This window comes from Spea bombifrons, chromosome 5 (assembly GCF_027358695.1).
Source record: "Spea bombifrons isolate aSpeBom1 chromosome 5, aSpeBom1.2.pri, whole genome shotgun sequence".
NCBI classification, from domain to species: Eukaryota; Metazoa; Chordata; class Amphibia; order Anura; family Pelobatidae; genus Spea; species Spea bombifrons.
Genome location: NC_071091.1, coordinates 73,748,047 through 73,892,225, shown reverse-complemented (window position 1 = coordinate 73,892,225; position 144,179 = coordinate 73,748,047). Strand labels below are relative to the sequence as shown.

The following is a 144,179-nucleotide window of genomic DNA, read 5'->3' as shown; positions in this document are numbered from 1 at the left end:
ATACCTTTGGGGAAAAATAATGTTACCCTTGCTAAGATTATCGCAACCATTTGAAAAAAGCAGTATTATAATGTTCACATTCACATTTTCAGGAAATTACATTATCACACATGTCTGCTTCTCTGAAATGTTGTATAAGACATTTAAAGAACACCATCCCCACCATCAAACATGGAGGTAGAAACATTATGCTTTAGGGGTGTTTTTCTGCTAAGGGGGCAGGACAACTTCACTGCATCAACAGGATGATGGATGGGGCCATGTGCGTCAAATCTTGGGTGAAAACCTCTTTCCCTCAGCCTGGGCATTGAAAATGGGTCATGGATGGGCATTCATGCATGACAATGACCCAAAACACACGGCCAAGGCAACAAAGGAGTGGCTGAAGAAGAAGCACATTAAGGTCCTGGAGTGGCCTAGCCAGTCTCCAGACCTTAATCCCATAGAAAATCTGTGGCGGGAGCTGAAGGTTCAAGTTGCCAAATGTCAGCCTCGAAACCTTAATGACTTGGAGAGGATCTGCAAAGAGGAGTGGGGCAAAATCCCTCCATAAATGTGTGCAAACCTGACATCTGACCTCTGTGATTGTCAACAAGGGTTTTGCCAAAGGGGTCAAATACTTACTTTACTGAGTAAAATGTATAATTTATTTGAAATACGTTAATCTGGATTTTTTTGTTGTTATTCTGTCTGTTCAAATAAACCTACCATTAAAATTATAGATTGATCATGTCTTTGTCAGTGGGCAAAACATACAAAATCAGCAGGGGATCAAATAATTTTTTCCTTCACTGTATATGTTACATACATACATACATGCATTCATACTCATTTACACATAGCTTGGACAAATGATGTGGACTACCTTATAGGCACAATTAACTCCTGAACAGTAAATTAGCTTCAGAGATCCAAAGGTTTGTCTCACTCCCACTCTCTCATGCTATCATTCATGTTCTCACACACTCTCATTTACTCTCTCTCACACTCTTTGAACATCTCCATACCTTCTTTGCCTACCACTTCTCCTGAGTCTTGCAGCTCCGCTTTTTCTCTAGTATGTTCTTCATCTTTCTGTTCTTCTCACTTATGTCTTCTTTCTTTCTTCTGCTGAACTTCCACAAAATGGCTAAGCTATTGGTGACACCCTCTTACCTGATTCTAGGATCGGGGGAGAGGATGTCACCAGAAGCTCTGTCATTTTTGCAGAGGTTTATGGAAGGCTATCTCCAGGCAAAATGGTGGAGAAGTGACTCATCACCAGGAGTTCCCAGGTAAAACCGGAGTTTTCTCAGGTAGAGCTGAAATGGCAAATGATAAAGGATGAGAAAAGATTACTCAGCAAGGTAGATTGGCAAACAGTACTGCTTTACCTGAAAAAAACTTGGGTTTTGCCTTTAAACTCCTGGTGATGTGTCACTTCTCCCCAATTCGGGGAGAGGATGTCACCAAAAGCACCACCATTTTGCCTGGAGATAACCTTCCATGAACCTCTGCAAAAATGGAAGAGCTTCTGGTGACATCCTTTCCCCGATCCCCGAATTAGGTGAGAGGATGTCACCGCTAGCTTAGCCAATTTGTGGAACCCTGAGGGAATGGGTTTCTTCCCGGGGAGTTTAATTACTAACTACTTTGTGTGGATTTAACAATCAATCTTTGTTTTTCAAAAAAAATCAATGTTCCATTTTGGCTGGGTTTTTTTTGTTTGTTTGTTTTACAAAAAAGGTATATGTGAAATCTAAATAATTTGTTTTTTTAAGCCTGCAATAATCGTATACATACATAGGACATCATTCAATAAATTCCACAATTTTATTGAAACACTACAGTAAACATTTTTTTTTAATTAAATTTTGCATAGCATTGTTAAAAATACCTCAGTCTTGTGTCTACAATTGGGTTTGGATCATGTATGTTTGAACCTTGGGGTATTATCTAGGGAATAGTGTGTATTTCTCCTTTCTTTCCTGCAACCTTCATGTGTTGTCAGAAGTCCAGAGGCACACGTGCACACATTTGTGAATGTGTATGTATGAGCATTCATGGTACTCAGAAAAATGAACAGATATAGGTCACAATATATATTGTTAGTGCATGGTCTTGTTTATTTTGACAACATTTATTGTGAATAATATCCATTTCACTTTTATGTGCAGTGTCTTCCTATTTGCATAGGGATTTTTAAACTTTCACCCCTTCTCACTGTTTTTATGTATTTCTTTTTGGCTTATCATGCGCTCTATGACATTAATTGTCATTACCCTTGCTCCTTTGTATAAGGGAAATATCACAAAGGTGATATAAGACTATGTTCACTATGTTGTTAATTAGGCATTAGAAATTAATTGTCAAGAACATTTGTACAACAAAAAAAAGTTTTGAAGTTTATGATTTAACGTTACGTTTGTGATTGTGATACAGAAAATAAGATATAGTATGCAGAAATGTAAATGCCAAATCAAAACAGAGCTGCTTTCAATCTTGTAAATCCTAAAAGGACAAAATGAAGAGTGCACATCATCATCTGGAATGTCCTTTTGAATTCTGAGCTTATCGGACAAATTTATGCTCCTATCGTGATATCAGCTAGTCCCCGTTAAGTCTAGTTTATTTATTAGAAAAAAACAAAAGTAATTTGAGATGTCATATTGTTTGTTGTGATAAAGTTTTTTCAGCTGGCTCAAGTAACAATAGCATCAGCATCTGTGTGCAGTGGATTATTTTCCACCAGTTTTTGACATTTACAGAAGTCTCTTGAGACCAATACCATGCCAATCTAACAACTATTTTTACTCCGGGTCTTTGATGATTGGCACACTGTCAAAATGTCATATTGCAGTAAATGCTTTACAGAGTTACAGCTCCAATATTTTTTTTTGCCAATACCAGGAGTTAATTTTCTTATCATCCGCTTGGACGTGTCGTGTCATAAGTACTGTTATTTGTTTTCATTTGTTGTGACTGCTTCTTTGTCATTTTCCAAGATTTGACATTTGTTTGAAAACATACAAAAGAATGGCTGGTAGACAAGTACTACGTAATTCAAATTTCACTGTAATGGCTGTTTTAAGTACATTATCTAATTAACTAGTATATTTTTCCAAGTTTAATTCTGTGAAGTGTAAACAATAGTGAGTGAGGAACTGAAGAGGTTGGCTAGGAAGTGTGTGCTCTTTACATTGAAGTGCCTTCGCCAGGTGTTATGGTCATATATTTTTGATCTGGGCATGGTAGACATTGCTTACACATGTCACAGGAGGGCTCTTTATTGTTGATCCATCCATTTTTACCTATACCTTGTCAATTTGGACCAGGCCCCAGTCACTTGTACCCCATACCGTCAAACATTTAAAAATGTGAAAGAGGGAGACTTTTTTTTTTTAATCGCTCTTGCGCAACTCACCAATACAAGCAATTGCACTTTACAAACACACTTCATTTCTAACAGCAAAGTCATGCATATTAAAAATAATATCCCATCACACAGTAATAATATAACACAAAAACATGCATTATCTATATCAGAGCCCCAGCCAGGTAATATTGCACAGTAACATGCATTATCATATATCAGAGCCCCAGCCAGGTAATATCGCACAGTAACATGCATTATCATATATCAGATCCCCAGCTAGTTAATGTAACACACTAAAATACATTATCATATATCAGAGCCCTTCACTCGATTTCTCCTGCCCTCCTTACATTATTGCCCCCACATCCTTTACACCCACAGTACCTGACTGTAACTGTGGAGCACTGTAGTTATGAAGAAAGGTTAACAAATTTAAATCTGTTTAGTTTAGAAAAATGGCACCTCAGAGGGGATATGATAGTATTATATAAATATATTCGGGGCCAATACAAATCATTGTGTGAAAATCTGTTCATAAACAGGACTATGCGTAGGACACGTGGTCATGTGTTTAGACTGGAAGAAAGGAGATTTAGCCTAAGGCAGAGGAAAGGGTTTTTTACAGTAAGGACAATAAGGGTGTGGAATTCTCTCCCTGCAGAGGTAGTTTTATCAGAGTCTGTACAGACGTTTAAACTGCAACTGGATGAATACTTGGAAAAACATAATATTCAGGGATATAATCTTTAATTGTGGGGAAACAGTGTATTGATCCAAGGAGAAATCTGACTGCCATTTTGGGGTCAGGAAGGATTTTTTTCCCTGGTTAGTGCAAAATTGGACAACAGCAAATAATTAACAGATATAGGAAGGGCTGAACTTGATGGACGAATGTTTTTTTTCCCAGCCTATATAACTATGTAACAACAAAAATTTAAAAAGAACCACTTTGCACTCACAGGTCTTGCCAGAGCACACAGGTTGCACACACAAGACATCCAGATTGCACATCCAAGCAATGCCCCAGCCAGCATCCAGATAGCACATCCATGCTGGCTAAGCATCATGGGAAATTCAGTTAACAGTTGATAAAGCTGCAGATGTTAGCTGCAAACAACAATTCCCATGATGCTCAGCCAGCCAGGTGTCCGCCGTGATGCTGGAAAAGCATCATTGGAAGAGTACTCCACAGCAGAAGAGATTTTTTTATTATAATGTTGGCCTCCCTCAAATTCTTTTTAAATTTATATTTAATTGTTATTTAAGGATAATAGAAAAACACATTGTTATTAAAATACCAGGAACCAAAAGTGTAAAAAGGCCCAAATAAGTACTTGGGAATAAACAGCATTTGAACTCCTCGGCATCCATGTGTACCGGATAATGATGGCATCAGTGCTCTGCAGATAATATAGGATAGAATCTTATGTGATTGGGAGTAATCAGTACACTAAAAAAGTCATCACACATGGGACACCTAAAGCTAGTGCCACTAATCCTTAATAAAATATGCAGAATAAAATAGAACAAAATACGATAACTTTACTTTTCCTCTCACTGATTTTATGGGTCCAGGAAGTTTTGTCCTCTGAAGTGACGACAAATTCAGGCGTTCGATTTATTCCTACATCACGTAAAGGACAGGCTCTGCCACCAGGACAGGCTCTGCCACACCAACACCCACACAAACACACCAGGACAGGGTCTGCCACACCAACAACCACACACACACATGCCGGGGCAGGCTCTGCCACACCGACACCCACACACACACACCAGGACAGGCTCTGCCACACCGACACACACAGCATGACAGGCAATGCCACACCAACGTCCAAACACACACACCAGGGCAGACTCTGCCACACCGACACCCATACACACCAGGACAGGCTCTGCCACACCGACACACACAGCATGACAGGCAATGCCACACCAACGTCCAAACACTCACACCAGGGCAGACTCTGCCACACTGACACCCACATCTGGACAGGCTAAGCTACAACAAATAAAAATGTATTTGCCACACTGCTTAGTCATTAACCCCCCTTTTGTGTTGCTCCTCCAAGCCAGCCCCTCCCTTTAGTATTGATTTATCATGTAATGGCCCCTGCTGCCCTCCTGTATATTGATGACCCCACAACCTCGTGTATTGCCTCAGCCAGGCCTCTATTACGTTTTAATGCCCCCATTGTGTATTTATACCACCAGCCAGCCCCCTTTTAGTATAGATGTAAGTGATGCCCCTAGCCAGCCTACCTTGTGTCCCTTGCCTTCACCCACTGTGTATGTATACCCCCAGCCAGCAGCCCCTTTAGTCTTGATTTATATAATGCCCCAGCCTTCTCCTCCTTGTGTATTGTTGCCCCCATCGCTTTGAGTACGCATGCTCCCCAGCCATAGTCATTACCTTTTTTTCTCTTTTCCGCCTGCTCAGTGCTCTACTCCACGGCTCTGACTGACACAGGAGCTATTGACTCTGTGGGCCCATCCCTTCCAGCATCGCACCGCGTCTTCAAGGGGTGGGATGAAGAGCCTCACTGAAACAGCAAGTTGCAAAGTTTCTGTGCTCCACCGGCCCACCGATGGGATGGCAAAGCGGGACAACGGTAGGGCTATGTTTGACAGCGGGACAGAGTCCCAAAATGTAGACTGTCCCGCCTAAATCAGGACAGTTGGGAGGCCTGTGTACCCTTATGTTCAATCTATTTTATGCATATAACACTACTACAAAAATTATATATTCATTACATATTTTAAAATCACACTATTATTCAATAGCACTTTTTTCTTACCTTATTATTGCCAGTATATGACACACATCTGTCAATGATTACTGTATTTTGAAGGCATGGTCATGCGCTTAGAAGAAGATCTGTCGGGACCAGACAAAACATATATCAAGAGTATGTAGATGTTAGTTGTAAAAATCATACACATCACAATTCTCCTGTTAACTTTCTATCTGATTTGAAATATATTTGTTAAGATATACTGAAACCTTACTTACAAACTCCATCATGACTCATGACCATTGTCGAATGATGTGCGTTTCTCTCTCGGTTTCTAAATATCCCTGTTCCTTAGTATTTTGTAGTAGCTCAAAGTATGCTTGTGCCTTGGGGTATGTATCTGGGAAATAATGTATAAGCATTTTCCCTTCGACATTCAAGTATTGTCAGAAGAGAAGAGGTACAGCGACATATATTTGTGAATGTGTATGTACTCAACTAAATATTTATATTAGTCAAAAACATGGACAGATGTAGGTCACAATATATATTGTTAGTGAGTAGTTGGTGAATTACCACCCGCTGATTATTGTTTATATAGCAGTTTATATAGTTATATGGAAAGGTTGTTGCAAGTTTCCCATCCCAATTGCATGTAATCTAATTAGTGGTTACCGTATTTGCTCGATTATAAGACGAGGTTTTTTTCAGAGCAAATGCTCTGAAAAATACCCCTCGTCTTATAATCGGGGTCGTCTTCTAATCAGACCTCAAATAGAGGTCTGATTAGGAGACTAAGATCCAGATCCCCCGCACCGCTGCAGGGGACCTGGATCCTCCTGTCGTCGCCCCCACCCCCCCACACTTACCGGTGCTTCCGGAGGTGAAGTTGGCAGCGGGGGTTTGTATGCGTCCGTCGCAAATACCTTCCCCGACTGTCAGAGGTCAGAGTTCCAGAGTTCCTGATCTCTGACAGCCGGGGAAGGTATTTGCGACGGACGCATACAAACCCCCGCTGCCAACTCCACCTCCTTCCGGCTGCCGCGGAATGAGACGTCAACCCGCTGCCCCGGCAATACAGCAGGAAATTGGAAGCACCGGTAAGTAAGTGTGTGTGTGTGTGTGTGTGTGTGTGTAGGGCATTTCTGGAATGCCTTACACCCCTATATGCCACTCTGGCACTTAGGGGGTTAAAAGGCATATTATGGGGCAGAGTGGCATATAGGGAGGTATAAGGCATTTCAGGAGGCAGAGTGGCGTTAAGGGGGCATTTAATAGAGCACTCTGCCTGCCTTATACCTCCCTATATGCCACTCTGCCCCATAATATGCCTTTTAACCCCCTAAATGCCAGAGTGGCATATAGGGGTATAAGGCATTTCTGGAGGCAGAGTGCTCTATATAATGCCTTTTAACTCCCTTAATGCCACTCTGCCTCCTGGAATGCCTTATACCTCCCTATATGCCACTCTGCCCCATAATATGCATTTTAACCCCCTAAATGCCAGAATGGGATATAGGGGTATAAGGCATTTCTGGAGGCAGAGTGGCACATAGGGGGTCAAAAGGCATACCATGGGGCACAGTGGCATATAGAGGGTTAAAAGGCATATCATGGGCCACAGTGCCATATTGGTGGGGGACAGGTTGGAAAATACAAGAAATAAAAACAAAAAAAAAATATTTTTCTCAATCATAGCTTTTATTAAAAAAAAAAGTTTACATGAATTAACATTTACTGGTAAAACTTTTTTCCTTTAGGGTCGTCTTATATTCAGGCTTTTTCTTTTTTTCCTAAGTTAATATTCAGATTTTGGGGGGTCGTCTTATAATCAGGGTCGTCTTATAATCGAGCAAATACGGTAAGTGGTTTTGCTGCTCTCATGATACACATTGTGGTATGATTCAGTAACTTCATTCTTATGTACATTTTGACTGAGTACATTCGTTCATTTGATTTTAGTCAGGAACATTGAATTGCCCAGTACATACTGTGTACAGAACGACCATTCTTTAGTTTATAACTATGACTAGAGTTAGTCAGGTCCATTGAATTGAGCCCATTACTCACATTTGTGCCCAAGGAGTCTTACTGGTGAATTGTTTTATGACAAAAGTCTAGTTTGATGATGAGTCAATGGACGTAGTGACATTGAGGAAATCCATTCACTACAGGTCAGAAGGCCAGAAGAATACGAGAATAAATGCTCAGTTTTTACATTTTGGTTGTGGTGTATATCTTGAGAACTAAGTGCAAACTAGAAGTCCCTTGATTTTGCAATGTTGCCTTACACATTTGAATTGAATGCTTAATAACATATGGCTGCTGTTGGAGGATCGCAATGCATATGTTTTCAACAATGACTAGTTACCTTGCTTTCCTATATTAACCCACTTTCTTCTCTGTTGTTGTGAGAAAACAATAGCAATTCGGATGCAAAAAAATGTAAAAGTTGTAACAATCAAAGAGGCATTGCTTTCTGCTGGATGTTTCTTCTCATTACTCCAAATTCAACACTGAACTAGAATTTCTCTTTTGTTTCTTAATAAACATGATTCTACACAAGGAATGAAAAAAGCACCGCTTTTATAATTTTTTTTACATTTTCTTTTAAACTAAGCATGTATGCTTTTTTCACACCCCATAACCAGTGCTGCCTAAATGCCTAATGTTGTATGCGACTGTAAGTAAAATGATAGGTTGTTTTAAAACTTCCAAGTGAAACTATATGAATAATGCATTAGAGTAACAAATGGAGTCATTTCATTATATAATCCTATTGTTTCCAGTGAAATGTAAATGAATTTCCTGGATATGTGTTACAATACAAGCATTTTTATTCTTGTACTTTCTCTCACTCATTTTTTACTCTTAACTTTATATTTTCCAGCCTACCAATAATTTCACAGTTCAATAAAGTAATGCATTTTCAGTAAAAGTTAAGAGCTATGCATCCGCCAGAATTTGACAGCAACAAGAGTGCATAAACAAATTTTATATTCAACTGCTGCATGTTTTTCAAATAATAAGTTAGGTCTAAAGTTTGATATTTTTATAGAAATATTGTTAATTAAACATTCAGAGTGTATACACATGTACAGCCTTAACACCTGTTTACAGTCTAAAATATTTCTTCCATAAAATGAAAAGGTTGAAAGATGCCTCCACTAGTCAAAATATCAATACTAGTCAAAACAGGGAGAGTTTCTTATTTGTTTTTAATTTTGGTTTGCACATGGTAATGTTATGGAACCATTATATATATCAGCAAGAAACGCTTATTGCTTTAATGAATATAAGCTGGCCTCGACCAATAAAGGGTTACACCTCACGCAGATACGTGAGAGACGCAAGTAGCAGTGTATTCAGTTATCTATATTTTACTAACCGCAAGCGCCATTCTGGCTATATCTTGTTGCAGGAAAGTATCTAATATTTGTTTCTAACGGTTTTCTGCCTTTCTGCCTATTTCCGCATAGTTTCAGGATTAACCAATTAATAAGCTTTACGTAACCTGACGTCCCTTTTTGACGTCCCTATATAATCTATAATATAAACAAAATAAAGCAGAGTGATTTTGGACCTGACCCAGAGTGTGTCGTGTGTCTTATTTTTCTCTCCGTGCACGTACATTTATATTCACATAATTTGGAGCAGTTCAACAATTGAAGAAAGGCTTTATTGGAAAGCATCCAAAACAGTTGGCGCCCAACGTGGGGCTCGAGGAAGCCGTACCTGTCGGAGGTCCCTCCCGGGGAGAGTTCACGCCGTGAGCTGACGATTAGACCCTGGGACTGCAGCCCAGTTACAAGGTAAGATCGTTTCTTATCTACCTTGTGTGTCTCTCGTTACTCACGTGTGTATTCGGAGGAGGGAACTCAGGTGGTTGACGCACCCTCGAGAGGCAATAAAAGAACCCCATGTAAATCTACTGTATAATCACTTGTTGAACTGTGGTGCCTCCCTTTTGCTGGCGAGCACACTGTTTCGGAAAGGTTTCGGAAAGTGTTTCAAGTCTACACCTGATCAACCCAGTTGCTCTGATCCCAGACGGTGCCGTAAGACTAACACTATTTTGGACAGCCCAGTCGCCTGTCCCCAGTGCATAATATTACTACAGTGTGTGTGTGCCTCGCTCGTATCAGAAGGTTTCGGACGGTTGCGGACAAGGTTACGATACCGCTGCGGAATGGGGAACGATAACAGCGTTCCAAGTGGGTTCTGTACTCCCTCCCAATTAGTTGCTGACAGACGAGGGAAAAGATACATTAAGCAATTATCTAAGTTGGAAAAACGATATAAAGTACCCAGAGGAGGAACCTTATCAATTTGCACCTGGCAAAACCTCCTAAATGAAAAAGCAGGAAAATTAGACGACGACGGATTGAAAGATACTGTTAAAATCTGGCTAGATTGTAGCAAAGAATTTAAATCGTTAGATGGCGAAGAAATGTATGATGAAAAGCACTCAAGATATCTGTGTAAAATTCCAATGTCTTATACGCCACAGCTCTATAATGGCGCCGAGTCGTCGGACAAGGGGTGGAGCTGCCCAGCCTGTAATGCAATGACGTCAGGAAGCCGTCGCTCTTGTCTGTACTGTGAGGCCCCCCGCCCCCCGTCTACTCCGGCTACTGTGTCGTGTCTGACACAGACACCAGCGCCATCTTGTGACGCACTTCACCAACTGTCTTCAGTGGAAAATCCCCACCAATTGCCTGCCCCGCCTTCCATGTTAAATCCGGTACAGGCATCGAGGCCATCTTTGTTAACTGACAACGCCCAAAATTCTGGCCTACCTCCAGCTCCGTTATCTTCTATGTCTATTCCCACAGTGTCATTGTACCCAGTAGTTAATCCGGATGGCACATTTGTATTACCTACCCAGATTACAGCACCCAGACATATGGTCCCAATCATGATAATGGCAAGCGGTGAGGAAACAAAGAAGGAAAATATATCTACTAGTGCTGTTATGCTTCCGGCCCAACACCAGGCTGAGGAAGGCCTACTACTCCAGGAAGGCAAAACACTAGAAAAACCTCAAACAGTACTATTTCCACCCACTCCTCCCGTAGTTACACCCCCGGTACCTACACCCAGCACTACTGTCCCGTTAATGATGATGGGCCCAGGCGACAGTCCAGAAGGGGAGGAAATAGATACGACCGAGGGCGCAACAGCTGCCCCAACCCAATCCGATGCCGACAGCAGTATGATACTTAAAAAGGGAAAAAGGTTACCTAGACCGAAACCAATAACTAAACCCCAAAGAAGAACTAAGCCCAAACACACACAGTCCCCCTTGGTGGGTTTTGACCCACCTGTTCTCCATGCTGAGGAGATGGGAGCTAGGCCTAAGCACCAACCTATTTTCACTGATGAAGAAATAGGCACTCATGACAGTCTATCAGAAGAAGAGGGCTCAGAGGAGGGGGAGGAATCCCAAAGTATTTACCAGAGCTTACCTTTTGTACGTTCTCCTATAGGCCATCGCCGTATAAGATATACTCGACAATCTGATACCGAACAGCCCTCAAGTACGTCAGCCCCTCAGCCACCATCCATGGGGAATACAAATCCCAATAATCCGTTTTCTTCTCAATTCGCTGAAATTATGTCTGCAGCTATAGTACAAGCCACCCGACTCGCCACAGAAAATGCTACTCCACGAGATGGTCTCGCTTCCACGGAGCCGCGTTCCAAGTATGTAGCATTCAATCCGCAACAACTGTATACAATCGTCAAAGATCTCCCTGAACCTGATACACATCCAATGCCATTTTATCGAAAAGTTTCACAGGCCTGGACTACCTATGGATGTACCTGGTCTGACCTTGTTAGTATTGTCCAAGCCAAAGCAGGAGACTACGCAGATCTTATTCTCAACCAAATTATACGAGACCCATCTTATCTACCTTGCGATCCCAGATCCACTGAATCAGGTCAACAGTTTATCAAGCAATTGGAAATCTGGGCGAAGGACAGATTGTCCGAACAAACAGTATCTCTACAGGATATAACTCAAGAAAAAGGAGAGTCAGTGGAGAAATATGCCTACAGAATCAAACGACATTTTCGTGATCTAGGATTCTCACTCCAAGAAGTGGCACATATTCGTATGTTGGGTCGTGCCTTTGTAGACGGCCTCCATTCTGATCTCAACAAAGTACTCACTACCTGCCGCCCGGAATGGAGGTCAATGGATCTTGAAGTCCTTATACAGGTTGCTAAAGGATTGGAGGCAGGAAACAGCAAGAAAAAGTCCGCCATCATGGCGGTAATGACCGGAGCCGACGCCACTAATGAAGCCACGGACAGACAGCGACAACCTCGTAAATGTTTTGGATGCGGAAAAGTCGGTCATCTTAAAAGAGTATGCCGTAGTCGCCATCTGTGGGCCGCTTATCAAGCCCAGAACCAAAACCAGAACCAGAACACTCTTCCTCCACCTCCTCCTCCTCAGCCATAGGAAATAGGCGAGCAAATGGAGGAGGGGGACTCTATTTGCATGGCCGTCTCCGCCCCTCCTTCCGGCCCTTCCCCTAAGATCACTCTTGATGTAGCCAGAAAACCTTGCTCATTTCTTGTTGACACTGGCGCTGCTCGTAGCGTGCTTTGTGAGACGGATGCATTACCATCCTGGCTATCTGATATACAACTCCCCTGTAGTGGGTTAGAAGGCGTGGTTCAACACAACCCACTCACACGCCCCTTACCCGTCACAAGCTCTTCAATACATCTGCCTTCATCTACTCTAGCTCAATTTGTGGTCAGTGCCACTTGCCCTTTCAATCTTCTAGGAGCGGATTTTCTCAGCAAAATCCAAGCCAATATTACCTTCACTGACAAAGGAACTGTCACTCTCAACACTGCTCTTGCCCCTGAAGAAACCTGTATGCTTATGGCAGTAGTACATGATCCTGGTGCTGAAACCTGGGATAATCTATTTAATTCTTTGAATACCATGCTAGACCATCTTCCAGCTACCCTATGGGCCTCTGGACCTATGGACATTGGACGTCTCAATGTCCCACCGGTACAAGTTGTGCTTAAGGATCCTAATGTTCTTCCATACAAGGCCCAATATCCTTTATCAGTGGCCCAACTAGATGCAATATCTATTCAAGTAGCTGCACTCCTAGAATCCGGTGCAATAATACCTACTACTTCTCCTTGCAATACTCCGCTGTATCCAGTCAAAAAGAAGCAGATAAAAGGCCAACCTCCAGTGTACAGGATGGTACAAGATTTACGCGCTGTCAACGAAGCCACGGTTCTGGATACCCCTATTGTGCCAAATCCACATACTCTTCTATCCAGTATTCCACCTACGGCATCCTGGTTCACTGTAATTGATCTTGCTAATGCCTTTTTCTCCATTCCATTACACCCTTCGTGTCAATATCTTTTTGCATTCACACATGCTGGTCGGCAATACACCTGGACGGTGATGCCACAAGGAGCTCAAAACAGCCCGTCCAGTTTCAGCAAAGCTATGTCTTCTGTGCTTTCTTCATGGCAAGACGCTCACCCGGAAGTTGAGCTCCTGCAATACGTGGATGACCTACTTCTTTGTGCTCCAGACCCATCCACGTGTCAAGAAACTACCCTGGACCTACTCTATTTTCTAGCTACAGCTGGCTGTAAGGTCTCCAAATCGAAACTACAGTTATGCCTTCAAAAAGTGATTTTTCTGGGACACTGTATTACCAAAGGCCGTAAACACCTTACAATGGCACGAAAAAAGGCCATCCTGGAGTTGGCTCCGCCAGAAACTCCACATCAGCTACAGACCTTTCTGGGTCTCATTTCATACTGTCGTCCCTGGATTCCCGACGCTTCTGTGCTAATGCAACCACTCTATGACTGTATACCTCGAGAACTACCAGCAATTTTTTTATTTAACACCAGAGGCACTGGACTCATTCGACGCTCTACAACAAATGATTGCCTCATCTCCAGCTTTAGGAATTCCGAACTATTCTCTGCCATTCCGTCTCTATGTTATGGAACGGCAAGGCCATGCCACAGGTGTTCTCACTCAGATGCACGGTGGTCGACATCGTCCCCTCGGATTCTACTCCAAACGATTGGACCCAGTTGCTCGCGCGACACCTTCCTGTGTAAGGGCTATTCACGCTGCCAGCTGTCTTCTGGACGTCACTTCAGATATTGTCCTCGGACATCCCTTGACAATTCTAGCTCCACATGACATCTCAGCTATTTTACAACAGACTCAACCCAGACATCTCACTGCTCAGCGTCATCTTCGTCTCCAAGGGAGTCTGTTGTTGCCCGACAATGTTACTATTCAACGATGCAATGTTCTCAATCCGGCTGCCCTCCTTCCACTTCCAAGGGGGGAGTATACTGATATTCCGTCTACGGATTTTATTGATCTAGCCACAGAAGAAGATCTTCAGGAACAGCTATTGTGGCATACACAGTCATCAAATGTCGATTTTCCAGATGTACCACCCGAGGACGATCCACATGATTGTCTGACCATGATGCAAGCGGAAGTCGGTTCGCCTCCGAATATACAGGATACCCCACTCTCAAACCCAGAATGGACCCTATTTGTGGACGGCTCCAGATATGCCGATGACAAGGGTCATTTCCATACGGGAATGGCGGTTACGACTGACACGACTGTACTCTGTGCAAAAGCTCTACGACCGGATCAGTCGGCTCAGGAGGCTGAACTAGCTGCCCTTACCGAGGCCTGCATTATGGCTAAAGATTCTACCACGAATATCTATACGGATTCCAGGTACGCCTTTGGAGTTGTACATGATTTTGGAGTCATCTGGAAGGCAAGAGATTATATCACCGCAGCAGGGACTCCAATCAAGAACGGGAAAGCAGTTGAAGCTTTGATGACTGCGGCCCTACTCCCGAAACAAGTTGCAGTGATCAAAGTCAAGGCACACTCACGGGCTGACACTATGGAAGCAAAAGGAAATGCCTTAGCAGATAGTGCAGCCAAGCAAGCAGCTCTCGATGAAGACTCAGTGGTCCCTTTAATGACGGTGACCAAGAAAGCACCAATGGAATTAGACTGGGATATTTTAATTCAATTACAACAACAAGCTTCAACCAAGGAACAAAATCAATGGATACAAGAAGGAGCATCCGAGGATGAGCGGGGAGCCTGGGCCAGAGGCCAATATCTTTGTTTACCCCGGACTTTATATCCTTTAGTCGCATCACTAGCTCATGGACCGACGCATCAGTCTAAAACCATTATGAAGGAGATTATCGACAAAATCTGGATCGCACCAGGAATCACCCCAATGCTAGCACGAACCACCGAATCATGTTTAATCTGTGCTCAGTGCAATACCGGAAGGACAGAACCTACACCATCCAAATGTTTACCGAATGCTCAATACCCTTTCCAACGGATTCAAATTGACCATATTCAAATGCCGATGTGTCAGACATTTCAGTATGTACTGGTAGTGGTAGATGTGTTTTCCGGATGGCCAGAAGCCTATCCAGTACGAAACCAAACCGCACCCACTACCGCAAAGAAGCTTATTCAGGAACTCATTTGCCGGTTCGGTGTCCCAGAAGTCATAGAAAGTGATCAGGGACCTGCATTTACGGCAAACGTCACTCAAGAAGTGTGGAAAATTATAGGTTCACATCTTGCTTTCCATACTCCCTACAGACCGCAGAGTAGCGGGAAAGTGGAAAGATTAAATGGCATAATCAAATCAAAGATATTGAAAATGACACAAGAGACTGGTCTAAATTGGGTACAGTGCCTACCCATCGTACTTTTTGCTATCAGACATACGCCAAAGGCGTCACACAAACTGACCCCACACGAAATACTTTTTGGAAGTAGCCCTAGGTTAGGACAATACTTCCCACAACAGTTGCAAATGAATTATGAAACAATGGCAAAATATGTTATTGCTTTGACTACTCAATTATCTAATATATATACCCAAGTTTTCTCTTCTATTCCAGATCCCAATATCCTCGAAGGTACTCACTCTCTATTGCCTGGAGAGTGGGTGGTCGTGAAGAAACACGTCCGATCTACTTTGGAACCGAGATTCGAGGGCCCTTTTCAAGTGCTACTAACGACTCCTACCTCAATAAAAGTTGAAGGGAAACCCACGTGGATACACGCATCGCATTGCAAGAGAGTCAAAGGATACGATCCTCCAATCAATGACTCCTAGAATGCATATCCTTTGCAAAAGAGTGGGCATCCCACTATTATTATCATTCATTTTCCAACATACATGGGGAAAACCAGCCCAAGCTATCAGTCACCAGGGGGGTCGGGTAGCCATTACAAGAGATGCAAAACAAGCAGGTCCTCCCATTTTTTGGTACAACTCCAGTAGCACAACAGTAGCCACATACTCATTCCAATTTTGTCACATTATAGATTGTGTTTCTAAACGCTACACCAATGTATATACCGGGGTGATGACACAAGAAGGGGATACCACCGACAATTTTGACCCCGGGTATTGTGATGTTCAAATAGGAGAATGTGTTGGGTACATATGCTATGTTGGAGGGCAATGGGGGGACGACTGCAGGTATTGGGGCTCTGTTATAACTAATTCAGGAACCAAATGGGGATATAAGCCCCCTGAAGCCCTAGCCCTCAAAGATCAATATGGTAAATCATTGCTCTCACGAATGACTCTCATATCCACCGGAACTGGTGATAACCAACGATACACCCTTACTATAGAGAATCCCCGGCCAACTGATGCTCGAAAATATATTTTCGGGATTTACAAATATGGTTTCATGAGCGGCAAGGCCCCCTTCTATCTTAAAGATATGTACAATAGTTTAGAATGGGAAGAGCCACAAGGTAAACCATCAAACCAACCAGTTTCGAAACCACCAGAAATTCCATATGCTGTTCTGCGCGCCATTCAAAGTATGATAGCTATAGCGAATCCCACTTATGATGATACTTTAGCCATAGAAACTGGATATAATGATATTAATCTATGGCTCGAGTGGATGCAATATTCTGCTATTAAGCACAATAAGTCCAATTGCTATGTGTGTGGTAAAGCCCGTCCACATCTGGGTACAGTACCCCTACAGTTGCCCTATCAGTCACTACTATGTCTGTTGAGTCTTTATACCAATACCAGTAACAAATTCACCGAATGTGAGAAATGGAAAAGAGAATATCCTCTACTAATCGAGGCTCCCAAGCTCAACGGAGGAATTACTATATATTCTGGCACTTATATTTGTATTTCAAACACCAAAGGAACAGGCAAATTTCTTGGTAAATTCTCTAATGGTAATTGTGCTGAATACAGCAATTTGACCGGTCCCCCCACACAGAATCAAGTATATTCTCTGGGAGACATCTATTGGCTATGTGGAGATATGAAATTGCGCACCAGATTAGAAGGTAGTTGGACTGGTGAATGCGCACTGGCCAAAGTTATAATGCCGTTATTTATAATGTCGGAAGAGCCAGAAGCTGTTGAGGCCCAGTCTACCCTGTTCCGTAAAAAACGCAGTATCTCAAAAGCCCCCGAAGGAAGTTTCGACCCCCATGTGTATATAGATGCAATAGGAGTTCCTAGGGGGGTCCCAGATGAGTATAAAGCCCGAGATCAAGTAGCCGCTGGTTTCGAATCCATTTTTCCCATTGTTACAATAAATAAAAATGTTGACTGGATTAACTATATCTATTATAATCAGCAGAGATTTGTCAACTATACCCGAGATGCACTCCAAGGACTTTCGGATCAATTGGAGGCTGCAACCCAGATGACTTTTCAGAATCGTATGGCATTAGATATGATTCTGGCAGAAAGAGGCGGGGTCTGTCGAATAATTAGAGAAACTTGTTGTACTTTCATCCCAGATAATACAGGCCCCGACGGAAAAGTGACCATGGCTATTAAAAAGTTAAATTCTCTAGGAGACGAATTAAAGCGCAACTCCGGAATCGATCATCCATGGGCCGAATGGTTTGGCTGGCTCAAAGGATGGAAACAAGCTCTGGTCCAGCTGGGAATAATTTTACTGATTATTGTGATTATTGTTGCTTTTATGCTATTCTGTGTAGTCCCTTGTCTTCAACGCCTATGCGATAAAATGTTTGCAGTAGGCGAGACTATCCCGTTAATGCTTATGTACGATGACACGATGCCAAGCTTTGCATCTTCTTATGAAACACCATCTAGTTCGATAGTTCCCCCTGACAGTAATCCCCGCCCCGTGTAGGGACATATAGATCCGAGGGACATGTCCAAGACCTGAAACCGGGATTTTATCCAATAGGGATAATTTGTCGCCACTGCAGGTGAAGAGGATGCGGGATCATGTCCGGTAGGATCTGTCAGGATTAGGGACAGTCGGCCATCGTATATTCAAGGGGGGACTGTTATGGAACCATTATATATATCAGCAAGAAACGCTTATTGCTTTAATGAATATAAGCTGGCCTCGACCAATAAAGGGTTACACCTCACGCAGATACATGAGAGACGCAAGTAGCAGTGTATTCAGTTATCTATATTTTACTAACCGCAAGCGCCATTCTGGCTATATCTTGTTGCAGGAAAGTATCTAATATTTGTTTCTAACGGTTTTCTGCCTTTCTGCCTATTTCCGCATAGTTTCAGGATTAACCAATTAATAAGCTTTACGTAACCTGACGTCCCTTTTTGACGTCCCTATATAATCTATAATATAAACAAAATAAAGCAGAGTGATTTTGGACCTGACCCAGAGTGTGTCGTGTGTCTTATTTTTCTCTCCGTGCACGTACATTTATATTCACATAATTTGGAGCAGTTCAACAATTGAAGAAAGGCTTTATTGGAAAGCATCCAAAACAATAATATGATTTGAAAAGAGAAATTTACTGAAATTAGAATAAATAATAGGCCAAAACCTATTTGGACATTTTTTTCCAGGTAACAAATTACATTCCCCGCCCATTCGGACGAAATTCATGGCCTGTTGCCCACATTAACTCCTGCTCACTCTCGTTCACTCGCACCCTCTAATTCTTGTTCCCTCTCTCTCTGACATTCTCTAGATGTTTCCCTACCTTCTCTGCCGACCACTTCTGCTTCTCCCAACCACTTCTGATTCCGCACCTTCTTCTTCTTCATCTTCTATCGTCTTTCTTTTAACTTCTGCCAACATGGCGGAGCTTCCGCTGATGTCCTCTCAGCCAAGCCTCCAACCAGGTGGGAGGACTTTGCATTTTTGCGGAAGTTCGGCTTACACCACCGAAATCACAACTTATTACGAATCATCGACCGCCCCACCCCCGCTGTTGGAGGATCGGGCAAGAAGACGCAATCATTTTAGTTGAGGTTCGCACCAGGCTATGTCTGCAAAGATGCAGACAAATATAGAAAAGAGAAGATAAAAGAGAGAAGATGAAGAACAAGATGCAGAGGTGGTGGGCAGAGAAGCTAGGGAAACGTTTGGAGAGCGTGAGAGCGAATGAGTGTGTGTAAATGTGTTTGAGGGTTTTTCTTAATTTTCGTACACTTGGTGTGGGGGCTCTGGCCCTGTTTTTGCCAAAATTCTATAAATTTGCAAATAGTACGAATTTGAATGCACACAACTTATTTGTAAGTTCTCTGCATTGTACGCTATTACAATTCATGCAGACAATATAAAGCTGTAGTGCAAGAGACTACTAGATTTCCTAGACTACTAGATTACTTCAAGCAGTGTGTAAGGCGAAAAAAAAGAAGCCATATCAAGAGAATACCAAAGCAAATTTCCGAATGTTCCAAATTTAATGTACTGTAAAAAATGGTAATCACTTAATTTAAATAATTTAATTATCAAATATACATTTTTTATAGCTGCTTAAGCATGACTTTGTTTGAGCCTGATGGCAGTCTACCTGGCCCATCCTTAACAAAATAATATGATAAGCAAGTAAACTCCTCCTGTGGCTTAAGATCTTGATACTGAACATTGTTTATCTTGTGGGCAAGTCAAGCTAAAAAGGATAGGCCCAAGCTTGGTGTCAGGACTCGGGCAAGCAGGTTGGATAGAAGCCCAGTTGCAGGGGGATACCAGGGGCTCTGTCTGTACCCCACTATGCATCATAGGTACAGTCAGACAGAAACAGGAAAAAAACTATAAAATAGTCTATATTGGAGTGTGCTGGCAGAACAGGAGAAACAGGACTCATTAACAAGCATGATATGAGCACAAAGGCAGATGCACCATGGTAGGATATGGACTTCAAGAGAGGACCACTGAGCGGACTTCAGAGAGGGGACCACAGAGCAGGCTTCAACCTCTGGCAGAACATAAGGCTGGAACATGGCTAGTTGCCCACAGGCAGGGCACTGGGCTCATGGCAGGCAGGGCACACGTAGTCAGGCAAGCCGGGTCAATACCAGGAGATCACAAGAACAAAAGCCAAATCAGAAGCTGAGAGCAAGGTCAGGACAAGCCAGGTGAGCACCAGGCGGCCACAAGAGCGAAATCAAAAGCCAAGCGAAATCAAAAGGTCAGGACAAGCCGGGTCAAAACAGGTAGAATAAAACAGAGAATTGCAAAGCTGAATACACCAAAATACAAAGGCCCAGTCTGGAGGGCAGAGCAGGTATATAAGGACGGGGCTAATATCCAGATAAGCTGATCCAAGTAATCAGAAACAGGTGCTCCTGAGAGGGAACGGTGGCCACTAGTGCCTGCAGGTAGACATGGCAATGTACAACTATTACTGCTACAACACAGCAATATTCCGGTCCTTTCCACAGGAGCGTTAAAGTATTCTTATATGTAAGATACTACTTTTTTATTTATATTAAAGCTACTACTTTTTTTAACTGTTTCTCCTCCGGTCTTTTCTGTTACACCGGTACAAAGAAGAAACTCCATTCCCCAGAAGGGGCCCTATGGGCTTCCCAACAGAGGAACCTATTGAAGAATCCACTTTAATGAATTTAAGTATTATTTTATTTAATTTCTGCACATATTGTGGTGTCGTTTGTAAATTTTGCGCAGCACTTTGTTTCTTTGTTTTTTTATTTGTATATAGCGCCAACAATTTACGCAGTGCTTCATACCATAAATATATTCAAGGGGTATGACAAGACTAAAACTGACAGATTAAGAAAAAACGATACATTAGGTGGAGAGGGCCCTGCTCGCATATATAAACTAGACTTGCTCTCAGTTCAAGTTAGGGCAAAATGCATAGCTTTCAGAGATGTCTTTTCCCCAACTGGATGATCGGGAGAGGACGTCATCTCAAGTGCCGCCATATTTCCCTCCATTCAAGTTAGGGCAAAACTATTAACATGAATAAACCATAAACAGAGACCTTACCTAGCCGATCCTGGCTATGTATTAACCTTGTCGAGATCCGGCCACTGTCACATCCAACTATACCAGCCACTCCTCCTTTAAATCCCCTAGCTGCTGGTCACCAGCTCAGGGGGCCTAACCACACCAGACCTACCAATTACCACCACCTGCAGGCTGGCTTTTAAAGTGACTTCATCTTAATCGCCAAACCAAGTTACCAAATCAGGCCAGATCCTCCACCCCTATCCAGCTGTGACAAGAAATTTATACTCCCTCAACAGGTCTGGTAAGACCAAGTTCAGTTGCTTAAGCCCCCATCACCATGCAAGATTTAACACGTCCTGGTCAAGCTGCACAGCCCTGTCATGCTGCCCTTTTGCATCTCTGGTGCTGTCTTTTTTAATGGTTGATGCAGAAATTGAAAAGTGGATTGAATTATAGATTTCTATCTTTTTTCATAAATGGTAGCAGATCAAGCACAGTATTTTGTCATGGTGCATTTTGAAACGTTCTATTTTTTGCCTTTCAGTAATGAAGTTATCTTTTTCTTTATTTCATGCACGATTTCCCTCACTCTGCTGTTCTTAAACATATAGGCTCCACCATGACAATTTCATTTCAGAATGTGAAGAAATATTGATACACTGAGAAATACTCAATCCAATATATAGGAGTCAAACATAATATCATGATGGTATACACAAGATTGACATACAATAAATCATAAGCAATAGCATTCTTAAAATCTAATGACTATAACTATAACTATAAACAGTATTTAGTTGTTCAGACAGATACAATGATGTGAGGTAAAAAAGACATGCTGAAAAAGAAAAACACATGCACTTAATATTAAAAAATATACAGACACTTTAAGTTCATGGGATTTATCTGATATAAATGATGAGGTATGACCAAATTTTGAAACAAAATATGTATGACAACGTTCAGTTGCATAACTATGTTTTGACACATTTCAATATTCTGCAGTTTCTTATTTTTATTGGCATCTGGCTCCTCCATCCATTTTGTTTTTTTTCCAGTCCAATCTTAAGGTAGTGTGATCCTGAATATTGGCTCCTTTTTCATACATTATCTAGAGCAGGATTGCTCAAGACGAAGTGAGTGGAAAGCACTAAAACATTGTTCATGAATTTTATAAAGAGGACTATGCATATTGTTATTCTTTTCTAATAGTTTTCTACAGGGAAGATGTTAAGTTTTTAGTCACTATATTTTATAAATTCACAAGTGGGTATTTTAGGTGTTGTACTAAACCTAGATTGCATATGACATTAGAAGCAATAATGTTTTTATTTCATTTTTGTTAAATGTCATCATTCAGTCAATGTCTAAATAGCACAAGCTTTAAAAAGTTGTTTAAATGATTAATGAGCAGAAGAAAACAAATTGAAATATATACATATCTGTGTTTGTTATTTTCAATTTATATAAGGTTGTAATTATTAGTTTTTATTTTTGTAAATTTTTGCATGTCAGTCTGATGCCACACAGAGACTTTATCTTTTTTCACTATGTTTCCCCTATAAAGGATGCACTTTTCTACTTATGAAGCATACACATGGCACCTCCAGAGCACATCTAGTTCACATAACTATTTCAGAGAGCATTACAATGCCTTTACTCTATGAATCTTTTTGTATTTCTTTTGATTTGACCTTAACTGTGTATTGATTGGCATTTTACCAATCCCAGTCAAATCCATAGATTACTGCAGAAAAGTGGATCATTTATGTAAAGTTGCTATACATATTGTTCATAGTGCTTAACTGATGAACAAATTAAAAATGTTGTAGGAACATCATGGCATTCAGGTTTTGTCTGGTCAGCCTGCTAGGTGAGGTGGGAGCTCATGTGTGGGGTTCTTTGGAACAAACAATGCAGCTTTAAAGTATATTTGATGCACAATTAAGATGCATGTGAAAACACATAGTTTCTAACTTTCTATTATCACTGTGGCCCATGATGCTATGCAATGGACTGGGGCCAACTAGGAGAGCACTGGTATATTCTAAATAATACTAAATTTAATTTCAAAGTATGAACTTAACCATTTTCAAGTTTATTTAAATAAAATTACTAAAAAAATAAATTAGTTAAAACATATAAATCAATTTCACATTAGATAATTAACACAAAAATAAACTTGTAGCTGTCCTAAAAAAATTAGAGCTAACAATTTGCTAAATGTTTTGCAAAAAATTATGCTTTATAGGTAAAAAATTTCAAAACATTTGTTAAACAATAATTAATTTATAACAGTCCTAATAACCGCTTAATGTTCAAAATATTTATATAAGCTGTATTGCAACATTTATAGGTCAAAATAGACAAATATCTCTGGAATGTCAAAATAAGAATGCCTTGTAAACAAATAGCATAATAGTTTGGGGGTTGTGCCATATTGTGGTCGTTTTAACCCCTTGATGACAATTGATGTGTCAGGCACGCCATGAAAAATCATACATTTCTTGATAATTGACGTACCTGGCACATAATGGGGTTAAACAAGCTTAGAAAGTGATGGTGTTGCTGCAACGACTCAACATCAAGGCATTCAACAACACAAAAAAATGTAGGGCCTTTGTGTCACCCTATTAAAAAGAAACATGTCTTTCAAATTTGGTGGCTGTAGAGAGTGTGATCGCTTCCTTTGTTCAGCATGTGTTGCAGAAATGACTTGAAAAAAAAATTTACTACCACCATTTTTGTCAAAGCCTGGTGGTAGAATAAGTGCATCGACAGTGTTAAAATACCACCATTTGAAATAACCTGGTATATCTAATTTTCAAAAATATATGGTTTGATGGTGGTAAATTAAATAAAATCTGGGAGAGAAATGTCCAAAGGGGTTCAACATTGGATCGGAAAATTGGCACAGATGCCTTATGGTCACAAAAAAGTGACAACAGAGGGTCATCCCTGTTTCTAAGTAGACTGTAGGCAGAAGGGCAATAGCATCATGATTAAATAACCTTATTAACCACCAATGTACAGGTTAGAAGCCTCTTAAGATTGTAACCGTACACATGTATTTTAAGCATGTGATGACATAACAATTGCACTGACGTAATTAAACCTAATCTTACCATAATACCATCAATTAATGGAATATCAATATCCGTGAAAGAAGTCATTAGAATTAGTACTTGCCAAGGAAAACAAGCATTGAATCTACCACCGAAAACAATAATTTCTTTATTAAACCAGTTTCACTGGTATGAACAAAGGCATTTCCCTTTTTTATATAAAAACCACAATGGGTGTTTGCTAGTATAGCATCCCCATATAAAGGCCAAAATTTGAGAATCATTATGCACCCATTCTGCATCGCTGCCACTTGTTTCAATTTAAGTAATCCTACAATCCTTGTAGGAGCCTTGTCTCTATTTTACCTAAGTGTATTCTATCAGTAATTTCTCTTTAATAATTAAACCTTATTAGCTTGATGGTATTCAGTTCCCAAGTAATGTTTTCTGGTCAAGCTTGATTCTGAGCAGGAAAGCTATTTTGTCTCTAATAACAGAACACTGAGCCACAGGAATGATTACAATTATCTTGTTACTCTGTGTACCCTAGAACATCAACTCATTTTGGTTGTGTCATTTATATCCAATATTTTTATACAATAAAGTGTGGATTCACTTGTTTGTGTGTTTGTTGTAGGCTTTTTTATTTGCTTAAAATAAGTTTGCTCAAAACCTAAGGGTCAATTTTAATCTTATAAAAGCTGAAAGCTATGTCAGAACACCCACACATTTTTGTAAACATAACTCAACACACAGCCATTAATGTCTTCACCTTGGCAACAAAAGGGCCAAGACTGGGCACATGACAAGTCACATGACACTGGGGAGGGGAAATGGCTAAAATGACCCAATTTGGACATTTCCACTTAGGGGTGTACTCACTTTTGTTGCCAAGGTGTAGACATTAATGTCTGTGTGTTGAGTTATATTTGAGGGGACGGCAAATTTACACTGTTATACAGGCTGTACACTCACTACTTTACATTGTAGCAGAGTGTCATTTCTTCAGTGTTGTCACATGAAAAGATATAATAAAATATTTACAAAAATGTGAGGGTGTACTCACTTTTGTGAGATACTGTATTGGCATGGAGTATTTAAGTGTGTATAAGTGTGAGAGTGTGTGTAAATATTTGTGTCAGTGTGCATGTTAGTAACTGGGCAGCAAGTAATCCAGAAGATGCCACCCCTCCCCTCACATAGTCGCAATCAATATTGTACTAAAAGGATGCTGCTGCAAGAGTTTTTTCTTAAAAGAAAATGTTGTTGTAGATAAATGTACTGTGCAAATGATGATCATCTGCTTCTCAACTAAATACTAGTAGCAGGCAGGAGTTGAAATCAGTGACAGCAGCAAAGAGCCTTACTGTGATTCTGTTTCTGTGTTGTTAGTTTTCTCCATTATGGTGGCTTCTTGCTGCCTCTTTTATTGTTAGTCAATAAAGGCTATTTTGTTTATTAACCTTTGCTTGTTTTTTTATAAAGTGAGATCTCAGAACCTGGATTAAGTTTCTGCTACACCATCTTTCACCATACACATGCAGATCTTTTTCAAATGCTATGTGAAGCTAAACAAAATTATGAGAGGGAAAACCAAATTACTGACAAAATATGTTACAATAACAGACTATGTTAGTTTTTTCTACTTTAACCAAAAATGTTATATCTGCAGAAGATACATGGATATATGTAAAGTGGCTCTAATAAGGGATCCTGAAGAAGGGTATTGTTACTCAATACAAACTGAGAGCGGTAAATCAGGCATAAGCACTTGGTGCTAGGTAACAGAGAAAGAAAAGAGTCTTAGAGTTTTGAAATTATCTGTTCTGTATATTTTTCTTTCATATCTGGTAATCAATTTGAGGCATTTTTTGAGTTGCTATAGAAACAATTTCAATGTATTACTGTTTATTGGCACACATTGCACGTGTTTATTGTAGAAGTGCAGCATAAGAAGGAAGGTTATAACATATAATTTCATAATTTATTATTATATTACCCTAGCAGATGGTGGGTAGATTCTACCCTCTGACCAATGGCTGGCACTATCATATAAACAGTGATATTAAATAAAGAATATAAAATAGTGGGAAAGTGCTTGATAAAGTACAATAGCATATTTTTAAAACCATGGTTAATTAAGCAAAAGATGATTTTTTTGGTGATTTATCATCCATTCTAGCACGCAAATCGTGTACTTCAAATCATAATCCTTAAGGATACTTGGACTAATGTTGTCTTTTTTCGTTCATTGGTACTTCCCCAAGTTTCAACCATGTAATCTTTAGTGAGCTAAATCATGAATGAAATTTAGAGCTAAATCATGAATGAAAATGATAGATTATGTAGTGCTTTACGCTCACAGACCACTGTGAAAAAGTAGAGACAGTTTGTGGCCAGCCTTTATTAAGAACAATTTTAAGTTTTCTATTAACAATGACAAATATCTGTCAGTTTTATGGTAAGTCAATCATTAATTCCTAAATCTTAGTACTTTAAAATATTACACTGTATAATTGAAAAGTTTTTGCAAATTAGAGTATGAGTTGGTAAAGTTACTTATTATAAAAGGTATCTTTATAATACCTTCTCAACTCATTGACACTCAAGTTGATGCATCTGCACCTAACCCAGTTTCTGAAATAATAAACTAAATCCAGTTTCTGAAATAATATCAAACTATATATATAATATCAAACACTGACTGCAGCAACACTTTGCCTGCAAGAATCCCTCCGGTTTAACTCCATCTGTTGGGATAAGTTCAGTTTAGGTATGTGAAAATTTGCTACTTTCCAAGCAAGAAGGGACTTGGGTAGAGAGAGAGAAAAAAAAAAAAGATGGATATATAAGAAAAGTCAACAGTTCGTAAGCTATTACGGTCTTCAGTATAAAATATTAAAAATGTATTTTGTGGGAATTACTGTGAAAAAGTAGTAAATGAAAATGCTTTGTGATTGGCGGTCACATAACATATACAGGTATGTCACGCTGCCAACTCTTAAACTTTAGTAGTAAGATTTTTAAGTAACAGAATCATTAATTCACGAATTACTTTGAGTATTAATAAACTAAGACAACCTATAGCCCTTCATCTATTGATGCGCTGAAATGTATCAACATCTGTTGGTTTAATGGTTGCCTTGACACCTAGACTGGTCATCTGTCATCCTAGGCATATGCATGGTGGGCTGGTGGACACTAGGGCTGCATTCTTACAGATACTGCCCCCCCAGAGGCAGATTGGGCCCTGCAATGTGCAGCCATCGGCTGTATACAAATGATGCTGGCGCACATGCACCATTTGGTGTCTGTTGTCCATAACAGTCCACCAATCAACCCCAGTCTGACTCTGGCATCTGAGATTTAGAATATGGAGTTTCCAGACTAACTGTATCAGTGTTGGAGGAATAGCCAGATTGTTTTCAGATGTGTTTTCAATAACTTAGTAAAGAAAAAAAACAAGTGTATTATGTAGTCTAATTTGTAAAAATAAAGAACAAACATCACAATGAGATAAATTATTACTTAGATCCATGCAGTCCCAAAAGCTCAGCATTGTTCACAAAAATATAGCTGTGTATAAAACATTGCTTGCTATAATATTTGAATAAAGAAATTGAGTTTGGGTTTGAAAATGAGCAAAACCAAATTAAATTGTTTGAAAAGCATACACTCATATCTAATGTTTTCTGAATATTTATATATTTTACAAAGCAATTCCTAAAACGTGATAGTAAATCCTTATATCCTATAACTTGTGAAATTGATATTCCAATCAGTTTGTGTGAAACAACTTCTCCTAAAGTACATTACCGGGAACATTCTTGGAATCCTAATTTACTAATATAAATTGTCATTTGTATTATTCTCCCTTGGGGGATTAACATAATTGTTATATCTAAATCTAGCCTTTTTCAAAGTTAATAAAACAAAATAAACGAGAATACAATGTCAGGAAGATTTTTATAACTTCAAAATGTTTTTTTAACCTTGTCTAACCACTATTTTTAAGACTATCAAATATAATACCCAGGAGACACAATTCTGAGGGAGTATGCTTGAAGCAAAATCCTCTCAATAATCAGTGTCTCTAAAAGATAATTTATGTCAGAATGATTTTCTTAGATTAGTTTTGAGACTACGTACATTTGTCTGGGTTTTTTTCTTCAGTTTTTCTGACAGAAAATTGCTTGGTTCTCGGTAATAACGAAAGCAACTTGTGCTGCTTCTCGATCAAATTAATTGAGGCCTTCTCCACCAACGTACTTTTATGTTGACTTGCTTCCCACAGGCAGGCCTGTCTGTCACATAATAATCACTCTGCAAGTATTCTGCAATTGACCTGATTGAGACACTGGGAAGAAAACAAGCACTCCTGTGCAATCAACTGGGCACACAGAATGTGAAATAAACCTTGATAAATTCATGTAGTATCATTTGCAGATGCGGTCCATATTCAAAACATCCTAAAGATGACAGGAGGCTGAACATTATAGGAACCCAGTTTTGCACAAATTACTACGTGTCCAGTTGACTTGAATGAAGGATAATTGTGAGAAGTTTTTATATTTGTTGTTGTTTTTCTCTATTTTACTAATCTAGGAACATTTGCAGTTTCTTTTCCAGAGCTGATGTCTTTCATATTTTGAAAAAAAAAAATATAACAAGTGGTTCTGCCTTCTATATGCACAATACCATATTTTAACTCTTCTGTATGCCGATCAGTGTGGTCAACACAGTTTTGTATATACTTTAAAATCTCATGTAAAATACATGTATTTCCCCTTATTTTATACGTTTTTTTTACCTTATTCTTATTATTTATACAGTATATGTAAAGTTTTTTCTACAACCAAATTACGCATTATACAGTCTTTCCATAGTACTCTATAATGCATGGTAAAAAAAAAATTCTTTGCAATAATTATAAAAGTCAGGATGGCACAACTAATCTTACCATATTACTTGAAGCACACACAACATAAGTTGTGGCAAGGTAAAGGTGATGGAAAACCCCTCCAAATAAAAGTTAGGAGTAGCAGAGGCATTATTGTAGATTAACACTAATCTACAACCACTAGACAAGCCGAGAGACTTGCTGTCCCCACATAAATCTTGTAGTGCTGCCACCACTGCAAGGGATTCTGGGCAGGCATGTGCAAATTAGGAATCCTCTTTATACATGGGCCCCTTGGAACAAATGCTGTACTAGACAGCCTTTAGAAAGAGGTGCAAAAAGCCAGATCATCACTTATGGTCAGCTGTTTTGTCCTTAATGGGACTCATCACCATGATGTTGGGTACTGGCTTATTACTTGAGGCTTAGAGCAATACGTGAAGCACACAGAACATGAATCCCATTAAGGATGAAACAACTGTCCACAGGTGGTGATCTGAGTACAGCTAACTCTGCTACCCCCATATTGCTTTACAAATAGTTTCATTAGTAGAAGATGATGTCCTATTGTTATATCTAAACTCATATTTTAGATTTCGCTTTAGGCATTATTATAAAGATTTTTGCATTTCAATATTTTCAGTATACTAAATTATCAAAATACGATAAATTGTCAAAAAACACAAACGTATTATAAATCACAAAATTATTCTCCAGTTGACAATATTGATATATGCTGTGGATAATTACATTCAAATATAGTTAAAAAGACAATTATTTAGAGTACCTTTAAGTGGTATATTTAAATATTGATAGCTCAGAAATGTGAAATGAAATAAGTTATTTTTCACATTATCTTATACTGTTAAAATGATTTTCTATTATCTATGGAACCTGTAAACTTTATCTGTCAGAAACCATCAGTGTACAACAATGGATGGATCCCGACCATACACCTTTGATAACCATGTATTGGATTCATAGGAGGTTCTTTTTGCTCAGACCTTTAGAATCACTGACCTAAGACTGCTTTTGCACTATTATTGTTTTGGATACCTAACCATGGATAGCAGTAACTGTTGAGAGGTTACATTGATATATTCTGTATTTTTAACTCTTCAGTGGCCATTGAGCTACTCAAGATTTTCATTTTATAGTTGAATATCTTGCTAACATTCTTAGGGTACTTGGAATAAAAGTTAAGTTTTAATTGTTATTTTTCTTTTACTCTAGTTTTTTTTAGTCCCAGTCAGTTAGATTCCTAACAGAACATTTTTATTATATTCTCATAATTTTTTTAAACCGACCTATTTTTTTCATTAATCTTCTTACCTTTTCTAAAATGTTATACTTTGTTATTGTTATACCATTTGAATTGTCTCTCAATTGCCACTTTTTATTTTGGATTATGCCTGCTTTCAAATTCACAAAACAATGTTTAATCAAATATTGACAAGACAATTTTGGCTACTATCACCAAAGCTTTTGGAAGTAACACTTGTAAAACAACCTGTCACAAGTCCAAGCAAATTGAATTATAACTTTCATGCCCTCGCCTGTGACTTGCAAAATTCCCTAAAAAAAGAGAACATTTTAGAATAAAATTTTACAATAATACAATAATAGAAATTGGTGACCCCAGTTAGTCAAGGGGACCAACAATCCCCCCTTTCTCTACCATATGTGTGAAGAGGGTTTCATAAGAGGATAAACCCTCAAGTATTATAAAGCCTATCTATACTTCCTCTTAACCCCTTTCCAGTGTTTAGTTGAATGCAAAAGTTTAAAATTTAATTATGAGAGGCACTGAGCCCATCTCATACCTCCACACATGCTCCTTATCCCCTGCTCAATGGAATGGAGAGAGGGTGTTTTCCAGCCATAACTTCAAGTTCCAATATAGCTATGTTAAACTCTGTTGCACTGTACCTGTCCTTTTTACTAATTTAGCCACTTATACATTACTAGTCTGGACTTGACCTTTTGCTTGTTACATGTTTGGATTTGGCTTACATGCTCTTGTTCTGCGGATCCTGCTTCCTTTTGTTGCTCAGTGCTATTGCTGTAGCCCTGCACAAGAACTGGTCGCTGAATTCTAGTATTACAGTGATAATAAATGAAAGTATCTTTAAAATGGAGGACAAGCAGCATTCAGCTCAGGGGCCAATCCAATTAATTGGGCCAGGCATAAAGTAGCCCACAAATGATATGGCAGAAATCACATGCAATGTGCTCTATCCACTCCTGCTCACCATACATTTTTCTTGTTAGATTGTTTGTCAGGACTGGGATAGGAACTAAGGCAGGAGGTGTAGAAACCCAGAAGCAGGAAGATCAAAAAGAAGCAAGCAAAAGGTCAGTAGGTAAAACAAGGTCAAGCTGGTTCAGGTAAGGTAAATGAGCTATAGCATGAAGATGAGCAAATGGTGACTGTACAAGACAGACACCACATCTTGGCAATACTCAAGCAATGAGTGAAGGGTCAGTTTATATAGGACTGCAGATAACCAGCTCCTCCCAGTGGTTACCTGTAATTAACTCTCTCAGAGCAAGATTGGCCAGGCATGTTCCTTCTAGTATCCCCACCAATGAGGATGCTCCTAGGATAGCATGACACCCACCTAAGCCAGCCTCAGTTTGCTAACTTCACTACATGTAGAGTCTAAGGTACTTTAAGCTGGTCGATGCCGATTGTGGTCTATTCTACAACCCCATGGCTGCATCAAGACTGTGGACCTGTATTGAACCACATGAGGTAGGGGACCCCCCTGCAGGCACAGACCACTGGGCTTGACATTGTTGCTTTAGAGACTACGGTAGCTATATGTAAAAACTGGAAGTAAAACAAAGGAAAAACTTGCAGGTAACGGCCAAAATCTTCAATTATTGCATCCCAGGCAAAACACCCCCCTTTTATTAGCTCTCAGCTACATCTTTCAGTGTGCAACTATGAAATTTTCATGTCTTACAATAAAAAAAAGACTGCTCTATGGAACTAACACTCCATTATCAGGGAAAGATAGTTTGGATAATACGAGATATATATATATGTATATATATATATATATATATATATATATATATAAATGTAATGTTGTACTTTTTGTAATTTAGCTGGTAGCTAACAAAAATGTGTAGTATATGTAACAAAAAAAAAACATGTTTCACAAGGAACATATTAAAATTGTAGGCACTGTTAAAAAATCAATACTCCAACTGAAGAAATGACAGCTATGCATTGCTGACCTTTTAGACAGGCAATTTACACAGTCCAGAAACACCTGTTTTTTTAATTAATGTTCTAATCAAGACAGCAGGGATAAGCAGTTGCCATATTTTAAATGTTCTCCTTCGATACAAACTAGCATTTCTTTCTCAATTAGTTGCCTTATTTTACACAGCTTCTCATTACTGGATAAAATTGGTTTCACTTTCTGGATCCATCAAACTAATATTAAGTTCTAAGGTGCATATTAAAATGTGGCATACGGAGAAAATAGCATTCCTTTTAATATATTAGTGTATAATAGTAATGAAACCTGCCTCTGATTAAGAAGCCACAATATTTACGAGAATCTTTTTCATCTGTTGACAGCAATAAAGTGTCAGGATGATTACAGAACAAGAAAACTGCATTTTTAAAGCATGTATATTATAATAGGCAAATTACTAAGTGTGATATGAATAGTAAGTATATCATGAAATGATATAAGGATACTGTAACTATAGGAACACCTTTAAATCGGAGAGCAGTTTCCCAGCAGTTAGCATATGTCATGAAGACACTGTAATAATGAGATTGTGGAGGGAGAAAGTAGTACCTAGTTAGTTTTGATAACCATATCATTAATTATGCAGTGAAATTAAAAAGGAATACTAACTTACAAACCCACTTTCAATCAACGACTTGGCAGAGGGTCTTGTGTAACTGCTGCTTTTAGGTAACTTATTAACTACAATATTACTAAATAATAGAATGGGGTAAATAAATTAAGAGGTAAGTAGATCAGGGTCTTGCAGTGGATATAATCTACTAGGATTTAGCCAATGAGTTTGACATGAAGTTGGTCTAGATGCAAGTGATAGCGTACAGAGAGTTGTTATAAATGGTAAATGTTCAAGCTGGACAAAAGTGGTAAGTGGTGTTCCACAGAGTTCTGGGACCAATTTTATTCAACATATTTATAAATTACCTTGCAATAGGCATTGAAAGTCATGTTTCCGTGTTTGCAGATGACACTAAATCCTGTAAAGTAAAACAATGTGAGCAGGATATTACTTCGCTGCAGAGGAATTTATATAGACTGCGGGACTGGGCACACAAATGGCACATGAAATTTTATGTAGATAAATGCAAAGTTATGCACTTCGGGGTAAGGAATGCACAAACAACTTACACCCTAAATTGTAGTGAATTAGGGATAAAAAACTAATGAGAAGGATTTGGGAAATGTTATATACAACAAACTAGGAAACAATGTGCAGTGTCAGTCAGCAGTTGCTAAGGCCAGTAAGGTATTGTCATGTATAGAAAGGGGCATCAATTCGGGGGATAAAAATATAATTTTGCCTCTTTATAAATCAATGGTAAGACCACACCTTGAATATTCTATTCTAAAGAAGAATATTATAGCACTGGAAAAGGTGCAGAGGCGGGCTACAAAATTAATTTAAAAAATGGAACACTTTAGTTAAGAAGAAAGGTTAATTAATTTAAATCTGTTTAGTTTAGAAAAACAGCGCCTCAGAGGGGATATGATAGCATTATATAAATGTATTCGGGGCCAATACAAACCATTGTGTGGAAATCTATTCATAAACAGGATTATGCATAGGATACGTGGTCACGCATTTAGACTGGAAGAAAGGAGATTTCTCTGCCTGCAGAGGTAGTTTTATCAGAGTCTGTACAGACATTTAAACAACAATTGGATGTATACTTGCAAAAACATCATATTTAGGGATATCATTTTTAAATTATGGGGAAACAGCTTCTTGATCCAAGGAGAGATCTGACTGCCATTCTAGGGTCAAGAAGGATTTTTTTTCCCTAATTTGTGCACAACTGGAAAGAGCCACAACTGGGTGTTTTTCCTTCTTTTGGATCAACAGCAAGAAATTAACAGATATGGAAAAGGCTGAACTTGATGGACGCATGTCTTTTTGTTCAGCCAATGTAACTATGTAACTTACAGATGGGCAGCGTAGCCTAAACTAATTGACAAGTGCCTTAAGATTGACGGCTACTTTTACTGCAGCGTATATGCAAGCCAGCAGCTGAGAGAGGAGCAGAAAAGGCATGTCTACCCCACCACCATCTGTATCAGGACATAGTCAACCACTTCTTCACATACCATCTCCAAATTCAATAGTTTGCCATAAAGATGTTTCTTAAGCCAATGCTAGCGCTGGATGAAATATTTGTTCAGAATTACTCCTAAACCCAGGGTAATGCTTCATTTAACAATAATGAGCATGCATCATTATATAGATGATTACAGAACTATTATTTTCTTGTACATTTTAGAATGGCTCCTGCCTTTTAGTACAAAAACTAGTTAGTGCACAAAAACTGTAAAAATGAATGTAAGAAAGGATAACGATCTTCTAAAGAGATTTACTCAAGCAAGGTAGATTGTATACAAGCAAAGGAATCGGTAAATGTTTAAAGTGTTATGTGCTCACAAGGCAATGTATTTAGTTTTATTTACGGTTTCGTTAAAATGTCTTAGATATCTGTGTGCAGGGCCCGACTGGGAATGAAACCAGCCCTGGAAACATTTGGAGAGCAGCCCCATATATTGTATCTCGTGGTCGAGCTCTTGTACCCACACGCACCCCTTATACATACCCGAGTCACACTATTTGCCATACAAATAATTATAAAACATTCTTTTTATCACATTATTTGTATTAAAATGCCAGAAAGCAAAAGTGTTAAAAGTCATTACACCTAATGGAATCAAAACATTTGCTACTGCAAGGATTTTTAGATGAAAAAGTTCAATTTTATTCACATTTTAATCACATTATTCTTCGCGATATTCTTGTAAGAAACTTTTGCCTATTAATACCACCACAACTGTTCTAGCACTGCATCATCCAATGAATACCTCATCCCAGATAAAAAAATTTTTTAAAGGACACAGTTCGTGATGCCAAGTGGTTGGCCAGTATGTTTATGTAAAAAGTCCTCTCTTAAGGGGGAAGGACTGTGAAACCAATGGGAATAATGAAATCAGTTCTTACAACTAAATTGGTTTTCACTCTGAAGATCCCAACCACCATTCAAGTTTCTGTGATTAATCCTCTGTGATAAAATATGCAGTTATGTCCTCTGAAGTGACTACTAATTCAGGAGGGCATTTTATCTCTGGATAAGTAAACATTAAATAAATCAATTTATTACTACAGTAAGTACAGTGCACACACCAACACTCAGGCTTTGCTTTAACCCCCAATTTTTAGTAACACTTACATTTTTGTGTTTTTTTTTCCTGCTCTCCCTGTCATGAGGAACTCTTGACAGCTGCTGAGCGAATGCGAGCGAGATAGAAAGCGGCCGTCACAGAAATTAAAGTGGGCGGCGTGCATGCATGGCGCTGCCCAATGGCCGTGCCTCAGCGTTTCGTCCCACCCCTTTTAATTTCATTAGGCGCCAGCGGAGGCGGCCTGACTGTCGCTTTCAATCCCGCTCGTCTTGAACTTTGAATGTTGGTCTGCTGGCTGCCTGGCCCACCGGTGGACCAGTCCGGCCCTGTCTGTGTGTATCTGTAAAGATGCACATTGGGTTTACTTAAAAGAAAGGGTGTCGTGTTTTTAACCTGTGCTTTTAAAGAAAAAAATGTATACAAATGTAACATAACATTTATTTTGAAACTATGTTATTCTTCTTAACACAACAGCCTTCTCTAAATACAGTATAAGTAATAGCATGTTTTCTAACATGCAAACATCTTTGAGGATTCAGAAAAAATGAACCATGCAGCAAAAGCTGGGATGCCATAACATACAAAACAATTTGCGGATGACAAATTTCTTTGCAATAAAATGTTACTGCTGAACAGAAGAATAAGCAAGTGCCTCCTGCGACAAGTCAAAATGTCATCAACCTATCTAAAATAAAGACACAGAAACATTTGGGATTTAATGGTCACACTGTGTAGGGAAATCCTGCAACAATTGTATTGTACATTTAAAAGACTAACGATTATAGCTTTATTATGGTTATCACCAAATTGGCAGCCTGAGCTTAGTAAAGGAATATATTCCTTATAAATTATGATAAGCAGTCCTTGAGAGTACTGACATAGGCATACTATTGATTTTGCTGGGTGGCTACCTGCGTATCATCCCCTGCAAGGTAAGCAAAATACAACCCCCCCATGATCCAGATCCATGGAGGGTCCTTCACCTAGATACTTTGCTAATGCTACACAAGTTAGCTGTTCCTAGGACCTGCACTGATGTCAGATCTCAAGACCTCAAGACCTGCACCACAGTCAATAAGATTAACCTGAAAGAGAAAAAGGGGTGGACAAATCCTTGTAGCAAACTATCCAAAAAGGACCTCATGTGCCACTCAAGATTGGATCCAGATTTAAAGAACCCAAACCTATTTCTGTATGATAAAGAATTGTCTCAACATTTCCAGAAACAACTCTGACCACCTGAAATGCATGACAAATCCATGCACTCCACAATGAATAGTATGAATTTAAAGCCCTTGGAAAAGGAAAGAAACTGAGTAAACTTTTAGGTTTGGCTCTCTCCAAGGACAGATTTCCAGTTTTGGGCAACTTGTTGTCTACAGTGCCTGTATTGCCTGTATTGCCTATCTTAACTGCCTGTTGTGAGAGAGGGTTCAACTTAATGAACTTTGTAAAAAAGAAATACGTTCAGATCATCAATGCTGGAATAAATTGATTTGTTAATGATCAGCATGAATGGGCAATCAGTGAAGGAGTTTGTTCCTGCAAAGGCTGTGGACCATTGATATTTTGTTCTAAAAATAAAAGTCATAAGTTAAGTGCCTGGGATGTTTGGTTGTAGTCTTTTTTATGTGTACATTTAAGATCTGTTATTTTTGTTGTTGAAAATAAAGGTTTGAAAAGCTCTTTAGATTTTTTTAAAGAAAATTTAACTGAAATAAAAAACAGAAGTAATAAAAAACAGTAGAACAAGAGTAAAAGAATCCTGTAGTTCTGTACGATCGCATTATGAATCCAGGTGGAGTTGGTCGACATAGGGTATCTTAATATATCCCAAGGCTCTCATACCTGTCGGAAAGCAAAAACTATGTCTGCCACTGTATGTGCCATATATTTGTATGTTCTTGTAGTGGGAAAGGGAGTAGAGGACATCATGCAATGTAGGTGGGGTCCTGGGGAAGAGCACTTCTATGCTCTAGCTAAACAAGTTTTGGTTGCTGTTGTAACATGTGAAATCAATTTTTATTGATGTCTCTAAATATCTTCCAGAAACATATCTAGTAATGAAAAGTCCACTGTGTGTGGCACAGGGCGAGAAAGGAAAGATTCTGCAAGACCAAAAATCTCTGTCCACAATTTAGAAATTACTGTACACTTCCACAGTCTCTCCAGCATTTCTTCACAGTGTTGGGGAGTATTTTGGATAACTTAACTGGAACTAAATACCATCTGCAAAATATTGTCCTTGTTATTTCAAAATGTGAAACATTTTTTGGATACACGGTACCATGTATCAGTGGCAAATGTCATTCCCAATACCCAATTTTTTTCCACTTTGTCATTAATGTTAATTTAGAGTTCATTTCTGAGTTCATAAACAGAAAATAACATATAGAGATGGCTCCAGGGAGATATGGGTATGGAGATGCTGTGCATGATCTCTGGCTAATGGCTAAACATCTGGAGAACATGTCAAAGTTGAAGATATTTTTAATGTTACTTTTTTATGTAAATCATAGCAGAGGAGCAGGATTCAGTTAGAGTTACAGGATACAGTTGGCCTATCTGAGTTATTCCCTTTCTCTTCCATCTGTTAGAATGACTATTTATATATATATATATATATATATATATATATATATATATATATATATATATATATATTCCACAGGTTTATTGAAAGTTTGGTGGTTGGTAGCATAGATAGAATAGCAGGACGTTTAGTAGGTAGAGACAAGAGTGGGCCTGGGATGGAGCGTGGGCTGGTAAATGTAACACACATATTTTTAAACAAAATGCGCTGATAAGCTTTTGGTGAATTCATCTCTCATGCTGATAAGAGTGATGGGCATTGTAATCCTCAAAAGCGGGTTTGTCAGAGGTGCAAAACGGTACACTAATGCTAACGCATATGTACCCATACATACTAATGCTAACACACACACTTTCAATACACACTCATGTTAACACTCTCTCTATCATACACCCTTATACCCTCATTCTAACACACTTACACATATATACTCATGTAACACCCACTTAAACACAGACACTCAAGCTAACACATACATATATTTACTCCCTGCCTAACTCCTCTCGTACTTTAACCTTGCTGGGGATTGCTTTCTAGCTGCTCGCACAGTGTGTGCGAGCGGTCACACTTTCACCTCGGGGTCAGAAAACATTGTGCGACGTGAACCCATGCAGTTCCTGCTTCCGAGAGTGGGCCAGTCCAAGTCTTAGAATTTTGGAGTGGCCCAAGGAGGCAATTGCCCTACAGCTTCCCAGGCCAGCCTGCCCTTCAAAAGAACCAGATAGAGATTAGAAAGTATCAAACATGCATGGGTTTATATTACCAAAGTGTCTTCTAGCCTTCTCTGCCTCAATGTTTAAGACTTTCACTGTGGGCCGAAGTAAACCTTGCTAAGGAGTGTGAATACTTGCTTCACTCCACCATACTATTATCTGCAAGCCCATTCCTCTCATTATCAGTTTTATGTTGTTTTGTCCCATTTTATATGATAAGAATGTCAGTCTCATTTATCTTCAAGCTCATGGGATAAATATTCTAGAGGAGACCAACCAGTGATCTTATCATGCTAGTTAGAAGAGACTGACTTTCATGATCATATATGACAGCATATCTCCTGGTAATAAGTTGGTACATTTATTCTGATTTTTAGAGTGCTAAGACAGGCACACATATGTACTTGATCTAATAAACCTGCATTTGGCTTGTTATGTCAGATATGTTCACGTTTGTATTCTCTTGCACTACAATCAAATGTACAATGAAGATTACACATGCATATTTAGTCCTCTGAAACCATGCAATATTTTGACAAACTAAGATGGGAAGTGTTAATATCTTTTTTATGACATATATCAGTATTCATCACAATGTCTTCATCCTTGCTGTCAATGTCTTTACTTACTTTGAAGCGCTTTGAACTTTATGATCAGACCAAAGCAGAAGCAATGCTAATGACATAGGTTTTCATGTTGCCTTAACAAGTCTCTATGGGCTAACAAAGAAGGTTTTCTTTTAGTTACATAATCTAAAGATCAGTAACAATTTCAAGCGTGTTAACCTATAAAGAGCAAAACATGTATTGGAAAAGGCACACTGTCTGACAAGTAACAATTATTTCATAAGTCAAATATCTGTTGTTCCATTTCTGTGTTCATCAGTACATTAAATGTATTTAATATATAACATTTATTGTTGATAGAATCAAAGACTTTACTATGATCTTAAAGTGAAGAAAAGATTTTAAAGATAAAAGCAAGAAAGTTACATACTCAAAATTCTTAAAAATACTTGTATGTAACTATAAGAACCTGATACTGCTAGATAGGATTTGTTCTCTCATATTGGTATAAAACCCTGAGCACTCTTAGTTTGGTTTTATTGTTTGCTCCACATGTCTTTTTATTTGCTTGTTAGGTGATATCTTAGAATACAAAATAAAGCTGACTAAAATAACTTAAAGCTGAAGTGCAATAAATCCGAGAGCTGGATAGTCTCAAAATTGTGTTTTTTTTTGTTTTTTTTAAGTCACCTTGAAAAATAAAAAACATAAAACATTGCATATAATAGCAAAAATATATATCATTTGCCAGCTCTTTGAGTACATTATTTCATTAACTTTTATGTAGAGAGAGTGCAGATTCCATGGTGCTATTGCAATAGGGGAGAATGCTAAATTAGCAGTTGGAGAGAGTATGACAGAACATTGTATGGAATTCTGTAGATTAGGTACAGCACACGTGGTACCCTGTAAACACTTATGATAAGAAGTGATAACGGGTGAAGAGAGAAGCAAGTGGTTGGCAGAATGAAGAATGGTTAGCAGGGTGATGTTAATGACTTTTAGGTAAGGGGCAAGAGTAAAAATTATAATCTAGAGAGTATCGGAAGCCCGTAAAGGGACTGACATAATAGAGTAGCAAATAATCTGGCATAGCTGTTCAGAATGGAACTGCCAAGAAAAGAGGAGGTCAGTTATAGGGAATTGCCACAACCTACTTGGGATGTCACAGGGGAAAAACACAGTATTTTAGTAGTGTCTTGTGTGAGTATTGGACAGCAAAGACATTTTGCACATAGAGGCAACAGGATTTAATGGGTGACTGGATATGAGAGATGATGGAGAGAGTGGAAACAAATGTAACTCCAAGGTGTGTTAAGTCGATTTTTTTTGTATGAATTGAAAAAAGTATGGATTTAGGAGATGGAAGGGTGCCTAGTAAGTATCACTTTTAGATGTGAGTTTGAAGAGAGAGTAAGAATTCGGGAAAGGATTTCTATGAGGTGGTACTGAATCAAAAATAAGAGATTAGATTAGATGTAATAGGGGAGGTATATGTATGTATATTTTGTCAAAGTCCAGTGTCCAGAGGACTGTGTGCATTATATGTAGTGTATGTGATATTCCCATGGCTTAATTAACTATTTGCCTTGTACCAATTGCAAACCATGCCATTCAGCATATTGAAAGGTTTTTGATATAAAATCTGTTCTGTGCAAACAGAGCCATTATCTTTTCCACTATAGTGTCAGATCTTCCAGTGTGCTTATTAAACCCCAAAATTGTCATTGTCATTTCTTTTAAGCAACACTCTAACCCCCCGCCAAAAGTTTTTTTTCTTTGTGGCCACAATCACAGTCCGTGCATAATGTCAGCATTTTGCTGCCCACATTTGTCTGGTCGTATACCCCATTTATGGCGTTCACAGAGGAGATATATGCCGGGCGTGGGATCTTATAAGTTATTTCTGCATACGAGGCCATCTGCAACTCATTTCCATTGTTAGGAAGGTTTTCCATAAAAGTGTGTGGCCCAATATTTTACTCCTGTTGTTTCATTTGGAGGGGCTTTTGGGGTCTGAAGGATCTGGTACAGTCTACTAAGGGTGTGGTGCGTGTGTATCGTGTTATTTATGAAGCTGTCTAGGTAATTATTCCAATCTATTGGCGTGAAGTGGTGTATCACTGACCTTACATAACTTTGAGCCTGCAGGTAGGCAAACCATGGCATGTTAACACCTGGATACAACACTGACAGTCCAGCCTACGTAATCAATAAAGTTGAATATTCTCCTAAGCCCTTGGGCATCCCAGTGCTGAAATATGTGATCTGGAGTGCTGTGTTGAAACTGTGGGTTGTTGAGAAAGGTAAGGTGAGGCAAGTACCGAAATAGATTACAATCGGTTCTTGCTAGCTTCCAATTTGTAATAATTGGATCAATGATAGGGTTTTCTTTAATGTGGGGTGATATTTCAGTGTAGGGTGTATGCAAAGACAGCCCTCCGGTGACTTGCTGGCCCAATAGGACCAGTGTGAACTTGTTAGTGTCACATCCAATCTAGGGCATATCTCAGAAGGACAGCCCTGTTATAGAGTCTAATATTAGGGACATTGAGACCAAAATTGGACTGTCTTTGTTGTAAGAATAAATTCTCTTTTTATTCCAGAAAAAATGGCTAAATTGCTTGTTCAATCTCTCTATATCCCCAGGGTGTAAGAGCAATGAGAGCTGTTGTAGAGGGAAAAGGAGACTTGGGAACCTAATCATCTTAAGTTGAGCTCTACCTTCAGAGAGTTTAAATTCCTCAATCACATTTGTAATGGTCTCTGTCCATCAGGGCAATATCCTTTTGTAATTTAATGCCTAAGTAAGTGATATATTTCACACTGCAGGCCAAAATGAGGGAATTCCCTAGGGTTCTCTAGCAGGGTCCAAACATAGAGCCTCACATTTTGATAGATGAATATGAAAACCCATGAGTTCTCCATATGTTTGCAAAATATGTATTAAACAAAGTATAGATGTGGAGAGGTGGGACAATAACACCAGAAGGTTATCTCCGTAATTTTTCAAGGTTAAATAACCAACATCAATTCCTCGTATTTTACTATGTTCTTGTGATCAGGTAACAAGTTTGCATTGGTGCCAGATTCATCCCCGGCTTAGGGATTAGTGTCATTCTGTCCTTGTTAATGATGACAAATATGATATTATATTTCCCTCCAGAATGAGACTGAAGTGATCAATAAGTATGGAGGGTCTTATAATACTTCGCCAGAAGTCCATCAAGGTCTTGCCCAGTTCCAGCATTTTTATAGTCTCCTGTACCTCCTGAACCAACAATGGCTCATTGAAAACATCCCGTTGGGCATTTGTAAGCTTAGGAAGGAATCTTTTACAATTAAATGTACCGTAAAATGCTAATTGAACTTTTTAGTCTATAACTATTTTTTGGAATCTAAGAAAAAAACAGAGATCAATTCTTCAATTTCACACAGTCAATCTATATCTTTATACATTTGTGCAGAGCTCTGTTGGTTGGCATGGTGCATACAAATATACAAGGGACGTTTGAAAAGTTTCTGCACTTTTATATTTTCGTTGGAAACGGTGAAGGCGGGAGGAGTAGTGATTGGTCGCGTCTTACCGTGTCACGTGACTAGTTCTGTCTGGCAAGCCAGCTGCCCTTGCAGTTTAGTATAAGAGTTTTCACCCTGGGGGAAGATGGCGGCGAAACGTATAAATTGCACCAAAGAGGAACAGCGTTCTGTCATACGCTTTTTGTGGGCAGAAGGTGTGCCAGAAACACAAATTCATCTTCGCATGTGCGTTCAGTAAGGGGAAAAAGTTCTCTCTCTTAGAGTCAACTATGAGGGGATTGAAAAATGAGGAGTTTGAAAAATGGCCATACTGGTGTGAAGGATGCAGAGCGCTCCAGACGTCCAGCTACAGCCACAACCACAAGGAATGAAGAAAGAAGCCTGGATTCAAGAAAACGGAAGAATAACAGTTGAAGAGGTTGCAGGAAAGCTAAATGTGAGTGTTGGATCTGCCTATGCCCTGCGTAATGACAGCCTTAAGTTCAGTAAAGTCTGTGCCAGGTGGGTGCCTAAGCAGCTGACAGAGAAGCATAGGAGCAAGAGCTTGGTTGTTTTTTCCTGACACATGGCCCGTTATTGTGAATAAAGTGATGATTTTCTGCAGTAGATCACTGGTGATGAAATGTGGGTTCATTACAAGCCTAAAAGCAAGCAGCAAGCAGAATATGAAGTGGAAGCATCATCTCCTGTAGCAAAGAAATTCAGTATGCAACTGTCGGCAGAAAAGTTGATGTTGACCGTCTTCTGGGAAAAAGTTGGTATGATGTTGGAAAAATTGCATCGCAAAGTAAGATGACTATGTAGAAAAGTGATGCAATTTGTTTTTGATGTAACTTGTTTTGAAATAAATAGTTTTAAAAAAGTGAAATGTCCTTCATACTTGACAGTTTCATTTATATGCATTTTTGTGACCCAAAGCAAATTACAATAAATATGTCATTGAATAAACTGCCCCAAATAGAACATAAAATTACATAGAAAAATATATTTGCACTGTTGTTCATACATTGAAATACAGTAGAACTGGTCATCCTGTTTAGCAGACCTGTCATAGGATGTTTGGCTCTTAAGAAATATACTTACTTTTGTCTAGAAGGTCATCTTGCTTGGTCTCACTTCTTTAATAGAAACAATCCTTAACTTTTTTCTATATTCCAAAGAAACAATTATTTTACAGATCACTTACAACACTTCACTTATTTTTTATGGAGATCATATCTCTAGAAAGACATTGATATATTGGAGTCACTGGAAAGAATAGGCACCAAAATTACTTATAGCCTTAACAAGTAATGTTATCAGGATAAATGTAAAGAGAATAAAAAATGTAATATACATACGTTTAAACACAACACACTGACTGCGTGGTCTAATGACTGTTTTTATGAATGGGAACTAAAGACAACTCATTTGGATAGGCTAATCAATATTTTAGGAACTATAGCTGGGGATTTAATGCTATAAAAACCAATCAACTCAACAAAACCTAGCATTAGTGATTTTAGCCAGGTAAAGTTAAAAAAAAAAAAAAACATTTACCTATATTTGGAAATATTTGCATGCAAAGGCAAGCAACTAGATTTGGGTCTGGTCAGTTGAGTTATCCCATAAGTCAACTGATCGCTCAATTTCTTAGTGAATAAATCACGTTTATAAAGGCCATCCTATGATAGGGGCCCCATAAATCATTAGAAGCCCTAAGCAGCTGCTTACTTTGCTTATGTAGTGGTACCTCTGAGGCTAATATTTAATGAAATGGTCCTAGTATTTAAAAACTAGTCATGTGCATGTTAGAAATTGTTATGGGATTGCTACAACAGAATAACGAATACATGCAGTGGAAATTTAAATTAAAAATGAAATTGATTCAGAAAATGCTAATGTTGCAAAATATATTGTACACTGTAATGCATTATCTGACTTAATGAGAGTTGGGATTTAACTTGGTTATGTGACATTCATATCTAATAGACCTTTTAAAAATGTATATACTCTTTCTGACATTAGAATTGGAAAAAATACATACCGATACATAATACATTAATAATGGCATTCAGTTTATGTAAATCCCCTTTTGCAAAGCCCCAACAAAATTATATTATGTGAGAAATAACATAAACCACAATGTTGACATAAAAGTTTAACCCTGAAGACAGATGTTCTTTGGATTGATGCTGGGGGAGCCTAATGGCATCTGGATGCAGAATTTCCTCAACCCCCCAGTAAAACACACGCACATACTAAAACACAAATCCACTCTATTGCCAGTCACAACAAATCCCTCCCTCATTCCCCTTGTAGTATAACCCTAGGCTCACCCCCGAACCTCTAACACTGTGCCCAGTGCTGGTAGGAGCTTGCTTATGCAGGTGTTATGGGCACGTGGCTTCTTAGAGCATTTCCTCAAGATGGTGAATCCCCGGCGTGCACCACATGGACAGCTTGTTCCCTGTTTCTCCAATCAGGGGACAGGGTATGCGCAGAGACTTCACCCTTTTGAGGAGGTGCTCCAGAAAGACTAGTCAACTGAGCTGATACAAAGTGGACAAAGACAGAAGACAGGAAAAAGAAGACAGAAGAACAAGGAAAGTCAAGAGAAGAAGAGGAGCTGCAGGAAAGGAGACAGAGAACTAGTCAATGGAGAAGGTAGGAAGACATTGAGAGAGAGCTTTGCTCAGTTGCATTTACAAGAGGTCTGTCTGAGATGGCATGAAAATATGTTAGTCGACATTACATGTGAAAAAGCCGCGTGTGGCTCGTGTGCCACGGTTAGGCCACCTCTGGTATAGGCTATCAATATTAATGCAGTACATTAAAAGTACGTGAAAAGAGCAAGACACTGTGTATTTCTGACATTTAGCAGAAGTGAGTCTATAATAGAAAGTCAATATTCTGCCACGTACAGGTTCTATGGATTAAAAGATTAGTCTTTGGACCTTGTGATTTATTGGCCCTGAAAGATGAGAGCTCTCAATTTTTCTATTTAATAGACAATTGATCAAAACACTATCTTTACTTCCTATTTAAAAATATTTGGAAGTGTATTGTCACTAATAAAAGATCCTTGAGGGACCTTTGAACGTATACATATTTGTGTCCGTTATAGGATCTAGGTGAGAAAATGCATGATTTTAACTAATTCTGCTATCAGGATTTTCTAACTAAGCCGTCAGAAAATTGTATTGGGTTTTATGCTATTCTTTTATTGCTATTATTTCAGAATTGTATAGTGTGTAGAATTAACAGATGTTATTGCCTTTTAGTACAATGCAAGCAAGTTGTGTAATGCAACATCAACACAAGCACTAATTCGAACAACAAAATAGCTTGTGTTATCTCTTTAATTAATGTATTATTTTTCAGACTAACATGTGTAAATTAAGAGAATAACATCTGCTACTACTATACAAATTAAATAACATAAAAGGAAAACCGAAACAATCACACTTTTCTGGATACGTTATACCATTATACAATTAACTATTTTGTAGTTAATTGTCATGAAATGCAATCATGAAACCGTGTCTTAAATATCAGTACCAGGCATTTAATAGCGGAATGACAAAATTAAGCTTTACATGGAACAGATGCAGCATTCTATTAACACTACTGAGCCAGTAGAGAATGTGTTTTTTGGGCTATGTTAACTGTATAATCTTGTTTGTTTGGTTAATCTCATCACTCAAACAATATTGATTAGGAATGTTTTTTTTAAAAAAAATTGATAAAAAAAGAATGTGTTTCTGGATATTGAAATATAAAAAAATACAAAAAAAACATACCCAAAAAAGGGTATTTTTTAATACTAATGAAGCCGTAGGAGAACCTCATGTAGTGAGCCCAAGCCCAATCATAAGATTACGCGTTACATTTTTATTCTCTTGTAACCTTGCAGAATATAATTTGCCTCTGAAGCAGCAATATCAGTTACCATTTCCTCCTATCTGGCACATTTGCCCCGTGTGATGGATGGCCATTCCAAGCCTGTTTATAATCTTTTTTCCTCTTACGGTCTAATAACATTCATAATTATGCGCTTTTTATTTAACCAGTTGCTTATTTTGCTTGTTTGCTTGTTGTTTTCAAAACCCATGTAACAATGATAACATGGTATGAAAACTTTTGCTTCTTAAAGTAATATAATAGGTTTATTTTAATGACAATAAAATATTTGCAATATTATCTCTCAACCTTTTGTCTCTCTGTCTGTCTATCCATCCATTAAATAGTTTAGTACTCTGTTCCTTAATTTACCTCAACATAACATCTAGATAATGAGCCTAGGTTAATGTACATTTTTAAGATAGCATGCTTAGAAATTCCTGTTAAATATAATAATTCCTGTGTGAGTGACAGGCCACACTGAGAGATCAAAATTATCATATTATAACCATACCTGGGAAGTTTAAAACTAGGGCTACCTGGATCCCTCACTTGCAGGATGCGGGCAGGAAGTCCAGCTGATGTCATAGGACACACATATGTTTAAGTGGGAAATGGACGGGGAGAGTTCCAGGGTCCAGGTATGCCTGGGCATGATGGGATTGCTGTTAACAATCATATATATATATATATATATATATATATATATATTAATATCGTTATTAATTTTTTGTCTAATTTTGGTGTGTTACTTTTAATAAAAGTGTTTGTTTTTAAAGGTGGGGGGGTCATTTTCAGTTTCGGCCAAGTAAATGCCAAATTTTCATTTCGGTGCATCCCTACTATATTTACTAAGCCAGACACTGAAGTGGTAGGCCTACACCACATCAATGTTTGGCTTAGTATATAGTGATAGGGGTTATGCTGCATTATTGTCAATGTCTGGCTCAATGTATAGTGATAGGGATTATGCTGTACCAGCGTCAATGTCTGCCTTAGTATATAGTGATAGGTGTTATGTTGTAACCCGTCAATGTTTGCCTCAGATATAGTGATAGGTGTTATGCTGTACCACCGTCAATGCGTGCCTCAGTATATAATGATAACAGTTATCCTGTATCACTGTCAATGTCTGCCTCAGTATATAAACATAACAGTTATGCTGTTCCACCGTCAATGTTTGCCTCAGTGTATAATAACAGTAATGTTGTATCACCATCAATGTTTTTCTCAGTATATAATGATAACAGTTATGCTGTACCACCGTCAATGTTTGCCTCAGTATATAACGATAACAGTTATGCTGTATCCCTGTCAATGTTTACCTAACGATAGAAGCTATGCAGTTTTACAGTGTATGTGTGGGTGCCACATACAGGATCCGCCCCAGGTGCCAAATACTGTAGGGACGCACCTGATACCATACCCACTGTGAAGCATGGTGGTGGCTTGCTGATGTTTTAGGTGTGTGAGCTCTAAAGGCACAGGGAATCTTGTAAAAATTGTTATCAGAAAATACTGACAGATAATTTGCATTCTTCCGTACAAAAGCTGAGCATGAGACCATCTTGGACTTCCCAGAACAACAATGACCCTAAGCAGAAGGCCAAGCTGACCCTACAGTGGTTACAGTAGAAAAAGATGAAGGTTCTGGAGTGGTCATCACAGTCATTAAGACCATTAAGCCACTCTGGGGAGATCTTAAACGTGCGTTTCATGCAAGACGACCAAAGACTTTCCATGACCTGGAGGCATTTTGCCATGACCAATGGGCAGCTATACCATTTGCAAGAACAATGCTGTCATTGATATTAAAGGGGGCAATATACAGTATCAAGAACTAAAAGAATGCAGACTTCTAAACAGGGGTCATTTCATTGTTTTCTTTGTTGCCATGTTTTGTTTTATGATCTGTTATAACCTACAGTTGAATATGAATTCCATAAGAAATAAAAGAAATGTGTTTTGCCTGCTGACTCGGGTTTCCTTTAAAAAGGGTACATATATTACCAATTTTCCAAGGAAATGCAAACTTTTTGTGCGTGGCAGTTACCGGGGGGAGTCAGTTACCGGGGGAGTCAGAAAACAGGATCAGGGGACCTTGCTGCCGTCTGGCATCATAATGCCCGACGGAGCATTTATCCCCAGTATTCAGTACTCACGTGCTCCCGGTCCAGCGGCGTTCCTCCTGTCTGTGATGAAGGGGGCGTGGTTGGACTGGTCCGGAGGCGAGGTTCTGGGAGGCTGTCCAGAACTGCTGTGATGTGGTCCAGGGGGCGGAGCTTGTGATGAGCGCCGCATTTAAAAACCCTGCATTAAAAAAATGCTCTATTCAGTACCCTGTTGTGGTCTTCGTTGCCTAAGTGATTCTCTGAAGTTTGTTACCTAAGTTTTTGACCCTTTGCCTGCCTGTTGGAATCATCCAAGTCCCAGCTCCCTGTCACTAAGAGTCTCCTTTGGTGGTGGGCAACTGGGCAGAAGAACTTCTGCAGTTTGTGCCTTGGTGTTCGTGGTCGTGACATTTTATAGCACAACTGTAACTTTAATGAACTTGATTTTTACTTTTGTCTAACTTGCAAGCACTAGCAGTGCAGTGAATAAACCCACTTGTCTTAGTATTGCTCTCTTACATGAACATGTCTGTCGGAACGAAACATTAATTGCACTCTCCAGTATGTTAGGCAATTCAACATTAGTAGACCTGACTTTTTTTTTTTTTACTTGTTATGAATGATACAACATTGTATATGATGATAAACCTATGGGAATAGTTTGGGCATTCAACGGTATGAATGTTGCATTTATTTATAAAAGGGTTCACATAACCCTCCTGATTTGACATTTTCACTTAATTGATCCGGTCTGTGAAAAGTGATGGGCTACTGCGAATATTTGCTCCTTCTGTTTCCCTGGCTGCCAGGTTTAGGATTATCATGGATGTCTGTTAAGTAAGAGATAAATGCAGTAACTTTTAAAGTATGCCAAGATTCTAGTAGAAAAGCCATTATGGGGGCCTTAAATAAATGGATAATGATTTCAAATTAAAAAAACTTGATTCCTTTATGACACAACAAAGCTGTCAAACCAAGCAATTAACATGTTTTAATTATACCCATTGCTTGTTTATATCATGATGTAATGTTTCATACTAAAGAATAATATATATATATATATATATATATATATATATATATATATATATATATATATATATATATGGTGTTTCCGATGACATAAAGGCAATTTGTTTTTAAAAGTAGAACACTTTTTTCCTGTCTGTGGTGCATATTCCCCTTGATGTGTGTCCTATGGGATCTTCGGTTACTTTAGAACTCTTCTGATTTCAAAATGTACTGTTGTATGGTTGGAATATACGGTTTTTACTAGAATAGTGTAATACTGGGGTAAAAGGTTGAACAAAGGATAATAATCACTGCACCAAAATTCAAATTTTAAACATAATAAGTCAGTTAATAAACATAATAAAAGTAGATTTCTGAAAACAAGTTGAAATATTTAAGGCTGTATTAAACCATTTGAGCTTCAGAGCATTGCTTTCCTTGCTATACTGGTATTTAGGTGGTTAAAATGATAAACAGGTTACACAATATTATTGATAATGCACCTTTAGGTACTTGTTTTCAGTTAATCAAAATAACAAAGAACAATAGCTTTCTTTTAAATCTAATAACATAAATTATTTAAAGCGCACAGATATGTATCAATTTATCACATATTTTTCTATATATTTTACATAATTCCAAAATTTTACCAGCCCTAAACATTTTCATACAATGCAAAGATCCAGTGATCGTATCTTTTTACATTTCATATATTTACCAGTTTTAACTCTTGTCTTTTTTTATAGTCTTTTTATAGGAATTGCAGAAACATAACACTACGGATATATTAAATATGTGCATTTGGAATACAGTCCATCATCAGGACTTTCAGTCTCAATAAAATGTGTGATGACTAACAGATACAGATTGAGAGGAATAGATTTTTTATGGAAATCAAACTGGTGCAAAAGTATAGCTATGCTTATAGAAAAGCAATTTACTCTAGTGCTACATTTAAAAGGGCAATTATTTTTGATACAGGTTTATTACATAGAATATGATGTGATACGTGATTAAACTTCTGGCTCCTCTGTATAAATAGCAATGTTCTTTTAGGCATGGAGACTGAAATAGAATCACATGATTTCCTCACTGCTTTTGTAAACCTGCCAACACTGTTTGGGTCTATACGGCCTGGATGCGAGGTTGAAAACTAAGCAGAAAATTAAGAGGAGGGTGTATATGCTAGGAAATAAAGGTATTTTCCCTGGGTCAGTTACTTAACTTTACTTAACTGTAAAAATCAGACTGTTTATTACTGAGACAACAAACAATCTAATTGACTTATGTGTTAACCAATTTGATCATGCTTCAAATGTTTTTAATTAAAATAAGCCTCCAGTTTATCTTTTTTTGTGAAAGCTAGCAATAGTGGACAATGTGTGCATGATTCTAAAGAAACATTGATAAAATTGTACTTTGCTTTAAAACTCTTCAGGTCTTTAAAAAATGTCAAAGTCAGTTAATGTTTGTAACTGCTGTTTAAATATTTAGTTCCATATGTGAGCAAGTTGATCCTATCGAGCTAAGTGACCCACACATGGAGCCCGTGCCTTCAAATGCATAATGGTGCATAGTGTCAGGTGACAAAACACTTAGGTCTGTATTAGCCTCTTCTAATTTCTCGGAAAGGAATTCTCTAAATTCAACAACATCAGGACCAAGCCTCAAAGACATCCTATAAAGGCTTGGGATATCTCTTCTGATCTTTTTGTTAAGCTTAGGTTCTCTCATAACTGTTTGATTTCTTAGTCCTATAATATCGAAAGCTTCTGTGTCTTGTTCTCCTCCTCCTTCATCATCATACTTGACAAAGTTCTGTCTACATTCTTCTCCTTTCTCTTTTAATTTTTCATGTTTTTTCCTATGCTTTAAGAACATTAGGATAGATAAAACTGTAAAAAAAATGAAAAAAAGTTAATATTCAATGACAAACCCATATACAAACTTAGAACATTAATGTAATTAATATACAGTGTAACATGTAATTCAAATTAATGATCCTTTAAATAATGTGCATCAATATTAGTGAGCGTGTCATGTTTAGTTTTCCTACTCAAGTGATAATAATAAATAATATTTCATAATGCTGAGGAAATACAATTACAAGACCACACAATCCAGTTTTTTATTTCATATCTACCTATTCTCATTTCTCTATTTCTCTGTACCTTTTTCTTGTGTATCTTTTTTAGCATATGCTAAAGTTGATAATATTTGCAGAACTCTTACATTTGCCTATGGGCAATTGACAGCAGGCATACTCTGCAGATTCAAAATTTGCAGAGCAACTTCCAGCTTCCATAAGTCATCTCAAATATATGAAAAGCTGAACAAAGATTCTTATGTGAGTTGCTGGACACTGAGGTTATGAGGGAATCCAGTATGTGAAGTCTGAGTTATCATCTAGGGCCTTAGGTAGCAGATTGTTTAGCCAACATAGTTTATGCACATATTTTGTCAAACAAGAGTTAGTGTATTTATGATACATTTGTCTACAGCTACATGTGTAATAACATATGTATTACCTAAAATCAAAAGTACACCAACTGAAATGGCAATGAATGCTCCACCGTTGATTCCCAGAGAGGATAAGAATCCTTGTGCTTTACAGGACTCGGCATTGCCATCCTTCCCACAGTCACAAACTCTGATAGTCAGTGTGTTAGTGCTGCTGAGCGAAGGTGTCTCGTTGTCACTTATTACTATCACCAAGTAAGTTAACGGATTGTCTTCATAACTATACATAGACTTTGTAGTAAAAATGGTAGCAGTGTTATCTGAAAAAAAAATAAAAAATATATAATTAAAATAACAACATCTGAACCAACCTCATCAACATAAAAGCGTTGAATTGAGAAAACTCAACAATTAGCCAGATATCGTACATATGGGATGGGATTGAGGAGAAAGAATAGAGTATGAAAACTCAGGACTGCTGGTGTAAGTGAGAAACCACAGTTTTTTGGAGGTTTTTAAGTGTATGAAGGTCTTAATTTTTGGTAAATGCTAATTGCATTGTCAATGGCTTTATAGTGTTTTTTAGGCAAAAAAGTTTTTTTTTATTTCCCATTTTTTTTTACACAACTCCACAATATATTCTTATCAGTGTGAGTAATAATAATACTATTAATAATAATATAAACATTTTAAATATCGCAGGTAAATGTTTTTGCAACTTTTAGGTTTAAAAAGTATTTCCAGTTGATTAAGTATATGCAAGTCATGGAGTCAATGTAATTGTTTCTATAATGTCTATTTACTAAGAAGTTGTGTGTGTTAATTGTTAACTTGACTGACCCTAATTAACTCCAGTCACATGCCCTCACGTGCAAAACAACTTGGAGATTTAGTTATTGACAAACTTTTGTCTAACTTGTGTGTTCTTGCTCCTGCAAACTTACATTTTTAGGCAACTCGCAAGCACTTGCACTTTAGTGAAGGCACCTATCCACGATAAAAACTAAATTCCATACATATTATACGTTTCAGTTTTAGCCAAAATGATCTCTTGACCTTTTAAAAAAATATTTATGGATTGTCTTTTTTCTAACTTTTTTTTAGTTGTATTACCATATTTGACCAAATATATGACAAGGTTTTTTTTCAGACCAAAGACGTTCTGACCCCTCATCTTATAATCAAGGTTGTCTTGTAATCTCACTTCAAATAGAGGTCTGACTATAAAACTAAGATCCCCCGCAGCGTTGCATGGGACCTGGATCCTCCTCTCTGGGAGCCGGTGAACATCTGTGCGATGCACGCAGACAACCTTCACTACTGTCCAGCACTTCCGACAAGGCTTCTATGACGGAGCGCCGGCGTAACATGAAGCCCCTGTGGAAGTGCTGGGCAGCAGCGGAGTAGAAGCCCCGGTGGAAGTGCTGGGCAGCAGCGGAGGTTGTCTACGCACATCCCGCAGTCCTCCACCAGCCCCCACTAGACATCAGTTTTTGGTGTGCCATGGTTGGCGTTTCAATTGTTGGGGGTAACATAAAGTAACTGGAGCTATGCTGTTGAGAGATGAGGCAAGTGTATTGAAAAAAAGAGGCTGCTGCGTCTGGACAGGAAAGGGTTAATATGGAAGTTAAGCGAGGTTCTAGTGAGGCTGACAGTTGGGTATAAAACAGTATGGTTTATATATATAATATTGAAAAGAAAGATGGTATTAGAGGATCCCTATATAAATGACTGTGTATTTTTCATATGTAATCATACTATATAATATGTTATTAATATTTACATTTTTACATTTAGGCAAGGCTCGTTACCTCCGTTGTCTCTGACTGTAAAATTTGTTGTTTTGTGAGCTAAAGAATAGGAGAAATAATGGCCAAGTGCTGGGTCATCTTGATCTACTGCACTGATGGTCTGTATCGGCTATAAGAGAACAAAAATTAATAAAACTGTGTAAATTTCATGCATAATTAGTTTCAAATAAAACATTTTAAAGGAGATCAAAATTATAATTAAGGTTAAAAGTAAAAAAAATATGAACAGAAAATACAGATTTGTAAAGCAGTATAGATCATTTTAATGATGTTATTTTAAGCTAATTTTTCACATCTTGAAGAAAAATTGGTTTAGTAGATTGCAGGCGCTAGTACATTAAAATCCATAGCTGTTTATATTAGATATACCACTGTGTGTTAATGGATCAATTTTTCAAAATGAGTCATTTTCATTTCAACTAAAGAAAAATCAAAAATAATCTACTGAATTGAATATACTTAAAGTTACTGAAATGTCTTCTTTGAAACTAGTTTGCTTTTCTTTCTAAGTTGCCAATCTATTTACCATTATTTCTGTTCAAGCTGTCAAGGGTGTTATACAATTTTACAAAAATATTCAAGTAATATTTTCTTACAGAAATAGAATAAAAGAATATATATTCTTCAGTGAGCTTGTTTTCTAGGAGAGCTGGTAAGTCTATTTCTTTTATTGATTAAGAATGGAAGCCTGCAGATAACACTATAGACCACCACTGGGTTCATTTTAGTGCCCAATGGCTATGGGAAAAAATATTGGGTGTATGCTAATGTTTTCCTGAAATACAGAAGCAAAAAAGTAAGCACTGTCCCTTTAAAAAAAAAGATTCTAAGCATGAATGTTGTCACCATAAAACTATCCTAAACATAACAAGTAAGGTATGAGGTAGGTTTTGACAGAAGGGCAGGTAAAAAAGTACAGGTAAAAAGCTTACAGCTAACATAACAACTATTATAAGATTTTTAATGTTCTGCGCTTTAAGTCTATACTATGAATACTTATGCTGTCTCACTGCATTCACCTCTGCAAATTATGCTAGAAAAATATTTATGGAAACAGAACTTGATGAACTTGATGGCAGAAAGAACCATTTGGCTCATCTAGCCTGCCTATCTTTCCTGATGTAAAGACTCTTATCGAGACATCTTAATCACCCTTACGAAAAAATTACTGCAGTTTTTCTGAAGTAATACTGCAGTTTTTTGGACATGAAAAAACTGCAATACTACACTTTTACTGCATTTGTACTTCACTGTACTGCAGTTTTACTGCAGTTATTTTTGTACGGAAGTACAAATGCAATAAAGCTACAGTACTTTGAAGTACAACTGCAGGTTTGCAATATAAAAAAAAGTGCGGGAAAGTACAAATGCAGTAAAACTGCAGTAAATGTGCAGTAATACTGCAGTAAAAGTGCAGTATTGCAGTTTTTTCATGTCCAAAAAACTGCAGTATTACTTCAGAAAAACTGAGGTAATTTTTCGTAAGGGCAGTCCTTGGTTTTGTCTCAGAATCAGGATTGCTTAATGCCTATCCCATGCACATTTTGATTTCCCTCACTGTATTAGCCTCTAATACACTCAAATACACAACCTTGATCCATCTTGTTATTCAGAACAGTTTTCAACCAAAGTAGTGAACAAAATATAGCAAAACTATTCACCAATGTATACTGTGCCATTTTCTACCAACTTTAGTGCAATATGTAGTAAAGCCTGTTTTTAGCTGTAGCTTAAGACGAACAAACTCTAAATATGTTGCCCAGCTGTTGAAGTAAACTCAAAAGGGAATTTTGGCAGCACTTGGTAAATTGAATCATTCACTGTGTCTTACGTTATACTTTTGTGCTTTTTCCATTAGATATGCATATGAAATTTTGAGACCTTTATAAATATTATTGCTACTTTTAAAACTCATATGTAAACATCTGCTGTAAAGTTGTAATTATATAATTGCATACACAATGTTTCCATTAAGCTGTTTGTGAATCTGAGTCTCAAACTTGACATGTCTGATGTTAAAACAAAGATAACAAGGTTAGGTTTAGCTTTTAGAAGACTTCAGCAGCTGTGTTATTGATTGAATCACAATGTAATTGCCATGAATTGTGTTATTTCAGGACTCATTAAACTGGAAGCCCTGAAAAGAGAATTTAAAAATCAAGATCTTTCCGAGAAACTAGTAACTGTGCAAAATAGGTCTTTTAAAAGTAAAATAGAAACCACTTTCATTTTGCTGCATATCAGTTAAGGATTGTATTAGCTGATTAATCGCTTTAACTATTTCTATATGTATTAATGCAAACTCTTTACAATACAGTACTGTGTAAAAGGTTAAGGCAGGTGTGAAATGAAAAAGTAAACATTTTAAAAAAAGTATCATTTAGCAAAATGTAAAATGAGTGAAGAGAAGAAAAATCTAAATCCAAGCGATATTTGGTTTTACCACTCTTTTTGCTTTTAAAACAGCATCAATTCTTCTGGCTACAGTTGCACACTGTTTTTAAGGTAGGTTGTTCCAAACATCTTGGATAACTAACCACAGTTCTTCTGTGGATTTAGGCAGTCTCAGTTGCTTCTCTCTCCATGTTATCCCAGAAATGTCACCTAATCAATGGTGGGTTTGATTTGTGGTGAGTATATCACATGGGCACTGGCAGCAGGTGACTTGGCTGCAAACTAGTAGCTGGGACAGAAGTTGAGGGAAAATGTGAGAGTTTCCATGGAGTGTCACCTGGCTAAGACGTTTTCACTTGTCTGGACATATTAGCCATGAAGGTGGCTAGTGACATATCTGTCCCAATCACAAAGTAATGGCCATTAAATATTACTGTCTTTAAAAAATAAACTTAAAGGTAAGAATGTGAAACATTATTTATCAGTATAATATACTGTATATTTCCTGTGACAGTAAACATTATACTTGTACATTTGGTTTTACAAAATTTTGGTAAATATGGCGTATGACACAAAGCCACAAAAGCGAGGTCAGTCCCCCCACAGATTAGTCAAAAACTAAACAAAAAGCTCAGAATGTTTGTCTGACATTTGTGGGCCCACATTCACTCACATTCTCTCACTCTCATGCCCTTGTATGGTAACACACACAAAACAACCTGAATATTTACAAATATGTGATTTGTTTGCAAGGGCATATGAATGGGCCTGGAATTATGCAACTGTCAAGCAAGGGCATACCTATCTTTCATGCCCCATCCTGTTACTTGTGTAAAGCAGTGGTTAAAACAAAGTAGATGCATCTCTGCCTCCCCATTTCTGCCACAGGTTAATATTCCCCTTTAGAGGAACCTTATCCAATAAAAAGCCTTACCTCTATCTACAGACTTGTAAATCCCTTGGAATGTGGGAAAAGGTCAAATAAAGATCAAAAATAAATTACAAAAACCAGACAAAAAAAAAGAAAAAACTGAGGCAAAAAAAATCAAAAATTAATCAATTTTTGCCCCTATGTTTGGGAACTGTGTTATAACTTCTGTAGACGTCCATGAGATTGCCAGGTTAATTTTCCAACTGAATTTTGCAACTAGCAGGTTAATGATTTTGCAAGTTGTCTGCTTTTTCCAAGTCTGAGAGTTGGCTTTAGTGATTTTCTGAGTTGGATTCAGGTCAAACTCATTTAAGTTTACTGCTACAACTGTTTTTGTTTTTATATAGACTCCTGGTCAAAGATTTGAGGTTACGTAGCTGGTTTTATGTAAAACAAGGACATTTCTAGCTATGTTAAAATGATTGCAAATGAGTTCTAATGATCAATTAGCCTTCAAAAATGACAAACTTGGATTAGCTACCACAGCATGCCATTAGAACTTATGGTTACCGTTGGTTACAGTTTCCAGTTACAATAGTCATTTACAACATTAACAATGTCTGCACTATATTTCTGATGCATTTGATGTTTTTTTATGGACAAAATTTGTGTTTCTTTCAAAAACTAAAACTTTTTCCTTCAAGCATGCTGCCATAATTCCTATCTTGAAAAAGCCATCCCTGAACTCAAATGATCTGTCCAAATACTGTCTCATCTCTCTACTTTCTCTTGCCTCCAAGATACATGAAATAATTGTCTATACCCAACTAAGTTTCTTAAACCCAACTCCTTATTCAACCCACTTCAATCTGTATTCTGTTGTGGACATTCTATTGAGATCGCCCTTACTAAAGTTACTAATGACCCACTCACTGCTAAATCCAAGGGCCACTACTCTATGCTAATCCTACTTGACCTTTCTGCTCCTTTTGACACTGGAACCACCCTCTTCCTCAAACTCTTCATGATCTTGGTCTTCGTGACACTGCTCTATTCTGGTTCACATTCTACATTTCTGATCATACCTTCAGCATATCCTTCTCCAGTAACATTTCCCCTCTCAGTCAGGGTACTCCAAGGCTGAGTTCTAGGAACCCCTCCATTCTTACTTTACACTATCTCACTTGGTCAACTAATCTCATCCTTTAGCTTTCAATACCACCTGAATTAGACTGTGTAACTAACTGTCTTGTCTCTGTCTGGATGCCTGCACGCTTCCTGAAACTTAATCTTTCAAAAACTGAACTCATATTCCCTCCCTCCAATGCTAACATCCCCTCATCAGTTTCCAAATGTCAATGGTGCAATCATCTCTCCATCCCCTCAAGCTCCCTGGCTTGGAGTCTTTCTTGACTCTGACCTATCGTTTACTCCCACATTCAGTCTGTCTCAAAAAACTGCCACTTTTGTCTTTACCCCTTAAGGACAATGGGTGGTCCCTAAACCCATTGAAAACAATGTATTTTGAGCCGGTACATGTACGGGCTTTGTCATTAAGGGGTTAAAAATATTGCCATCATCTGTCCCTTTCTAACACAAGATGGCACAAAGGGTATTGTCCATGCCCTCATTATCTCTACCCATCTCAGCCCTCTATACTCCACCATAAATGCTGCTGCCAGACTTATCTTCCTCTCCAGTGGCTTTACTAAAACCTCTCTGTCAGTATCTTTGCTGGCTGTCTGTGCACTTCAGCATTCATTTAAAAAATTTAACTCTCACTCTTTTAAAGCTTTTCATAGCCTTTGCCCTAATTACATCTCTTCAATCTTCCTAGTTCACGTGCACGCTTAGAATGCTTCTCAAGGGCTGCCCCTGTACTCTGGAATGCCCTCTCCCAGCCTATCCATGTTCCCCCCTGCCTTCAGTACTTTCAGTCCCTTAAGATCCACTTTTTTAAGGACTCCTACGAACTTACGCCTTAACACCCTTCCTCCTATATTGCTTTAGCTCACCCTCCCTAGTCCCTTTCCAGAAATGTTTTACTAGTATGGCTGGTCCATACCTAACAACAGAACTTTTACCTCTTGTATAATACACTCTAACTCCCTGTAGACTGTAAACTCATTTGAGCAGGACCCTCCTCACCAGTTGTTTCTGTATGTCATCTTCTTATGTTATATACTAATTGTTATGTCCTGATATCTGGTCTACCCTTTATACAGCGCTGAGGAATATGATGGTGCTATATAAAAGAATAAATAATAATAATTTATGAATTACATAATTACATTATGGTTGCAACATACTATTACTCCTGTCTTGTGGCTTTTTATTTGTTACTCTTCGGTTTTGACCCCGGCTTTGTTCCAGTTTATCCTGTCTGCACCTGTCTTTGACCTCAGCTCAACTTTCCGGTTTACCTGCCTGCTCCTGCACCTGCCTTGTTTTTGACTTCTCTACCGCATGTGAGTAAGCCTATGCTGTTTGGGGTCAGGCTCTGCATTGTGGGTCCCCAGCTACCTGTGCTGCCAGGTACTTGCTACCTGTGCTGCCAGTTACTTGGTTACACAAACATACACAAGCACATAATCTAGTAAATCACCCTTTCTAATGCTTCAGGAGTTTTAAAAAAACCAGTAAGCATTACACCTTAATTCATCATTCTACTTCTTTCTTTTCTAGATAGAATTACCAATTGTCTCCTATATCACATCTAGTGAAACAGTGTGTGCAATGTCTTAGAACTTGATTTACACTGCAAACCTTCAAATGAATTGTCTGTATTATAAATGCAGAGATTTTGTTCAGATATACAGTTAACATTGTTGTATCTCACATGCCACATTAACAACATTTACTTAATAACCCAAAAATATGCATTCAAGGACAAGTTAATTTTTCATTATTACTAACACTTACATTATATGTACAAAGATTGTTTCAAAACACAATTAAAATGGAACACAATAGTAGAAGACATGATAACATAACTACTATATCATAGAATTAATCCCTATGGACATCAAAAATTGATTTTTGGCTTATTAGAAATATATTTCCAACTGTTGTAGTCTTTCTCCAGTATATTATTATTATGATTCTGTTAAAACAACATGTTTTTGTAACCCAGAAAGCATTTGGTGAAGACAAACGACAATATCCACATGTGTATCAATGACTTACATTTTAATTTAGGAATCTTGCAACATTGTTTTTATGGGATTAGGAAAGATACATAGAGCTGTGGTTGAATACAAGTACAGATCCAGCAAAACTGTTTGAAAATACATTTCATCAATCTCTCTAAGATCTGTTTACTTTTCTAAACTATGACTTACCGTGTGTCATTTCTGTAATAAAACCATATATAGCTACTGTCATACCTTTAAGCTGCCATAAAAAATATTTCCACATAATACACCAACTAAAGGAACTGGGAGTCCAAGTGAGTTAGCGTTTGACAGTTAAAGACACACACATTTGCAAATGTTTTATGCAAAGGTTTTTTAATCCCCTTCTAGAAAATGACTAATGAGAATGTAAACATGGAAACCATATTCCATGAGTGCAAACCATAACTTAGTTGCCAACAGTCCTCAGTAAGAGGGGGACAATCCATATCATAATTAATGTCCTACCTACAAGCTTTCCTGACCAATTTGCTTTGAGCACTGCTTCTTCCTCTCTGTATATTAAGCGTGGATATCGAGTACCTACTTTTTGATTTGTACACCATTCAAAATGTTTTATCTATTATTTTAAGATATAATCTTTAAATAAAATGACAGTGTTTAAATTCAACCATTTTCATCTATGTCAACTATAGTACACAGACCATAGATTGTTCAGTCAATGATATGAGCATGATGTTTCTAACAGCAACTGCTGTTACTGTACATGCACACACCATTTGCACCATATGTTGCACAATATTTGTTCCCAAATAGCTTAACAGTGCTTAACAGTGCATATTGATGCTGCTGGAAATGCTATAATGTCCCTAGTGACTTTTACATCCAGTGAATCTAAGTGTTTAATTAGTATTTACAGTATAGTAAATAGTACTGCATTAGTTTAAATTTCATGAAAAAAATTAGAGCATTATAGTAATGATAAATAAAGATCACACAATACAACAGACAGAACGAAAGAGGGGAGCCTCTGGACACTCTCTCTCCTCTGATTGTAGGAACTGGTAAGAAGGTGTATATAGAGGCTCTGCCATTTTTGCTGAAGTTCACTGAGAGGCCAGAATAATGAAGACAGATTTGCTGAGAAAGAGAAGAATTTCTGCAGCTTTCTCTCCAAATCTATCTGTATTATTCTGGTCTCTTTGTGGACTTCTGCAAAAGGGATAAGACATGGAGACAGCCTCTCCCCCATTCCGACAATCAAGGGAGAGGGTTTGCCCGGAGGCCCCCCTTTTGCAATAGTTTACCAGGAGGCCATGGAGACGCGGATGAAAAAAGTACCGTATTGGCTCGAATATAGGCCGCACTTTTTTCCCCTACGTTAAGTCTTTAAAGTGGGGGTGTGGCCTATATTTGGGGTCTAGCGCCCGACGCCCGGGACATGCAGTCCCGGGCGCCGGGCAGCGGGGTTAGGATACAGATCCCCCGCAGCGGTGCAGGGGACCTGTATCCTACTCTCTGATACGCTCAGACAGCCTCCCCTGCCAGCAGTTTCCACGGGGGGGGGTGCCGGCACGGGAGGTTGTCTAAGCGCATCGTGCGGACGGTCACTGGCTGCGGAGGTTGTTTACCCTCATCGCCGCAGCCGGTGACCGTCCACATGATGCGTTTTACCTCTGCCCCCAAGACTTACCAGAGCAGACTCCCGGGTGTCTTGCGGGGCCGGCGGGGGACATCTACGCAATACGCGTATACAGTGGACAGTGGCAGCATATCTCGGTGGGGGGAGGAGGACAGTGGCAGTATATCTCGGGGGGAGGACAGTGGCAGCATATCTCGGGGGGGGAGTGGCAGCATATATCGGGAGGGGGAGACAGAGTGGCAGCATGTTTTTTTGGTGCTTTTTTAAAGAAAAAAACTTTTTCTTTAAAAAAAGCACCAAACTTTTAGGGTGTGGCCTATATACGGGGGCGGCCTATATCCGAGCCAATACAGTAATACTTTTTGGAGCAGCGGATGAAGTGCACAAGTCTAATATACAGTACTGTCCAAAATTTTTAGGCACATGTGCCTTCAAAACAGCATCAATTCTTCTAGGTACACTTTGTAGGCATATAGTTAGGTGTATAAGTAAATAATTACTAAATATCATGCTCCCTGCCCTTTACAATCAGAAGACATCCAGCAGTGCCATCAGCTCAGCATTGGAAGAAAAGAGTGGAACCCTGGTACACCCATCTACTGTGTGGAGATGTCTTGTCAGAAGTGCTCATCATGTAAGACTTTTGGCCATAACACAATACCTCTGACGTAGAAACAAGGCCAAATGACTCAACTATTGATGAATACACAGGAACTATAAGTGTAGACAAATGGCAGAAGGGTCTCTGAACTGATAAGTCAAAATTTTAAATATTTGGCTGTAGCAGAGGCAGTTTGTTCGCTGAAGGGCAGTGTCAGAATGAGTGTTTGCAGGCAAGAATGGTCAGAATTTGTGGTCTCCTCATTTCTGAGAAGTACAGGAAGATATTTATCATGTAATACCATTTGGGAGGCATCGGAACATACAGCTTATCTTCAGTGTAAAGAAGAAAGAGGAGTCCTCAAAGTGATCATATGACCCCCACAGAGCCATGATCTTAACATCATTGAGTTTGTCTGGTATTACATGAAGATGTTGCTAGTGCTCCAAAGTGTTTGGAAAAAGCAAGGGGTGGTCACACCAACTATTGGTTTGCATTTTGTTAAATTATTAAAAAAAACTAACATGGTTATTTTTGAAAGCGTATTTACTCTACAGCATTTTTTCACACCTGCCTAAAACTTTTGCACGGTACTGCATACTGTATGTATATGTACATAGATATTTGTGTGTGTTTTAAAAACACACATTATGCTCATATCATAACGTCTGCCTCCTGTTATTAACTTCCTGTTACTGTGGTCTGCGTGATTATTCCTCCGCAATAAGGTATAACATGCCAATTGTTATTCATTTGTTCAGGAAAATTTTGTTTAGGGTGGAGAAAGCAGACCTCAACATTTAAACTAAATATTTCCAAAGCAATTACATGAGTACTGTATAAAGATCTGAGACACTGATCTCCATGTTTAAACCAAATATTTTCAAAGCAGAACACTCTGTGCCCTAATGTGTTCCCACTCTTCCTGCCTAGGAAGTTATGTTGTACCACTGTCAATGTCTGGCTCAGCATATTGTGATGGGATTTATGCTGTACCGCTGTCTGTGAACAGCTTGCTATGTAATGATAGGAGTCATGCTGTACCACTGTCGGTGCCTGCCTTAGTATATAGGGATGGTAGTTATGCTGTACCACTGTCAATGTCTGGCTCAATATATATAAAAGTTATATGAAAGGAGTCATGCTGTACCGCCATCAATGTCTCGCTCAGTATATAGTGGTGGAAGTTATGCTGTACCACTGTCTGTGCCCGGCATTTTAAGTACAGTTGAGGGTTTACATGAAATGTTGTTTAAATTTACATATAGATATATTTCAATGCTTTTGCACATTGGAGTATTTGTACCAATACATTTGTTTTTTGGAGTTAAAAAAAAAGTTATTTTGGCCTAGGACCAGATTAAGAAATTAGTACACAGTTGCCCATCTATTCGGTATATTGAAATATTTAGCACTTTAATGTCTTTATACTTAATAATATCTGCATTGTTAAACTTTCTTTTTATATATTTAAATGTAAAGGCCTTTTTGGCACTTGTACAAATTAAGATTACATGATAATTAAATTTTTTGTCATAATATTATGATATAGGTCATATAGTTTCAAAGCTAACCTGATACCATAATAAAAACACAAGCTAATTTATTTTAGTATTTGAATGTTTAAATAATCATGCTGTTTTAGTACTCTGGATTTCTTGTTTAAAAAATAATAGATTAAGATTGAAACAGTGATACAAAATGGTACCTGTTTAGCTGTAATTTTCCTCTCTCTAATTTAGTATACCCACACACATTACATATTGTTTTTTTCAGGACAAGAAGGGCTGCCATTGTTTTGATCACATTATCTAATTTACTATAAAAGAAATTATAAAATATGGTGAACATTTTAAAAAAAGTACCTGACTTTTATTTAAAAAATATTTTACCTGTCTACAAAAGCTAATGGAATAACCTGCTAAATATATTGTAATACTTGTCCTGAGTTTAAAAATACCCAACGTTTTTATGTTTTTTGGCTTTATGTTATATGCAATAAGTACAAGTAGCATAATATTATTTTTAAAGCCATTTTTCAAATCTGATCATCATGTGCTCATGCCCTATTTGGGACTTCATTGAATCCAGGCAATTCAATTTATCCCCCTTAAACCACATATTTGTCAAAACTAGTCAGGGTATTTTAACTTTTCCATTAACTAATTATACTACCAGCCTTTGTCAAAGTTTGTAGTAATAATTTGTTTGTGTTTTTTTTACACACCTTGTACTTTTGGTATACATTTTCAGCTCTTGGTATACGTCATTGCCATACAACAGCCCAATATATGTTCAGCAAGATTTCCTAAGTACAGTGATACCACCCATGTATAGGTTTGTTGGTTTATTTGGAGGCTGAAAGGCCTCATTTGGGACATGCACAATTTTAGAGCCGGTCAGTCCTCGCCCAATTTGGGACATCTTTGAACATGGCCAATGGGTATTTCAAATGCTAGTATTTTAACTCTTTCAATGCCTGGATTTCTAGGAAGATTGAGCGCTAATTTTAGAACTTGCTTTTTTACATTTTTTTACCATTTTGTTTCCCCTAAACTGTAATAAATAAGCTGTAGAAAATCAAACATAATAACTAAAATAGATTTGTTGATGCAATATATTGTCAATGTAGGTAAAAATGTAATCTTTTTTAAAGTAAAAATATTTATGATTTTATAAACCAATTATTCTTACCTGTCCTGGTCGTGAAAGTTCACATACAAATGTGTCATATTTCTTTGAAAATTGGGGAGCATGATCATTAACATCCATGACTTGAATGTATACTGGTACTTTGGATACATGAATAGGATTTTCTGCAAAGAAAAATAAATAACTACGAGAAGTTGTTATCCTTTATAAATAGTATCTATCTAGCTACCATATAGAGCTGTACCAGTGCGTACATTGTGACCACTTAACGACTAGGATATTTATATATATTATTTCGACATGGATGTAATAGTGTGTTTTCAGGTCTTTGCACTAATGAGGATATTTCCCTGACAGGACTCCTGGACTCTCTTCTGTCATCAGGAAACAGAATTGCTGTCACCATGCTGACAGGTTTAATGTGGCAGCGGTCAGTGGAAGTACCCGTTACACCTAAATGAAGCTGAGTGCCAAGCATTCAGACATTTTTTGCTGGTGGGGTCAGTGCAACAAAGTTAAAGAGTTTCTAGAGGGTCTATCCAGATCTTTGATTACCTCTGGTACTGAGATAGTAAAAGAATGGCTACAACAGAGATCAAAGAAAAGGAAAAACAAGATACAGAGTCTCTAAAAATAGAAAAAAATAATACAAATAAAATGTAAAATAAATAAATTATAAAAAAAAGTTTCAAAAGTTATTTCCTAATAATGCAATTTGAATAAAAAGGCCAAACTTGGTCCCAAACTTGGACTATCCCTCTGAATCAGGTATAGTTGGGAGAGTTGATTTACCAAAAGAGAGAGAGAGTGAGAGATAAGGAGTGAGGTTAGCACAAAAACACCTAACATTTTTAAAATGGTCACTGATAAAACACACTCCAAAAGAATGCTGTATTGTTTACATTGTACTGAGCACAAGAAAAGCTAAATTGGTTATCTTTGTGTTTTTAACATGTAAGGTAATATTATCCAAATATATACATAGTCTTATTTACTTACGTGACTCTGTGGCAGTTACTGTTATATTATGCCAAGGAGCAACCTCTCTGTCTAGAGGTTTAAGAGTGATGATAGATCCATTGTGTGCATCAATGCCGAATAATTTGGAAAATTGATTGTGTATAATGCTATACCTATAAATGTATCAATAGACAGATTATTAATAAAAAAATATATATATCTATATATATATATATTAAAGTTTAGCTAATAAAGCTGCTGTTTAAGTTAAAGCTGTTGTTCCACCTGCTGAATTTAGCACTTATGTGACAAAATATAGTATTAAAGACTTTTCTAGAACTGCTGAATTCCCAGAATATTTAATCATGTAAAATATTATTTAATTTGATTTTTGTTTGCCTTATTGGTCATGTGACACAAAAGCAAGCACTCATAGGTTGTTGCCATAAGAACTGAGAACGCTTTTTAAAAATAAATGTTTTGTGTGATTAGACCTTATGATAAAACAAGAATATCAGTCTGCTAAGGTTTATTTTCTTAACATGTTAGTGAGTTTAATTAATATTTTGTTTCTGTGGGACAGCACCATTAGGTTTCAGCTTAGCTGAAATATTTAGTGTTATACAATGCCCTCACTACAAAAGCTCCCCTTCTCTATAAAATAGACCAATGTTGCAGAAAAACATTATAAAATACAATGTTGCAGAAAAAATACAAAAACACAAAAAACAGAAAATACCTCCTGCCTTGCTTGCTAGAAAACAAAAAAACCTATGAATGCAGGATATTACTGTACCCTGAATATAAATGATATTTTTAGCATGGGTACCAATTCTGTGGAAGAAATGAAAAAGCCAAATTGCAAAATGTGCAAAACATGCCCAGTTTTAGTTTAGACACAAAAAAGCCAGCTGAATCTCTATATCCATATAAAAACAAATAGGCTTTTTTAAAGACTATTTGTTTTTATATGGACATTGATTTTACCTCTTCATTTTGGAGTTTTAGCAGGCATTTCTTTGTGTGTTTTCATTTCATTTGATGGAATCTTGAAGTGGGTCCTGGTACGCTACAGAGCCTGTGACTACTAGCACTATGATTTCGCATTAACTTACAGGAGCTTGAGCTACCCTTGTTAATGTGTTTCCTGTTAGTTTTGACACAATGCCTTGTGAAAAGTTGGTGGGAAATGGCTTCATATAAAAATATGGTTGAATAAACTTTAAGAAATAGCTTATTGATGTCTGCATGTCAGGAATATTTTTTCTTGTGTAGATTTGGACAGAATTACCGTATTTGCTCGATTATAAGACGAGGTTTTTTTCAGAGCAAATGCTTCCCCGACTGTCAGAGATCAGAGCTCCCCGCACCGGTGCGGAATTCTGATCTCTGACAGCCGGGGAAAGTATACGCGACGGACGCATACAAACCCCCGCTGCCAACTCCACCTCCTTCCGGCTGCAGTGGAAGGCGACGTCAACCTGCTGCCCCGGCTGGAAGCACCGGTAAGAGAGGGCTGAGAGGGGTGAGAGAGAGAGAGAGAGAGAGAGAGAGAGAGAGAGAGTGTGTGTGTGTTAGTTAAATGGGGGTATAGGGTGTGTGTTAAATGGGGGCATAGGGCATTTCTGGAGTGGCGTTAAGGGGGCATTTAATAGAGCACTCTGCCTCCTGAAATGCCTTATACCTCCCTATATGCCACTCTGCCCCATAATATGCATTTTAACCCCCTAAATGCCAGAGTGGCATATAGGGGTATAAGGCATTTCTGGAGGCAGAGTGGCACATAGGGGGTCAAAAGGCATACCATGGGGCACAGTGCCATATAGAGGGTTAAAAGGCATATCACGAGCCACAGTGCCATATTGGAGTGGCAAGCCTGGGGGCAGATGTGCGTAACTGGGGGACAGGTTGGAAAATACAAGAAATAAAAACAAAAAAAATATTTTTCTCAATCATAGCTTTTATTAAAAAAAATAGTTTACATGAATTAACATTTACTGGTAAAACTTTTTTCCTTTGGGGTCGTCTTATATTCAGGTTTTTTCTTTTTTTCCTAAGTTAATATTCAGATTTTGGGGGGTCGTCTTATAATCAGGGTCGTCTTATAATCGAGCAAATACGGTAGCACTATTAGGCCTATGTGCTGAATTGGGGGGTGGGGGAATGTCAGCTTACATAAAGTTCTGCACAGCTTTTAATATCTGGTTGCAAATGCTAATCAAATTACACAAATCTTACAGTGTTTCCAAACACCATATCTTGAGGTTTTTTTCTTTTTTTTTTTTTGTCTGTATATAGTTTATAAAAATGTAAATATACTTTTCATCATAATGGATCATGTATACAAAATGTATATATATATATATATATATATATATATATATATATATATATATATATAAATATATTTATTTATTTATATACATATCTATCTATCTATATATATATATATATATAAATATATATTAAGAGTCTTTTTCCTTAAGGGGTTAATGTCAACACTGCTGTAAAGCAAGGGTTTCTGAAACCAATATACTTTTATTTCTTTTTATAAAACTGACCATGTAAATAAAATTAGCAATGAATATACATTATATGGGTTAGTTATTTTTTTCACAAAATTGATTCTATACCTGATTGGGCTGTTGGTTATATCAGGATCTTTTGCAGTAACTGAATTAACATGTGAACCAATAGATGCATTTTCATAGATTTCCATATAATATGCATTCTGGACAAAAACTGGAGGCTCATCAACATCTTGAATATGAATCCTTATTGCTGTAGTGTCTTCAAATAGGTCTTGCTTTATAAATCTCTCGTCAAAATATCTGTTTATTGCTTTGACTCGGATGTTGTACCTTCTTTTACTTTCATAATCTACAAGCTAAGCATCGAAAAATAATCAGTGTATATATGTAGATGTGTTTCTTTAAAACATTTTGCTCTTCCATTCTACATAATGTAAATCAGAAATTACACAATGTGAGGATCAGAAACTGAATATCTATTACAAAATGCTTAAAACATATGCACTCTACCCTAAAATATGTGACTATTACTGTCATGCACAGCATCAGTTGAAGACTCTGATACAAGGCAGAGCAAAGAAGTGGTTAGACAAGCCAAAATCAGGGAGCTAGGGTTTAGGAGCAACGAAGTTCAAGCCAAGTTTGGAAAGCCTGCGAGCAGGATAAACTGGAACAAGCCAAGGTCAAAACACAGACAATCAACAGGTGCACTAAGGAGGAAGCACTATGAAAGATAGGCACAATCATCAGAAGGCAAAGTCCAGGTAGCTTCTGGTATTTATGGAGTGTCTGAGCAATTTATAGGTGTAGCGCCAAAGGTTTAAATAATTACATCACTCTGAATCCATCTTGAGTGTGGCGTGGTAAACTTCTAGACCTCAACCTACTGCTGTAAGTGATGGTATGTGAAACCAGATTAAAATATTACTCCTATTGCAATAAAAATGCAAACAAAACTTAAATGTTTTATGTTATGTTAATTTTGTTATATCTGTATGTTTTAATAGAGTTTTTTTTTCTTCCTTTCATTTGATTAATTTACCCAAGCATTGCCCCAAGCTTTTTATACAATAACTAACCAAAGTACAAACATTGTTCAGAATTCACTCATTTCTGGAGTCGAGTATTGTGTATAACCCTGTAATCTAGCACAACTAACATCAGTGAACAAAAAAACAAAACATTGCATTAAAATATTATAGAAATAGTAAATTATATTTTCATTGGCTGATAATCAAGTATTAGTTATTGCTAACATTTAGAATAACGTTCACTTTTATTAGATTATACTTAATGGACCAATATGTCAGTACATTTTACATTAGATCCATTTTTTACATCTGCTATAAAGATATCCTTTAGATTGTGCTTAATAATCTCCAGATGAAACCAATATGTTTTCATATTAATATTTTTTAAAACACCAGTTAGCTGTTTGTAATGACTTTGAGCGCCAAGCATCTGTGTTATTCAGACACTCACTGATTTGCCAAACTGGCTCATTTAACCTCTAGTGTTTTCATTCCTGTTTAACTGTAGTAAAGAATATTTAAACTACTCATGCAAAGAAGGAAGGTTGTATACAGGACACCTACACAAACATCCGCTAGTGTACCTTAAAACTATAAAGATTAAACATTAAGTAAATATTTTGCTCCATTAATCTCTTCTGAACTAAAAAATAACTCAAATTTGGAAAGAATATAATCAGAAACAACAGCTTCCATATGCAGAATATGATGTACAAAAAGAAATACCAAGCACAATCAATCAATATCGAGGCCCTATTTCAATTGCTTCCTGAGGCAAAAAATATTACATTATTTCATTAAATATTCTTACCTTGTTTAATGTAATAATGCCTTCTTGTGTTATTGGGTCTGTGTTTATATCAAACATATTGAAGTCCCCTTTTTCTTCAATAATATAAATAATTTCTGCATTCTCTCCAATATCACGGTCATCAGCTATAACTGTTCCTACAATCTCTCCAACCAAAGCTGATTCTAATATTGACATGTCATATATTTCTGCACATAAAATGTATAAAAAATATGAAATATATACATACATTTTAGGTTATATAATATCATATAATATTCCAACTGTTGAGAGATCAATTATGCTTTATTAATATCTTATTCATTGTGCTGATCTGTACTAAAAAGCAAGCATCTTATAAGCATTTTCTCATATCTTAGAGGGAATTGAGGATGAGTGTTTTTAACCATTGTTTTTTGGGAGTAAACATGTAAGTGAGAATTATATGCTATTCTCCTATAAACTGCTTTGCCTTCCTTGTAATGAAATAGCTTCCCAATCCTTCTTACAGGAGAAACTCATCTGGGCTGGCTCTTCATAATGTATAGTACATGATAATTAACACTAGAGCAAAGAAAGCTCGCGGAATTGCCCCTTTCGGTGGTTGATGAAGTTTATGCACTGGCACAAATAGAAACTATTTTTTCTATAGATGTTTAGACAGGGTGTTGGGTGCTACTTTCGATCTTTTTAGGTTTTTTAGATAGGAATGGAAGCTTTATTCACTCACAAATCAACTCTCTGTTTAGTGAATCCACCTCTGTTATTATTATTCTCTCCTTTTTGTAGTTCTCTAGAAAGACTGATTCTTACTTCTTATCTCTTGTATAATGCAAGATATTTCTACTTGGTAAAAATCCCAGATGCCACCTATTGAGAGTTTTCATCAGTAAATTCATAAAATTTAGTGTGCATTACTTACTTTCCTTAAATTTTGGCCCATTGTCATTGACATCTGACAAGGTGATTGTCACTGTTGTTGTGGTTGATAATCCACCTACATTACCAACCATATCTTTGGCTTGAATAATGACAAAATATTTATCTTTAGTTTCTCTGTCCATTTTAGAAGCCACGCGAATTATACCTAAAAATAAGTCAGATAATGCAATTAATTGAAAAAAACAATAATTCCTTGTTTTTTCCTTTGCTAAAAATAATAAATAAATAATTAAAAACATTTTGTAATTTTGTAATAGTCTTAATAGATTAATAAAAAAAAAAAATCATTTATGTCAGTGGGAATCCTCACAGTACCCACTAAAACTGAGGAAACCTTAACTGTGTATCAGGGTAATCATGACATATAAGTGAGAACTATTTTTCTAAGCATTTGCAAGGCAAATGACGTTAAAAAGTGCATGCATTATTTCTGTACGTTAAGCAAATAAATGGACAGTTCATGTGTTCATAAATAGTCTGAAGAGCTTGCTGAACAAGTTGTATGGAATAGTATTTTCTACAGCCTATTCATGTAATTTGGTGCTACAAAGATATCTTTACCTCTGCCTTTGAAATGATAATTCCCTCTTTATCAAACTTTCGATATAATTGCCTTCCAAGAACCACCTATCATTAGATTTCTCTGTGATTATAAGGCTCTGATTTTCAGTGAACCTTATATAATATATTGTTGATAATAAAGATTCCTTTTGGTACCAAAATTATTTGTGTCCACCTGTTTCCAAATTGGTTCTAAGACATTAGAGAATATTATATAATTTTCAAAACAGGTATAGGTTTTATATTCTGTTGAATTTCTTCTTGTAATTACAGTTCCAGAAGGGCTAATAAAGGCCAAGCTTTTATTTAAGTTACAAAACAAGACCTATCTCCCCTGTAAGCTATGACTTACATATATATAGTCCTGTGCAAATGTTTTGTGAAAAGTAAGAATGCCTTCAAAGCTAGACATTAAATGTTAATAGTTTATTTTTATAATTTAACAAAATTGAGTGAACAGAAGGAAAATCTAAATCAGTATATTTGGTGTGACCACACTTTGCCTTCAAAATAGCATAAATTCCTCTAAATACACAGTTTTTAAGGAAAACTAACAACAGTTCTTCCATGGATACACACCGTGTATGTCATGTTTTGTTGTTCATCTGAGGTTATAGTTACCTAATATTTAGACCTGCTAAGAAACAGATGGTAGGTATTATGTCCTGATATGTAAAACCACACAACTCTATGTAAAGAGTGTTACAGATTATTAGTAGGTTTAATGTATTCAGGGTTTGTGAGGAACTTATTTGTTCTCCTATGTTCTCTCTTCTTTCTTCCTACCGGCAAACTTCCATACAGCGTAGAGGACGTCACCAGAAGCTCTGCCAATTTGACGGAAGTTCCCACAGGGTTAACTTAAGGCAAAACGGCGGAGCTTCCAGTGACGTCCTTTACCTCAACCCTCCAATTTGGGCAAAAGTTTTGTCGGAAGGTCGTGTCTATGGAGATGCGGACGAAGAAAGAAATGAGAAGGAAGAAGAGAAAAAAGAGAAGGTGAAAAGAGTAGAGAGAAGAACAAGAAGATGAAGAACATGAAGATGCGAGACGGAAGTGGAGATAGGAGACACGCAAGCAGATGGCAGAGACGGTAGGGAGACATTTTGAAGGTATGAGATAGTGAATGTGGATGAGAGTGTGAGAGAATGTGGATGAGAATGTGAGAGAATGGGAGTAAAGGACCCCACAATTTTCATTAAAGAAAATTCTAAGATTCTTAATTTTCATCAGGTTTCTGGATGGTCTGGCCTCATTATCGGAGATTCATATGCATTAACGAAATTAGAAAATGTTGTTAAATTTGCAATTCTTACAATTCTGAATGCACAAGACTATTATATTATACTAGAGCCATTGCTAAACGTAAAAGATAGGAAGTTTAATGCCATAAAAGCTACAAAATTACTTTTAACCAACCCAGAATAATTGACTAGTGTTTGTGAGAATGACTATTTAAATAATTGGCTTTATTTTACAGTATATAATGAAAAATCACATTTAATATGTTTTAGATTATGTTTTGGATAAAACGTTGTAAACATAATTTAGTTAATTATTTCTTTCAGCTTGTGAAGTTAACAAAAATAATGCCATGCTGTTATAGGCACATACAGTATATATATCTCAACAACAAAGTATAAGTTCATTACATTTCGCTCAAACAATAATGTTACCTGACTTTGGTTCAATAGAAAAGTGTGGTTGTCCCTGTAGAATGCTGTATATCAGTCTAGCGCTATTTCCATAACTTGGGTCATCCATATCTGTAGCAGTCACTTGCATGACAAATGTTCCTATAGAAAATGAGCAAATTATTTTGCTTAGGTGATCACAATAATAATGTATATAATGGAACTAGAAATCAGTGTTCAAATGCATAAATATCATGCACTTTTTTTTTTGCTTGTTGCACTTTACCTTCCAGATAACCAATTGCCATTATGTTTCAACTTCCACTGGTTCCCTTTAGTTGCTTTATACTAGTGTCTGATGTCAGTCTCTGCCAGTCTTTGCCTTTTCTACACTACATACCTCCCTTTTTACTGCATATCAGACATTGGTTGACATGGTCATAGTCTTAAACAGGTCTCTCTTTTTAGTGGTGTTATATGAGGCCCAGAGTCTCCTTACAAGGAGTGCAGTAAGAAAGTTACATTGTAAAAACAAAGAAACTATGTAAAGAAACAAATCTTCCAAATCTATAGACAGGGAGTGCACAGCTCATAAAGGTACAAGAATAAAGTACTTTAGATTTGAACAAGCTATCCAAGCATGCATGGACAAAACTTTTTCAGTGCAATGAGATACGTGGTTGGCAAAGAGGACCAGAATTATTATTTCATATCCCCCTTTATCCCCCAGTAATGATTGGTATTTGAGATGCACTATTTTATTTATAGTAATTAAAAAAATGCTAATTTGGCAAGGATGACATTATCTCAAGACAAATGTATAAAACTATAAGTATGTGTTAATGGTTTGTTAAATACATAATAGGTAATTACAATCGCTCATAAGTAGCCCAGTAAATATTTTACAAAGGCATTACTACATAAAAAACATTGCACACAGGGAGCTAACCAAAGAATGAACAACTTGGATGTGACATAACATGGTCCATTTAAAGTACGCACATAGAATAAAAAAATAATGTTAAAAAGGTTTGCAAATACAGAATAGAACATTCATCAACTACTGGATAAATGGTATCTGCCTCTGGGAGTAATCACAATCCAATTATGTATGACTGATGACATTGCTGACACAAAGCAAAATAGAAATGTAGAAGTCTTAAAATCTGCTGTTTTCTAGGATTGCTCTTAATGAATGCAGGGACGCAACAACACACAAAAGAAATTGCTTACGTGACTACACTATGATGGTTGGATTTTTATATTACTCTCTCGTACAAACAGTGTCTGATCTTGAACCCTGGGTGTAAAATCTAATATTTGAAGATTTTGGGTTCAGTATAAAAATCTCATGGCTTAAAATACAATAAGTCCTTTATGACCTTTCTTGACAAAAAGGTACTGGAAGCTTTATTTTAGTAAAACCATACAGATTTCTTGGTGCATATAGCATATAACAGCCAAATACACAACAAAAAACCCAATAACAAAAATAAAGTGTATAAGACTGAATCATTATATAGGCCAATGGATACTGCATATATTATATCTAGAACATTTGAAACTTCATTGATAAGAAAACTAAATTACTACATACATTTATATTGTGTGGTTTCATAATATGTAAAAAAAATCAAATAAATATGAAAAATAGTAGTTTTAAAGACACATGGGTGTGAAAAATGTTAAATATATCACATTGAAATAATTTCATTGAATACTTATTTGTGTATTGGTTACAGAGAAGATAGAGTCTGCAGAACTTAGTGATAAGATTTAGTAGACCAAAATATTCAGACTAAGATGAATAAGAAGCCACACAATGAAATAGAGGCATGCAAGATACTTTTTTGTCTTCTTGCCATCTGAATGCTGCTTTGTGTAGACAAACAATACAAGGATTCATAGCTATGGCATGTGCTGAGACATTTATCCCTAGATCCGCTACGTAATCAAGTAATTTCCAAGAACAGTGGGGGTTAACTATGTGCTTCTTAGTAGCATCTAGGCAGCTGTTGTATTCCTTCAAAGCAACTCAAGGGGCATGGTTCTCTGTTAATTATGAATTAAGGATTTGCGAGCAGGGCATTGTATATGTGATGCAGGCTTGAACAAATCCTGCGAGCAGAACAGGGGTCCTTTGCTGAGTGCGTAATATCACTTTAGGAAAATAAAAGTGTGGCATTGAGAAAAATTAACAGTTTAAGCCACCTTTGTTCATGAATAAAACCTTTTCAAGCATCTTTGTGCAAAGCACACAGGGACTCATACAAAACATGGGGAAATAGCGGTTAGATTTTATATATCTGCATATTGTAGCAATTCACTATTTCAGAACAACAAATATTCTTTAAACAACACCAAGTTAATTAGAAAGTTGCACCTTAACTAACATTCATTGAATTATTTGTCACAATTAATGAAGATTCTATGTCCTTGAAAATATATCAAAGCAAGATACATTATATTTTGGGCCGCTAAAATGTATCAGAAACATTAATGTATTCGTTAGGAAAAAACTGAATATTAATCATTACTAAATACCAGGTGATATATTTCCTAATTTGGCCTTGGAAACTTCATCAGCTATTAATACAATTAAAAGAAATTATACATTCAAAAACATTTTAAAGTAAACTAAAAGTGTGAGAAGGTTTTAGTTAAATTCCTTGGACTCCACTAATAACAAAACAATATTTAAAGAGACTTAGACATCCATCCATAAATATTGATATGGAAAATAAAGCAATTTTCTGCTGCTAAAACCAGACCTTGCACCTTGGTCAGTAAAAAAGTCTAAGAACAACATAGAGGGCTTTAATGCATTTTATCAACATTAAAAATATACATTCTCTGGGGTAATTTTCCAACCAACACCAAGTCATCAACATCATGAACAAAATTGTAAAAAATATGCACACATGCACTAAACCACACACAAATAGCTACATTAGCATACACTACACTAACTACTAGTGCCCTATGCACACTCTAGATATCGCTCTCATTACCAAATAATACACATTACCTTTACAGGAAGACACTCAGACACAAACCGATCACCCACCAGACACCACTTAACATCCTACAACATACATGACATTAACTAATAAAAAAAATGACAAATGCTATATCTAAAAAATAGAATTTCATCATAACTATATACCTAACAGCTAACACTTGTTATGTAGCATAATAAAGCATAATACCCAAAAGACCGTCAACCTACTAAGATGTTCCACACTTTTAAGTAAAACCATAATTGATTGTAAACTTGAATCAGCATGACTGTTACGCTCTGTAACTCTAACATGCCTGTACAACTATGTTCACACTACCGTTGAGCAGTGTGCTGGGAGTCAGAATGCTATTACTGTGTGAATAATGTCAGACATTATAACAATAACAAATGAACCATGAAAAATGGTAGTGGAATGAGTCCTCTGAATGTAGGATATCCCAAGAGAGCTAGCCGAGGGCAGGTGAGCTGAGCTGAGTGGGGATCAGGTCATGGTCTCCACATGGTCATATGCTGCAGCATGTGGTGCCAAGGGTCAATAAGTGTGTGTAAGTGAGGCAACTGAGGGTGTGAGGGCAGGAAAGGTCCTGTAATGCAGAGGTAGTCTTTGCCATAAGTGGTTCCAGCGGTGCATATGTGTAAGGTCCGCTCTAAGTCAGGTCCCATTCAGGCTGCGGAGCTGCTCATCTCTAGTTTCTTTGCCTTGCCTCAGTTCCCATGTTTGGCTTTAATCCATTCCTGGATTTCCATATGCTCTGTTCTGTGCTTCTGATTCCTAGATTCCAGTTCTGCTCTTTGCTTCAAATCTGTTCCCTTTATATGGTGTGCCCCACCATCTTGGAAGCTAAGCAGGTTTGGGCCTGCTTAGTACCTGGATGGGAGACCGTCTGGGAATACCAGGTGTTGGGGCCTGGTTAGTACCTGGATGGGAAAGCAAAACATGGGAACTAAGGCAAAGCAAAGAAACTAAAGATGAGCAGCTCCACAGCATGAATGGGACCTGACTTAGAGTGGCACTTACACCTTCTTGCTCTTTGTCCTCTAATTCACTTTTTCTTTCTACCACCCAAATGTAGTGCTGTGTTCATACCATCTGCTACACCCTCAAACTCCCACTTTCAGACAATGACACTTACTCTTGCGATCAACCACAGACAATCACAATATTTGAGAAAAAATGAATAGAAATGCACTGTGTTTATATAAAATGGGGTGTAGATGTTATATGGGAGATATGTGTACATGCATAAATTACTTTTATTCTGCTGTATTTTTCTGTCTTAGTCTCCCTCTCGCTCTAGCAATGTATTATGCTCTAGAGCAGCGGTTCTCAACCTGTGGGTCGCGACCCCTTTGGGTCGCCTAAGACCATCGGAAAACAAATATTTCACAATATATAATTACATATTATTTTTGTGATTAATCACTATGCTTTAATTATGTTCAGTTTGTAACAATGAAAATACATCCTGCATATCAGATATTTACATTACGATTCTTAACAGTAGCAAAATTACAGTTATGAAGTAGCAACGAAAATAAAGTCGCGGCATTAGGAAGGTTGAGAACCACTGCTCTAGAGCCTTGTATGTCTCTAAAAAGTTAAAATCACACACATAATGTAAACGTAGTTTTCATTAATAATATTTTGTCTGTGAGTTGTGATTGGATAGAATATGCCTTTGCAGTGGAAATGGAATGCATGTGAAACAATTTGAAGTTTGTCTTTAATTTAGATATGCCATTTTAAAGCAAATTTTGTACAGCCTCATTGCTGATTTTAAAGTATGATCACAATATGTTTTCAATGACTAGTTAATCCTCGTGACTAGAATCAGTGGTTGGTGGCATATCGTATCGTAGTCATATATTTTTATACACAAAAAAAACCAAAATATCTTTAAGATATAAATTCCAAAACAATAATATATATATATATATATATATATATATATATATTTATATATATATATATATATATATATATATATATATATATATATATTGAGGTTCTATATATACGATACTAGAGCTGAATTGCAGACAATTTTCTGTTAATTTATCAGATAGGCCTGTATCAAATCAAATTTGCAAATATAACCCCCCCAAAAAAAAAAACCTACTGTATCATATGCATTTGTATGCTGTAGTAATGAATTACATTATTTTGATGACTGGGGTCAAGAGCTAATATTACTATTTAATATTTATTTTAAAATAACAGATAACTTAAGTCAGAAATAATAATTTAGATATTTTTGTTCACCTGGGAACTTTCTCTCATGGCTCAATCTTGACAGCTAGAGCCAGCTAGGCTCGTGTTACACCACTGTCTGGCTTGCAATCTTCTGCTTGCTGTACTCTGATATAGGCTTGTAAATTATTTGAAATTATTTTTTTCTGTTATGTGAACCTAAATGCACAGTACATACAATGCAATAGACATCCCAACAAAGAACATCAGACCCCTTTAAAATCCATGTTTTAAAAATGTTTTTTGTATTTTAAAGCATCCGTAAAATGTCTAATGTCCATTTATTTATATTCCTAACACTAACATTGATTTTCCTTAATTCACACACCATTTTCGTGTTGTCTTTTTAGCCATCAGTTTCATTAATGAAAGTGAACATGTCATTCCTTTTTCTTAATGAAGTCAGAAGTTGCCTGATTCGGTAAATTGGCTTCAAGATTGAGCTTAATTATTAATCTATAGGGAATCACAACTGAATTTATTTTAATTGTCCAAAAGAATAATATATCCTATTCTAGATCAATTTCTGTGTACATTTACAATAACTTAATATTAGCACAGAAATCTGAAACCTAAAATGAACAGAATATTGTTCCTTGTTAACACGTTCACTTAATAACATGACTATAAATTTACATTAGTCATGGAAGGAAAATCTGCTAAGCAGATACAGAATGTATGTAGTAGATGTTGTTTGTGATGATATAGTAAAAATAAAGTCCTTGTAACTGTAAACTTAAGAGAAATCACAAATTAAATCTCAACAGAAAATCCTTAGAACCACAAATTCCTTAAAAAAAGGAATTAAATGAATAAGCAGGTAAAATTTTCCATTTTTCAGCACCAAGGTAGAAAAACTGTCACTCTAAACAACTCCAGCAATGAGTAATGCTTTGGTTTCTTTCTTGCCACATGACATATGCTCAATATATTTTTATTATATTACTTTTTATTTATCGAGCGCCAGCAGATTCTATAGTGCTATGTGTGCATAATGCAAATGTGTGTCAGCCTATTATAAATAAATTGAACATGCACAGAGCTGCACAAGATGAGTACATATGGTGAAGTGTGCGTATGCTGATGCATGCACAAAGCATCTTGTGTACATGCACACATGCTTTTATTTTACTGTAACATACATTAAATTAGGCAGACCTTCCTGAACTGCATCAACGTGGAATGATTCTCATTCTGTGGTATGTGTACCCCAGAGTTTTTTTTTTTGAGATGATCGGGGGGTAGGTCCCTACTATAGAAGTGGTCATTTACTGCAACTTTGTAGAAAATAATATTTTAGGTACATATTTGGGTTATACTAGAGGTACATGGCAAACATATCAATACATAAGCCTACAGTGCATTGTGTTTTTAAAATATTTTTTAAATATCACAGTTTTAAAACATGTCTAATACAAAAATGTAATTGTTTCATAAGAGGCTTGTTTAATTAGGATCTTGCTTCCTGTACCATTTAAAAAAAAAATAAACAGCCAATCATGTTGAGAGGTTTTAGTTAAGAAAATGTCTAGCTCAAATTCTTACAGTATTTAGTTAAACTGTAAATTTTATAAAGGTAATAGCAAAACAAAAATATATATTGACGTAATTAAAAATGTTTAAAATCTAATTTAGTTTATGCTCATGTTATTGATATCCTTTTTTGTTTTGTTTTTTTTTTTGCAGTAAATTATTTAGCATACAACATTAAACCCGCGAAGATTATAAGAGAACACATCAGTTATACTAATGTTACTTAATAAAACAAAAGGAAATATATCATGAACAAAGAGCAACAAAACAAAACAATATGCAATCAATTCATCAAAGCTTAATAAAACATGAGTTAATATATTATGTGGCTTCAGGTGATAGTTGGTGGTAATTAATAATGTTCCTCTTCTCTAGAGGAAGGAATAGGCAAAAAATATTTTTCATACAAATGCACCAGTAATATAAGTATTTTCTATATCTATATTTCTAGCTGTCCATCTATCTATCTATCTATCTATCTATCTATCTATCTATCTATCTATCTATCCATCTATCGTAATTGGATCATATCACACCAAAGCCATTTTTTTCTATAAAAATAGTGAATTGTACTGTAGTTTATTGTACATATTAGGCCACTTTGGTACTGTATTTCCACAAATAAGGCAAGGAATTTCCTCAATATCCTGTAGATCGAAATGTTAGACGCAGGGATTCCTCTTTGGGAAATAACTTTTAAATGGATGTTTTTCTGAGGCTAGATTTTAAGCTTCTTAGCCATATCTAACTGTGCCTTATTTATTATCAAATCTGTTAAAACACTGGAAAAAGATTATTTTTTGATTTTCGAAAGCATTTGATTTAATTTACAAACATACTATTAACTAGAACTCCTCCTCCAATGCCCCGACGTTACATTATTACAGTTTACATACCTTCAGGAGACATCTCAGGCACAACAGCAACATAAGGTTCATTGATGAATTTTGGTTCATTGTCATTTATATCCTGGATTTTAATAATAAATTCAGATTCTGCTTCAACAGGAACGCCAGTCAAACTGTTTATGACCTGGGCCCTTAGGGTATAAGAAGGCTTTTCTTCTCGATCAAGTTTTTTTAGAACATAGATTGCGCCTGTATTTTCATCTATGGTAAAAACAGTTTTTGCTCCATCTCCTGATAAAATGTACTTAAATGAGCCGTCATGGTTGTCCAGGTCTGATCTCAGCTATTAGAGAAAAAAAACATTAAAAAAATTATTTTATGCCTGAAAATATTTCAATTATATAGAAAAAAGCAAATGTTAAGAGAACAGCTAGTTTTACAGTGGTTTGTGTATTTTTTATGTTATTTTTTACAAATTAATGTAAAAATTCAAGTAACATTATATTTTACAATTGATTACTATTTAGTTTTACTTTAACTAGTGGAATTATCATTTTAGATTATCATTTAATATATGACCATCAAAAGGCAATTTTAAATGAAACTTTAGTAATGCTTTGCATACTAATGTCTAATAGCACATCCCCCCTAGACTCAATTTCATCTTTTAAGCTTGCATTAACCTATTTACAAAAGCAAACAAAATAACTTTATTATATTGACAGTATCTCTTGGTAGATCTTTTTGTGTAAAATGCATTTGCCTTTATAAACCATCTCTATAGTTCCTTAAATATAGGACCTCTATGATTGCAAAATGTTAAATATTTTGTAGAACCATGCTTGCATTTTGTTGACTACATGATGTGATCAAAAGTCTTGCACATTGAAATCAGGTTACAGAGTAACATATAACTATACATATAAACTAATATTGTATGCTGTACCTAGGGTGTGGAATTATAATATTGTATTTTGTTAGAAACAAAGAAAGATTTTTACATGCAATTTTGAGAAAATTCTAGATAAAAAATATTCTATTATAAAACTCTAAAGAAAGACAGCTAAAAAGAAAAATGCAAAGGTGCAAAAATGTGTCTGACCTTAATAAGTTAATTGTCTAATTCTTCCCTTACAAAAAGCAAAAGTTATAGGACAATTGTTAATGGATCTGCAAAGAACTTATTCACAAAACCACAATACATTGACAAAACAGTGAAAATCAAAGAAACAAAGTACAGATCACATGAAAAATGAAACCCATTGGATCTATGTTTAGAAATGTTTAAATAGAAAACTAATCCCCACAAAATTGGAAGTCTTAATTATAGTAATGAGAGTTACTGTGACAATCCTTTGTCAATAACATTTTCCATGTGATTATTTACTTATTTGTATATTCCAATCCTTATATAGCAGAGTAACTGATGCTACAATGCTGAAAACAACCAAGCAGACAAAATATAAGCAATGTTTATCACTTGCAAAAGAGAAGGAATTCCATCCATAAAGCAAGGGCATTGCTAAGTGCAATGACTTTAACTCCGAAATTACGGTAGTTAGACTAGGACAAAAAGCATGTTGTGCAAGTATAAAGTTGGATATGCAGTGCATAGATAACAAATGCTGTTTTGCAGAGTGAGCATGGTGCAGGGAACGGGTTGTGAGGGCTACCGATATAAAATAGTTCATAGAGGCCTGAGACCTACATACAATAGCTGTCCTGACAGGAAATTAAATGTTTTATTTAGAAAAAATAAGGCAACAATATTGCTCACTAGGTTCTTGACAATATGAGAAACAAAATCCACTTTTGCATGCATTACTCATAAGTCCACTAAAATGTTCTAATTGGACTGGTAACTAGAATCAATTGCCAAATGAATCACACATATTCCTAAATGAAAATATTTATTTTGAATATAATGTGGGCAAGCTGGCAAAAAGAGAATCAGACCTAGCCAGAAATTAAACAGATGCCATGGTGGTACCCCACTGTCGTGCTTTGGTGGGAAGTGGGAATCAGGAAAATTGGGACTGTTGGGATATATGTTTATGAATATAAAAAATCTGAAAACTGTTGGACTGTTCTAATACATATGGCATATTCTACTTAATATTTGTTTTTTTGATTAGATAATTATCTAAACTCAAAAGCAGTTTATCTCCAAATATAGTTATGCAGCAATCTGTGTGCCTAGCGTATACAGCTGGTGACGGACCTTAAAGTGCCTTAAAGTGACATGCCATCCAAAGTTTACCCTTCCTTTTACATTTTGCCATTGCCACTCTAATGCATATAATGGCAGAGTGGTCCTATTTAAATCTTTGTGTGAATCCCCCATATGCACTTGCACCTTTCCCCATCCCCCAGCTATTTGGCTTGCAGGAAAAGCTGAGCACATTTTCTCTCACGTGAAATACTTACCACCAGTCATCTCCAGCAGTAGCTCAGTGAACATTCTGGAAGGGAGTCTACTGAGATCTCCTGATAGCGTTTCTGCCAATCAGCAGCATAAAACATTGGACCATGGAGCTACGTGTTCTCTTAAAGTTAAGCACTTTTCTTATTTTACAGGACTAATGAATGAATAATGAAAATGTTACAAATAATTGCATTTTAATTGTTTGTTCAGAAGGCTGAGACACTGGAGTGTTCCTTTAAGATCATGTCATATAAAATTAAATCCTTGTTACATTTCATGTGGTAATGTAATTTTGAGACAGTATTGGACATGGTGTTCATAAAAAAAACAATGCTAATTTATTTTTGCCAATTAAAACATATTTTCAAATAATAATTACCAGATGACCAGAAGATACGTATGATTCAAATGCTTCCTTTGTTTAAGGAGAATATCAATCTGACAGCCCAGTCTACTATCCTCATCATAAAGACTAATACCCTGAATTCATATCAGTACTCATACGATATACTGCAGCAAATGGTGTGCTAGTTATGGACCATTATAATGAAAAATATAGGAAATATTTCTAGCTTGGCAGTGTCTACAAATTGCATCCCTAACTGTACATGGCTGCTGTCTACAGGCCTGTCAACAGATCCAATTACACCATAAATGATCTGTGGGCATCGCGCACACACAAATACAGCACTTATAGCCATATATTCTAAACCTATGACAGTAATAAAATGAAATATCCTAAAGTTAAACTTTTACTTTTCTGTACTCAGAAGTGAAAAAGGGTTTCATATAAACTTTTATCAAAAGTCTACAATTATACCTATGCACTCATATACAATGGAATATTAAGCATAAGCAATTATGGTTTGAGACTTAAGAGTTTTGGTGGAATACAAACAGAAAGCCACTAAGATATCCATTGATAATTTTAACACTAGTTTTATACCAATTGTTCCCTAAACTGCAGCTGACTTCTCAATGGGTAATGGAAAGGAATTACCAAAAGCAAAGCAGAGGAAACGAAGAGAAGGATCTAACCCTGACTTAGGCCCAAGATCTCAGATTGGCATGTAACAATTCAAGGATAGTTGTAAGTCTGAGGTAATAGTAAAGATTTTGGCAAGCGGATAAGATAAATAGTCAACCACAGAATTAAACAATCAATATGCCTTAAAGGGGACAACAACTTAAAGATGAAAATGTGTTCATCTTTATAATTACATTGTTTATCTTGTGAATGTACTTGAAAACATGTATTTACAAATATAGCCATGCATATTATCACCTTTTTACATTTCTATGAAAATACACCAAAGTAATGGATGTCGCTAATAATGTAGCCATGGTTGACTATGACATAGGCTAGGTTGGAGCTTAACAATTGTACAAAATTATTTTTATTAGTTTAATTATTGCAATTATTTCAATTACGGATTAAACTAGACAAATAATCACACATATAGCAAAAAAATATATATTCAAAGTGTATATATATATATATATATATATATATATATATCATCAATTTTGAATCTTAAGCATTATATATATCATTTATAACTCTCACTTATTAATATTAAAACCCTCATATAATGATACTCTAGTTATTAGTACATTTTTGTAGATAATAGAAAAACTTGTAAAACTGGACAAATATAACTTTTTTCTAGACTTCTCAATCAATTCAAAGTGTGTGAGCTAAAGTGAGTGATTTGTAATGTCTCTTGTCATAAATTGAGTTTTTTAGGATAGGCCCGGGAATAAATAGTTGATGAACAAAATAGAAAGAAGTGAGTCCAGGACAAGTTTCCAGGGAGTTTCAAACATCTCATTGCTTAAGTTTAACGAAATATTGCTAGTGCTAAAAAATGATATAAGGAATGTGGTTTAAGAATTATACCTCACTACAGGCCCAATAATGTTCTGAGAAATCCCGCAAATGGCACACATGGAACACTTCTTTTAAAACATCTACATATCTGAAATATGCATCAAGTTATATGAATGTTGCTTTTAAATCAGTGTATGTGTACCATATATCACATGGCATATCCAATTCAACATGTTCTCAATTTTCAGTCTTATTTTTATTAAGGCTGCAATTCTCAGACAGGATAGTTAAATGTAGACTTGTGCATTCGTCTTCGGGCAAACATGAAAACGAACACGAAGAGTGCGTTTTCGTGTTCGTTCCAAAGACACGCCGAAGAGAAGACAGTGGCGGTAAAACGTAGGCGAAGACGAAGACACACACCTCGTCTTCGTCTACCAGTCTCCCCCCCTTCTAACTTACCTTGGCATCGCGGCAGTTCACGGAAGTTGCAGCATTGGGGTTTTAAAAGTCTGTACGACCGACTCTGTTGGTCGCTCGTACAGACTTTTAATCTCCTGGTGCACTTGTTGCACCTTAAGGGGTTAAGGGGACCTGCGAGTGAGCCTATTGGTCGCTTGCACGGCCCTTTAACCTACGGATTTCCGCTCCCGCTATCTAACGCAGCATCGAAGGGGTTAACGGGAGCGGAAATTAAATATCCGTACAAGCGACTTTATTGGTCGTTCGTACGGACATTTAACTGATAGAACAGGGAGACCAGTGGGATCTGCCGGGTAAGTTGCAGCATTGGGGTTTTAAAAGTCTGTACGAGCGACCAACAGAGTCGCTCGTTCAGACTTTTAAAACCCCAATGCTGCAACTTACTCGGCAGATCCCACTGGTCTCCCTGTTCTATCAGTTAAATGTCCATACAAGCGACTTTATTGGTCGTTCGTACGGACATTTAACTGATAGAACAGGGAGACCAATGGCATCTGCCGGACAAGTTACGTCACCAGGAGTTTAACAGTCTGTATGAGCGACCCTATTGGTCGCCAGCAGGGGGCTCGTCAGCCATCAACCATTGGCAGACGAGCCCCCTGCTGACGACCAATAGAGTTGCTCATACGGACATTTAAACTCCTGGAGCCAGAGCTGCTGCGGTACGCGTTAACCCCGTATTAACCCCTTAACCGGAAAAAACGAACAAAAACCGAACACGAAGAATGTCCACGAATATTCGCCCGAAGAGAACTGGCGAATATTCGCGGAATCCGAAGATTCCCCCCCGAAGATGAGCACGAAGACGAACACGAGGAGCCCCCTGGTGCCCAAGTCTAGTTAAATGGTAATGCTTATCATCACAGCTGATAGCACAACTTATTTTAACTACATTTGTAGCACATACAATGTTTTAGGTATCCAGATACCTTAGTTGGATGGGGTGACTATATACAGGATGCTATACATGGGTGGGGGTAGGGTTGCACACAGGACCAGTGTTACCAACCTTACTCCTTAAGCGGTAATAAAGACAAACTTCAGGATATGATGTCTTGTTCCAGTTCCCTTTTTAACTACATTAGGAGGCCACACGGGAGCTATGACTGAGGTCTGTGCAGCAACGGCATAGACCTCAATCAATCTCACAACCTGCGGGGCCAGTCAGGGGAATCCATAAGACAGTGAGGCAGCTTGGTGGGACAGTAGGACACTGCTCAAAATCAGGGCTGCTCCTTGCAAAACACGACACTTAGGTGGTATGATAACATGTACTTTTGTTTTGAAAGTGTCATTATTTTTGAGATATTTTGTTGAAAATAAGGGATTACATTACATCCTGAAAGTGAAAATATTTGACCCAACTGATGTACCGGTAATCTTCCTATTTCCTTCTCAAACCCTACCAAAAACCAGGTTGCATTTTATTTTCTACTGTTTCAGTTTATACTTAACAAATGATATAACTTTTCTTTAAACCAACCGTTCTAAATATAATCTGGACAATTTAAGGTTGCAGGTTAGCTGCAAGCATTGTTTACAGTATAATTGAGTTTGAATTACATAGCCAGTAGCTTTTTAACACAGACCTAAAAGTAGCAATTAATTAACTGTTGGAACTATACCCTTTGGGCCCAATTACACATTACACTTACTTAAAGCACAAGTCTAGTTAATTTCAGTCTTGTAAACATAGCAATACAGCAAAAGGACATAGTACAAACTCCCGTTTCTTTGTTTCCCCCCCCCAAAGTATATGGAGTAAGATGGACATACAGGAAGGAATGTCTCATAAAATAGATGATTTTTACATTAATGAAAAAATCTACACCCTATTGCTGTAGTCTAAACGTGTTAAGTGAAAATAATTTTACAATGCAATGTTTAAAATACACTCCCTTTACAAATTGTGATGTTACTTTTTAACACCTTTGCACATTCTTATTGCTATCTATATTTTTAGATGTTGCTATTATATTTCTGGCAGCCATATATTCATCTCATCCATTTGTCAGTCATGGTGTTACTAGTATATCACGTACACATATTATGATCTTGCAACTATATTTACCATACTACTGTGATAGCTTACAGCTTCAGTAACATTTATATAGCATTAACTGATTGATTATTAGACACACTCCTCCCACACTTGTTGCTGTTGTGTGAATACCAAAACTTTGCCTCTTGGTTATCTCATCTCTAATCATCTGTACTACGATCCCGTGCTAGAGCTCTAAAAAATATTCTTTTGACCTGGCAAGGGTTAAATAAATGATATTTAAGATCTGCCTGTAAATGATGAGCAAAATAGGATCTTAGCCTCCTGTGTAACTTTTTCTTAAGTTTAACTAAACTGATGGAGTCTTATGATTGTAAGTAAGCTGTTTCTTAAATCAACCTTCCAATGAAAGCTATATACCTACAGATATGGCGTTCTCTAATGGAGTGGATGAAATGGTATTTTCTTTTAGCTGTATGACTAGGCACCATAGCCATATACACTTATCTTTAATGGCATTATAACTATTACTGAAGACCAGGGTTAGTAGGTAAAGTCCCAGATGGAAACGGGAACAGTTTGTTTTTCATTTATTTTTTTTAACACCTTTGCACATTCTTATTGCTATTTATATTTTTAGATGTTGCTATTATATTTCTGGCAGCCATATATTCACCTCATCTATTTGTCAGTCACGGTGTTTCTAGTATGTCAACTACACATATTATGATCTTGCAACTATATTAACCACATTTTCTATATTTTCTTTTAGCAGTATGACTAGGCACCATGGCCATATACACTTATCTTTAATGGCATTATAACTACTACTACCTGTTCAGCTGTATAACCTTGTCTTCTATCTCTAACCTGTCATATGTTTTAATGTGTTAAATGGATAGTCACATACAGGAATATCCTTCCAATAAATGTCAAAATAATTTTGTCTCTCCGCTTAAAGTGATAAAAAAGCTATAGATCTAGAAAGCTTTTGAAATGATTAAAATTAATTACAACTCTGTCGATGATGCTATGCTAAAAATAGCCCCTGCAATCTCTCTAAAAGTATTCTACATTTCAAAAGCTAATTTGTAATATTTTTTAGCTATTTAAGTACCAGGTATTCTTTCTTATAATCCCTTGTAAAGACTAGCTAATATATGGAAACTATATCCTTTGCATTATGATTTTTGCTGTGCATACTGTAATATGCTGTAATAGAAGAATTATGAGTGTCTTACTCCTGGCTACTTCTCACATAATCCAATAAACCAAATGTAATAGATACGAGTATATAGTTGCATACCACCACACATGAAATGATAGTCACCAGTACATTATAACACACCCCATAATTGAGTAACATAAACCCCAGCATACGTTAAAAAATACGCCAGAAGATACCAATGCTTGACATATCCAACATATCCTAATGTTTCATTAACAATGTTAATTTGCTATCCATTTATAAAGGTAATAGAATAAATTATCAACCTTCGATATTAAATGTGAAATGACATGTGCTATAGAATACAGTAATAGCAAGTATACTTGGCCAGAAGTGCAAAAAATTAGAAAATAATCTGCTAATTAGAAATAATCAAAAGATTATTTTTATTGAACATCAAAGTATTTGTTTGATGCTCGCTAACACAGAAAGTAACTGGCATCTCAGTGTACGTTACAACTACATCCTCCTTATCCTGGGCACTTTCATCACCAGGACTTATACTTTAAGGTGAATAACTGCCTATTTTAACATGTTACAATCTACAAAAGTGATTTTTTTGTTGGTTTACAATCTATTCCAAAAGAGGCATTCATTTAATGCATGCCATCCACAGCACACTCAATTGAGTAGCTAAGGGACAGTGATTTCCAATAAAACTTAGTAGATAAAAAAAATAGCAATTGGTGTCTAAAATTAAGGTCCTCTCTTTTCCATCCAGTTTGATAAATAAATTGCAAACTATTTACAAAACAGTGGTATGCTCTGTGAAGAACAGTTGTCCACCAACTGTAGAGTCTGACTGTAACTGAAATGTGCTCTTTCTTGTCTGTGTTCTTCTTTTATTGTTGCCTACAGCACTGCCAATTCTACTTACCAAATTGGGTAATTAGTTACACAAAGCACTACTCTATGCAGATGTAAATTCTTATAATTGAACAAAGTATGTCTGTTCCTAGACCAAAAAAGAGTTGAATCGAATTCAATCATCTTCTTAATAACAATCCCAAATTAAGGTTATGGTTAAGAAGCAGACATTATTTTTACATTTTACACATAAAACAGACATGTACATTGCCATATTTCTTCCACAGAATTTTGTAATTCCACCTTTTATTGGGTCAAACATAGAATCACACAAGCATTAACATCCTTAGAGGTTGATTTGCCAGAAGAGATTACTCTACATCTTATTCTATATATATTCTGGCACTCTAAAAGTATCAGAAATGTATGACTCGATTTTGTATAGTGGAATATGTATCTAGCTTTGCTCATTCAATTTCTATGAATAGTTAAACAATAAATGCTGGATATCTTGCAGAGGTTAGAAATTCTATCTTTGTTTCTGAAAGAGAAAGTCTTTTTGAAATGCAGTAATGAAGTAATAATTTATATCTGTAACGCTATAAATTAGATTTCCTTTCAATAAGCTGTATGATATTTTCAATGACATTAGTGAATCTGTGTTCCCCATCAAATTACATTTAAGTAATGTAATCAATATTAATATAAAAGTATTGTGCAGAATATATTAATTTTATTGTAAATGATCCTGTTGCATGATTACTAATAATATTTTTGTATTTCCTAGAAAACGTTATTTTCTAGACAACTTGACAACCCCCTACCCCATTACTTGGATCATGTTCCAAATATTTATTAATATATTTTTAGGTTTTAGCTTAATAATCATTTTGAATGATTTTATACTTAAAGACTAAAAATATAATAGTTCTTTTGATGCTGTTGGATCTTCATGGTTTTTAAATATGCATTGCAGAGGCTAAATTACCTGTCCAACGTATAAAGGTTCTGTGATTTCCTGTTCCTCCAGAACAAATATCTGTTTCCACATCCAACCTCTTTTAATTCTTACGTGGTTCAAATGTTGATCTTGCAGAGCGGCAGGCTTGAAAATCTCAGTACTGAAGATGCAAGGCAATACTAAAAAAAGCTCCATTAAGAAAAGAAGCCAAGCAGAAATGGTTTTCCTGTTGCAAGATGTTAAAACATGTATTTTACACATTTTGAGTCTTCTTACATGCTGTAATACTCCATATCCTGTTGTTTCAACATCAGTAGACTGTAGTTTTACATCGTCTTCACACTTCTAGAACAAAAAGGGAAACACATATAAAGAAACAGAAATTGACAAACGTGTCGCCTTAAACCTTTTATTATCTTAATAATATTGAATTCTACAAACTTTAAGTTGTGGTCAAGTGATCATGCTACTATACTTTAGGGAATCTGAGTGAGGCAACATTAGTTTTCTTTTTTGCCCCAGAAAAAAATGGCAGACTAGATGGGCCAAATGGGTCTGATTTTGCTGTGAAATTCTCTACAAAAAATGGAAAAAGATACATCTTTCCATAGTATTGACTATTGGAGCTAAACTTACTTTTTTGTGGGCAGGGGACTAAATGCTATCAAACTAATACATCTTATAATAACATCTCTACAGAGCATAATTAATATGCAAATGACATTTACCTCTACAGTCAAGCAAATATATTATATTATAATTTAGGGAGCTTCTATTGCAAGTGCTGTGTGCATTACACACTCCCACCCTCTCCCCTCTCTCCTGTTGGTATCTTCTCTGCAGCAGCACCCTTTCTCACACACAGACTCCCTTCCCTCTTTTTTCCTCTTTCCCGACAGTATCTTTTCTGGAACTGCACATCTCATACACTGACTAGCTCCCCCTCCTATCTCTCCTGTTAGTATTGTCTCTGCAGCAGCATAAAGAGATCAGAGAAGTCCATATAATGCTGGAGAAGGTGAGTAGGCAAGTGGGGCCAGTTACAAGGCAGGGGTAGATTGTCGGGGGCAGGGCAAGGAGGTCAAAAAAGGCTGTGGGGAATGAGTAGAGAGGACTAGGCCGATAAGCACAGGAGTTACAGAGAGACCTAGGGGGAGAGTGCAGGGTTAGAGAGAGACTTATTTTTGGGCAACGAATTTAGTTAGTGAATTAAAAAAGTTCTCAAAGTTTTCATCTGAGCGAAAGGGCATGAAATTAGGCTCTTGTTGGGCCTAAATAATTTTTTTGAACCTTGTGCACAAGTGTATTTTATAATATTTGTATATATATATATATATATATATATATATATATATATATATATATATATATAATGATGATACACAATGTATTGTTACAAAAGAGACCTTTTTTTATTTTCCATAGTTGGAAACTTGGACTTGGAATGCTATAGATTATGATTTTGTGCATCCTGCGCACATTTATTGATATTGGAAAGCATAATGTACAACAAATAGGCATATTATATGTATTCTGTACTCCACATTGTAAAGTTCACTGATTATTAGGTAAAAGTGCACCACAAAGATCTACATCATGAATGTACATAAGTATAATAAGAATTAATTCTGGGTTTGTGAAGACAATATGCAGCTGCTGCAACATATTGTCTAACATATGCTTGCCTTTACAAAAAAAAAGTGATTTCATAAATTTACAAAAATGTAGTTTTTAATCTGGGAACTCATTCATATTATATGTTAAAACATTTTGCACGTAACGATGCAGTGTGTGTGCAAGAAATCAGACAAAAATATATTACCCTTTACAGTATAAATGGTTATAAATTTGTTATTTGTACATATTCTATAAGCCAATGGATATTTCCAAAAACTAGAGAGATTGCTGAAGACATTTTACCTTATGCAAAACAGTTGCATTAAAAGGTTGTGAGCGGATGACTCATCAATGTCATGCAAGTAACGTGGTCATGTAAGTGTTGCAATGCATGTTGCAATACCATTTTATATGACCTTCTGACACATTTAAATGCAGCTCACAACTTTCCTGGTGCTTAATTGTTGGAATCTCTGCCAATTTACTTATCTATCCTGAGGTGGATAAAGTTTGCTTGTTCATTTGTGTTTGTAGCAAAGTGTCCCACAAAAGTGTTGTTGTCACATCTGTCCCAACTCAGTAAGCCCAGACCTCTTAACAACAAAAGTTAATTTCCTGCCCTATTACAGCTCAACACATGTGGGACTCTTCACTGATGGGTGAGATGACAGGAGTGTTTGCAGGGAGTTCTCTTCTGCCCCTTGACTTTACATTATGAAGGTCCAACCCCAGTGAGCCTCTGCTATAGGAAGAGCTTGGCTAATCCTGTATAATATATAGTAAAATCAGTAAAATTTCTTCAACATCCGCTTACACATTATGCATTAAGCAGGGCCAGCTCAGCCATTCTTGCTGAAGAATCATTGTTGTGTTGCTCTTCCTAATGAGTAGTAAAGTAGAAGAATTGAAACTACAGCTTTTCTGAAAACTATTATGTAAACTCTCCCTTTAGTGAATAGTCCCCCAAATCCATTACTTGAGAATCTGTGTCAAACCTGTGTTTGGAGATCCTAGGGACTGACTTTTATCACATCCTCGGGGGTTCATACACAGCTGCCACTTTTCTCACTGACATAGGAAACCCCTGTGTGTCAGAATCATACTGGGAACGTTACGCAAAACTGAGCAGAAGGGATTCCATCTTTCTTTTCTATATTGGTCCCTTCTGTCTAAAGTGCTAGCAATTGGTTTCCTTTGACAGGTTGTAAAGAGACTTTAATGTGCTTGATACATATCTGGCTTTGTATTGTCCCTTATGTTAATATCTATCCAGTATCTGATGTTCACAACAAACAGCATTTTTTCCCTTTTATTATGCACCAAACAATTCCAGCAGGTACACCTCGTTACAATAATCAACTTAACAAAGAAGCAAAAGGTATAAGCGACATCAGTGTTTGAAACTGAGACCATTTACGAATATGTTGTGTAACCCTGAACAGTAACATCAATAAATGTATATCCAAATCCAGCTTTCCTGTCTCGTTAATGTCATATTGGTTTTTAATGGTGTTAATTTCTAAATAACTAAAACATATCTAAATACACCTAAAGCTGTAGCTTAGCCTTTTTTCTGTGTTTGAACAATAGTTTGAATCATTTATGTATTTTACATGGTAATTATCCTATGCTTGGCCTGGAGCAGCAACCCCAACAACCCACAGATCTCACCTAAACCCACTTATCTTTTATGAAAGCTTGGATAAAACCTCATGGCCATAAATGGAAACGTTCTTGGTGAAGAGGTGCTTCTCCAGTTCTCCAATAACCATGGGTTGTCTTTGGGTCATGGGGGCAGCACTCTCTCCTTACGCGTAGCTGTTATATACCGTCCCTCTTGCCCGGCTAACATCTTTCTTGACCACTTCTCCTCATGGCTGCCTCTCTTTCTCTCTTGTGATATTCCTTTTGTTATCCTTGGGTACTTAAACATCCCCCTCTCTGACCACCACTTCCTTTCCTGCTCTCTAATCTTGCCTCCTACTCACTCCCCTGCACCCAACCTCGTCCAACCAGAGACCTCAGCTCTATTAACCTTCAGAAGTTCTCAACCAATTTACTCCTTCTCCTATCTCTAACATGTTGTGCCCTAACAACGCTACCTTTCTCTATAACTTCACTCTCACATCTGCTCTTGAGGATGTAGCCCCAGTTACTACTCGCTCTTCATGATGCTCACGTTTCCAACCCTGGCACATGACTGTATCCTGACACCTACGCTTAGTTGACGAGATTCTCATTCAATGCTGACTTTCTGCACTACAAATTTATGCTACGTTCTTACTACTCCGCTCTCAACCTTGCTTAAAAACGACTCTTATCCCATCTCACCTAGTCTCTTTCATCTACTCTTGCCCCTACTCTGGCTCACATCTTCAACCTCTCCTTCACTACTGGATCTGTCCCATCCTCCTTCAAGCATACTATCATTACTCCAATCTTGAAAAAGCTATCCCTTGACCCGACTGATCTGTCCAATTACCGTCCCATCTCTCTACTTCCTCTCACCTCTAAGCTTCTCGAAAGAATTGTTTATACCCAATTAACTAAGTTTCTTTGTTCCAACTCCCTACTTGACCTTCTTCAACCCTCTGATCGTACCTTCAGCGTCTCTGCCCCCCCCCCCTCAGTATGGGTACCCCAAGGCTCAGTTCTCTCCTAACCAGTCTCTCCGCTCATCCAATATATAATGGGATAGAAATAAACAATAACCAGTTCATTTTATGCATCCCCTAACAGCCCAAAATGCCATAGAAATGCTATGTACTATAACTTGCAAACACAAGCAGAAGTATTACAACTTAACTGCAAGTGGTAAACATGCAGCACTAGGAAAAAATATGCCTGTAGTTATTAATCATCAATATATTTGTTTCAGCAGCAAACATTTACACAGGACATTATCTGTTTAAACAGCTGCATATCTTTATTAGGCTTAAACAAGGATTTTAAATTTCTATTTCCCTGATGCACCTGCTTTATCATTTTTATTGCTTTATTCTCTTGGCATAAAGATCTCATTCTAAGATCTATCTGTATTTGCTAGTACATATTCTGATAAACAGTACTATTCGATGTATACAGTAAATTATGTCACCATTATTTCTAATGTCCTAACCTTAACATCCTTCAATAAACAGACTACTTAGCCTTTTGTGCGCTCCAAATATATTTTTTCCTCTTCCAGCGATAACAGAGTCAACTTATGGGACTCTCTTTTCTGATTAAAAAATATTTTACTGTTGAATACCCATGCATAAAATATCCTAGCTTTCTTCTAAGCTATATATGTATGCAATTCACATAGAAATCTCATAAAAAAAGTGGCAAGGGTCCCCAGGATCACTGAACCATAACCTGCAATACAAAGACAATTTAGCAAAACACATTATTGCCAGTGACACTCAAGAAAATATATAAATCGATAGAAATAATCTTATTTGATATGCTATAGGTGGAACTCCAATCCTTATCATTTTATTCAGTAATGGAAATAGCATATGTAACTGAACTTACATGAATAAACCTTTTAAGTTGTATTATTCGAAACATGAACATCTTTGTTTGACCGCCATAGCAGTAATGAAATGAAAAGAAGCAGAATTAGCTATTGCAAAAGATAAAAATAGAAAACATCCTGCCTAATGGTATGGAAAGCCAGAATCCATCAATATGGATTGGGTGGGGTGAGAGTGATGATACCATTTGTAGAAAAGCTTTTCCCCATTTTTCATTCATTTTGTGAACCACATATGGATTCATTCAGGGTAGATTGCTGGAAAGTTTTAAATTAAAAATAAAAAAAATCAATTTTAGATTAGATTTCTTTTGAGGACTACAGATCGTGCTAACAATAAAAATTATTGTGCATAAAACTAGGTTTCTGCAAGAGTTTTCAGCTTGCTGTGCAGTACTAAACAGTTAGTTGTCATTGAGTTGCAGTGAGATGAATTCTTGTTGAGCTTCTCCAGCAAAAAGAGTAACGAGTGGTCCCTGCATCGGGCATCATTAAGGTAGCAGGATTAAAACACTTTTTACATCTAAATTCTAATTAGATAAATTGTATTGCTCTTACTACATTTTTTCTAATTCATGATAATATTTCTGACGGGTTAGTAAAAGTATTTATATTTGAATTGAATCAAGTATAAATTAACCAAAACTTGATGCAGTTTTCAAATAAGCCAGATGCCTATAGAGCTATGTTTTAGTGGTGCTGTTTTACACAAAAGAAGTAAGGCCAGCACCAATAAGTGCCCTGAATAATTTACCAATCTTCCCCCACTTTCACTAAATTTCCAATCATATGCATTTCATGCCTATGTCCTCCGCACAAATCTTGTATTGGTAGCAGCACTATTTTCTTCGGCGTGCCATGAACCTAGATGATGGAGATATAGATTTTCTGTCTAGCAGCTAATAATAAAATGTTAAAACATCAAAAAGTATGATTTTTTTTCTTACAAAAAAAACAATCTTTTTTTGGATTTCCACAGGGATGAAGAATAGAAATATTACCCTGCTTTCACCTTTTTTTCATTATATCTTCCTACTAGTTTTGATTTTATTTTGGCTGTGAGGTTTTATACTCTTATATCCCTTCTAAGCATGGAACGATGTTCCTACTAATGGGAAAAGTGTAACAGAGAAACAGTTAGGAAACAATCATGAGTAAAACATATACTGGCTGCATAAAACTAATCTGTACTCACTGCTGGATGTCATTTCTCATGCTAGCTAGTTATACTAGCAATTCCTGTTTTGTGTGTCATAGATATAGTGATTACTGAGGAAGATGTATGAATCTTTATCTGATGCCTACCTGCATTAAAAAATAATTATAGGGGTCTGTGGCCCACCATCGCTTTGATGTCTATGCTTATATGTATGGAATTATGTTTTACTTTTATAATGCCTCTTATGACAATGTACAAAATGTTGTACATTGTATAAGGCATATGGCTGTCACAGGAAAAGTCTTGATGGCACAGACAGAGCAACTATTATGTAAAGAGAAGTTGTAGTTCCATCTTAAAATATATTTTTCACAGTAAGTATTGTAAAGACCTGGAATGCACTGCATAGGTGATGTTGACAGCAAGTACATCATCGTCATCATAGACATTAGTTTGCTTCACCAAAACACTAAATTTTAGGAAGAGGGATTTTTATACAACAGGTTAAGGGCATCCAGAAGCTATCTGACTGGGATGCATTGTTCTTGTGAGGCGCACAGAAGCGTCTCCTTTTGGGTAACAAATATAAAAGAAGCCAAAAAACATTAAAGAAATATGGAAAACGAGATTGTCACTTAAAACATATATATCAAAGGGATCAACAGCATCATTTACAAAATACAAAGATTCTAGCAACAATTGCAAAAGGGTAATTAGAATGGCAAAAGGAGAAAATGGGGAACAGATAGCCAATGACAGCAAGACAACCCCCCAAACATTTTTAAATATGTAACTGACACAAATGTAAGGAGGAAAACTGTTGCCTCATTAAACTCTGAAATTACTAAATTGGTAAGCAAAAGTAGATGTTTTAATCATTTTTTATTGCCTCTGTGTATACCAATGAAGGATTGATGCCAGCAGCTTTGCAAATTAATAGTACAAAATGCTAGTACTAGATAAAGCAAGGGGCAGATAGTATATCTATCCCTGAGTATTAAGCCAAGTACTGAGCCAAGAATTTTCCAGTTCATTGCTTTTGATCTTAAAGTATGCTCTCTTGTCTGGCATAGTATCAAAAGAGTGGGGTAAAGCAGAAGTGATATCAGCATTCAAAATGGGACTAAAATCTCAGTAAGGTAATTACAATAATTATGTGAGCTTGACATCTGTAATGGGGAAATCATTTCAAAGCTTGTATAATATCCAGGAATACATTTTGTCCAATAATATCATTAGTGAGAGTCAATGTGGTTTTATGAAGGTCAAATCTTGTCCTACCAACTTAATTACATTGTTTGAAAAAGGTGAGCCAAAATATGAGCAAAAATATAGATCAGGGTGGATGCGATTCATTTGAATTTTGTGAAAGGATTTTATATAGTTCCTTTTTGCAGGATTGCTATAGAAAGTGAAATAGATGAGGTTAGGCAATGTTGTTTGCACCTGGGTTGAAAACATGCCCTTCAGGCAAGAAGGTGACGGTCCTCCTGTGTTGAACTCTGTTCCTTTGTGGTGAAGAAAGATATTTAAGGATCCACATTTTAAGTTCAAAGTCTCCCTAACAGAACTGCTTTTGCAATACATATTATCCATTGCTGGCCTGTAATGCTTTGTGTGGTAAATAGTACTTCTTGTATTAAGAGGGGGCAGTGAGGGAGTTCTGTGCCAGCACTCACACCGTCTCCTGGTCCTTCAAAGTTCCACATATAAAAAGTATACTGGATATCACATGTCACTTTTATCACCTTAATACTAAGGTGGACTAAATTAACACTTGACACAAACATTTTAACATTGACTTGGTACGACTGCACCTTAAGTCTGCATACAAACACCACTTTAAGGTTTGTTCTATGAACAAAAACTTTTTCTGCAATATTTTCAGATATTTTACAGTATCTAACTTTTTTAAATATGAAAAGAACACATCTTGTAGACTTGTTAATTGGTCCCAAAAGAACTATTCTCCTTTTATAAATCTGCTATATTAAAGTACCACACATTTACAGTACAAAGACTTTGAACATTAGGCCTTCAAGGTAACAAAGTAGGCACCAGATATGTGCGAAAAAGATTAGCAAAATTATTTATTTTCATTAAAATGATTTTCTCCCTGTGGATTACCTTCAATGTACGTTAATTAGCATTGCTTTTAAAACATGTGTAAACATTTGACTTTCATATGATACATGTTTTTAGTTTATTCCATTTCTGAATAATGCTGACAAAACAATTACCATCTAATTTAAATTCAAAATAAACTAATTTAAAATGAAGATAAAATTAGTGTAGTATATGCAGGCATATTATTTTATGCTTTATACACTGATATATAGCATAAAAATATTGAATATTATGAATGAAAAATTAATGTTAATACTGCAATTGCATTGATCTATCGTTTAATCATATTATAAACATATTTAGTACATTATATTAGATTTATTTGCTTACTTTCTAAAAGTTATTATATTGTGTAATATTCCTTTTTGTTGAATTTATATTTAATGCCTTTTTAATCAATTGATTAATATATTAATGGTAGAAAATTTTATAATGTTTATTGAAAACCGAGAAGTCTGAATACATTCACAATACACAAACACAAAATAGTATATTTATATACGTACATACGCCCTAAGCGGTAATATTAGTTATTTCACACACATTTTGGTGAACTACAACAAGCACTCTACTTATTTATTTATTAAATTTATTTTACTTTCTATGCTTAACATGTTAGATTCCTGTGTATTCTGATCTTAAAAAAAAAAAAAACATGTATAAAGCATTGCCCTGCAAACAAAACAAAACAAAAAGCCAAAAGTATTGATTTTCATTGGGAGAGTTAATAAACATATATTTATAGTTATAAAAAAAAGTTAAATACTTACAGGAATTGAGATATTCTCTAGAGCAAATGCATGTTTTTGTATCCAGTAATGTATAATGTTGCACAATTCAAATCATGCTGTTTCTATCCAGAAAAAAAACTCTCTTCTGATTTCAGTTGGACAAAACCCAGTCTTTTACTGCATGCTATTTTGGGTTTGCCCAGTGGTAAACACTGAACACAAGAACTTTTGTGTATAACATAATAAGGCCTCTCTGATGTTCACTCGTCTCATTAGATTAAAATGCAGAAAGCTCAAGCAAGCAAAGTTCAAGCTTCAGAAAATGAATTCACTGAAAAGTTATGCATCTCTTGTATGAGTAACTTGTAAATGTAATTATGTCCTCTGTTGACTCACAAACCTGGACTTGTAGTGAGCTGAAGTCTATCTACAGATAAGTCTTGACTAAATACAAGATTGTATACTATTCTTTGTTTTCATTTTTGTTTAGATATTTTCATATGCGTTTCAGAATTTTTGTATTTCAGTATGGGAAATAAGCCTCTGTATTTAGGTTCACATTGGCACATAGGAATCCTATCTATAATGCTTTGAAAAAGTATTTCCCCCTTCCCAATTTCTTATATTTTTTGCTTATCCAAATGAGGTGCTCTGGTTTATGCTTGAAAACCTTCCAATGTGGCTAAATTAAAACAATAATGCCAAGAAGTGTTGGCCAAAATTCCTCTACAGCGATGTAAAAGACTATCACAGTTATCACAGCTGTTTAATTGTAGTTGTTGCCACCAAGGGTGGCACAGCCATTATTAGGTTTTTGGGGGCAATTACTTTTTCCCATGGGCAATATAGGTTTTGATTAACTCTTTACCTTCCATGAATTAAACAATCTCCTAAAAACTGCATTTTGTGTTAACTTGGGTTATCTAGGTGTAATGATAAAATTAGTTGGGTGATCTGAAACGTTTAAGTGCATCAAATATGCAAAAATAGAATAATTCCTTAAGAGGGCAAACACTTTTTACAGCACTGTATGTATCCTCTCTGGAATATACACTCACTGGCCACTTTATTAGCTACACCTGTTTAATTGCTTGTTAACACAAATAGCTAATCACCCAATCACATGGCAGCAACTCAATGCATTTAGGCATGTAGACAAAATCAAGACAACTTGCTGAAGTTCAAACCGAGCATCAGAATGCGGAAGAAAGGGGATTTAAGTGACTTTGAACGTGGAATGGTTGTTGGTGCCAGACGAGCTGGTCTGAGTATTTCAGAAATTGCTGATCTACTGGGATTCTCACGCACAACCATCTCTAGGGTTTCCAGAGATTGGTGAAAATAAGAAAATATCCATTGAGAGGCAGTTGTGTGGACAAAAAATGCCTTGTTGATCTCAGAGCAGAATGGGCAGACTGGTTCGAGATGACAGAAAGGCAACAGTAACTCAAATAACCACTTGTTACAACCAAGGTATGCTGAATACCATCTCTGAAAGCACTCCTGTCAGCTAAGAACAGGGAACTAAGGCTACAATTCGCACAGGCTCACCAAAATTCGACAATGGAAGACTGGAAAAACGTTGCCTGGTCTGATGAGTCTCGATTCCAGCTGCGACATTCAGATGGTAGGGTCAGAATTTGGTGTGAACAACATGAAAGCATTAAACCATCCTGCCTTGTAACAACGGTTTAAGCTGGTGGTGGTCATGTAATCGTGTGGGGAATATTTTCTTGGCACACTTTGGGCCCCATAGTACCAATTGAGAATCGTTTAAATGTGGTTGCTTGTTGCCATCATGTCCATATGGACCAAAATCTCTGAGGAATGTTTTCAGCACCTTGTAGAAAGTATGCCACAAAGAATGAAGGCAGTTCTGAAGGCAAAAGGGTCCAATACGGTACTAGCAATGTGTACCTAATAAAGTGGCCAGTGAGTGTATATACTCAATACATTTTCAGTTAAGTTGGCTAATGCAGTCAAGTTAATGGGAGCTGGCAGTAGTGAATATGTGAATTTTGTCCAACTTGCTATTACACATTTGCCTCAACAGCCAACTCACAATCACAAACCTTTTATTGAACAAGCCTAAAGGTTTAAACTAAGATAGATAGATAGATAGATAGATAGATAGATAGATAGATAGATAGATAGATAGATAGATAGATAGATAGAGAGATAAAGTACAGTGGATAGACTGCTAACCAATGTGCACAGCAGTTATGTTATCGTAAGGGTTTGTGATTGAAAAGGTTAATCCAGCTAGATGCACGCTGAGTGTTTATTTCTCACCTGTGAAAGTCTATTGCACTGCCAAGGCAGCTATAAACCTTCCAATCAGTGACCTGTATGAGAGAGTGTGATAGCAATAACAGACCTGCTCCCCATTCACACCTGAGACCTTGTAACACTAACGAGTCAAATGACACCGGGGAGGGGAAATGGCTAATTGGGCCTAATTTGGACATTGGACTGTATCAAGATGACCCTGACAATGTTATGTTGTGCATGTATCTGTGTACTCCTCTGAAAAGTTATCTTATTCTGTACACTACTGAAAAAATAAGGAGATTTTGAATTTCCCTTAAGACATTTATTTATTTCTATTTATAATGGACATTTTTTGACAATATGTTAAAAGAAAGCTTTTTAATAGTAAGACGTGTAAGTGACAAAGTCATTGTGTGATTGTATCCATACTGCCAGAATATAGTTTAGGTTACAATTTGTGATGCTCTGTATTTCAGTGATTTACAGTGTATTTATATGGGTTTTATTTGCAATCTGTGCTCTGTTTATTTGTTACTAATTTTTGTCCTACATTTTTGGATCTTATCATTATCTGTTTTATTTGCTGTAAATAAATCAAATTAATAGGAATATCAGCAATGAGCTTATATTTATTTTTAGTTTTTAATACCACTCACATCCAGTTTAGAGACATTTAAAAAATGTTTTGATCTTTTTTTTTTTTAACTTGCATTACTGATTATACTGTATTTTATATAAGTGGTTCTTGTTAGCTTTTAAAATTAATGTGGCTCTCTTGATACATGTGTTGAAGATAAGGTGTATTAATTTACTACATGCCCCATGGTATGATAGCGTGTTTGAAGGAGGAAGAGATTCAGTAGAGAAGAAGAGGTTGTGGATATAGGCTAATGTATGGACAAGAGTAAATGAAAGAGACCGGGTAAGATGAGAAGGAATAGGGTCAAGGGGTCATGTGATTGGACAAGAAGAACCAAGAAGAGCACAAATCTCATCTTCAGTGACAAGACTGAATCGCCTTAATGTAGAAGAGGAATAAGAGTTGGGTGTATCGTAAGGAGCATAATCAGAAGAGTGCAGATATTTCACATCTGATGTTTCAATTTTATTATTGATGTATGTGGCAGACAGATACAGTAAAGTTAGTGGAAGGGGTAGCTGTGAGAGGGAGAATAAGGTAATTTAAAGTATTGAACAGATGTTTGTGGTTATCAGAGATGAAAGAGATAAGTGAGGTGAAGTAGGTTTCCTTAGCAAGGGTAGGAGCAGAGTGGTAGAAACGTAGCATTAATTTATAGTGCAGGAAGTCAGACATAGTATGATACATACGAACTACTACATTCATCAGTGCAGAAACCATGTGAAAGTTATCAGGTTAGTGCCGTGTGCCAGGGTTGGAAACATAAGCATTGTGAAGAGTGAGAAATAGTTTGGGCTATATCCTCAAGAGTAGATGTTAGTGTGGAGATAGGTAGCAAGGAATGGGCATGACATGTTAGAGATGGGAGAGAGAAGTTAAGAACTACTCAAGATTAAGAGATCTAAGGTCTCTCTTTAGGCAAAGTTGGTGGGAGTAAGAGGCAAGGTGAGAGAGCAGGATAGGAAGCGGTGGTCAGAGAGGGGGAAATGTGAATTAAAGAAGCCAGTAAGAGACTACAAGAGTTAAGATTGTGGTATGGACGTCAAGAGAATTCCAAGAGGCTTACGTATTACAAAAGCCCAATATTTATCAATGGGGATAATGATTTTCAGCTACAATGGAATGCAATCATGACCTCGTGTTCATTACATTTAATGGAATTGAAAGCTGAATACAAGCAATGAGTGTTACTTGAGACACAAAAGAATATAGAGGCACTTAAATCACAGCTATTGAAACTCACACATGATCCTACATATGCAGAGTTCATGACTAAATTTAATGAATATTCGGATAAAATTGATGGAGAAATATCACTTAGGAAAAAATAAAAGTTTAAAAGGGATAGGATGGATTTTATTAACAATCAAGTCTATGTATAGAAGCAAAGATTTATGCATAGCAATAAAGTCCAACTGAAGTCCATCTTAAATATGTTCAAGTGGGGTGAGACAACCTACAACTAATAGGTCTGTCTATTTCAGTGATATGGAAATTTCCATAAATGGTTCAGAGAGTTTGACAATTTCAGTGAAATCTACACCACGCATTATACCGTCAACGAGAACACAGTTGAATACACTAAAAGGAGACCACAGGATTTGCATTGGCGTTCTGAATACACACAAAAAAAAAAGAATGCGGAGGGGGCAGGGAAGAAGGAGATGTCCAACAAATCTCAAAACCCTCTTGGAGGAATCAACACAATTGAGTTTCATTACCTCTCAGATTCTGAGTTGACAGCTGAACAAGTACTGAGTTTGGGACATTTTTTGTACCTACTGTTCACTTTGATTTATTTTATACATTGTTACATGTAAACATGTTTGTCAAGATACACTGAAAAAAAAATTTTTTTGGATATTGACAGAAAGTGTGCAAATGTGGATTTGTTGGAATGTTCAGGATCAATGTAAGATAACAAGGATTTACTAACATTTGGACAAAAATAAGACATAACTTTGCAACTTAATATTGAATCAATTCACATTATTACACCTGCTGAGAACTGGTCAGCAATCGTAGCACAAAGTAATTTGCGCAAGCCATTGGAGTTTCACGATAAATCAGTGTTCTCTATGTTAGAGAATTTACATAATGAGGGTTTGATTGAAAATGATATCACAGCCCTGGCCAACCACAACACCACTCACTCTTGCCGCAGTAATATCTATAGAAAACAAAGACATTAGATACCATATTTGCTTGATTATAAGACGACCCTGATTATAAGACAACCCCCCAAAATCTGAATATTAATTTATGAAAAGAAGAAAAAGCCTGAATTTAAGACGACCCTATAGGGAAAAAGTTTTACCAGTAAATGTTTATTCATCTAAACTATGTGAACATTTTTTTTTTAATAAAAGCTATGATTAAGAAAAATATTTTGGTTTTATTTCCTTTTTTTTAACTTGCCCCCCCCCAGTTATGCACATCTGCCCCCTGGCTTGCCACCCTGCCCCAGAAATGCCTTATACCCCCTATATGCCACTGTGCCCCATGATATGCCTTTTAACCCTCTAAATGCCACTGTGCCCCATGATATGCCTTTTGACCCCCTATGTGCCACTCTGCCTCCAGAATTGCCTTATACCCATATATGCCACTCTGGCAAACAGTGTGCTGAAGACAAGCAGACTAAGGACATGGATTACTGAAACCATGTCCTGTAGTCCGATGAGACCAAGATAAACTTATTTGGTTCAGATGGTGTCAAGGTGAGAGGTGAGTAGTCTTGCCTACAGTCAAGCTTGGTGGTCATGGTCTGGGCTTGCATGAGTGGTGCTGGCACTGGGGAGCTACAGTTCATTGAGGGAACCATAAATGCCAACATGTACTGTGACATACATGTGTGCCGCAGGCCATTATTCCAACATTAAAATGACCCCAAACACACCTCTAAGATGACCTCTGCCTTACTTAAGAAGCTTAGGGTAAAGGTGATGGACTGGCCAAGCATGTTTACAGACCTAAACCCTATTGAGCATCTGTGGGGCATCCTCAAACGGAAGGTGGGTGCAAGGTCTGTAACATCCAACAGCTTTGTGATGTTGTCATGGAAGAGTGGAAGAGGACTCCAGGGGCAACCTGCGACGCTCCGGTGAACTCCATGCCCAAGAGGGTTAAGTCAGTGCTGGAAAATAATGGTGGCCACACAAAATATTGACAATTTGGGCCCAATTTGGACATTTCCACTTAGGGGTATACTCACTTTTGTTGCCAAGCTTTAGACATTAATGGCTGTGTGTTGAGTTACTTTGAGGGGACAGCAGCTTTACACTGTTATACAGGCTGTACACTCACTACTTTACATTGTAGCAGAGTGTCATTTCTTCAGTGTTGTCACATGAAAAGATATAATAAAATATTCACAAAAATGTGATGGAGCAGAGAGAATAGGTCAGAGTGAAAGTCGGGGAAGCCTATACCACCACCCTTTTTGTCATCAGGGCTAGGAGTATAAGTGAGATGGAGGATACCATAGGAAAGAGAAGTGGGATACACTGTTACATGAGGTTTGCCAGGTTCTTCTCCCTAATAGCCCATGACATGAGCAAGTAATAAATCATGTTACCTTTCAAACATTATTATTTAGATATGACATTTCTGTAGGCAGAGTGCTCTATGAAATGCCTTTTAACCCACTTAATGCCACTCTGCCTACAGAAATGCCTTTTAACCCTCTATACACCACTCTGCCTCCTGAAATACCTTATACCTCCCTATATGCCACTCTGCCCCATAATATGCCTTTTAACCCCCTAAATGCCAGAGTGGCATATAGGGGTATAAGGCATTTCTGGAGGCAGAGTGGCACATAGGGGGTCAAAAGGCATATCATGGGGCATAGTAGCATATAGAGGGTTAAAGGCATATCATGGGGCACAGTGGCATTTAGAGGGTTAAAAGCCATATCATGGGCCACAGTGCCATATAGGAGATGAGCATAACTGGAGGGCAGGTTGGAAAATAAAAGGAAATAAATACAAAAAAAAAATTTCTCAATCATAGTTTATAGGGTCGTCTTACATTCAGGCTTTTTCTTTTTTCCTCAATTAATATTCAGATTTGGGGGGGTTGTCTTATAATCGAGCAAATACGGTACAATATGCATATACATTTATTGCCATAAGGGTTTCCATTATATGACATTTTTAATGGTTCAATGTAGATTTCTGTCTTTTTCAGGGAAATTCTACAGAAATTACAGTTTCAAATTTAGTGTCTTGCATTGGAAAAGTCATTGAACTGCTACAATTGCATAACAGCTGTTGAATACTGTGATGTTTTTCCAGCCCCTGGGAGAGTTTGAAAATTAAATTTAACATTAAATGGTGCATAGAGAATTTGAAGAAGTACAATGACAGGTTGGAAGAAAAATGTTTGGGAGAAAATAGAGCAAACATTTTTCAACCATTCAATTATTTCTTTATGAGATTGTAATTTGCACACATTGCAATGATTGTATGTGTTCATCATACCTATAGAAGCATGACCTATACTTAATGTAGCATAATAGCTCCCAGTAACTTTCCATAGTATGCATTTGATGTGTGATTGTAAAGTTCCACCGGTTGCCTTTAGCATCTTTTTCAGTGGCATTGTGATGGATATTAACATAACCGGTAGATGAGTTTGGACAAGAATATCCATTCCCTTAAATAAATGATAACCTTAACAAAAACTTAGACTAAACAAAAAAATATTAATGCAAATATTACACTGTTTAGTCATCATTTAATAACTTATTATTTGACTCTACTTGCACATATTACATTTATAAAGTGGTAATATATATACATATATTCCTACTAAACATATTCAGCATGAGACATAAAGGTTTAACTCAACTAATTCATAACAGGAGTTGAGAAGGCAATATTTCAAGACAATATTTCATACCGTACCAAAGTGCAGCATGAATTATGACATATTATATTAGTACATATTTTAAATATGATATTACATTTATTAATCATGTTACATAATGTTAATAGTTGCATTTAATTTAATAATGTGCTATATATAATATATATAATATTATAATATATATAATTTAGCATTTTTTTTTAATTGTATTAAAATCTAATTGAATCTGCAAAAAGGAATGTTCTGTAATGAGTAATGACTTCCATAGTCATTGGTAGGGTTTTTACCTGCGACTTTACCTGTTCACTTTTATTTGAGCCTACCAGTACCCAGATGCCACTGTGCTGCACTACTGGACAGTAGAGTTATACAAGATTAGACATATATAATTTAAGGGAAATAATAATATAAAGACTTTATGTCACCTTGTAATCCAATGGGCACAAGGATATTACAGACCCAGGTAAATCAGACATCCAATGGAAGAAAGTTAACAAAAGGCACAATCAGGGAGTGCTTTGATGGGATAGCTGACCACTTGTTTTCTCACGCGGTTAGGTTCGTTGGCTATGAGTAGTAGAGGTTGGATTCCTTGGCTTCTGCCTACGAAGTTTAGACTGGAAACGATCGCTTGTGCCTTCTGTTTATGATATTTACTCTTTAACACCTCCAGTACCAGAGGCAGCAAAGCAGCAATATAACATTACCATATTTAACTGTAGGTAGGGTTTTCTTTTCATTTCTACACCTATAAACATATCGCCAGTCTGCAAAGAACTCCAAATAGTAGATTTTCACAGAATGATTGTTTAGCTATGTAGGACTTGCCCCTTTATATTTTACAGCAGTGGGGTCCTTCTTGGCCTACACCCATAGAGCTCTTCTTGGTTTAGTGTGCAGAATATGGTACATGTTGAACTTGAAACCATCACTCTAGATTGCGCTAGGTCAGCCTTCAGCTGTGTGGATGTTTTTCATGTGTTTTTTCCACAGTTGGCACCAACTTTTGAAGGTCAATTGACTTGGTCAATTTCCCTCCTGCCATAAGGTCCAAAAAGGTTCTTGATAGTTCCATCATCACAAATGTCTTAATAACATTGCAAACTGCTGAAATAGGGGTGCTAAGGTCTATGGAAATTAGACTTATGTCCTTTAGAATTCTTACATTTGATGACAAGGGTGTTTTCTTGTCTTCAACATTGTGAAAAAGGAACAGGGAATAAATGGCCTTTAAGCATTAAAGCTATCACTCAGTTATTAATTTAAGCCTTGTGAACACTGACAATTTATCACAGGTGAGTCTAATTTCACAGCAATGACATTCTAGTTCTTCTTTTCAAACAGATTTGAATTTTTCAAGACAAGATGCCATGGCAATGTTTCAATTGTACTTTTTTCCTCCTATTTTTTTTTTAATTTCTTTGTTTTATCCTGTCCTGATATGTATCAAATATTTGAGTGTATATTCACCAAAACGGTTTCACTCACTCTTTTTCTGCAGTTATGGTACATGATGTATACAATATTCAAGGGTGCCAGTAAGGTTGACCATAACTACAGTGGATATAAAAAGTCTACATACCTCTGTTAAAATGCCAGGTTCTTGTAATGTTAAAGAATGAGACAAAGATAAATAATGTCAGAACTTTTTCCACCTTTAACATGACCTGTAATGTGAACAATTCAATTACAAAAGAAACTGAAATCTTTGAGGGGGAAAAAAAACAAAACACGCTCACACTTTTACTCACTCTATTATTCTCGTTCATTCTCTCTCACGCACTCAAAATGTTTCCTTACCTTTTCTGCCGACCATTTTACTTTCACATCTGCTTCCATATCTTTTTCTTCATGCTCTATCCTTTCTCTTCTCTCTTCATTCTTTGTCCGCATCTCCGCAGCCATAACTGAGCAGAAGCTTCCACCAAAATGACTTCCAATCAGGGAAGCGGATGTCACTGAAAGCACCAACTGAGGGCAATATAGAAATTCCTACCATGTTGTGTCTGTGTAAATGCAAACAAAGAAGAAGATAGCATATATGAAGATAAAATGAAGAAGAGAGAAGAGAAGGGAGAAGATACAAGATGGAAAAGAAGATGAGTAGGCAGTCGCCAGAGCCAGAAGTGGTCAGCAGAAATGAAGTGGTCGGCAGAAAAGGTAGGGAAACATTTAGAAAGCGTAAGAGAGAGTGAATGAGAATGGAAGTGTGGGAGGAAGTAAATTATTATTATTATGGCCGAAATTTCTTCCGATTCATGGGGGGTCTATCAGAATCTGGTAAATTTGTAATTCATACGATTTAGAATGCCCAAGTCTAGTCTTTTCTTTAATGATTTAAAACTGTATGTTGCATGGCATTTATAACTTCTCACACTCTTTAACTAAAGACCAGTGAATTATTATTTAATGGAACAATTTAATGTTCCTATTATGTGTATCCAGCACTTGAATATGCTTTCTTCAAAAAAAAATAAATAAATAAACTTACCTGACTTAGAAGCTGTAGCCCTGTTGCTGGAGATGCCCTCATCCACGGTCCGATCCAGCATCCTGAGGACTGCTTCACGTGGCACGTCGCCACCTGGTGGCCATGCACACAATAGGCCCTCCCTGATGTGGCTATGGCAACGTAGTTGCCGATGAGATGATTGAAGCTCTAGAGGCTGTCCTTTGCCCCTAGATAAACCTGCCCTTATTACTGTGTGTACTCCCGCCAAATGTTGCTTCCTCCTGCCGGGATACCAGCGGTTAACCCCTTCAGCACTAGACAGAACTAGCATTGTACACAGTGTAGCTTAGCTACACAGTGTGGCTATTGTCCTGAAAAGGACAATGAAGGATCATAGCAGCCCACCCCCAAGCATCAGACAGCACTCATGTTGAGGTGAAAACAGGACAAGGGGTATTTAAACAGTACAAGGGGGTAATTTGCATACAACAGACTGCCTAGAATAACATACCAGGGGTATTTTTCAGTGCATTCAAGCAAATACGGTATATCTGGCAGGGGAAGAAACCTTGTTTAGGAAATAAACTCCTGTCGCAAGATAAAAAGGGAGAATAGGTTTACCCTTAATAAAACCATTTTCTGGGGCTAATAGAGTGTTCCATATCTACATGATGCAAGTGGAGTCTTCAGGTCAAGAGGCATGTATGAAGATTGAAAAATATCTAGGGATAACAGTGCTTATAACATAACACCTAGTATATAAACCACCTTTCTCTCAGTAGGACATAAGTAGGACTTAACTTGCTTTTTTAGCGAATGTTCTTGGAATTAACCAAATCAGCAGCTGAATTATAGTTTTTATTAACCTTGGAAGGATGAAGGGCTGAGTTCACCCTGACGGGATTTGAACCTGTGATCATGAGGTGTGAATAGGCTCTGTAGTCTACTTTATGGTTGCTACAAAATGAATAATTGCACCGGATTTGAAAAGTTACCTGGAGCCACCTGGAGCCACCTAAAAACCCCCAAATAGGCTGAAAAAAGTATGGCCACTTACAAATGGATTAAGAAAATAAAAACATTTAGTAATTAAGGGATGAACCTTGAATGTAAGAATACCAACCACTCAGTGGTTGATTATAGCTTCCTACCGGTATCAGGATTTTTTTCTTTTATATGTAATGGGAGATAAGAATATAGATGTTAAATAAGAAATTTGAGCATGAACAATGCTCAAATAGGTATCCCTACAAATAATAATATTCTTGATGATATTCTTGTTTGGTTTATGTGAATGTTGTTTGTTTATGATATATATATATATATATATATCAACAAAATATAAATAAGTTACATGAAAATTAAAAAGCACACAAAGTAAGACTTTGAAATCCCCAAAAAGGCACTATAATGAGATTAAATGAGATATATACAGTCATATTGTATGTAAAATACAGTATGTATGACTGCTACAGGTCAAGATTAATTACGCAAGTGCTTCGTTGTACATCAAAATACTGAATAATTAGGCAACATGAGTGAGAATGTTATAGTGATAGAAGTACCCTCAGTAATCACAAAGATATAATTAATAGCAGTGTTGGCAATTATAAAGCAAGTGCATGCATAATAAACACAAATAAAACTATTTTAGCTATGTTAAATGTAAGAAAGGTACATTCCTATTATTCTGATATCTGTATATATGTTTGTGCTTAGTATATTTGAAGTTGATGCCTTACACTACCACCTAGTGGTGAACTTTGGTCATGTTTCTGTCAACTTCCTGTTCCAGGTTATTCTACTGTAAGCAAGTCTGTGGACTAGTAACACTTATGAGCTCTCCCTTTTTCTTACACACAGGCCTTGGAAATATAATTCTTTTTTAAGTAAAAAAGATGAAAAGAGAAATCAAATATTTAAGAGTCTCAGTAAGAGTCCAAACAGTACCCTTGCTTCCTGGATTTTTACCTGGAAGACTTACTACACCGCGGGCCTAGCCACTGTGGTAAATTGATAGTGTACAGGATTGTGTACATTTTATTTTAAGAATTACTGATAAAGTTGTGAAGTTTCAACTATTTTTTCCTGATAAGTTACATTATGATCCCCAAACCTAGATTGTCCATCAGAATTCCACATAGTGAAAGATGATACATTGCTCCAGAGAACATTTCCACTGCTCCAAAGTTCTGTAGCGGTGTGCTTTACACCACTCCCGCCACAGTTTTGAATAGTACATAGTAATCTTTGGCTTGGGTACAGCTCCACACACACAGTGCTTATGCTAATGTTACTTCCAGAGTCAGTTTGGAACTCTAGGACAGGTCATTTTTTTTACACGCTACAAGCTTCAGCATTAAACAGCCCCTCTTTGTGAGCGTGAGGTCTACCACTTTGTAGCTCAGATGTTTAAATATTTTAAATTTAAAGTCACTAAGCTCTTCTGTACTACCCATTCTACTGTGTTTGTCTATAGAGCTGGCTGCTTATGTGCTTGATTTTATACATCTGACTTCTTAGTGAACAGATTCATCAGTAAGGTTAGATTACTATTTGAGATCCATGTTAGTTGGAGTTCTGGGTTCTCTTGTGATAAAGAATGCATTGTGTGTATTAATTTAGCTATTACTTTTTTAGTTGCAACTGCTTTCTGTATTAGATATCACAGCAGAAACCATTACAGAATGTGAGTCTCTAGAGAAGGAACTGCATTTTGTTTGATTAACAACCTTAAACAAACTGCCTGGCACAGCATCTTGCAATTAAATTTCATGCTTCTCCATGGCATATGTGGCAATTTCTAGGATACCTTGGGGAGCTGTATGCATTTCTACCCTTTCATTTAATTTTATGTTGAGATCAGTTCAGTTAGTAAAAGTATGTTAGATTAACATTGATGTCTTGTGGACTAGCAAGGAACCTTATTAGAAAATAATCTACATGAAAATCAAGTTCAGTGTTATTCCATTATGAGTCCCCCTCTCTTATTTTATAGTGGCTTTAAAATGACGTGGAGAGAATATAAATTTTTCCTCCGAAATTGATTCACACATTTTTGTAGAAAACCTAGAAATCAACAACATATTATTTATCTGTTAGCATTATCTGGTATTTGTGGAAAAAGAAAACTGAAGGGCAGGAGAATAAAATATTCTACAGCATTCCAGGCCACAGAATAGCTGCACTCGTATTACACCACACACAAATGTCAATCTCTAAATAAAGACCCTGATTACTAATTTACTTAATGTGGCAAAAGGCCTACTTCCGATGAAATAGAAATCAACTCCCTTACCTACATACAAGGAATGGGTTAAAATTTTATTTTAAAATATATATTCATACTATGGAAGAGCTGGGACATACAGCTAGAAGTACAGGCACACATTATGAGATGTGCTGGATGTCCTGGGCAGGCCACCTACAATCAGATTTACTCAAGACCCTCATGGCATGAGTATGGCAAACATGTAAAATATTCCCAAAATATGCTAGGAGAGTGCAGCTTAATTATCTATATTCGCTTCTTTGGCAGACCTTGACAAACTGGCCTTAGTGGCCCTTACACTCAACTTTAGATCCTCTTCTACCTTCTATGATGCTTCTTTACTGTTAATTTATCATGTGGCTAGATATGTCTGTCTGCCAGTGCCCACCTATTGCCTTGCTGCCTATCTATTACCTTCCATAATCTGACTGACAACTTTATAAAAATGGTCCAATATTTGGTTAAATTCAGTCCACTACCATGTGGCTTGGTGTGTCTGTCTGCCTGTGAATGTTCATTGCCAAATTGTTGCCACGCTATTACCTTCCATACTTTGAGGCATCAATGTCAAAAATTGGTGTCGTTTTTGTAGAAATGCAATCCCATTGCATGCTGCTGGGTGTGTCTATCCGTTGGTTTAGAGTTGCTGGTGGTGGGGGCTCTGCAATGCAAAATCTAGTCTGGATCTCTTTCTTAAGCCTAAAATACTGCTTGAAGTAAATCCTGTTGAAATGTGAGTCCAGAAGATGCCATTGTACCACTGAATTTAATCTGAACTCAAAGGTCAGGAAACAAAAATTGTCTGAAAAGGAATGCGCCAAAAACAAACCAAAAAAACCAAGCAAATTGATTTTGCAAACCTATACCCTACAATCATAGCATGCATGATTTTTTCTGTTTTTGTCATAGTTACTGTTACTTCTATATACTACGTCTTCTGATGCATTCTTTATTGTTGATGCTCTTGATCTGAAAGCAAGATCAGGGTTATGGCAGCCTCATTCCTGTGTACTGATGGGGGGAATATTCCCATCATGGCATACTATGACATCCTAATGGTTTTTATGTCACTTCACTTTGAATGTAATAGTATTTCCTAACTCAACGAACAAGTTAAATGCTGGCATGATATGCATTAATTTGATGTTTTCATGGGATAAAGCACAATGATTATAGCCTATGGACTATAGATATCATTAAAAAAGACTATTTTTATATTATATGTGTGCCTCTTTAACTTATTTAATGACATAGGCACTGCAAATTTTAACTGGTCTATCAGGCATAATTTTTATGCAGATATGCCTTCACATAACACTTACAGATTGTTCTTGCCATTGATCGTTTTGTTTAACAAGATGTGACTGATTTGAATTACTATGCAAGACAGCTTTCTCCAGTGAATGTTTTTTTTTAAAAAAAAATTCCCCTTTGTTATTAATTAAAATAAGATAGCATTTACAACCAAAATATTCGTGTAAACATATTTTTACTTCTGTTAGTAGGGTGTTACAGTCTTGCCCCAACAAATAGCAGGCATATACAATTTATTTTAATACAGGAAAGGTTTTTGGCAGAATTCCACGCAATAAATTGGAAGATATAGCCAATAAATGAATTAGAGGTTATTCAGTGAAGTCAATGGAACATCAGAGGAGACTATTTAGATACAATCATGTCTACTATCGTATTTTTAGATTTCCTTAAAATACACAATTAGAAAGAATTCTCACATTATGATATATTACACCAAACACTTGTCTAAAAAGTAGAAGCAAATTAACTCAGTTAATTACCTATAAATGTCATAATAAAATTGCTAAATAGCCCGGATTAATCATAAAGTAAACATTTATTGCAAATCTGTCCAACAACTGAATTTCAGAGAAGGAATGACAATTTGGTAAAATGTATATTCATCTAATTTACATATGATTCGTGTTTATGAATTACATGTTTAGTCAGATGAGGGCTGCCACAATTTGTCCCCCATCCCCCCACCACTCTACACCAATTTCCTATATAATCTTTTAATCTTACATTCACCGAAACATTATCACTTTCACACAATTTCCCTCCCACAATGTAACCCTCCCTCTTTCACACACTTTCTTTTTTTGTGCACATCGCCCCAATTATAGCTTATCTTGTCTGGCTTTTCTTCTGCTCATACTTGATGCCAGCTACCGCATTGCCACTTGGGGGCCACATAACCAGGGTCAGGAAGGATGTTCCCTTGCGCCTAAGTGCCAGCAAATATGTGTTTGATCATATACATTGTTGATTTGCTTTCATATACAATCATACAGTCTTGAGTTTTTTTTTGTAGAACTATCCAGCTTTATTAGTTATTTTCCAAGCACCTCCTTTAATATGGGAAATATGCATGATTAATGAATCATACAAGAAAACAACATTATTTAAATAGTGTTTTCTTATTAATTCGATAATTGCATAATTGGCCCAGTGAACTTCTTTTGGACAATTAAACTATACTTATCTACAAATAGTAGGACAAGAAGTACATTTTATTTTCATACCAATTTTAGACTTATACAGTCGCTGCAAACCATCTTTTTCTGAGGTTCCTTCTATGCTGAGAGGTTGGAAGATCTGGCCCACATGGCTGGCATCATGGCTGAAAAAGGTAGGACCAGTGTGGCCCCTAAACAATCATGGTGACCAATTAACAAGAACTAGCTAATACAAATTTATTTTATTCTACACCCTGGCTCAGGTACACCGCCATTATCCTTGTTTCACATTTTAAACTTCTATTCCCAGATAGTGACTTTACTGGCAAACCCTTATCTATTATCTGTTGTGCTGTGTTGAAAGAATGTTTCTGATTTTTACATGTTGCTGACCACCTGCTATAAGTTGCTTCATGGACAATGGGTGCAGGGCCAGCCCAAGACATTGTGCTGCCTGGGACGAAGGTTGAAATGCCCCCCCCCCAGGTGCATGAGTGCTGATGTGTGGCCTGAGGTCACCGCACTCTCCGGGAAACGCATGCTGCCACACGAGAAAAGCTAATAATATCTTGCTGCTGGCTGCAGCATCTTAAAGCATTTCTTGGGATGGCAAAATGCCGCCTCTTCAAAAGTGCCACATGGGGCAATTGCCCCACTCTGCTCCATAGTAGGGCTGGCCCTGGAAACATACCATTGCAGGTAAGATCAACTGGAAATCACTCAGCACTGATGGTATAGATCAAATAAACACACAAACCCAGCTTTGCAGGTATAGATCAATTGGAATTTGCATAAAAACTCAACAATAAAGGTAACCCCCCCCCCTAAATTACAGACACATATCACAGGTTGTACACCAAAAAGCCAGCCCTGGCATCCACACTGCCCAAATATAACCTGACCAGCACCCAGATAATACACATAGGACCTGCCATCTTTGTCACCAAGCAGTCCAGCCTGTGCCATCTCTGTCACGTAACCACCTTGCCTGTGCCATCTTCCACAAATCCATCTATGATTCACTTTTACAGTCACTCACTAATTCACACTTTCATTAAAACATATTCATTAATGCATTCTCACAAATTAATTAATTATCTCCCTCATTCAGACAATTAATCCGCACACTAATTCATTTATTCTCTCACTCAATCTCACTCTTTATTAATTTCAATTAATTTCTCTCCCTCCCTTCTCATAACCTACCCCCCTCTCCCTCCCTTCTCATCTACCCCTGTCAGTTCCTAACTTCTCACAATCTACCCTTCCTCTCCCTCCCTATTGATTATCTCCCCCCCTTTGTACTTCACTTACCTTCCAGCAGTCCTGCGGCGAGAGTCTCCCTGCTCTGCCGCAGTGCGTGCTGCTTCACTGCTGAACGCCAGAATACGACGTCATATTCCGGCGCTCAGCATTACAAGCCAGCACCGAGACCGAAAAAAAGAAAAAAAAACGGTGCCTGGGGGAATTGCCCCACTCTGCTCCATAGCATGGCCGGCCCTGAATGGGTGATTGAAATGTAAGTATTTGATTTATTTCTGTGAACTTATACGTGCCACTGCATGAAAAATTGGATGTGTTCTCATATGGCCACCCCACACAAAACACACAAAAAATTGCAGAAGACATGTCAAAATGATACATCTGTCCTATTATGTTCAAACTATGTAAATGGTTTAATAATCTACATAATCAGTTTTCATCTAATATGCACTGATATACAACACATACCACACATTTTTGGCTACTGTGACAATTTCACACGAAGTGCACATATTTGTGTTAAAAGCGGTAGCAATATTATAGGTGAGTGAGGTATATGGAATGTAGTATTGTATAACTGGGAGGGTTAATTTTACATAAAGCACTGAGAACTGACGTAGATACTTAATTTATACAGAGAGCTTCAGCTACCTCCAGGATTTTTTATTTTTTTTTAAAAGCTGACAGTCCCAGAAGGTAAGGGATTTCTTGTCTGTCTGTACATAATGTGCAATGCCTAAAGCATCCAGGTCCTTTATATACTTAAATGTATCATCTATCGGTCAGTTTGATGCCACATGTCTCTACATAACATCTATTAAAGCAGTATTGCGCCCTGATACCGGTCAACCATGGTATTGGTGTTAATGAGCTCATGGATAACTTTGGGATCCAGTTGGACTCCTTCAGGTTGATGTTGACTTTGCCAATATTAATGTAAGATCACAACATAGTCAAGTTTTAAGGGATAGAGCTTATCCTAGTTTACCCCCTACAATGGGGATATAGGAAAAATATAGAAAAGGTATTTTACATAAAATCCTATAAACATAGTAGCTTACATAGAAGGTTCACAAAATAGTAGGGTTATGAGGCATTCATAACCTTTTGGTTAATTTAAAGGCACATTGTACAGCCTATCTGAGAAAATTGAACACCATTTGCAAACAAGTCACATCTGTTTCCGTGTTTAATTGGCTAGAAAAAGGCTAATCTTAAAGAAATAGTTTATGGGAAGTTAGATTGATATATAAAGATTTTGTTGGTAGGAATTTAAATGAAGAAGTTTAGGGTAAAAAAAACAAAACAAAAACAAAAAAATCGGATTCCATCTTCCTGAAAGACACTCTCCTTGAAACAGCCTTTAAGTATGATTATTACCCGCTTTACAGAAATAGTAACCTTGTTTGCTTTAATTGAAATTAATTACGGTATATATTCATTATGCAGCAATGGTGACACTACAAATATCTACATTTTTATGCGTTTTATTTTAATTCATGTTATTTTTCTGGTGACTGTCTTCATTTTATAGTTTGACAATACTTACTTTGTACTTAATGTAAAAATATTAAATACATGCATTGTAGAATTATCAATGCCAAGGAAATGGAAGAAATTCTTAAGCTGTCCTTGAACTGACATGAACCAAACATCCACAGTTCCTCTGATATTAATGCCACCATAGCAGCACACAAGTAAAACAAAACAAGTAAAACATTTATTGAAAAAGGAATGTTTGCAGTGGAGAAGATTGTAATTGTTTCAGCAAAGAGTCCCGTATTTGGAAACGTTCACTTTGACAGTTGAAAAGCAAAATTAGTTTCTTACGTGACCTTGTTGATTTATAATCGGTAGGTATTAGAGTGGATTCTTATAATCCCTTGACATGGGCTTTCAATTTCATTACCTATTATTGTAAATGTTACCAAAGATGGATAGTCATGGCATGTGTCTGAATGCACAGAGGTAAACATCCATAGCGAGTAATTTTAGAAGTTATTTGTGTGACAAGCATTTTGATTTTTAATTTTGAATCTAACATTTGCCATAATTCCTATAATTTATAGTGACAGACTAACTATGTTTACAATTTCTCTGGTCATTATTTGCTATGAGTTTCAGATGACCTTCATGCCAAATTCACAATGTCTCTTACTGTCTTTCTTAGCTTAGCTAAACATAGTAAACAACTGGACACACTATATAGCAGAAAATGAAATCAGGTTTTTTAGCTCCATTGCATGCAACTTGTTCTATATATTAGTCTTTTTTCTATATTGTGTTTGATTTATTTCACTTTAGTACAAGCACACATACATAAGCTAATGCATTTCATATTATTTTAAAACCTCAATTTTGGTCATTATACAGTTTTAGTAATATCTTAATATTTGTTTATAAATATAGATCCATTTTGTTTTATTGAGACATGAATAAATCCACTTTTCAATATTCATTAAAATTAAAAAATGTTAGTAATTGTAAATGTTAGTTTGTAGATCCACAAGACATCAATTATAAAACAAACAGGTAAATTATAGTTTTATTATTACTACTACACATATTGTGTATACTGGTGCTAAGACAAGAAGCAATGTTCAGCTTATGAAAGAAGAAATAGAAATAAGGAGAGAGGAGAGACACTGAGGCAAAACCTCTTAAACAACAGAATATATGACCATACCATGCACTAACAACCATGTCTATGCCAAACTGTAACTATTATTACAACTCTCTACTAACTGGTTTTCCTCCCTTCCGATCTTTACCACTCCAATCTGTCCTCAACACTGCAGCTAGACTAAACTTTCTCTGTCACCGTTTCTCATCTGCTGCTTCACTGTAGCCTCATTGGCTCCCCAACCTTTCAGAATCAAAGATTTACACCCTGACCTACAAAGCCCTCAACAGCTCTGCACCCCCTACATATCTCTCTTCTGCCATCATTATCTCCTCCTACTCCCATATTCAGCATTTCACACGTGTTGTACCCCTTCTCTGGAATTCCCCAACCCGTTATGTCAGACTTTATCCCTTGTACACAAATTGCAAAACCTCTCTGAAAACACACCTTTTTCCTAATAGCGTACGACCTTTATTCTTAACACTTAGCCATGATCCTATTCAACTGAGACTATCCTCGTGTTAGGCAGCCCTTAACTTCCAACTCCACCCGATCCAAAATAACATTAAAAAAAAAACAATAAAAAAAGATCCTGTAGTTGGATCAAAAATTTGACGTTGTAGAATATACATGTCAATTCAAAAGTGCTAAGCATCCTAATCAAACCATCTGAACGACCAGCAACCATACAAGCAGTCCTCTCCTACTGTTTCACTTGCACCTCAACCATCCACTAGATTGTAAGCTCGCAAGAGCAGGGTCCTCTTCTCTTTTTTGTACTGGTTTGTTATTGTGTGTGATTTTAAATTATTTTACTGACTTACTGACAGTGCTACGGAATTTGCTCACTATTCCTGAATGATATACCATGATTTTCCTTAAATTCCCATTACCCTCCTCATGTCTACTTCTTACTTGCAAATCATTGCACATTGTACATTCATCTCTTTTTTAACATTTTCTCTAGGTTTCTCCGTCTTCTGCCTCCATTTATTATTGCTTTTGTTCTTTCATTCACATACCGAAACCAGCAAAAAATAAAACTTTTGAAAAAAAATAAAATAAAAACCAGAATAATGAAGCCCACGGAGCAGCGCAGCTTAGGTGGAGTGGGCCTTGACAGAGCTAGTTGGTGTGCAGAAAGGAGTGATTTAAATTAATTGGTCCAATCTTGTTATGGGTGTGGCTAACATTAAAAGATATATAAGTGGGGGCCATTTTGTAAAGGCTCACTTAACCGTTTTTCCAAATCCTGGTTGTCCCACACTCCCTCCCTTTACTAGTGCTGTTATTTCACAGCAGCGGGGATAGTTTGGGATAATTGTTTTGGAACAGTGGATTTTAATTTGACTTGGTTCAAGTTAGTTTGGTAGGTTTCGAGCTGGCCTGTGGCTCAGAACATTGAGTGGTGTAGGGGTGTCTCGGTATGCCCCTGTATTGGTTATTTGGTTAATCTGGTGTGTAGGGGTGTCTCAGTATGCCCCTACATGGTTTATTATTTGGTTAAATGGTCTGGTATGGGTATGCCTCTTCCGTGGTCAATGTGTTAATGTGGAGGCACCTGGTATGTGTTGGTGCTAATGTTATACGGTTACTATGTTTATTGGGGGGGGTCATTGTTAATAAAGGGGAATTCTGTTATATATGTCTTAACCGTGTTTGTCTGTTTTGACAATGACCTTTAAATATTGTAAATGTTAATAAAGCTGTGGAAGTTATATTTGCACCTTATAAAGTGTCTTTCTTTGGTTATGGGTACGGTCATCCTGGGGCACAATTCGACATACCATATACCTATATCACCAATTGATACAGCACATTTAAAAAAAAAAAGTATGTGTTCATTTTTTGTCACTAAAAATATATCACAGCAATGTGCCATTCTATCCAAATATCCCATTAAAGTTTTAACATTTATACAAGACAAATGGACAGGAAACCCTTAATTACTGCCTTTTCCTTGTCATATGCAAATGCAAAGGTCATGCTATTTTGCTGGCTCTGAACTTTCAATCCTTTGTTAATCGGCACATTTTCATGAATTTATTTATGTTTTCTTCATCCGGACAAGGATAAGCCTGCAAAGGATACGGAAAAGGAACGTCCTGGAATATAATTTGTAACTGTGTGCATCTGAAATCCATAACGCTAGAAGAAATTAAAGTACCATTCAAAAGAGTTTCAAATGCCAGTGAGAATATTGCTGAGAAGTCACTGTCAACATCTGCTAGTGCTAATGAGCCTCATTAAATTATTCTGCAAATAATTATCTCTTACAATCTTTGTAAGTTTAGCTGATAAAGATAGAAAAATACACTTATTAAAAAATTCCATATTGAATCTTTTATTTAGTGATCAGTACATAATTACACAATACTATTATATAACAAGAATACTGTATATTTCTGCTTCTGTATTTGAAGATTTTCATAGCTTTTGAGTCTCCAAGTAGTATAGAAGATGGACCTGTAGGCAGCAATATAAGAAATGAAGGCTATGTTGGGTAATACCAATGTGTTAAAAAGCAAATTTTAATCAACTGATGGATGGAAATGGGATGGATAAGAAATATTAAGAAAACTATGGAATATATGTTTAATTGTTTTCCCTATCAATAAAGTACTATATATATAGCAAATGAGTAAAAATTATATAACACTGCATATCCTCATTGACAGTTGATCCTGCATATCCTCATTGAGATTTTGATCCAAGGTGAACAAAATCTCAGAAATGTTTAATTTCACAAAGAAGAGGGAAAGAAAAAAGGTGGGGGGAAAGGAGGCAAAGAAATTTGTTCAATAAGCAGTCATGAAACCAATGTCATAGTTAGTTAGCCTCCAAAAAAACATAAATAAAGCTTTACCCTCATTAAACTTTGATTATTGTGGTCACTAGCTGCTGGGGTTTATAAGGATAACATTTATAAAGAATATGGGGGGCTAAAAGAAAGGTAGGGAGAAGGAAATAGGGAGAGGGAACAACAGTCTCTCCCCCAGTGTCCAACCATAACCATGATGGGGTGAGGCGGGAGGCAGCCAACCTCTCAGAAAATGAATCACAAGGTAAGATTGGTGGACTTTTGCCACTTGTTCCTTGCAGCCTGTGACCGAGCAGTGCCAGGGGCTACACTAAGCAATAGGGCCTTGCATTTTCACTGCATCATTCCATTCAATTGCAAAGAGTAAGAGGGTTATGGGGTAAGGCAGTTAGAGAGGGAGTGTGTTTGTGTAAATGTGTGTGTTAGAGGTGAATGTGTGTTAATATGGCAGCGTAAAAGTGGAAGTATGTGTGAGCATGTGTAAGTGTGTGTTTATTGGCATGAATGTGTAAGTTTGTATAAGTGTGCATTGGTGTGTATGTGTAAATATGGGTGCATATCTAAGTTATCAAAAAGGGGCAGCAATCCACAGAATGCAAGACATAAGCAGTATATCTGAATACAAAATAACAATACAAAAACTGGGTAATTGAGCTTTATTACATAATTTGTTATTTCATTCTGTCTTTTTCATTCCACCGGCACTTACTGCATCCCCCACATACTTCATTTCTCCCTTCATAGGTTTCCTCCTCTTTAGAAATGGAGCAATTAGTACACATACATTTATCTCAGTATCTCTACTGTTTGTTCATTCAACTCAATAATTATGTAACTAGCTTTTGAAAATATTTCTATGAATTGGTAAGATTTAGATATTTGTTTTTTGGATTTCACAAAATATACAGTATATGTATCAAAATTAGTATTTACTCAGTCTTTACTATTTCCCAGTGGCAATTTTTGAAAAATACATGTTTGGTAAATGTAATTTGAATTATCGCGTAAATCCGTTCAAGAGGAAGTCTAACAATAAGAACTTCCTTCTAAATGAAACTATTGAAATCTTTTGAAAGACAGCTTTGTCAACATGGAATAAACGGAAATACGGCACATTTTCCTATTAAACAGAGTTCTTTTGTGCACATTGCACAGTATGTCATGTACTTTGAGGGTTAAAAATAGAAACAGATATCAAATTAGACACTATGAACATGTAAATTTATATTACAAATACTTTAACAGTATTCATTTTAGCTTTTTTATTTTTTGCATGTTGAATGCTCTTAATACAGAACGTTTTATGTCAAGCAATAGAGGAATATAATAAAAGTAGTATTGCTGTATTTGTGAGTGCTATAACTTTGAACAGCAGCATTTGCAGTAAATATGTACAGCATGAATAACAAAAATATTCAATTAAAGTGAAAAGTATTTATTGTTAACAGTTTCCATAATTCTCATTATAGATTAACCTCATCAAATGGAATGATAGAAGTGAAAATGCTTCATTAGTATTTGTAGAAAATCTAATGAATTAACAACAGGCATGCTAAGTTTCCCCCCATTGTAAACCAAGTAATTAAAACTACACTAATTGTCTTACGAGAAGACATTGTAATGTCATTTGCATTCACTTTTACTGTGGACCTATCTGTCATAATAACTAGTATCTTCATGGAGTCATTTTAAAAGTGAGTCTGTTAATTAAGAAACATAGCCTTATTAGGTGTCTGTTAGAAGATTCTCTCAATTATTTTTAATATTGCGACAAGCAATATATCATGCTCATTTACTATTTTGTAGGTTATGTGGTGTAATAACATGCAGAGGAAATTATGAACAGGTGCTTAAAATTCTGAGATATAAAACTTGAAAATTTCACTTGACGCCCATATAATTTAGTACTATTCTACAGCGGATTCAGGATCATAATGTTTTGTGTATATGTTTATAGGGAATATTACACATACAATTAAATATATATTTTACTTGTCTGGAAAATAAAAACTGGAACAGAGTAACTATACTGTATGTTAATGTGTAATACATTTAACTAATAAATGGTAAGTTTTGAAATAGTGGTATTATTCCTTTAAAAGATAGAAAACAGACATTGATCATACTGTATAATTCATAATAATAAAAAAAGTACAATAAAGACAATTTGAGCTCAGTTTACTAAACAAGACTAAAAACCTGTGGCATGTTACCTTTTGGTCAACAAAACAATTTTTAAATCAGCTGCCAGCTAAACATATCAGTGTTGTCCAAGAGAAAAGATGCAAGTTTCACAATAATTTAATGGGTATATATATATATATATATATACACACACACACACACTATAATATATATATATGAGTTACTCAAAATCTATTTTGGCGTGCATCTGTGCTTTTCAGATCTAACATAAATCTGCTTAAATTCTTTCTGTCTCGACCTTTCCCTGTACATGCACTCTGTTACATATGGACACAGCCTGCTTCCTGCTGGCTGAAGTTGGGTGCCTATGTCTTCCTGCATCAGCATTACAAACATGACAGTTGAGACTTAATTGAGTTTTTTTTTTCTAAGAAGTTTAGCAGTTAGCCAATCTGACCTTAAAACCTTAAACCCAACTTGACTTCAATTGCATGTGCTCAAATGCCATGTGCTCATAAAACAACTTACAAACGTACTGCTTGTATGTATGTAAGCTCAATGTGAACATGCATGCCCTTGCCTGTAACTTAGAAAGTGAAAACATATTTAAGAAAAAGAATACAAATGAAATACAGGACACACTTAACAATTTTTGCCAATTTGCAAGCACTCTGAGTTAATAGACCCCGGTAATATGGGAAATGTAAATTGCTAATCTCTTATAGTTTCTCAAATTGATAGATGGATAGACAGCTAGACCTTATGTACAGTAGGTATTGATATAAATAATGGAGATTATAAAAAAGAAAGATATTTTTATTATATGAGTTTCTTAAAATAACTGGGTACTTATTACCTTAATTTAATTTCTTATTTTGCCGCAAATGCATTTCTTTTTGGATTGTGTTTTTCTCATTTTAGGTTCACGGTCGCTGGCACAGCTTGGGACACAAAGTGGCAATTGATGCACAACTGACCTTGATAGTACTGTAGATATTTAATTTAATTAATTACTGCCCTTTTAAGCCCTCTCACTAAACCAGTGCTTAAAATACTTCACCAGAAAGTAATTAACTAGTACAATTACCATAAGTGCTGTAAAGGGGAATTAAAATTACTTTCCTAATTTAGAAATATATAGAACAGAAGCGTCTTTTTAGTTTGCAGGTGGAGCAGTAAGGATCGCAAGAATGCCTCTTTAAAAATAGTCAAAATGTTGTGTTTTCCCTTAGTTTGTAAAAATGAACTTTATGAATCATAAAATAATTATTAGTTATATTTTAATAATGTTAAAGATACAGACATTATTATTATTGCTATTATATTGTTATTGTATATAAATGTAAGAAAAATAATTTTATAGTTTTATCAAAAGTATTAATTTGCATTAATTCACACTAATTAACCAGATTTTACATTAACTCATATTCCTGTGATAGCAAATACGTTTTGTGCAATGACGCAATTTTGTAATTTTAATAAACCACACAGGTAATATATACATCCTGAGTGAACCACTTTTTACTGAGCACTGAGTGTTGTCCCTCTGTCCCACCAAATACCGAAAGCATGACACTTGGGAGCAGTAGCAAGATGTGATATTGATTGAGGTCTCCCCTATTTAAACACTGCTGATGAATGCTGCAAGGTGGGCAGGTAGGTATCTGAAACGTTGTAAATTATGGTAATATTACAGGTAAGACATTTATTAGACTTATGCATTTGGATTCTTATTAATTTTAAAGACATTTGCCTATTTCGTTAAATCCATACAAGTGTCTGAAAATGAGGAGGGAACCCCAACAAAATATACTTAAAGAATTTTGTTTACTGTAGTCACTCTCTGCCACAAGCACTCTACAGCTCATATTCTCCCCCAGACACTCTCTCAATGTCTCCCTACTGTCTCCTTTTGCACAGCTCCGCTTCTTGTTCTCCGCTTCTTCTCCTCCTTTGTGTTCTTGGCATCTTCATTCTTCTCAAGTGATTCGCTCTTCCTGGTGATCCGCTATGTTACCTTGGCCTCCTGGAGAACCTTTGCAGATTGCAGGAATGTAAAGGGTCCGCCCTGATGTGCTACAAGAAGACATCTGTGGAGGCATGGAGGAGGTAGGGAAGATATTGGGAAAAAAGGGTATAAGAGAGATATTGAGATCAACGTGACAGAATAGCATTTAAAACCCTCGTGCTAAATTGCATGTTGGAGGGTTGAGAGCTTGGTGAGCTCCCATCAGTGATAGGATCTTGCACCCAGAATCTCCTTCTGCATCTTAGTTATCAGTTGGAAAAATTAATTAGTTATCAAATGTGTTTTATTCATATTATTTCAGTTTCTTTACAGATATACATACACATTTGTGCATTTGTACATTGCAAATTTACAGAGTTTCGGTAAATTCAGCAATTCGTATGAAGGCCCAAAAATGAGGCCAGACCCCCCCCCCCCAACGAATTGGATGTGGCTCCACATTCGCTCACACTCTCATTCTCATTCACTCTCTCTAGAAGATTTCATACCTTCTCTACCAACCACTTCTATAGGTGCTTCATCATCTTCTACCTTCTCCATACTCTTCTCTATTCTGTTAAATCCTTAATCTGCTATTCTTTCTTCTGCACGGACATAACCCGCCAGCAACTTCCCCCAAAATGGCAGGGCTGCAGTGACGTCCTCCCCGATCCTCCAATCAGGGAGGAGGACTGCACTGAAATCCCAGTCATATGGCCTTTAGTTCACCTGAAGGCAAAATAACGGCACTTGCAGTGACACCCTCTCCCTCGATATGAAGATTGGAGAGAATGGCATTACAGCGCTGAGAACGAGAGAGTGAGTGGCACCAGGTAACAAATTTAGTTCCTGAATCAAAAATGCCACTGAATTTTCAGGGAAAGAAGACAAAAAGTAACTGAAAAATGTGTCTGAAATGCTTTTTGGTCCGTTTGCGCATGTCTGATACAAATGCACATTCTATTCATAAAGGGGCAACACAAACTGAGTCCCTATTAAAGAGATTTGTGTGCGTGTCATCTCTAACACTAGTTATGAACACAATCATTTTATATTGAAACAAAGTTATAATAGTATAGAGAATCCATGTAAAGCATATGTATGTCTCATGGCTCTGTTAACTTAGTCTATGTGTGATTTATACCATATGTAGATTGCAGATGATGTCCAGAAAATGAGGAAATATGTTATTCTAGTTCGTATAAAATCGTTAAAGGTTGAACATTAATAAAAAGTATGTAATAAAGACAGTATGATTTTATTCCATGACAGACACATACCACCAGTCCTTCAACTTCAAAAAGGAAGAAGGACACAACTAAAATGGATTCATCATTTTAGCTGAAATAAGTGGGTACAAAATGTATAACTGGAATTTAGCATACCAGTAGAGTAACTCATTTAAACATTTAGGAACATCATGCTGCAGAAGTCTAAAATGACAAATGTTCCTTGTACACAAAGACATTACTGGGAAAAAAATAAATTGTGACCTTTCATTTGAATGGACTAAAATTAAATATACCAGAAACACTGCGTGACAGAAGGGAAAATAGTTGTGATGGCTATTGGACTCCATTTGACAGTTAATAAAACTCATCAACTGTACATTATGTTAGATTAACCAAGATCTGGATTCCATATGACAACTCATTATTATTAAAGGCAAATGGAGGGTATTTTCAAATACACCCTGGAGTGATGCATTGTAAAATATGTATGGCAAATTCTTGAATGTCAAGGACACTTTTGCTACGTGTAATAGAAAAATGCACGTAATGTGCAGTTTGGAAGCTGTTTTATACACCTCCAAGGAGCTGGAAGCATCACAATGAATGTTTATTGAAAACTGTCAGTCTCTTGTGTATGTCCAACTGTTCAGTAAATATTTATGAACAATCAGTATTATTCAAAACAAAGCAGAAGTATGATAAACGTCAACACAGCACATGTTCTAAATATTAAATTCCATAATTGCATACTTTGGATAAAACATTTAAATATATATATTTTTTAAATGCTTAGATGTTCTGTTGAGGTGGTATGCCCTTGCATTATAACACTCACAGAACGATTAGGTAATATTCACTAAAATGCAATTTAGTTATGAGTGCATGCAAGTACTTCTTAATGCAGGACTATTACCACAAAGCATTAACATGGCATCAGATATGGATCTACAGAATAACACAAAAACCCAGCTTTGCAGGTACAGATAAATTGGAATTAGCATAAAAACTCAGCACATAGCTGGGGTCACATAGCTGTTTTCATGGAAAACAAAAGGGTTTTCTAGTGATCAATTAGCCTCATAAACAGGGCCGGACTGGCCCACTAATGAAGTTAAAGCGGCCAGCGTGCACACACCGCGCCGCCCAATGACCGTGCCTCAGCACTTTGTCCCACGTCTTAAAAGGGGTGGGACAAAGAGCTAAGGCACGGGCATAGGTAGGCGTGCTGAGTGCACACCGGCATCTTTGACTTCATTAATGCCGGCCTCCACCCGGTGCCCTCAACAGACACAAGAAGCAAAGGTAAGTCGTGAGGGGGGTGCTATATGGGGGCTTAAGGCTTTTCTGGAGGCAGAGTGCCCCATGATATGCCTTTTAAACCCCTTTATGCCACCCTGGCTCTAGAAATGCCTTTTAACCCCCTATATGCCACTTTGCCTCCAGAAGTGCCTCATAACCCCCTGAATGCAACTATGTCCCTGGACATAGTGACATTTCTGGAGGCATAAAGGGGGTTAAAAGGCATATCATGGGGCATTTCTGGGGTCAGAGTGGCAAGCCTGGGGGCAGGTTGGCAAATAAAAGGAAATAAAAACAAAAAAATATATTTTTTTCAATCATAGCTTTTATTAAATATGAAAAAATAGTTTACATGAATTAATAAAGAAATAAAAGTTTCTTACAAGAATATTGTGAAGAATAAAGGTATCACGGTTTTGTTCCACTGAATAAAATGGGACTTTTCCATCTAACCATTTTAGCAAATGTTTTGATTCCATTATGTCTAATGTATTTCATTTATTAGGGCCTTTTTACACTTTTGCTTTCTGGTATTTTAATACAAATAATGTGATAAAAAGAATGTTTTATAGTTATTTGTATGGCAAATAGTATGACTCGGGTATGTATAAGGGGTGCGTGTGGGTATAAGAGCTCGGCCGTAAGATAAACTATATGGGGCTGGTCTCCAAATGTTTCCAGGGCTGCTTTTCATTCCCAATCGAGCCCTGCTCATAAACCTGGATTAGCGAACAAAACCTGCCAAACAGAAGTCATAATTGCTGATGAAGGGTCTATGTATGCCTACGCACATATTCCATTAAAAATCAGCAGTTTCAAGCTACAAGAGTTATTTACAATATTAATAACATCCATACTGTATTTCTGATCCATTTGATGTTATTTAAATGGACAAAATGTACTTTTCTTTAAAAAACAAGACACTCAGTAAGCAGCCACAAACCTTAAACAATAATATATTTCTATTTGGACTTAAAACACTCTTTTTGGATATACAATTGATGGATGTGCATTAATTTACATGATATTAATACAATGTATTTTGTTTTATTAAAAATATGATTTCTATCAATGTTGATTTTAATATTGAACGACTGATTTTTACAGTGTTTCAATATTTGCTTTTCTGGCTATGCACATGTATTTTGTAATTAAAATTATAAAGCGTCCACTTATCTTATGAAGTCAGACTTTGCTGCGAAACTAGTACATTCTTACTACAAATTCTTAATCAATCTACATTTATATTTTCCATAAACAACACAGAGTATATAAGAATATATTTTGAAGCAAATGTTTAATAAAGAAAATTATGTGTTAAATACAAATATGCTCAAATTGACAAGCTTGTTGCTTGCATTTGTACGTTATTCTGAATAAAGAAATATCTAAAATGAAAACCATGATGTAATGCATATGGCAGTCTTATAGGAATATTGTAGTCTATTAAAACAATATGGTATGTTTACTACTTATGGATATGCGTTGATATATCAAGAGGGTACAAGTGCTATATAGAATTCTTATTAAAGGATTAAGAGCCTTGATGAGAAACATGTTGGGCATACTAAAAGAAGGCTTTAGACATCTCAGAACTGTGTACACTCATCTCATTTAATTACTAAACTGTCTACTATAGTCTGAATACTCAGCATTTTACATGTGTTAAAATGTACTTGTGTGAACTATATTTGATATATATATATATATATATATATATATATATATAGCAAATGTGCCTGCTGTAGGAGATGGAATCCATGCACCAAGTAGAAGAAACAAAACAGTACTGTACAGTGCATTACTATGGTGGATGCATCCAGGAGGCAATGGGTTAGGGTTGGATGATATTGCTATAATGATACAGGTTGGGGGGGGGGCATTCTTGAATCCATCCCAAACTCAAGCAGCTTAGTTTTTATTCATAAGGGCTTTTGTTAATAACATAGTAATATTCTGCAATGATGTAGATTCCCAACCTGTATTATATACTATAATAAGGGCATCATTCATTCTTTTTCTGGAAAACCTTTTGCTGTCCAGCCACCATTAACAGTATGCTATGCTTTCTGGGTGTAAACAAACCGTGCATTGTTTGTAATCATGTAAAATGCAAGAGATACAATATAATGAGGTGGAAACGTGAAATAAGTTATACTACATTACGTGGGTGTCATGCATCTTACTGCCTTAAATGACGCGATTTTTAGAAAACATTGCTAACCACTCAAAGACTGAAACAGTTAATGAAGCGTATATTGCAAAGACAGCCTTGAAATATACTTATTTATGTTATACATTATTCATTTTTAGAGATTATTTACTACACACAGCTATAGACATACCAACATCAAATTCACATTTTTACTAACAAGAATTGGCCTGCAAACACTTAAATTCTTTAGTTAAAAACACACGGCAAAGTAGGTATTAATGATGAACATACCTTCCCATGGTAGGCATCCCAGGGCGCTCCCTTTTGGGCGAATGGCTTTGTGAAGCAACAGGGCTTGTCACTAACAGGAGCGGGGCTAATTGGTGGGAGTAGGAAGAGAGCAAAGTGGCGGACATGGCCTAATGCTGACCCCCTGCATTCAGAAAAATAAGCTGACCTGGAGATCTAGGAAGCAGGGCTTCACCTAGAGTGTCCCCGGGTTGCAATCAAGTTTAAAAACACATATTAAAATGTGTAGTTATGAACACACACATGACTTGCCCACCCGTAAGAAGACTTGCCCTTTGTCCTTTTCCGCACTGTGCTAGACCTCACTTCCACCTACAGAGGGTCGTAATTCAAAACCACAGGGCCCTGGTGTGAAAATCACCCAGTGCCCCCTATCAACTGGTCTATGCCATCCTTGCCCTCCTTCCAATATACACTCTGGCACACATATGTAAACACACTGACACTAATTATATACACTTACTCATACTCACACACACAATTAGACATCCATGCTCTCTCTCTCTCACACACAGACTTACACATCCATGCTCGCTCGCTCGCTCGCTCACACACACACACACACACACACACACAGACTTACACATCCATGCTCGCACACACACACAGACTTACACATCCATGCTCACTCACACAAAGTAGAATTAAAGAACAATGCTATCATACATACAATCGCCTCTCGCCCCCACTTACCTCTCACCACTTATATCACGTGATGTAATGTGACCTCAATAAGTTCCTGTCACCCCGTGCCGGTTAAGAATAGTTTAGAAAGGGCCCTTCCAATCGGTACGAGGAGACAGGAACAAGGGGTCACACCGGCATGGGCCCGTCGCAGCTGCAGTTAAGCCAGTGCCTCTACATGTAGTTCAGGTATAGATCAAATATATACATATCCACCCACTTCCCAGTGATGGACAAACACCTGACAGCACCTGTGATTTTGGTTTGTTTCATTTAGTTTTAAAGAGTGGTGATATTTATAATAACCAGTTTCCTAATGATTGGACAATCACTGTTCCATTGGTAGGGTACGGAGATAGCACTGCTTCTCACTTTGCTCCAGATCTGCTCATTATCAATGAAACCTGGCGTCTCTCTCTATAGCTAACAAAAAAACTGACTGAGTAACTGACTGCCCCATTCCGAATCCTGGGACTGTACACCTCTCACCTTCTGATCTTTTGTAGCTTTTTTTAAACTAAATGCAAGAGGGTTTTGATCCATTTCAATTGTCATTGACAGAAAAAAAAATAGATGCATTTATTCCGAGTGAGAGAGTTAACCCATTCACTATGAACTGCAGCATTTGTGGTGGTTGCAAAAAAATAGAGGGTGGAACTGAATGCAAAAACAGCATTTTGGTTTTTTTACTAAACTGATCAAAATCAGGGAGAAAATAGACACCTGCAACATAAGGACTAGCAAGTGTCCACAGGTCAGGTCTGGACACTGGCCCAAGGTCTGCTAAGATAATGTTTAACAGCAAATGGTCCTGTTGGCCACACATCTCAACTCTCACATGGGGTTAGATAGCATTTTAAATAACCCTTTCATTGCCTCACCAAATAGGGAAAACTTTGTAAAGTAAAATAATCTATTTGTTGTGGGGGGGGGGGTTGGTCCTGACACACAGAATTACAGTGAGATGACGCTTCACTCACACACTTCACTCACCGCGTTGCCTCACCAGGCGCTTACTGCCGCCTCCTTGGGGTCACGTAATGACGATAGTAACCCCGCCTCCTCCAGAAACTTAAAGATGTACGTCTTTATCTCTTCCGGATCCGCCAAAGACTTTGGGGCGTCATAGTGCCGCCTAGGTCCCATGGACGAGCTGGTCTTGCTTCTTAATCGCACTTCTTAAGTTATCAACAATAATTATGGAGGGAATAATCATGTCTTTAATTGTGTGGGATTTTTATATTAAGACGAGCTGGTATCTTAAAAATGTTCTCACCTAATTATGTAACAATATAATATTGTACTTTATTTGACATATAAATGACTATTTTTCCAGTGCTCTGGAATAAAATATTTAATCATTTTATTGTCTCATTGAATGAGAAACATGATGTTTAATGGGATGGTTACTAGGAGTTCTCTGACCCCTTCAACTGGTCATTTACAAAATAAACTGATAAACTGCATGGACTCCCCATCTTCTCAGATTATTCAAGCAGAATCTCTAACGGTGTCAGTATTATCCGTGAGTTTCAGGTGGTGAGAGCAGAGAATGATGTCATAGACACTGCTGATGACATTGTGCTTTGACAATTCACACTTGCCTTATGGAAATCCAACCTGCACACTCAGCTCCTTCAGATGCACATGGATGGAGATATAGATATCGCTAGCTACCTGGCAGTGTGTCAGGGTTCCAGTTGGTATATCTGAAGGTCACTTCTTCTGCAGGATGAAGAATTGGTGATCTCAAACAAATTCAGGTCTGACATTTCATTTTCTTTATGGGAACTTTCTGTGTCAAAGTGATAACAGGAATGGAGACTGTCAGCCAAGCAGGTGCTGGCTCAGTTTGGACTCCCTGTGGAGGAGCAGGATTGGGTTTAGCACAACCTTACGCCGGTTGTGCCACCAGACACCGACTGGAAGCTCACTGGCAGAGCCCAGGACTGGACATGCTGCTGGAAGACCTCAGGCTGGGCACACGGCAGGAAGCCCACTCGCAGGGCACACGACAGGAAGCCCACTCGCAGGGCACACGACAGGAAGCCCACTCGCAGGGCTGAAGGCAGGAGCAATACAGGAGCAGGTACAAAAGAAAGCCAGGAACAATTCAGGAACAGGACCAGGGCAAACCGGTCCTATTACTACAATGCCAAGGCCCAGTTTGCAGGAAGCTACAGCCCTTTATAATGCAGGGGAGCAGGTAACGAGGCCAGGTGACAACAATAGGAGGAGAGCAGAAACATAGGCAGAGCGTCCACTAGAGGCTGAACTAGGGACAGTCCAAAAACCTGAATGCACAATACAGGAGCCAGGAAACCAGGGCAGAAAGTCACACAGTGGTAGGTGTGTATGTGAGACTGGCCGAAGGCGACGGTGGTGTCTGTTGGCACATCCAGCTTAAGGTGACATTGGTTTGGGGGGGTGTGATTGGCCGAAGGCGACAGTGGTGTCTGGCATAACCGGCATAAGGAAAACCTGGTTTGGGTGAATGTGAGATTGTCCGAAGTCGACGGTGGTGTGTGTGTTGGCACAACCAGCATAAGGCATCAGTGGTAGGGGTATATGTGAGACTGGCCGAAGGAGACGGTGGTGTCTGTTCGCACTGTAAGCCTAAGACAACAGAGGTAGGAGTGTATGTGAGACTGGTCAAAGATGACAATTGTGTCTATTAACACATCTGTCCTAAGGCGAACGTGGTTTGGGTGTATGTGAGATTGGCCAAAGAGGACAGTGGTGTCTGTTGGCACATCCGGTCTAAGGAGACAGTGGTAGAGGTGTATTTGAGTCTGGCCGAAGACGACAATGGTGTCTGTTAACACAACCGGCCTAAGGAAAATGTGATTCGGATGCATGAACGATTGACCAAAGTAGCCGGTGGTGTGTGATTTGGCACATCAGGCCTAATGCGAACGTGGTTTGGGTGTATGTGACACTGGCTGAAGGTGACGGTGGTGTCCTCTGGCCAGACCAGCATAACGCAACAGTGGTAGAAGTGTATGGAGCCTGGTCGATGATGACAGCGGTGTCTGTTGCCACATGCGTCCTAAGGCTACTGTGGTGTGGGTGTATGTGAGACTGGCCAAAGGCGATGGTGGTGTCTGTTGGCACATCCGGCCTACGGCAATTGTGGTAAGGGTATAGACTGGCCGAAAGCGACGATGGTGTCTGTTGGCACAACCAGCCTAAGGTGACAGTGGTAGAGGTGTATGTGATACTGGCCGAAGGCGACAGTGGTGTCTGTTGGCATATCCGGCCAACCAGCCTAAGGTGATTGTGGTGTCTGTTGGCACAACCGGCCTAAGGCGATTGCGGTGTCTGTTTGCACAACTGGGCTAAGGTGATTGTTGTGTCTGTTGGCAAAACCAGCCTAAGGTGTAGGTTTATCTGAGTCTGGCCAAAGGCAACAACGCGTCTGTCTGTGCAAACAAACTAAGATGGCTGGTTTTTTTCTGTGCAACCGGCCTAAAGCAAGAGGTGTGTCTGCGCAATTCAGGATGTATATGACACAGATCGGAGGCGACGGTGGTGTCTGCCTTTGCAGTCGGCCTAGCTATGTGTTTCTTTGTGCTACTGAATGAAGTTGACGATCGTGAGGGTGTATGTGAAACTGGCCAAAATTGTCTTTGAGCTTACACATTGTATTCTTCCCAAGTTCTCTATCATCTGCAGGAAATCAACACGGATCACTCAAGGCGAGGGATAGCCTATTACTGTCACCATCTCTTATTGCTAAGTCCTAGTCAAAATGAAGGAATGCAAAAATAACAGCAACTGTAGAAGTTTGGAGCATACAGAGAGAATGAAATAATAATGTAAAAAATTGAAAAGTACAATTGCATTCTAAAACATTCTATATGTTATCAGTCATCCTCTTAACGCCCAGAGGGAAGGGCGACTCTTCAGACATGGTTCCCCAGAGGTTTCCCCCGAAAGGGTTTTTCCTCTCCTGCGTGCTGAATGAGTCCTGAGGTAGCAAATATTTTTTAAATCTGCTTCAGTTAATTGAATAATAAAGTTTATTAGTCTCTTAGTTCTGCTTGTGTGTGTTTTTATTTTAATATTTTTTATGGGGACTGAGAGAAGTGACAACACATCTACTTCTTGCATGCTGGATCAGTCTGCAAACAGCATGGAGAAAGAGACACAAACCATTCCTGAAGGTAAGTGGCATATGGCTCTTTGGGGCCACTGACAAGCTGTTTAGGCACTAGGATGGCACAGACAAGCTGTTGTAACAGACGGCACGGACAAACTGGGTACAAAGATGACACAAGAGAAGGGTGTCTATGGTGTCATTTGGTCTAGGACCAGCACAAAGTTGGTGTATCCTTCAGTGATTCCTCTCCATCTGTTAAGTTACTGTCCGTCTTTCATAGAAGCATGTGGCGGAAAAGAGGCTATGTAACATAGACCTCTAACTAATAATAGATTAAATATTTTTAAACCCCTTTGCGCTCTTATTCAATAGGTGTGCTCTTATATGCATGTTTTCAACCGTTAAATTTAGGTGACATTACAAAATGTAACAAAGTTACACATAAGAAGGTGGTTTAGTTCCAAAGTAAACCTAAATTAAAAATATAGGTAGAGAATAGATATTTTTGCCCCAGCTCTTGAGAGCTACAACTCACCCTCATCATCATCATCATTCTGGGTGAGGATGATGGGCGCTGTAGTCTATAGAACCTCACTAGTCTCTCTTTTATTAGGAAAGTAGCCGGTCAGTTACAGACTGTTCAACAACATTTTCTTTGCTTTGTAAGAAGACTCCACATTTACGTGTAAATTCTAATCTTTCCTCTGAAGTCTTGTGTGTGCAATTAAACATGCAAGACTTCAGCAGGGGGAACGTGAGGGAACGGTTAATGGTAGTTAAGCTGTGTTGGTGACAGTTCCACAGGTATATTCCATCTGATGAAGAGACCTTATGTGACGCTACATACTTTTTCTATATGCCCAGGTATCCTGTTCTGCTAATATGCAATAAAACTATTAACAGTGCACAAGACTGGGCAATTCATTTTTAAATACGTTGGGGTATGAAAACACCGGGTATAATTCTCTAAATTGTTTAGTCTCCAAAACAGTGGTCTTGATCATGAGTTTGATTGTTTTGCATTAGATTAAAGTTTAAGGTAATGTCTTTGTGGATGGCTGAAAGAGAAATACGATCCCAGCACATGAGCTGTAGCAACTGGGCAAATCCGTGTTTTTCATAACTATATTTTTTTTCAAACAAAATCTTTAAAAACATTTAGTATTTGTTTAAGGTCACAGCACATCTTTAGGTCCAAATATTGGGCAGCAGCTTATGGTTATAGGAGAACGGACAAGTAATAACTCAACTACAACCATATGCAGATTAAAATAAGTTGTAAATACCGATATGTTCATTCATGCGGACGGCACATTTATTTTACTGTATATGACCTGTATATGTTACATGATCATCAAGCCTGTTGAATCCTCCGTGAGGCAGACAAGGCAACTTCCTTGGGCGGCACATTTCAGGGGGTCAGAATGACCAATTTAAAAAAATATGGTTTTGAAATAACAATATGCTACTTGTACTTATTGCCCCATAACTTGCAAAAAAACATAAAAGCATTGGGTATTTACAAACTCAGGACAAATAGTAGAATCTATCTAGCAGGTTTTTTTTCTATTTTCACCATAGTTTATTTTTTTTTTTACAGTAAATTAGATATGTTCAAACTAATGGTATCTGAAGAAAGCCAATCTTGTCCTGAAAAAAAATATATATGCGTGTGGGTTAAATTACAGTTAAACATGAGCACCGCAAAAGTGTTAAAACCATTGTACCATTGTCACAAATGCTCCAAAAATTAAAAACAGACACAACTTAACCCCTTAAGGACCAGGCTTTTTTTGTACCATTTGTGACCAAGGCTGTTTTAACACTTTTGTGGTGCTCGTGTTTAGCTGTCATTTTCTCCTCACCCATTTAGTGTACCCACACAAGTTTTATATTGTTTTTTTTTCAGGACAAAAAGGGCTTTCTAATTTCATATAAAACAATAAAATATGTTGAAAAATTGAAAAAAAACCCAACACTTTTTCTCACTTTTATTTGAAAAATATTTTACTTATCCTGGCATCTCATGACTTTAAAATGGTTGTCAATGCATTCAGCAACATTGAGATCGGCAGCATGGGCCCCATGCGGCCCCTCCCCAGACATCGTCATATATAATATAGCCACAGATGTCTGATTGCCTCCTACGCTTAAATGGTGTCACTGAAATGCCACGAAAGCGAGGCATACAGCAACACCGGAAACTCACCCCAGGACACACTGTGACCACTCTGGAGAGCAGTCACAAGCGCTACTGCGAGAGATTTTCCTCTAGCAAGATAGCGGCATCCCTTAAATTTTTTTTTAAAAGTTTCCAAGAGGGTCTCTCCTAATAACTCACAATGTGAAAAAAATGTCATCAGTTCCATCAGGGGAACCATCCAGTTCCAACATAATGAAAAAATAAAGTTTATTCTTATGAGCAAGTCCTTAACCCCTTTGTGATAATGGCTGATTTTATTTTTTGGTACCCATAGCTATTTTAACATTTCTGCGGTGCTCGTGTTTAGCTGTAAAAATGTTTTCCCTTTTACTGAACCCACACAAGTTATATATTGTTTTTTTTCAGGACAAGAAGGACTTTCTTTAGATTTCATTTTTTTTATTGTATCATATCATTTACTATAAAAAAAAGAGTATAAAATATGAACATTTGAGGGAAAAAATTACTTGAAAAATATTTTATTCAGCTATACAAACTAAATAGATTATTTTATTTGTCCTGAGTTTAGAAATACCCTTTTTTGCTTTTGTTTCTGCATGTTATGGGGCAATAAGTACAAATATCAATTTGCTATTTCAAAACCATTGACTTGCATGGTTAAATGCAGTTCCTGTATTCAACCTGCAAGGGGAGCCTGAGTTCTCATCTTGCCGCCATCTTGCGAGTGGCAAAATCTCTCGCAGTGGCGATTGTGACTGCTCTCCAGAGGGTGTTTGGTGTCGCTGAATGCCTCGCTATCAAGGCATTTTAGAGACATCATTAAAGTTAAGGAGGCGATAGTAGAATGTGTGTGAAAAAACTCTAATTATACTACAGCAAACTGACAAAGGCTGATGATAAAATTAAATCAAAACCACACAAGTGTCTGCGCACCCAAATAATAAGCGAGTAAATTATATGTGCAACACAAAAATAATATGTACAAAGATACCCTTCCAGCGAGAGTTCCCACACACAGTATCCAAAAGGTTCATATATAAAAGTAGGAGAAAAAAGAAAGAAAAAAAATTATGGTGTAGTATATCAAAGTAGGTCTTAAAAAATTGCTATTCAGCAGATCGGACCCTTACAATTTAAAGGGCATAAATAGGCCCATACATAGAGCATAATGGTCTCCTTAGGAGTTTCTTTATCCCACACTGGTACTTGTAGATAAAGAAGGTAGGCAGCGGAGGGGAGTAGGTAAAAACGATAATTGTAATGTATAAAAGAAAGGCAAACTTGTTGTCCTCCGTTTCGGATGTTACAGAGTCCAGACTTCAAACTTCGTAGCAGCGCTACCACAAAGAGACGCCGTCTTAGTCCTCTGATCCACTTCCGTAATGCTACTCCTCCTCCCATTGTCGTCAACACGCACTACATGTTTCGCTTATCGCTTCATCTGATGCATGCTCTTGACGCTCTGCCTACTGGTTTATAAAGCAGCCGGTCTGTCCTAATTGGTGTAAGGCTGCTGAAGAAATCAAACAGCTGATGCCAATAATTTGTTTCAGGTGAGTATATGTGGCAAATATACTGAAAGAGAAAAAGCTAACTTTTAGGAACTATAAACACACTCAAAATGAAGAAGGTGGAAGAAAATATGTGATGAGGTGTTCACTGATGAGGTTAACAAAATATGCTAAATATATATGTGAGCGGAGAAAACATAAACCAGGAATAACTGAACTAAAGACAAATGAAGGGAATTGGATAAAGACCTAGAGGACTGCTTAAATAAATATATTTTTTCTGTTTTTACAGATGGGGGTGAGGGTGAAATAGGGTGACATGTAAATGGATGTTTACAGAGAAATATGTTCTACTTAAACTCGCCAAAGTAAAAACAGTGAAATTTATGGGACCTAATGGGGTAACCCAAAGTTTTTAAAGGAACTTTGAAGTGTCCTGGCAAAACGGTTGACAGACTAATTTAACCAGTCACTATTGGCAGGAGTAGTTATAGAAGACTGGAAGTTGGCAATCATAGTTCCACTTAGCAAAAAAAAAAGGTAACAGTGAAGATTGGGCAAACTAAAGCCCAGTAGGTCTTACATTAGTTGTTAGCAAATTAATTGAAACCATGCAAACATAGGATTGTTAAATATCTGGAAGTAAATTGTTTGAATGATCAGAAACAGCACAGGTTTACTACAGGGAGATCCTGTCAAACTAACTAATGATTTATTTATTTGACTGGATAACTGAGGTAATAGAGGAAGGAACTGTTGATATAGCCTATCTAGATTTCAGTAAGTTTCAACACTGCCCACCACAGAAAACTTAAATAAAATGCAGTCTTTGGGTTTGGGTGTCAAAATAGTTGAATGGATAATGCAATGGTTGAGGTACAAGAGGCAGAAGGTTGTAGTTAACTGAGTTACGAGGAGGGCTACAAAAATAGTATGTGGTGTGCAAGCTAGAAATAATCAGGAAAAACTAAGACATCTCAATATGTATGGCTTGGAGGAAAGAAAGAGAGGAGAGATGCAATATAAAATACTTAAAGGGATCTAACAAAGTACAGGAGGCAAGCTCATTTGAAAGGAGGAGCAATGAACAAGAAGAACAAGAAGTTGTGGTCTAAAACTAGATGGTCAGAGGCTAAGAGGTAGTGTAAGGAAGTTATATTTTAATCAGAGGAGAGTAGATGAATGGAACAGTCTCCTTGCAAATACCCTTGCAAATTTGGTTTATATTTTTAACACTTACAAGCACAATATGAGGTTTTTCTCAGTCGAGGATAACACACTTAGGTGTTTGTTGTTATGTGCATGACTATACAGCTATTCTAAGATGGCTGGAAATGTGATATAAATAAGTGTATAGTGAGGCTTGCTGTAATAAGGCTGGTAAAATATATCCCAAATATTACCTACGTCGCCACAGGATATGGTTATTTGGTTAAGTATTTGGTTGGACAGAGTTAAGTATAAGAAACTGACAATAAAAAATTGAACCCTAACTGTGTTCTGTCTCCTGTTACTTTAGTTGGAGATTTCTTGGATCAGACCCTATGCTTGAGACTGGTAACCTGCATAGTTTATGTGCATACCCTTAACAATATGTTAAGTAAGTATCGAAGTAGCTCATAAACTGCAACTGATTAGTTTGCTTGCCTCTATTAACCTACTGAAGAAAATAGAAAACCCTGTCTGGGGGTGAAAGAAGGTGTTACGTATGTGCTACTACAAAACAGATTTATAAATATATACGGTAGTAAAAATAAGAAAATGCTAAAACATATAATTCTTATTGTTAAAACTGTATATATTGTTTCAGTATATCTCTTGAAATGTTTCATTATTCATGGGTACCTCCCATTAAGGGAAGGGTTGTATATTTCATCATATTTTTCAGAGAATAATTACAGAATAATAATCACTATAAATAGGTAACCTACCACTAAGTGGCTTCAACTTACAGTATGCTTAGGCACTTTATGATCACAATTGAGAAACACAGAAAATTCAAAATGAATCTTGAGCAACATTACAAAAAAGTTAGATCTTAACTATAAACCTGTTAAATGAGATGAAACTATATTGTCACATGAACTATCAATAAACTTGCTATAAAAGATCAAGCAATATGTTTTAACCCCTTAATGACAAAGCCCGTACATGTACGGGCTCAAAATGCATTGTTTTCAATGGGTTTAGGAACCGCCCATTGTCCTTAAGGGGTTAAAATTGAAAAAAAAAAACACAAAAACATTCAATTGTGGGAAATGTGCCAATTGAGTGGGTTTGCTTGAATCATGGAACACTGTGACAATCTCCCAAAGGAGAGATCATTACGAGCATATACAAACACCCTTCTTTTCAATACTGTTTTATTGCTTCTGAAGAAAATTCCTTTGTTTATGTTTAACTTGGATTTAGTTTTGTAGAATCCCTGGTATAAAAATATGTATGAAATGCTGTTGTATAATATGTGTTATTACATTTAGTCCCTTCTGTGACCTGGCTGCCTGTTAGAGTTGACTTACAAATAACTCAAGGTTTTTCCAATTTCAAGACACTAGAACCTTTGCTGACTGTACTAGTGTAGTTAATAAAGAGATTTAGCGGGTAACAGAAAAAATAACTAAGGGGAAAAAAAGGTACAAAACACGCTATTGAAATCTTTGTTATTTTTCAGTTTATTTATTTAGTATATCTTCACCAATTCATGTTTGCTTTATGTTAATTTTGTTACTTCAACATGCAAAGGTAACATCTAATTTTAAGATTTAACTTCGTATTTGATGATCCAGTGTAAAACTGTGTTGATCTAACATTCTTATTTTCCAGATGAATTGTCCTCCCCATATAAACTGTGTTTTTATTGGGAGTCTAAAAAATGTGAACAAAAATACACCTTTTAATTCATCTGGGACGGTCTAAGGAACAATGATAGAAAATGTTTAGATGGTTAAAAAAATAATCATGACTCTCTTTCAATGAATGCTACAACTTCACTGGATAATTCTCATTTGTAATATTTCTATGCACTGTTGCAGTTTTCTGCACTTCCATTAAGTATCGTATTTCCACATGCTATTTATTCAGTGGTGACCTTTGTAATAAACCTCTTAAAATGAGAAATGCATCTTCCA

At 37.0% G+C, this 144,179-nt stretch overlaps 1 protein-coding gene across 1 annotated transcript; it reads right to left on the bottom strand.

Annotated features, from left to right (window-relative positions):
* Positions 1 to 51,655: 51,655 nt before the first annotated feature.
* LOC128497543 (cadherin-19-like) lies at positions 51,656 to 100,875 on the bottom strand. The gene is made up of 12 exons (XM_053467654.1): positions 100,792 to 100,875; positions 91,629 to 91,946; positions 81,913 to 82,207; positions 74,253 to 74,372; positions 71,996 to 72,160; positions 71,095 to 71,282; positions 69,355 to 69,608; positions 66,761 to 66,894; positions 65,804 to 65,925; positions 54,468 to 54,576; positions 52,725 to 52,976; positions 51,656 to 52,091 (listed from the first exon to the last, which is right to left on the bottom strand). Exons 2-12 carry the CDS (start codon positions 91,860 to 91,862, stop codon positions 51,679 to 51,681), a joined length of 2,286 nt encoding a protein of 761 aa, XP_053323629.1. The 5' UTR covers positions 91,863 to 91,946; positions 100,792 to 100,875; the 3' UTR covers positions 51,656 to 51,678.
* Between the last annotated feature and the right edge of the window lie 43,304 nt (positions 100,876 to 144,179).

What these genes read in the sequence shown, in the direction of transcription:
- LOC128497543 (XM_053467654.1), bottom strand. Translation starts at nt 91,862, where the DNA reads ATGTGTAAAATACATGTTTTAACATCTTGCAACAGGAAAACCATTTCT. An exon ending in AACCTTTATACGTTGGACAG is followed by an intron (nt 82,208 to 91,628) that starts GTAATTTAGCCT and finishes TTTCTCTAATAG; the next exon opens with CTGAGATCAGACCTGGACAA. An exon ending in AACTTTCACGACCAGGACAG is followed by an intron (nt 54,577 to 65,803) that starts GTAAGAATAATT and finishes GTTCTCTTATAG; the next exon opens with CCGATACAGACCATCAGTGC.